This window comes from Vipera ursinii, assembly GCF_947247035.1.
Source record: "Vipera ursinii genome assembly, chromosome: 5".
In the NCBI taxonomy this organism is placed as follows: Eukaryota; Metazoa; Chordata; class Lepidosauria; order Squamata; family Viperidae; genus Vipera; species Vipera ursinii.
The window spans coordinates 75,236,600-75,358,495 of NC_139518.1; the positions used below are offsets into that span (position 1 = coordinate 75,236,600).

Sequence of the window (121,896 nt, forward strand, 5' to 3'; positions counted from 1 at the left end):
AATGTTGACAGACCTTGTCTAAATTTCTCTTGAGCTCCCCACCATGATTTTCAAGATCTGAGATCAACAAAAATAGAATCCAGGACCGGGGAGGGGGGATCTTATAGAAATTGTATGACACCGTTCCTTTAAAAAAAACAACACACCTCCTCCAAAGTTTTTTGTATTAACCCAACATTTTAGTAGAACAATACAGTAGATCAAATTACTTAACATTCTTGACTTCCGGTTTGTCACGCAGCCGCTATGGACAGCTGGGAGACTTGCTCTCTCTCCCCTGTCCAGTTTTGCATCGCTGGGGGGGGGGGCCTGAAAAGAGCCAAAAGCCACCCTGGAAATCTGATTTGAGTCTGAGTTTCCTTTAGTAGCAGTGCTGATTGGCTGTGCTTTGATAAAACAGTTGTTTGATTTTTGGTTGTTTGAAAATAGCAGGATAGTAAGAGTATTGACGCTTTTAAACTTGGGCATTAGAGAAGACCCTTGAGCAGGGGTGTCAAAATCGCAACATCACGTGACATGTCACGACGTATTGCAACTTTTTCCCCATTGCCAGCAATGGGGTGGGTGCAGTTTAGGAATGACACATCCAGTCCACAGGCCGGCAGTTTGACATCGCTGTCCTTGAGCATCCCATGGACAGCCAAGAAAACAAACCAACTGATCATCAAAGAAATCAACTCAAAGTTCTCACATAATGTACATATGACCAGGTTCAAATTATACTACTTCAGACTCATTATACAAAGACCTAATTCTCTGAAGAAAGTCCTAATGCTAAGAAGAGTGGAAGGAAAGAGAAGAAGAGAGAAAAATCTACTTATGTGGTTGCTTAGAATTGATGCTGACTTGATGACACATAACCAAACAGGTTGGGGGAGAATTTTAGCCACTCAGAGTTCTACTGGAGTGAAATATAAGAAAAAATATAAGGAAAAAATAAGAAAAAAGTATAGTAAAATAATAATCGAGGGAAAATTCTGGTGGATACAGAAATGGGGCAGAAAAAGGGCTACTGCCTACCAGCAATCCATAAAACATTGTTTTCCCACTCTGCATCATAATGTAATAAATAATTTAAATGCAATTAAGCCAATACTTAACAATTATTTTGGCAACTTGCTAAAAAAGGGAATTTCAATTGTTACTGTAGGGGGACTTTATAACAGAAAGTTGATATAAAAATGAAATCAATAGAATACAACAAGGGAAACAGAATGAAATAATACTTTAAACAGCCATGATCATCAAAACTTTGTACAGATACATAAGGTTGCAAATCATATTCCTATTTCCATCTCTTCAGATTTCAACTAGTCATATGGGCCAGGATAGCATCATTTGCACTAATTCACATAGAAATAAAATATTACATACATGCCATAACCACTCATAACAAGGTGGATTTCCTTGTTAGCACATATTAACAAGATTCCTTACAATCACAATTTTGCAACATTCACACTTTGCATTTTTGTTACTGTGTGTCCTTGAAAGACCTTCTCTTACTGATCACCCCCAAATTTTTCTCTTTTGATTTGATGCTTTGTTTTATTCAATTTTTATGTTAGGGATTTTATTTTATCACTGCTTAGTAGCAGTCTAGCTGTGCAGGGCATTTTCAGAGCCTAAACATGAAATTGCAGCAAAAATAATTCTATTTTCTTGAATCCATGCAACATCTACTATTGTAAAAAAATAAATTTAATTCAGACTTGCTGCTTATCTAGCACCAAATAAATCCTGCCAAATGTCCAACAGTATAAGCAAATGTATTTTAAAGGGGCTACATTTGAACTTGATTATAATTAAATAGACAGCTCCAAGTGATTAGGGCTTGTAGCAACTAATGTCTTGGCATTCAAAGCAATGTACAATATGTTTTGCAATATCAGCTTTTCAACTGGGCTAGCTTAACCACAATGCAAAATAAACTCTTAACTGAAGGCACAAATCAAATTCCTATTTTTGGATATGATACAATTATAGGAGAGTGACCCAGTGGGGGAGAAGTACTCAGCCTGATCCACAAGCAACAGTTGCTTTTAAAAAATGCCACTGCTCAGAAGATCAGGTCTGGTTGTTCATGGTACAACATGGAAGATGCAGAACAATAACTCCCTAACCTTTATATGTTAGTGAGTGAAACTGTGAGGAAATCGTTCATAATGCAAATAACTTTATGAAACTCCTATATTATACCTCATAAGTAAGGGATATTGCAACTGGATACCACATTTGATATATCAGTGATGTCAGGTTGCAATGTTCAACTGTCCTTGTTTAATTGTTACCAATGAATTATTGGTCAAAGCTAAGTTTCTCCAGGTGTAAAATTATGTAATATTTATTCATTTCTCCATCAATTATTCTATGTTCCCTCAATCACAGAGAGATTCTAGGTGGCTTACGTTACAGAGTTAAAGCATCAAGTAAACAACAAAACAAAACGAAAATATTGAAAGAATATGAGGCACACAACAGGCAGGCAGCATATTCCCCATCCAATTACTATCAGGATGCAGACCATGCCTTCCTATCTTATCACTGCCCTACCTCAGCGCCTGACAAAAGAGTCAGATTTTGTACAATTGGATTTGTGTAAAGGCCCTCCTTGCCATAGCTGCCATTCCTCATTAGACAAGAGAATAGTGGAGAACCTCCAAATTATGTGATTGTCATACATAGAAGAAGTGTCACCCCATCAGGAATGAACAACAGTAAATCACTGTCCAGCAGGTCAAACCAAAGCCACTTGCTGGGTTGAGCTTAAATTGATTCCTCCCATCCAGATCATTTGAATTTTAGGCATCATGACATAACTTCCATAAAACATTGTTCAGCCAAGAGTCAAGATATAAAGCTGGGTGTCATCTCCATACTGGTGATACTTGACCCTCTGGTAGCAGATGATCCTGTCCAGTAACCCCATGTAACAACAACAACTTTTATTGATTAGCCCTTGGGCCATATCAAAGTACAAAGTTCCAGCAACAAACCGTCACCAAAACTAGATAAAAGCAATCCGAAATGGAATTTGATAAAATACAATTTAAAATGGAATTAAAATACAATTTAAGTTAAAATAGTAATAAAATGCAAATTTAAGATATAGATAAAATATGGAAACATTATATTTCAGAGTCACCCTTACAATCTACCCCAATCAGTCCCACATATGCAGATCTTAACTGGATCATTTTGTTCAAATACTGTGCTACATTGGATGTTATTTTCAAGTTCTGGCCGGACATAAGGTAAGTTATTTTGATATGGGGATCCCAATGGGTCATTCGTTTGGTATATAGACCAAGATACCTGTCTCTCACCCTCTTATACAAACAACAGTCAAATAGGATGTGAGACAGGTCCTCTACCTCTGCCGCTCCGCAAATGCAGAGACGCTCATTGTACGGTATAGCATGAAATCTCCCATATCTGACCATTGTGTCAAGCTGTTCAAATCTTGCTCTCGTAAATATCTCCCTAAGATGTTTTGGGAGTTGTGACTTCAAATAACTGTCCACTTGAAAAGTACATTTGTATTTACTCAGCCATTTCAAGTTACCCACCTTACTAAGGATAGCTATATCAGTTTGTGCTTCTATATCCTTAATTCTTTGGGCAACTCTTTTTTTAGATTGTTCTCCTGTTACACAAGAAACAGGAAGGCCACAGCTTCTTACAAAATGTGTTAGTTTGGTGATCCAGGAGATTTGTGATTGTAGTTTTATTTGCTCTAGTAGGCATAATTTGGGGAGTCTATCAGTCTCCATTTCATTAACTTTGCACCAGTAGTTATAAGCTCTAATTTTAGATAATGCCCGAATTGTATGAATTCCCAATTCAGCTCTAACTGCTGCAGCAGATGTTCTTGGATCTACAGTAACCCCATGTAGATGTTGTGAAAGGGAGAGTGCTGAGTCCTGTGGCACCCCACGAAGTATGGATCTTGAGTGGATCTCTTACCATTTACCTACACTGACTGGAACCAGTCCCCAAAGGAGGAATTGAAACATGGCAAAACAGTGCTTCCCCCTCCCAGTCCCTGAAATGGTCCAGAGGATAGCCTGTGCTCTAAGAGATCAAGCAGGATCAGGAGAATCTCGCCACTATATCTTAGTCTCACCAAATTTCATCAACAAGTGCAAATCAATGCCATCTCGAGTGTTATAGCTAGACCGATGGCCTAACTGAGAAAGACTCACATAATTTCCTTCCTCCAGAGGCCTTTGGAGCTGTCATGCCAACATCTTCTCCACAATCTTTCCCAAAAGGGAAGATTGAAAACTGGTTGAAAATGATCTAACATTGCAATGACTGCTTGAGGTGGTGATACACCACCGTCTCCTTCAAGGCAGGCAGGATGACCCCCTCGTGTAAAGATGAATTAAACACCGCTTGAACCCAATGGCTGGTCTCAGGATTACTCAATCCACCAGGAAGGCCATGCATCATACAGCATCGCAGTCTGGTTTGGAAGCATCACTGCTTCAGATAGGAAGGCTGTGCAGAGAGTGGTGAGGATGGCTGAAAAGATCATTGGCAGTTTCCTCCCTTCCATCCAGGACATAGCACAGAAGCGTTGCTTGAGCAGGGTCCATAAGCTTATCTAGGACACTACACATCCTCTTCACAACCTGTTTTCCTTGTTACCTTCTGGGAGGAGGCTCCGTGGTATCCGAAGCAGAACATCCAGATTCAGTCACAGTTTGTTCCATACAGTATTAGCCTTGTGAACTCTAAAGTTTCCTCCTTCTGTTATGTATTCAAGATGGACAGTGATTGATATTTATTTGTTACTTATATGTAAGGGTGTAGGTCTATACATGTGTTGTATATAGTATGTTTTAAATGTGTTTTATGCATGTGTACACTTTGAGAGTACGAGTGCCGCGTAACAGAGTGAGCGCCTGTTACTCGTCCCAGCTTCTGCAAACCTAGCAGTTTGAAAGCACGTAAAAATGCAAGTAGAAAAATAGGGACGACTACGGTGGGAAGGTAACAGCGTTCCGTGTGCCTTTGGCGTCTAGTCATGCTGGCCACATGACCACAGAGACGTCCTCAGACAAACGCTGGCTCTTTGGCTTTGAAACGGAGATGAGCACCGGCCCCTAGAGTTGGAAGCGACTAGCATGCACGTGCGGGGGAACCTTTACCTTTACCTTTACACTTTGAGAGGAAGCAACTAAAATTTATTTTTAATGTGTGCCATTGTGTCCACAGTAAAAAATGACAATAAAGGTTATCTGTCTGTCTGTCATCTGTCTTTCTGTCTGTCTGTCTGTCTGTCTGTCTGTCTGTCTGTCTGTCTGTCTGTCTGTCTGTCTATCTATCTATCTATCTATCTATCTATCTATCTATCTATCTACCTATCTATCTAATACACAGCTGGTCAGGAGTCTTGTCCACTTCATGCAGATTCTCAGGCTCAAATTCCTCCCAGGTAGAGGTGGCAAGATCCACCCTCAGTCAATTTGCAAGGATTTAATCCCACCAGCAAATCTGAGCAACTTTATCCTTCAGGTTCCTAGTATATTCCTCCCTGTGCAAAAGAAGCATTGAGTTATTCTTTCTTTGTCACAGCCCTCAAGAGAAACCAATAATATTTCAAGTACAGAAAGGAGTATCAATGCAAAAAAAAAAGTCTAATTGTCTGTTTAACTGAATGCTATCAAATGCTAAAACAGGATCTAACAGAGAAGTGGAAAGGGAGCAATGTATTCATTGTATAGAGAATTGTTATCCTCTTGTCATGTGCTGAGAAATAACAATGATTATTGAGTAATATAATCTGCTCTAAAACAATTTGGCGATCACTTGAAAATAACATTCACATTTATAAAATTTAAAAAATGCATAAATAATAAAATGTACAGACAGAACGTGACTTTCAACTATTCATTTAGTGATGGATTCAGCAGCCTCAGAAAAAAATTATTTATGACACATCCTCAAAGTTATGACCATTGAACCATCCCATGGTCCCATGGTCACAATTTGGGCATTTGGCAACCAGCTCGTGTTTATGACAATGAAACAACAACAATACAAATAAAATTATTATTATTATTATTATTATTATTATTATTATTATTATTATTATTATTATTATTATTATTATTATTATTACAGTCATGTGCCAAGCAAAGTCAATTTGGAAAGTTGGATTCACTTAACCATGTGATTTGCTTAAGAGCTGCAGTGCTTCACTTAATGACCATGGCAAAAATGGTTGTAAAATCAGGTCCGGTCATGTGATAACTTGCTTAACAATTGCATCACTTAGGAACTGAAATTCCAGTGCCAATTGTGGGCATACGTCCAGCGCTACCTGAACTGGGGATTGAAAATGAAAATATTTTGCATTCTATCCTGACAAGGGAAGCTAATCTGATAATCTGGCAGTGAGGGACTATCAACAAAAGCCTCCCTAAAATGTTATTTTCATTTATTTATTTCACTTGCTAGATTTATATCCTGCCTTTCCTCCAGAAATTTTGAGTTTTTCTCCCAACAACCCTATTAAAGTGAGAGTTACAGAATTTTACAGAATAAGAGAGTTGGAAGGGAAGGGACCTTGTAGGTCATCTAATCCAAAGATGCGTTTTTCAAGAGGCAACTGGACTTTCTTGTTTTTCTTTGAAGACGTTTCGCTTCTCATCCAAGAAGCTGCTTCAGCTCTGATTGGGTGGTGGGGAATGGAAGGATTTATATTCTTCCAGACAGATCTGAAGAAACTTCTTGGATGAGAGGCAAAAACAAGAAAGTCCAATTGCCTCTTGAAAAAAGCACCTTTAGGACAACCATGACCTGGATGACTGAGAAACTCCATAGACATCAAGCAGGAGATCCTATACCATTTCTAACAAGTGGCTATCTAGTCTCTTCTTGAAAGCCTCCAGTGATGAAGCAGCCACAACTTCTGAAGGCAAGCCATTCCATAGATTAATTGTTCTGACTGTCAGGAAATTTCGCCTTATTTCTAGGTTGAATCTGTCCTTGATCAGCTTCCATTCATTATTCCTTGTCTGGCCTTCAGGTGCTTTGGAAAATAGGTTGTCCCCCTCCTCTCTGTGACAGCCCCTCAAATATTGGAACACTGCCATCATTCCACCTCTAGTGCTTTTCACTAGACTAGCCATGCCCTGTTCTTATAACTGTTCTTCATATGTTTTAGCCTCCAGACCCCTAATCATCTTTGTTGCTCTTCTCTGCACTCTTTCTAGAGTCTCACCATCTTTTTTATAGTGTGGTGACCAAAACTAGCTGCAGTATTCTAGGTGTGGTCTTACTAAGGCTTTATAGAGAGGTGCTTGTACCTCACATGATCTTGATTCAATCCCTCTGTTAATGCAATTTAGGATTGCATTGGCTTTTTTGCTGCTGCCACATACTGCTGGCTCATATTTAATTAATTGTCCACTAGGACTTCAAGATCACTCTCAAGTTCCTGCTATTAAGCCAGGTTTCACCCAATCTGCATGTGTACTTTTGTTTTTTCTTGCCTAAGTGTAAGACTTGACTTTTCTCTACATTGAATTTCATTTTGCTTGATAGGGCCCAGTGTTCAAGTCTGTCAAGATCCATCTGGGTCTTCAGTCTATGATCTAGGGCAGGGGTCTTCAAACTTGGCCCTTTTATGACTTGTGGACTTCAACTCCCAGAATTCCTCAGCCAAGCATGCTGGCTGAGGAATTCTAGGAGTTGAAGTCCACAAGTCATAAGGGCCAAGTTTGAAGACCCCTGATCTAGGGTATTGGCTATTCCTGCCAGCTTAGTAGCATCTGCAAATTTAATAAGTTCCCCTTCTATTCTCTCATCTAAGTCATTTATTGAAGAGTGATTTCAATATCTTGAGAGTGACTTCCCCAAAAGCATCAAGTGAGAGACCATGACTGAACGTGGATTTGAATCAGGATCTTCATGCCTACTCTTTATCTTAACCACTCCACTACTCTTGTTTATGAACAAGCAATACTTTTAATGGCAGATGAAATTCTCAGTCATGGTCCTACTTTTGTATAGTACCAATATCGTAAGGTTGTGTTTATTTGAAAAAAAAACCCAATCATTATCAAACAGCAAGACATAAACTGCTTTTCTTCATGCAAAGTATGAAAAAAAGCTTGAAAAAAGACAACCTCAAAGGCAGGGTTTAGTTAAAGAGTTAAGCTCTCTATCCTAAAGTGCCATCATCATAAAAGCCACTGGGTATATATAAGAAGATAATCTGGTCCTTAAGTAACATCAACTTCCCTGGGAGCTACATCCAACCCTTTGATTGTCCCTGCCCAGCCCATGGGGGTGGGGGAGGGGTGGCAGCAGGGGGTTGGAGTGGCAGCAGGGGGGGCAGCAGCTCCCCACAACAGTTCCAGTTTCTCATGTGGTCCCTTGGGAAAATTAATTGCCCACCTCTGTTCTAGGTGCTCTATTTCTTCCTTGGGATTATCCAGAAACATATATTACAAAGATAGCTGTGGATAGAAAGTGAAAAACTGTTAAATCCTCGACTGAAATTAGCTAGACAGAATTTCTCTCACTTTCTTTCCAAATTTCTGTTTCCCTCATATAAAATTAGCTCGTTTTAATATTGGAGATAATAACAGACAGCTTAATGTTTTACAGGATTTTTTTTGTTAATGGCCTCACAATATGTTGGCATTGTACTCCCCATAAATTTCCAGTAAGCACAGCCACTTTCTATTTTATGTTACTTTTGGTTTGCATGAAGTTATTGCTACACATATTAAAAAAGCATTCAAATCTAGTTGTAAAATGGGAATGGCATGGCCTCATGAAAATGCAGTGGATGCAAATTCTGTTACTGGCAGCTGCCATCTTATCCTTGCTTGTGCTTCGCTACCATGCAGTGACAGTCTGCCATGAACTCTGGGGAGTGTAGATGGGAGGGGTGATGCTTGGGGAAAAATGAAAGTAACTTCTATATCTCCCCAAGATGCTGCTTCATGGTCACCCGGCTGGGAGAAGAAGGCAGCTGCATATCAACCTAGGCTTGAAATGACCGTTCTGAAAACATCTTGCTTGAACCTGATTGTTCATGGGGGCATCCTCAATGGGAGGGGTTAAGAGAGGTAAAAGTTGATCTTAGGGATTTTGGAGTATGATTCTCAGTTCTGGCTATGCTTGACTGCAATACACTTGACTTCTAATAAAATTATTCCTTTCCCAACAAATGGAGCCAAGGATTGTTTTTACTTAGAGGTTTAAATAGTGACAGATCTGACAGTTTCTTTGGGGTTGCAAAACACCTGGATCGAAACATGCATTGTGCACTCAATTCAGACATTACCTGATGAGTGATAGAGGGAGAAAATAATGCTCTCTTCCCCCTTCCAACTAACAAAACCCAGTTTAGATGTCAACCGTCAAGATGTTGGCACCATTTTTGTATCCACTTTAGATAACGTCAGAGCTCCAAATGCATTACATGAATATCTTTACCATCATTATTTAGGAGAGTATTTAAAAGTGAGAAAAGGACTGGGAAATTATAATGTTCAGCCAAGGTGTGTGGGCAAGAATAATTACAGAGTATTTGTAAATGTTAATGTGTCCTCCAGCTTTAAGAAAATGGGGGTGGGGAGCAGGAACAATGGCTGAATTTCTCTACTCCTACTAAAGGTTCCACGGGCAAAACGAAATGGCACCAAATGGACTACAATGAAATTGCATCCATACAAGCCAAGCTAACATCAGAGCTTCTAAGTTGCTGGGAAGAACATTCTGCCCTCAATTTTTCCTCACTGGGTTTGCCGTAGCATAGGAGCAAGCCACTGAGGCCACAAACAGATGTCAAATTCTGGCACGCAAGCTTTGGAACACAACATCTGCTTGACTCCTTCCCAGTTGTGTGGTTTGGCTCTCCAGCTGGCCATTGAGGTGAGTACATCATGAGGTCTTCAACTGATCATCCAGATGCCAGGTTCTTGTGACTCTAAAAAATGGCTAAGCCCTCCCTTTCCTCTTTATAATTATGCATTTTCCAGAAGACAACATTTGTATCTTCTTTGGGATTAATGTGATTGGCCAGCGGGATGAAAATTGTATGTTTCTTCCAACTGTGAACAAACTGAATGGTTAAAGGAAGAGTCCAATACCAGATGGTCAAGCAGCCAAGTGTCTTGAACAAAACCTGTCCCTTGAACAAAGTCCTACTCTCCTCATCAGACTTAAGCCAAAAACTGACAACAGCGGACAGTTCATAAAGTCTAAAGCATAGCAAGAAAGCTAGAATATATCCCCAGACAATAAGTCTGAGGAAAACAAGAGGATACATGTTTAGTTTGCACACACAAAGGCTTATTGAGTATTAGAAGGTGACAAGAAGAGGCGAAAATAAACAGTGACAGCTGACTTAAGTCAAATCAACAGTCTATCTGGCCCAGGACTGCTTGCATAGATTGGCAGAAGTTTTATAGATTAGTATTTTCTTTCTAGTTATACCTTCGATAGACTGGAGATTAAGTGTGTTGAATGTTTGTTTGCAAACCAGGTGCTCTTTCTTGGAGTCCCCCCTGGGTCATGTTCAGTAAGGACACACATCCAGTGGTGGGATTCAGCCAGTTCACACCACTTCGGCAGAACCGCTAGCTAATTTTTTGTTGCCCTGGCCCAGAAGCAACATCCACACAGAGAACCAGTTGTTCACATGTTTGAATCCCACCACTGCACACATCCATTCATATTGACGTCTAGTTCACTTTCAATTACAGGTAGCCCTTGATATATGACCATAACTGAGCCAAGAATCTGACAGTTGTTAAGTGAGCTTTACCCTGTTATATGGCTTTCCTTGCCACAGTTGTTAAGTGAATCACTGCAGTTGTTGAGTTAGTAACACGGTTGTTAAGGGCATCCGGCTTTCCCATTGTCAGAATGGACCTGCTTGTCAGAAGGTCACAAAAAAGGATCCCATGGTCCTGCGACACTGCAACTGTCATAAATATGACTCAGCTGCCAAGCGTCTGCATTTTGATCATGTGATCATGGGGCTGTTGGAACAATTGTGTCATAAGTCACTTTTTTCAGTGCTGTTGTAACTTTGAACAGTCCCTAAATCAGGGGTCTTCAAACTTGGCCCGCTGGCTGAAGAATTCTGGAAGTTGAGGTCCACAAGTCATAAAAGGGCCAAATTTGAGGACAACCTGGCCTAAATGAACTCTTGGAAGTCAAAGACTACCTGTTATACAGAAAACTCTTGCATGTTGTGGCAGGCGTTATCATTTCAGATCCCACAAAGAAAATAAAATCTGAATTGTCTCCAGCAAGATTCTTTTATACAGGTTTTTTCAGATCTTTTTCCTAAGTTAGAAAAAGCCACACATGGGTCACACAAACTGTACCTGTAGCCAGGTTCCCCACCGTCAACTGTTCCACCCATCCCTTTGGTGCAGCTTCAGCCAACAGCTACTGAGGACTCTCCCTACAAGGGTCTAGGACAGGGGTGAGGAACCTTGGCTCTTTTATGACTTGTGGACTTCAACTCCCAGAATTCCTGAGCCAGCCATGCCATGCTGGCTCAGGAATTCTGGGAGTTGAAGTCCACAAGTCATAAAAGAGCCAAGGTTCCACACCCCTGGTCTAGGACAACTCACCATGGCCAATTCACTATGGCCAACTCACCACGCCCAATGTGCCGCGGGACAACTCCCATAGGACAAGAGTTACACTAATATTGAAGAAACGGTAGAATAGAATCACTAAAGAAAGGATGCAAAAGGAGGGACAAAATGAAATGGGAATGACAAAAAAAATAAATTGTTTTTTAAATTATTTTAAATAATGAAATTGAATCACTAAATTGTCCCCCGTCGGCTTGGCCTGTGACAGAGTTGGCCTTCATGAGTTGTCCCATTCCACCCTACAACACAAGTTGTCTCAAAGAGGCCCAAGACATAAATTGCTGTTAGAAGCTGACTACCAAGTGAGGGAAGTCAGCTGCACTGAGGGAAAAAAATAAAAGGTCAAAGAGATAATCAAGTAGAAATTTGTGTTTAAAAAGAATGGTCCCTCAGGAAGTCCCAGAAAAAGAGAAAGAATATTGGAGAGGTGAGTAGGCTGAGGAAGTAGCACAGCCTAGCATCTGCAAGCGATTAAGAGAAGCTGATTTGCTCCCTCAGTGGATGCCCAGTTTTGTCTGTAGCTCTCTGACTGTGCTATGGATTTGAGAGTACAAGACGAAGCCAGAGCATAGTTTTGTAAGAGCCTGTGGAAGAGCAAACCCCCCCCCCTAAAATCCCACCACTGCCAAAACTGACATTTTAATTGTAGCTGAAAAACCTTCCCATGATCTGTGGTTTCAAGAAATAAAGAATTTGCGGTCTTTCTCCTCCAGATTTTGAATTTTCAAGCAGGTTACTCATCAGAAGATTGATAATAGCTAATCTTCTGTTCTTGACAGGCACTTTCTAAACCAATTTAGGTTAAGGCAATGTTTCTTAAACTTTTTGCTTTTGGAGATCCTTCCCATTTTAAAAAATAAGGCGGGATTCCAAAAGAGCCTTTGTTTCAAATGGTTCTATTTATCAATATTTACCATATTAAACATTAGTATTAAATTAATTTTAATATTAACATTAATATTAAAAACTACTTATAGAATAGGAATTGAATCCTGTAAAAGTAACAGCATTAAATCTATTGGATATAAATAGAAATAAAGCATTTTTCATGGAAAACGCTATGTTTTAACAAGGTTAAAAAATGAAATGAGAGGAATGCTATTCCTTTTAAATTTTTGCAAATATCCTAACATCTGCCAAATAATTCAAGGATCTCTGAGAGGGTCTTGGGGACTCCTAGAGATCATCAGACCACATTTAAGAAACACTGGGATAAGACAAAGAGGGTCACACAAATTAACAAGTTAAATCTACATACAGAACCTTCAGCCTCCAAAGAATGAGCTTTTTGATTCCAAGGTTTGGGAACTCAGGCTAAAAAAGGCAATCGGGGCCAAAGAGAGAAACAGGAATGTCCAGAGAGCTGTTTAAAGACGATCAGTGACGTCTCTAAGTGCATCCAGCTCCCTCATCTATGAATCTGGGAGAAATTCTTTCACATCATCTTTTAAGGCAAAGTCATGAAGCCAGTTATCCTTTGACATTTTAAAATTTAACGATGGAACTTTCCAATCAAAAGAACACATCCATTTTAAGAAAAAGTTTACGAAGGGGTGTGTGTATGTGTATGTGGGTTAACGATGTGCAAAAATGCTGTGCGTCAATCTGTACACAAAACTGGAAGATGTAGACAATGTGCAGAAAATACCCTATGAATTTGCCTATACAGTTTTTTTTTAAAAAAACCCAGTTCATATACTGTATATCCATCAGGCTTTTCTCTTTTGGAGTGAGAAATCCTATGGGAGTGAGAGTAAAAAATAGTAGGCAAGAAAAATCAGAGGCATTGTCGTTGTTAGTTGCGAAGTCGTGTCCGACCCATCGCAACCCTATGGACAACGTTCCTCTAGCCAAGGGGTCAGCAACCCGAAACAGCAAAAGAGCCACTCGGAACCGGTTCCGTCATACACACAAAAAAGTGGGAGCTGCAAAATGTGCGTGCGCATGTGGGCACGCATGCACATGCGCAGAATAAGAAAAACCATACACAGCCCCTATGCCTGCACCTCATCCTGAGCCGCATGCACCTGTTGCTGCCCAGTGCCGCCAGCTTATGGGGGGGAGGGACGGACTCGCAGGCTGAGGAAGGAAACGGCCTTTCAGAGGATCCTGCCCGGCCCCCCTCGGAGGCAACAGGCCCTTCCCCGGCCGAAGGAAGCCTCGTGAACGTCTCCCTCGAGCCGTGAGGCACCTTTGCGAGTGTCTCCTGCAGCGCGGCTGTGCAAAGAGGACGGTGGCAGTTTGGAGAGTGCGCGCGCACCTCTCCAAACCTCCACCGTTCCGTTTGGAGATCTGCCGCGTTTGTCAAACACGAAGACAGCAGCTGTGCAAACGGGGCAGTGGTAGTTTGGAGTTAATTAAAAGAGTTAATTAAAAGAACGAAGACGCGCGCTCACGTCTAGTCAGAAGAAAATAAAATGCAATAGTACGATCAATGATTTTTTTTAAAAAAAAATAGTTATTTTCCTCTGTAAAATTTAAGTAGTGGGACCTGAAGCCACCAAAACTTTCTCGCTTCTGATCGCTTCCTGCCTTCTTTCATTTCCAAGCAGGGCTTCTTGCTCCCGCTTCGCCCGTTTTCCTTCTGAAAGGAACTATCTCGGCAGACCTTTTAGCAGAGAACCGAACGGCTGCCCTCCTTCGATCTCTGCGCAGCCCATCCTGTCCTGTGAAGAGTGCATTAATCAAGCCTGGGTTAGAGCCTTGGGAGGCTACTTAAGTTACGCCTTCCAGTTCTGCATTAGCTGCCTTGAACTGTGAGAGAAAAAGCGAGGAAGAGGCGCGATCGGTGTAATCGTGCACCGTTTTTTGTTCCCACAACTCGCTAAAAGGTGAAGTGCAAATACATTTGCACAAAAAGCAAAATGTAGTTAATATTAACTTTGGTTAGTTTTGTAGTTTGCGCGAATGTAACCATGGCGAGAGAATAAGGTATTCTTTTTTCAATAAAGGAGAATATTTGTAGCTCAGGGTTGAAATGAAGGGATCCTTGGTGCTCTCTGAGCTTGCAGACAATTCATTACTCATTAGGCAACATCATTCGTACAGCTGCCGTGCTCGTCCATGTTTGACGAGCGCAGCAGACCTCCAAACAGGACAGCGGCGGTTTGGACAGTGCACGCGCACCTCTCCAAACTGCCACCGCCCGTTTGGAAACCTGCCGCACTTGTCAAACATGGACGAGCGCAGCAGCTGTACGAACAGGATGGTGGAGGTTTGGAGAGGTGCATGAGCACCTCTCCAAACCTCCACCGTGACGTTCGGAGGTCTGCCGCGCTCGTCAAACATGAATGAACGTGGCAGACCTCCGAACAGGACGGCGGTGGTTTGGAGAGGTGCGTGCGCACTCTCCAAATTGCCGCCGCCCATTTGGAGACCTGCCGCGCTCGTCAAACATGGATGAATGCGGCAGCTGTGCAAACGGGGCGGTGGTAGTTTGGAGAGTGCGTGAGCACCTCTCCAAACCACCGCCGCCCGTTTGGAGACCTGCCGCGCTCATCAAACATGGACGAACGCGGCAGCTGTGCAAATGGGACGGCGGCGGTTTGGAGAGTGCACGCGCACCTCTCCAAACTGCCGCCATCCCGTTCAGAGGTCTGCCGCGCTCCTCAAACATGAACGAATGCGGCAGACCTCCGAACGGGACGGCGGTGGTTTGGAAAGGTGCGCGCGCACTTTCCAAACCGCCGCAGCCCGTTTGGAGACCTGTCGCGCTCGTCAAACATGGACGAACACGGCAGCTGTGCAAACGGGGCGGTGGTAGTTTGGAGAGTGCGTGTGCACCTCTCCAAACCGCCGGTGCCCATTTGGAGACCTGCCGCGCTCGTCAAACATGGACAAGTGCGGCAGCTCTCCAAACCTCCGCCGCAGGCAGCAGTTCTGCAAACATGGACGAAGGCAGCATCTCTGCAAACGGGGCAGTGGAGGTTTGGAGAGCTGCGCACGCAGCTCCCCAAACCTCCGCCAGCGGAGGAGGACTGGGAGCCGCAGGAGACGGATCAAAGAGTCGCATGCGGCTCCGGAGCCGCGGGTTGCCGACCCATGCTCTAGGCCTTCCTGTCCTCTACCATCTTCTGGAGTCCATTTAAGCTCACGCCTACTGCTACAGTGACTCCATCCAGCCACCTCATCCTCTGTCGTCCCCTTCTTCTATTGCCCTCAATCTTTCCCAGCATTAGGCTCTTCTCCAGTGAGTCCTTTCTTCTCATTAGGTGGCCAAAGTATTTGAGTTTTAGCTTCAGGATCTGGCCTTCTAAAGAGCAGTCAGGGTTGATCTCCTCTAGGACTGAACGGTTTGATTGCCTTGCAGTCCAAGGGACTCGCAGGAGTCTTCTCCAGCACCAGAGTTCAAAGGCCTCAATTGTTTGGCGCTCAGCCTTTTTTATGGTCCAGCTTTCACTGCCATACATTGCAACTGGGGAGACCATAGCTTTGACTATACGCACTTTTGTTGACAGGGTGATGTCTCTGCTTTTTCGTGTGCTATCTAGATTTGCCATGGCTTTCCTCCCCAGGAGCAAGCATCTTTTAATTTCTTGGCTACAGTCCCCATCTGCAGTGATCTTGGAGCCCAGGAAAATAAAATCTGTCACTACCTCCATTTCTTCCCCATCTATTTGCCAGGAATTGAGTGGGCCGGATGCCATGATCTTGGTTTTCTTAACGTTTAGTTTCAACCCAAGTTTTGCACTCTCCTTCTTCACTCACAACAAGAGGCTCTTTAGTTCCTCTTCACTTTCTGCCATTAGTGTAGTATCATCTGTATATCTTAGGTTGTTGATATTTCTTCCGGCAATCTGAATTCCAACTTTCGATTCATCTAGCCCTGCCTTTCTCATGATGTGCTCTGCATATAAGTTAAAAGGTATTAGCTGAGGAAAAAGAAAAAAAAGATATAATCTAATTTACACCAATACCATTCATTATAACTTTCTTGCCTTGGAAAGATTTTAAAGCAAATTTCTGAAAATAATATAGACAAGGAACAAATAAAGTATTAGAAAACATGGACAAATGAAAAATGCCAAATGAGAAGATTCATTCACCCAAATCTTGCAATGTGTCTGCTGTCGCAGACAAACTGCCCATAGGGAAAGAAAGTTATCTCAAAAGAGGAGGGGAGAACAAACTATGCTTTTCTCAAAATCTTCACAGGATCCAAACCATTTAAAGCAGGGGTCCCCAATCCCTGGTCCTTGGACCAGCACCTCATGCGAGAAACCGGACTGCGCGAAGAAGCGAAGTCCCATCCATGGGATGCAGGCAGCACACGAAACCACTCCCCCTCCAGTCCATGGAAAAACATCTCTCCACAGAACCAGTCCCTGGTGCCCAAAAGGTTGGAGGCCGCTGATTTAAAGCACCCTTAGAGAACATGCAGAATGGTCTTGATGCACAAGAGGAACAGCTGCTACTAAAACAATGGTCAGATAAGTAGTAGTAGTAGTAGTAGTAGTAGTAGTAGTAGTAGTAGTAGATGACTTTATTGTCATTTCAACAATATACAGTACAGTACACAGTGAAACGAAACAACGTTTCCCCAGGACCAAGGTGCTACATCAGACGACACAAATCAAAAGAAGAACAGAACACAAACTACACATAATTCTAAACTAAAAACTTAAAAAACTACAAATACAAGTATTTATAGTTCCAGTTTCTTTGTGTTGAAAATCCTAATGGCTTGTAGGAAGAAACTGTTACACAATCTGAATGTCTGAGCCCGAATGCTCCTGTACCTCTTTCCAGATGGCAAAAGAGTAAAAAGTGTGTATGAGGGGGGGGTGTAATCAGCCACAATGTTTCTGGCTCTATGGATGCAACGTGTGATGTAAATATCCATGACAGAGGGAAGAGCAACCCCGATGATCTTTTCTACCATCCTCACTATTCGCTGTAGGGTTTTGCGATCCGAAACGGTGCAGTTTCCACACCAGGCAGTAATGCAACTGCTCAGGGTGCTCTCGATGGTCCCTCTGTAGAAGATTGTGTGGATGTGTGGTGGAAGCTGTGCCTTCCTCAGTTTCATCAGGAAGTAAAGACACTGGTGGGCCTTCCTTGTTATGGAACAGGTGTTGAGGGACCAAGTGAGATTCTCCGCCAAGTGAACACCAAGAAATTTGGTGTTCTTTACGATCTCCACAAAGGAGCCATCGATGTTCAGTGGAGAGCGGTCGTATTTTGTCCTCCTGAAGTCAACAGCCATCTCTTTTGTTTTGTCTACCTTCAGAGACAGGTTGTTGGCTTTCCACCAGTCTTTTAGCTTCTCCACCTCCTCTCTATATGCTGACTCATCATTCCTTCTGATGAGACCCACCACGGTCGTGTCATCAGCGAACTTAATGATGTGGTTCGAACTGTGCATTGCTACACAGTCGTGTGTCAGCAGGGTGAACAACAGGGGACTGAGCACACAGCCCTGAGGGGCCCCAGTGTTCAGTATGATGATGTCAGAAATGTTATTTGCGATCTGGACTGACTGAGGTCTTCCAGACAAAAAGTCCAGGATCCAGTTACAGAGGGAGGTGTTCAGGCCCAACAGGGCCAGCTTCCCCATCAGGTGTTGGGGGATAATAGTGTTGAATGCTGAACTAAAGTCTATGAACAGCATACGTACGTATCAGTCCTTGTTTCCTAGATAAGTGAGAGCTAGATAGAGTGTAGTAGAGATGGTGTCATCGGTGGAACGATTTGAGCAGTATGCAAACTGTAGTGGATCCAATGTTACGGGCAGCAGGGTCTTTATATGCCTCATGACGAGCCTCTCGAAGCACTTCATGATGATGGGAGTAAGTGCAATGCGACGGTAGTCATTGGGGCAGGACACAGATGGTTTCTGCAAAGTCGCGTGGTCGCACAGAGAGACGGACACTTGAGCTGGGTAGTATTTCTTTTATTCGGATCAGGAATGAATCTGGGACAAAGGGGTTTACCTGGTGTTTCTTATACCTGCCCAGGTGAATGATGGCCAATAGAATTGAACCTGGGCTTCCCGCCAGTGCATGTGGCCAATAGGTTTAAACCCTGGCTTCCCGCCAGAGCTGACCATGCCGGGGCTGTCAAACTTGCTCCGTCCGGCTTTTCCCGCCTCAGCGGTTATCGCCTGGAGCTGACCAGCCCCCTGCTGCGCTGGCATTTCCTGTGTATGCTAGCAGCATACACTACACCACTTCCCCCATAGTGAGGATTTTCCTCTGTCATACCATCTCCAACTATATACACATATTTACAAAACACGGTTACAATGGATACACTTGTTGATCTGTTGCCCCCTTATGAACGTACATAGTCAGCGAGGTAGCTTGGCGCTTTGTGTGGCCTACTTGACCTTCTTGGTACATGATCTTCCGGAGGTATGGTGGCGTGGCTATTCATTCCTTCCTGAAGTTCCTGTTGAGGAAGGTTGCTGTGTGTCTGTGTGTGTGATTTGCTGATTCATGGTGACTGCCTGGTTTCTCTATCAGACTCCTGCCTGTACAGGGGTTGCCATTGCTCCCCCCCAACCATCCTCCTTGGTGAATGTGTTTGTATTGGCTTTTGTGTTGGATCTTCCTCCTCACCCCCCAGTGTGTCCTCTGCCACCCTTTCAGGAGTCCTTTTCCTCAGTTGATCCAGATGCCTTTTCCACAGGAGTCCCCCCTCCACCCTTACTCTGTAGGAAAGGGGCCCTGTTTGCTCTATAATTTCCCCTGGCACACATGGATAACCCGTACTGTAGTTCCTGGCCCAAATGAGGTCACCTGAGGTAAAATGTGTCTTGATGTTGGGGTTCCCCGTGTCTGCGGCTACTCTGTCTGGATGAAGCCTGTCTAAAGTTGTAATGAGGCGTCTCCCCCATCTGAGTTCCGCTGGGCTTTTGCCTGTGGCAGTGCAAGGTGTTGCGTGTTGGTGAAGGAGGAATGTGGCTAGTCTTTGCTTCCAATCTCCCTGTACTATTTATTTATTTATTTATTTGTTTGTTTGTTTTTATAAACTGCCCTTCTCCCGAGGGACTCGGGGCGGTGTACAGAGTAAGGTAGGCAAACATAATGAACAGTACTGAGAAACAATAAACAAAACAAAACAAACTGGGACCCCAATTAGAGCTATCAGGCCAGGCCGGACTGCTGGAATAGGTAAGTCTTAAAGTTGCGCCGGAAGGTGCGGAGGTCGGGAGCCATCCGGAATTCAGTTGGTAAGCAGTTCCAGAGGGCTGGCGCACCCACTGAGAATGCCCTCCCCCTGGGGGCCACCAGCCGACATTCCTTGAGCGGTGGCACCCTGAGGAGGCCCTCTCTGTGGGAGCGCACAGGGCGGTGGGATGTTGACATTGGCAGAAGGTGCTCCCGTAGGTAGTCCGGACCCATGCCATGTAGGGCTTTGTATGTCATTGTTAGCACCTTGAACTTCACCCGGAAGGCAACTGGAAGCCAGTGCAGCGCACGGAGAGGTGTGATATGGGAGTATCGGGAGGCTCCCAAAAGTTTCCGTGCCACTGCACTTTGCACCAGTTGAAGCTTCCGAGTGGATCTCAAGGGCAGCCCCATGTAGAGAGCGTTACAGTAGTCTAGGCGAGAGGTCACAAGGGCATGGGTGACTGTACGTAAGGCATCAAGGTCCAGATAAGGCCGTAGTTGGCGCACCAGTCGAACCCGGGAGAAGGCCCCCTTGGTCACAGCTCCTATGTGATCTTCCAGGGAGAGCTGCGAGTCTAGGAGGACACCCAGGTTGCGGGCCCTATCAACAGGGGGTAGTAACTCATCCCCGATGTTAAGGGATGGGATGCTCTGAGTAACCTGGCTTGCCGGTACGTACAGCCATTCAGTCTTGTCCGGGTTCAGTTGAAGCCTGTTCCTCCCCATCCATTCCCGGACCGCTTTCAGGCAGCAGGACTATGCGCTTGAGTGCATCTTTTGTTGTTCTCACGAATCGTTCTGCCAATCCGTTACTGGCAGGGTGGAAGGGGGCCGAGGTGACGTGTCTAATCCCCAAGGTCCTCAGGAACACCTGGAAATCCGAGGAAGTAAATTGCGTTCCATTATCTGACACGATTACATCAGGCAACCCATGTGTAGCGAATATCCCCCTCAATGCTTGGATGGTCCCTGCTGATGTCATGCTGCTTACAGGTACCACCTCAAGCCATTTTGAATGACTATCCACAACTACCAGAAATGTGTGACCTTGGAATGGGCCAGCGTAGTCTATGTGCACCCTGGACCAGGGTGAGTGTGTTTCCTCCCACTTATGGACTGGTGCATGTGGTTGTTCTGGCCGTGTCCTCTGGCATGTGTAACACCCCGCTACCTGTGCTTCTATCTCCTTGTCCAACCCTGGCCACCACAGGTAACTCCTTGCTAGAGCCTTCATTCTTACTATCCCTGGGTGTCCTTCATGTAGTGATTGGAGAACTCTTTCCCTGAGCCTTGTGGGAATTATGACTCTGTTTCCCCACAAAAGGCACCCTTTGTGTGTGGACAGTTCAAACCTTCTTGAGAAGTAAGCAGTGAACTCTTGCCCTGGTGATTTGTCTTGCCACCCACTACTCACCCACGAATGAACCCTGCTCAGAACCTTGTCTTTTGGTGTCTCTGTGGCTATGTCCTTCGCGTTGAGGGGGCATTCTGGCAGTTCTTGGATTGCCAGGATTTGGGCAGCCGGTGCTGGGTCTGGCTCCCTGTCCATTAGGGGCAGTCTGCTGAGACCATCAGCATGCCCCATCTCCTTCCCTGGTCTGTGTATCAATTTACAAGAATATGCAGAGAGAAATATTGACCATCTTAGCATTCTAGGTGACAAAATCTGTGGTGTTTGTTTCTCAGTTGTGAATAGTCCTAATAAAGGTTTATGGTCTGTGAAGATTATGAAATCTCTGCCATACAGGTAATCATGAAATTTCTTTACTCCAGCAACCACTGCCAGTGCCTCCTTGTCTATCTGGGCGTAGTTCCGCTCTGCAGCTGACAGGGTTCTGGAGTAGTAGGCGATGGGAGCTTGAGTTCCATCCTCCTTGAGATGGCTGAGCACTGCTCCAATCCCATAAGGGGATGCATCGCACGCAAGACAGATTGGCTGATCCTCCCTGAAATGGGTGACAGTGGCATCGCTTGCTAACATGTTTTTTAGTGTTTGGAATGCTTTTGCATGTTTGTCAGTCCATTCCCAAGGTGCTTGCTTGTCAAGTAGCCTATGTAGGGGTTCTGCAATTGAGGCTTTGTGAGGCAGGAATGTGTGGTAGAAATTGAGGAGCCCCAAGAACGCCTGCAATTCAGGCTTGTTTTTGGGAGCAGGGGCTTCTTTGATTGCCCTCACCTTTGATGCAGATGGGTGGATGCCTTGAGCATCTATCCTGAACCCCAGGAATTCTGTCTCTGGGACCCCAATCCTGCACTTCTCCCTTTTGAGTTTGAGACCTGCCCCCCTGAACCTCTCAAGGACCATCCTTAAACGGGTCGCCAGCACGTCCGGGGAGCTGGCTGCGATCAGGATGTCATCAAAATAAGGGCAAACCCCTGGTATTCCCTTAAGCGTCCTTTCCATCACCTCCTGAAATATCCCCGGCGCTACGCTAACCCCAAACTGCAACCGGTCTACCCGGAATGCTCCCTTGTGAGTGATGATCGTTTGTGCTCTAGCAGCCCCTGGGTCTACCGGCAATTGCTGATAAGCTTGGGCGAGGTCCAATTTAGCGAACACCGACCCGCCTTGTAGGGACGCTAAGATGCTGCTGACTGCAGGGACCGGATAGGAATGGGCACTTAAAGCTCGGTTTATCGTCCCTTTATAATCAGCGCAGATACGAATTTCCCCATTTGCTTTAATTGGCGTTACGATGGGAGTTTCCCAATCTGCTCCATCCACTGGTGTTAACACCCCCTGGTCTACCAGCTTATCCAATTCCCGCTCTATCTTTTGCTTTAACGCGAATGGAACACGCCTCGCCTTCATCCTTATGGGTTGTACCTGGGGATCTAGTCTAAATGAGATTGGGGGACCCGTGTACTTTCCCAACTGCCCATCGAACACGTCCGCGAATTCCTCGCAGACTGCTTCTAGGGACAAATGGCTCCATGTTTGATTAATCCCTGTGATTTTGATGCCCAAGGCGTTAAACCACCCTAACCCCACAAGGCTAGTCCGCTGGCCCTCGACGACCAACACACTTAATTTACCCTTGAATCCCTTGTACTGCACCCACAACAACGCCTCCCCCCGGATTTTGATCGGTGAATTTTGAAAGTCAGAGAGGGTCAGTCTGGATGTTCTCAAGGGAACCCGTTGGCCGCTCTGCTTGCAAATGTCTAAAAACGTTCTGGCGGAGATGATGGATACGGCTGACCCTGAGTCCAGCTCCATCAAGCAGGGGACCCCTTGCAGCTTCACCCTCAGTTTTATTTTTTGGGCTAGCGCCGCAGGAGCCCCTGTTTTGAAAACGCCCGGCCGTCCCGACGTGTGACTCACAGTCAGACACAACGACCGCTTCCCAGTACCTGTGGCATACTGGAACTCAGCTTCCACCTCGTGTAGGCTGTCCCGCTGCTTGCCTCTGCAGACCGCCGCGATGTGCCCTGTTTTTCCGCACGACCGACACTTCGCTGACTTGAAACGGCAGGTAGACCGGGGATGCTGTCCTCCGCAGCTTGCACAGCGGGTAGACCGGGAGCCGCTCGCGCCACAGCCAGAGCACTGGGTAGACCGGGGCTGTCCGTAACCGCTGTTCTGGGTAGACCGGGAGTTGCAGCCGCAATGCTGGGTAGACCGAGGGCGATTCGCGCTGTGACCGTGAGGCTGGGTAGACCGGGGTCCGCTCGCTCCGCATTTGCACTCCTGGTCTCTCTCGCCTGCCGTGGTTGGTCTCGGTTCTTTTCTGTTGTCTCGGTCGGGGTTGAAGGATCGCTGAGGTCGGTTGATGGCATCCACCTCCAGCTCTGCCCCGTCTGCGTCGGTGCCTCTTCTCACCTGGTGGATGGATCCGCCTTCCCTCGTCTCGGGCTCCTCGGCTGCATCCCAGGCTAGGAGTTCGTCTTGGACATCCCTCAGGGTCAGTTTCTGCTTAGCAAAAAGTTTCTGGCGCAGCTTCCTGTCCCTCACCCCGCAAACGAGCCGATCCCGCAGCCTAATTTCTAGATTTTCGAAATTGCAGAGGCGAGCTGCCAGCCTCAGAGCTGCCATATACTGTTTGGCAGACTCACCTGGTCGCTGATCCCGTTTTTCAAAACGATACCACCAGGCGATCTCGGACGTCTCGGGCTTGAAATGTTCAGACAGCTTCGCCAGCAATTCGTTGTAGCCGACGGAGTGGATGTCATCGGGTGCGCAGAGGCCGACCGCCAGCTGGTAGGTTTCTGTGCCGCAGCTGCAGAGCAGTACCGCCGCTCTCTGCCGGTCCTCCTTCACCCCGTTCGCCCTCAGGTAGCATTCTATCTGTCCCACGAAGGCTTCCCACTCCTCAGGGCGGCCGCTATTGAAAAGGGGATACTGACCCAGTTGTGTCATCTTGTCGTCTCGGTTGTTCTGCGTCTGGATCCGGGGCTGCCGATTGGATTCTGTCCGTGGCTAGCGTTGTCCAATGCAGGATCCCACCTTCGTCGCCAGTGCAAAGTCGCGTGGTCGCACAGAGAGACGGACACTTGAGCTGGGTAGTATTTCTTTTATTCGGATCAGGAATGAATCTGGGACAAAGGGGTTTACCTGGTGTTTCTTATACCTGCCCAGGTGAATGATGGCCAATAGAATTGAACCTGGGCTTCCCGCCAGTGCATGTGGCCAATAGGTTTAAACCCTGGCTTCCCGCCAGAGCTGACCATGCCAGGGCTGTCAAACTTGCTCCGTCTGGCTTTTCCCGCCTCAGCGGTTATCGCCTGGAGCTGACCAGCCCCCTGCTGCGCTGGCATTTCCTGTGTATGCTAGCAGCATACACTACAGTTTCTTCGGCACAGGAATGATGATCGTTGTCTTGAAGCACTTTGGGACAACAGTGGTGCTCAGAGGAATGTTAAAGATGTCGGTGAAAACATCTGCCGGTTGGTCTACACATCCTCTGAGCACTCTGCCAGAAATATTGTCTGGTCCCGCAGCTTTCAGTGGGTCGACTCTAGTTAGGGCTTTCCTCACATCAGCAGTGGAGAGACAAAGTATCTGGTCATTGGAAGGAGGTGTGGTCTTCCTTGCTGTCATATTATTCTGTGCTTCAAAACGGGCGTAGAAACTGTTCAACGCATCTGGAAGTAAGCCATTGCTCTCACAGGCAGATAGTAATATTCTGTAATTAGTGATGGCTTGGATGCCCTGCTACATACGCTGTGTGTCGTCGCTGTCCATGAAGTATTGGTGGATGCTCTGGGCATGTGCACACTTTGCTCCTCTGATGGCCTGGGACAATTTGGCTCTTGCTATTCTTAGGGCTGCTTTATCATCTGCCCTGAATGCAGAGTCTCGAGTTTTCAGTAGAGCACGCATCTCTCCAGTTATCCACGACTTCTGATTGGGGTGTAAGATAATTTTCCTGGAGACTGTGACATCATCAATGCACTTGCTGATATAGCTGATCACTGACGATGTATACACTTCCAAATCAATGGAGTCGCTGTTGGTTGCAGCCTCCCTAAACATGTCCCAGTCAGTGCACTCAAAGCAGTCCTGAAGAGCAGAGATGGCTCCTGCTGGCCAGGTCCTCACCTGCTTCCGTACTAGCCTTGAATGCCTGATGAGTGGTCTGTATGCTGGAATTAGCATAACAGAGATGTGGTCTGAATAACTGAGGTGGGGGCAGGGCTTCGCCCGATATGCACCCGGGATGTTTGTATAAACAACATCCAGCATGTTTTCCCCTCTGGTTGCAAAGTCCACATTTTGATGAAATTTAGGGAGCATAGTTCTGAGATTTGCATGATTGAAATCTCCAGCAACAATAAATAATCCGTCAGGGTGTGTGTTCTGAAGTTCATTGATAGTCTGGTAAAGTACACAGAGCGCTTCCTTAGCATTAGCGCTAGGTGGAATATTCACTCCGAGTATAAAAACAGTGGTAAATTCCCTGGGTAGATAAAAAGGTCTACATCTCACAACTATAAACTCCACAAGTGGTGAGCAGTAGGTGGAAATGAGGATAGAGTTCATACACCATTCTGTGTTGATGTAAACACACAGTCCACCGCCACGGGTCTTACCACACAGAACTTCATTCCTATCGGCACGAAATGCAGCTAACCCATCCAACTGAATAGTAGCATCCGGAACTCACTCATTCAACCATGTCTCCATAAAAACAAAGACACAGCAATGTCTGTACTCACGCCATGTAGCTTGCTGGAGTCTGATGTAATCTAATTTATTGTCCAGGGAACAAACTTTTGCTAGCAGGATAGATGGTAAAACAGGCCGACTAAAGTTAGCCTTTAACCTAGCATTTACTCCTGCTCGTTTTCTGCGCTTCTGCTTCCTCTCACACCGCTTCTGCTGCCCCCTCCTCCACCCGTCGGCTTCTGGTGACGCCGGGGTCTGAAGGCCTGGGCTTTGGAGCAAGCCGAGGTTATGCAGCTTCCTCTGCAAATCTTTGGTAATAATGTTGTTGGAGTTGTTTCTGAGTTTCCATAGTGTCTGGCGATGGTACACGTAAACACCAATTGCTCCAACATCCATATATGTTATGTGAGACAGCTACAACATAAAAAAGATAGCACCACTTTGGATCTGAAGTGGCCGCTGTGAGCTACTGCTGCGCCGCCAAAAAACCATTGTCTTGGTATCTTGAGCCTGGGCTAAGAAAATAGAATGAGAAAATGTCTCAGACCAGTTTGTCTATGGAGATTCTCAGTCCTTCCATTCTCTACCATTCATTCAGAACTGAAGAAGCTTCTTGGATGACAAGTGAAAGGTCTCAGCCAAGTTCTAGTTCACCTGAAGATCTAGCTCAGAATAAGGAAATGCACTCAGATTCTTTTACTATAGCTGTTACAATAAAAGTAGTTCTGATCCTTATGGCATTGGCAACATTTCCTCCAAAGCACCTGAAGGCAGGACAGGAAGGAATGGATGAATCAAGGAGAGAAGCAACCTAGCACTAAGGAGAAATTTCCTGACATTGAAAACAATTAACCAATGGAATGGCTTGCCTCCAGAAGTTGTGAGTGCTCCATCACTAGAGGTTTTTAAGAAGATATTTGTCAGAAATGGTATAGGGTTTCCTGCTTGAGCAGGAGATTGGAGTAGAAGAACAAGGTCCCTTCCTACTCTGTTACTCTGTAATTCTGGTTTCTAAGTCTGGTCAACCATGTTGGACTGACAACACCAGACTATTATTAGTATCAAATTTATTTGCTGCCCATCTAATGGTTCAAGGTGATTCTGAATGGCTAAAGAGAAGCATGTGGAATCCTGGCATGTGGTGGGTCCTGGTTACAACTCAGTGGTAATATGATGACCAGTCCAGGAAAAGGAGTGAAGAGTAAATTTGTGGCCTTAATGATAGACATGCTCCCCACTATTAGCATAAAAGTAACCTTTTTTATTGCCAGCAGTAATTCTACCTCCTTTGTTGTAGCTCATGTGGTCTATTTATATAGTGGAAATTATCTGGAAATTATGAGCAGGACATGAATTATAATCATTAAGTAGGAGAGATGCATATGGCCTTCACAATCCAATCTCAAAGACCTTGCATACGCATTCACATAACAGCTTAGTGTTATAACATGCAGCTTAATGTTAACCTTGATTAGTTTTATGACTTAGCATTCAGCTCAACTCATTTGGTTAGATTAAGGTTCAGTGTAGTATGCAAAATCACAACATCAGTTAATTGAGTAACCAGGTCCAGCATACTCTGCAAAAATAGCCAATTTGTAAAGATTCTGTGATGGTACACTGCATTTCCAACTATTTATGCATCCCTAAGATCCTAGAGATTAATTCACTAGCATAAAGAACACTAAACTGGCTCTGTTCTCTTTGCATCCCCAGGTACAGCATGAATATTGATTTATTGCTTGCTAATAGAAAGGAATGGTAGCCATTCAACTTTTATCATAGCAATTAGGGATGAATTTAAACAAAACATCGAGTGACATGATACCCTTTGGGAATTATCTGCTCAAACTTATTCTCATCCATGCAATTAGAACTAACAGCAACTAATTACCAGCTCAAACACATTTAATACAATTCTGGTCCAATCATTTCACACCTAGATTTATTTGATGCCTCCTTAATGGCAGTAGCTGGACAATTTAATACTCTCCATATTTTACTGATTTCTAGTTTTACTGCTAACTAGCTGTTGATAAGCAGCATCTAAAAGGCCAAAAATTGCTCAACTTTATAGTGTCCTGTACCTGCCACCAGCTTTATTTTCAGCACTTATAACCACAATTACATTTTTATGTTCAGTATCTGTGCTACAAGGCCCCAGAAGTATTCATCTGATGTTCACCAGCAAAACTTTATTCAAAAGACCATGCTTCTAGCTTCTACAGTACTTCTTACAATGTGTCATGACATATCGTGATTTTTTTGCCATTGCCGGTAATCGGGTGGGTGCAGTTTCGCTATGATGCATCCGACCCGCAGGCCAGCAGTTTGACAACCCTGTTCTACAGGGTGGGGAAACCTCTGATTTCATCTTGCCTTCACATCATTCCAGGCTATTGGATCTAGCCAGCTTAAGCTCATTAGGCATTCATTCAATGATCAACTTGATTATAAGTCCCACAGCTTTAATCATTCAGGCCTTCTTACATCCTATTAGGGCTTTTGAAAAGACTTTGCAAGCAGCCTGGAATTTTTAGTAGCTGATTGTAAAATACATCTGACAGATCTTAACTAGTGCACATTGGTTGAATTACGTGACTTTTGCACCAATAGGAATTTGAATTACTTGATTTTAGCTGCCAATTTATTTTCACTCGGTTCAGTAATGCCTTAGACCGTGAAGGCAAAATGGAGAGAGCAAAATTATTTAAGAACTATCAATTTTCCTATGAATCTGCCAGATTTAGCTCATCCTCTGAAATATTATCATCAAATATTGGGTGGATGGTTAAAGAGGCAGGAACTTGCCTACAGTTGTAGACAGTAGATAAAATGGTTCTTTGTTGGTGCTTTCAGAAGACAACTGAAATTCATTTTGTTCAACAAACATAATGCAACAAGATAGACTGTCCTTGTTTCTAAGGAGGCTGTTTTCTATTGCATTATGTTACTTGCAGCTTGTTCTCGTCATCACGAATACTGAACCTGGAAAAAAAGTCATTGAAATTAAATAATAGCCCAACCTTATGCATCGGTGATATGATTTCACTCCCTCCTATCTCTACATGCCTCAGACATATTTTAGTCCATTCTGTGACATCAGAGAAGTTGAGCCAATGACAGTGTGGGAAGTAAACCCAACCCCCCACAGAGAAAGAAATATTTTGGGGGACATTAAAAGGCAGAATATTATATTTCCCCAAAGGAACTTAAAGGCAGAAACCCCTCCCAAGTCTCTCTGCCCCAAACAGAAACCAGGTCTGCAGAAATGCAGATGTGATAATCTTGTCAAAAAGACTGGAATCAGGAAGCTAGGATTAGAAAGAAAGATCCCTAGAATCAACAATCCCTCACAATAAAAAATCCAACAGTCATCAGCCACAGACACAGGGAAGCAGGATATGACCTTTGGGACATAATAGCATTAATCCACCACCATCAGAAAACCAAAAAGGCACACTCAGTCTCACGTCAAAGTTCATGCCACAGGAACAACTCCAAATAAAAGCTCAAGAAGGTATAAAAACCCACTCCCTACTACATGTGGTCATTTTTTTCCATAGCCATCTTTCTGTCTGTCTCTCCTCTTCAATAAACTACAAACTTCTTTCTAAAGCAGTCTCCATGTTGATTATTCCCAACTTGGACTGGACCCTGATGAAGATTTTTCTTTCAACAACAGCAAGGCAGGCTATGAAGCCTCTCTGCTTCTCTAGTCAAGAATGAGAATTTGGTCACCCAAGAACCCCTGCCCAGACAGCCAGAGGAGCCTCAACTTTGCAAGGCTAGACCCATCAGCTACTAATTAATGGCAGCTGTGCCACACTGGTCTCTTACTTGTGCTGCCCCTGTTGCTGAATCCTTTATCCCAGGGGTGTCAAACTCAATTTCACTGAGGGCCGCATCAGCATTGCAGTTGCCCTCAGGGGGCTGGGTGGGTATGGCCAGGGTGGGCATGGCCTACTGGGTGGGCGTGGCTTGAGTGCGTATGGTCTACTGGGTGAGCATGGCCAGCTCTACATCGTTCGCATCAAGGGTGCCTATGGGGGCCTGGGCAGGAGTGGGACAGATCTGAGGGTCTCTGGCAGAAGGAGGGTCTCTGGGCCAGGGCCACGGCAGTGGGGGCCGTTCCCTCACTGTTTCCAGGATGGCTTCACAGGCCACATGAAACCACTTTGTGTGCCGGATCCGGCCCCCGGGCCTTGTGTTTGACATGTCTGCTTCATCCCTTTGCCAAAAGCCAGCTCCCAGGCCCATAATAGTTGCTTTTCCCTGTCCAAGGAAGAACCAACACCAAGAGCTAGGCTTATACACAGACCCTCTATGAACAAGGATACATATGCAGTGCCTGGGGGCTATTCTCCTAGTTGGGAGTTGAGTGAACTCTTAGGCCTGCAAAGAAAACTACTGTTAATGAGTTGCAGGAAAAATCCAGGCTCCAGGCCAGGGTCAGGAAAAATCATTTTTAATGGGCAAAGCAGATGTTGCTCAAACTCATTGCAAAAGTTAGGAAGGCTCCAGGCCAGGAACAGTTGGAAGCGATGAGGCTTTCTTCTTCTCCTAAGAAGAGAGATGGATGTCTATGTTATGAATGTTTTGGGGTGAGTACAATAAGATTAGCTTGCTCTGCCAGCAAAGGCTGGGTTGCAAACAGCTCTGGTGCTACTATTGCTCTGCCAGCTAGCAGGGCTTGAACAGGAAAGAACTCCTTCACAGGAGCATTTTTCAAACTTCGCAACTTTAAGATGTATGAACTTCAACTCCCAGAATTCCTCAATCAACAAGGCTGACAGGAGAATTTTGGGAGTTGAAGTCTGTGTGTTTTAAAGTTGTATATGTGTGTGTGTGTGTGTATGTGTATGTGTGTGTGTGTGTATATATGTGTGTGTGTGTGTGTGTGTGTGTGTGTATGTATATGTATATGTGTATGTGTATGTATATGTATATGTATATATATATGTATATGTATATGTATATGTATATGTATATGTATATGTATATGTATATGTATATGTATATGTTAGCTGTGATTCTAGGATCTCCTTTGGGGTCATCCCTGTTATCTATATATTTAGTATTACTGCATTGAAATCTGGATATTTAGTAACACTTTACACTTGTTTATACATTGTGCAATGGGCCCATGCCAAGCCTCTGAAATAACTGCTTGCAAGGGACTTATAAAATTAGTCTGAAAGTCACATATGACCCTAAGAATACAAACTGTTCTGCATTCACAGTTGTGAGGGTCTTGTTGCCAGAATACATGTGATCTGCAATTTCTCTCATAGCCTTTTGGAGAGCAAAAGGACACTCCTTACAGGAAGTGGCTTCTTAAAAGGGCATATTCTCTAAGGACAAATAGTACCTATGACAATAATTTCACCTGCAGAGAGGATTGTAATTGCAGTGTTTTTCCAATTTGACAACTTTAAGGTGCTTGGACTTTGACTCTCAGAATTCCCCAATCAGCTGGCTAGGCATTTCTGGAAATTGACGTATACTCATCTCTGTCTGTCTGTCTGTCTGTCTGTCTGTCTGTCTGTCTGTCTGTCTATCTATCTATCTATCTATTTAATCTTTACCTACCACAATGAGCCAATTTACTCATTTCTGCTGCTCCCACAAAGAAAAATAGATGTCCTCACTTTCAGTTTAGTGACAGGAGACTTTGACTGGTAATGGAGAACTGGTGGTTCTCCAGAAATGGCTGTGTTGAAAGTCTAGCATCCCTCACCATTGGCTGAATGGCAGCTGTAGTGTGATATATTCCAGGATTCCCACGAACTCTTATAATACACAAGATATTGATATCTTGATATCAGGACTCCCTCATAATGTGAATGTATCATATAAAGAATTACCTTTTCTACCTGTTCTAATTACCTTCCATAATATTTATCCTTGTTCATTAGCTATCTTCATTTCAAAAAAAAGCCATTCAAGTGGGGAAAAAATGAAATGCTCCCCCAAGATATTATATTAAGGCTCTCTGGGACAGATTTTGAAAACTTGGTGGTGGACTCAGCAAATTTGAATGCCAACATGGTGAGATACTGTGTCGATCTTAGTGGAAGGAATTAGAAGCATTATTCCTAATCAACAGTAGCTTTCTTCTGGCTAAGATTTGCATATTATTCAATGTTAGGAAGAAATTGATGATGGTAAGGGCTGGAAAGCTCCTCCTTACTGGATGTCTACAGGGTAGACATTTGTGGGAAATAATTTAATCTGGATACCTGCACTGAGCAACGATAGCTGCAGTGGCCCTTTCCAACTTCACAATCTGGATCAACTTCAAAAATGCATCCTGATATATCCCTTGGAATACATAACAATAAAAGGAAAGTAACCTTCTGGCACCAAGCCAGCTTCAAAGGACAAGTTTTGATCTAAATAAGAAATACTGATTTACAGTCTACAAACAAAACAAAGAAAGAAGATGCATACATCCCTCTCTTTCACACAGTCATACACACACACACACACACACACACACACACATGATGGTTTATTTATTTACAAGTATTGCTTTTATCAAGTTTTGGTGACGGTTTGTTGCTGGAACTTTGTACTTTGATATGGCCCAAGGGCTAATCAATAAAGTTGTTGTTGTTATTTACAAGTAACCATACCTTCAAAGAGAGAGTCAGTTTGGACTCATGGTTAAGGCACAGGGCTATAACCCAGGAGACAGTGAATTCTAGTCCTAGGCTTGGGCACAAAGCCAATCCAGTGACCTTGGGCCAGTCCATCTCCTTCAATCCTAGGAAGCAGGTAATAAGGGCAAACCACTTCTGAAAAAAAAATCCTTACTAAGAAAATTGCAGGGTCTAAGTCTAGGCAGTCAATAGGAGTTAAAATCTGACTCAAAGACACAAACAAACAACCTTTAAAGAGAAAAATCCAGCTGCTTCTTCATTTGATGCCCCTTTAGAAGCATCCTTGGCCAGGTCTAAGGCAGAAATGGTGACTAGGTGGCCTTTCAAATGATTTGTTGTTAGTTGCGAAGTCGTGTCCGACCCATCGCGACCCTATGGACAATGTTCCTCCAGGCCTTCCTGTTCTCTACCATCTTCTGGAGTCCATTTAAGCTCACGCCTACTGCTTCAGTGACTCCATCCAGCCACCTCATTCTCTGTCGTCTCCTTCTTCTATTGCCCTCAATCTTTCCCAGCATTAGGCTCTTCTCCAGTGAGTCCTTCAAATGATACTAAGGTATAAATCCCAGCATCCTCCACTGTTACCTATAGCAGGGGTCCCCAACCCCTGGTCCATGGACTGACACCGGTCCACAGCATGCGACCAAGTGTGCTGCACAAACAAGCAAAGCTCCATCCTCGGGATGCAGGCAGTATTCAAAACCACACACCCCTCTGGTCCGCGGAAAAACCTTTCTCCTGATGTCCAAAAGGTTGGGGATGGCCACTTACAGCTGAAATAAAAGGCATAGGCTAAAATTTACACATCTGTCTATTTAATACTACAGAGTTGTGGGTTCTAGGACAGTCAGGAAGATAAATCTGGAGAGAGAGGAAAAACACATAGACTAATGGTAGAAAAGAAGATATAAATCACTTAAATGAAAATAAGTAAGAATTGTGATTTGTTTTTCCCCATGCAGCAGTCTTCAGCTAGATATGAGTGCTCAGCCCTCCATCTGCAACATGGAAATAAACTTTCATCTTACTGAGGACTGCTTGGAAAACATAAAGTGTTAAGTAACTAATTATGCAATCCTAACAAATTGTGTTCCTACAGTCCACAACGCCTCACCCCAGCATAAGTCATTACTCAGGGGAAAATTTAAAATGCAATCATAACATTACTCTCTAGCTCATTAAAACAATGAAATAGAGGACGGTGTGTTACCAGGGTGGGACGAAAGTGGAGAAAATTGTTGTTTTAAGGCATTTTACATAACGGCTGCATCACCACTGTCCTTTGAAGAGATGGAGGAAAAATTACATTTCAAAGCTATTTTGCCATTAAGAACTGCTAGTGAACGGGGTGAATAGGATAACTGAAAATATTTTCTTACTACTGGAACCTTAGAAATAAATATTTATTTGAAAGGTTTGCTCCTTGTACTTTACATTAAAAAGAAGCCACAGGGAGGCTCATCAGCCCTACAATTCTTCCCCCCCCCCCAAGACTTGCATATTAAAACACAGTAAAGAAAAAGGGAGGAGAAGGAAGAGGAAAAGAAACAACTCAAGCTCTGGCTTTTGTTGCTAGAGTTATAGTTCTTACCATAGCCATCTGCAAGGAAATAGGAAGGCTGTTGAGTCAGATGGGAGGTGGGGAGAACCCACTTTGGAAATCCACCTTGCCTAAATGTCTGCTTTTCTGGATTCCTTGGTGTGACAGATTACTGCTATGAGCTGCTAAATTTCCCGTAATTTGCTATCAAAGGTGAACTAACATGTGGGGCTGTTTTGCACAGTGAAGCAAGGATGGGCTGTTTCAAGACTGCAGTTTAAGAAAGGGTGCCTCATGCCCTTGCACAGGGGTAGGCAACCTTGGCTCTTTTAGGACTTGCGGACTTCAATACCCAGAATTCCTGAACCAGCCATGCTGAGTCAGGAATTCTGGGAGTTGAAATCCACAAGTCCTAAAAGAGCCAAGGTTGCCTACCCCTGCCCTTGCACAAGCAACAGGAGTGCATGGATGTAATACAGGGGTCTTCAAACTCGGCCCTTTTATGACACATGGACTTCAACTCCCAGAATTCCTCAGCCAGTGTGTCTGGCTGAGGAATTCTGGGAGTTGAAGTCCATGTGTCATAAAAGGGCCGAGTTTGAAGACCCCTGATGTAATAGATCAGGAGGCCTAGCTCACAAGCAACCAAAGGCCTGAGGAGAACCCTTTGCTCATAAAAAAACAGGAATTTGGCCACTACAGCATATCTCCACTGCCAAATTTAAGACCTCTTACACAACCATTGGCTATGTCATTGAATGACACATTTACCATTCAGAATAACAGAATTGGAAGAGACCTTGGAGATCTTCTAGTCCAACCCCCTGCTCAAGTAGGAGACAACCCTATATTATTCCAGAAGTGACTATCCAGTCTCTTCTTTAAAGCCTCCAGTGAAGAAAACCTACAACTTCTGAAGGCAAGCTGTTCCACTGGTTAATTGTCCTCACTTTTAGGAAATTTCTCCTTAGTTCTAGGTTACTTCTCTCTTTGATAATTTTCATCCATTGTTTCTTGTCTTGCCTTCTGGTGCTTTGGAAAATAGCTTGACTCCCTCTTCTTTGTGGCAGCCCCTTAGATATTGGAACACTGCTATCATGTCACTCCTAGTCCTTCTTTTCACTAGACTGACATACCCAATTCCTGCAACAATTCTTCATATGTTTTAGCTTCCAGCCCCCTAATCATCTTTGTTGCTGTTTTCTGCACTCTTTCCATAGCCTCAACCCAATTTGGGGGAGGGGAGCTCACATAACACACTGAAGCATAAACTAATCACATAGGATTCTTCCTCATAGCCATGTTAACGTGCTATCCACCAGTCCTTTAGCCAGAAAAAGCTCTATTGGGATCAAATTTATTAACTACTTGTAGCCAATGTATAGAAAGATTTGGAGAGCTGATGCTTTCCCCGGCATGAACTAAAGCATAAACCTGTGTTGAAGGAAAAGTCTTCATCATGGTTCAGTCCAAGCTGGGAATAAACAACATGGCGAAAGAAGGTTGCAGTTTATTGAAGAGGAGAGCCAGACAGGAAGATAGCTCTGGAAGGAAAAAGAGTGAGCACATGTAGGGAGTGGGTTTTTATAGCTTCTTGACCCTTTTATTTGGAGTTGTTCCTGTGGCATGAACTTTGACCTGACTCTGAGTGTGCCTTTCTGGTATTCTGATGGTGATGGGTTAATCCTATTATGTCCCAAGGATCATATCCTGTTTCCCTGTAGCTGTGGCTGATGACTCTTAGATTTTTGGTGTTGATTCTAAGGATCTTTCTTCCTAATCCCAGTTTCCTGATTCCACTCTTTCTGACAAGATTATCACATCTGCAGTTCTGCAGACTTGGTTTCTGCTTGGGTCAGAGAGACTTGGAGGCAGGGGTGGTTTCTTGTTTTTAAAATCCTTTAGGGAAATATATTCTGCCCTTTTAATATTTCCTTCTCTGAGGGGCTGACTTCCCACACATGCACCTAGTCAGGTGCCATACAAATATGAGTCACAGGGTTGTCAGGAAGATAAATCTGGAAGGGAAAATCACACAACAGTGTTTTCAACCTCAGCAGTTTTAAGATGCATGGACATACTAGCTGAAGAATTCTGGGAGTTGAAGTCCACACATCTTAAATTTCCCAAGTTTGAAAAACACTGCTCTATATCATCCCAAAAAACTAAGGTAACCAACATGGCTGGAACAGTAAATATTTCTGGGAAACATAATTGGACATATTTCACAAGTGTATCTACAAAACTTTATTATTTGCTTGTTTTGGGAAATCTTAATCCACCTAATTTAGTTTTCTTTTGAATTTCTGATTTTCATTTCTGTCTTGATGCATTTAAATTGGCATTAATCCATTGTTAATGTGAAATCTATTTTTTTTTATTTTTGGTCTACCCAGGAACCCTTACTGTGTGTTTGCCAGGGATCAATAGGTGATTCAAATAATAGTCCTTTAAAAGATTGTGTGTGTGTGTGTGTGTGTGTGTGAGAGAGAGAGAGAGAGAGAGAGAGAGAGAGAGAGAGAGAAAGAGAGAGAGAGAGAGAGAGAGAGAGAGAGAGAGAGAGAGAGAGAGAGAGAGAGAGAGAGAGAGAGAGAGAGAGAGAGAGAGAGAGAGAGAGAATTAACAATGCCTCATCCCTTCAACCAGAAGAAATTTCTGAATACAATTCTCAAGACATTGTTCTGCAGAAACAAAATTGAACATCTGGATGTTCATCTAAGATTATAACAAGATGCAGTTTATTTTTTCCCCTCCTTTCCCGGTTTTATTTTTCTATTTAGTATTTTACCCTACCAGGAATCATGGCAGAATTTAAACAGACCATAGATTCATCTGTATTGAAAAGATGTGGAGTGGATTTTTCCTTCTTTTTCATGTTTCCCTCAATTTATTTAAGCAGAAGAACAGAAAAAGAAAAAAAAAGTGGCTGAGTTTTTTCAAGGGGGTGGTGGTGAACTTTGTATAATTTTGGAGTACCTCTTCCAGCCTTTTAACAATGTAAAATTAAAGCAAAATGCAAAACCTTAGCCCAAACCCATTTACATTCCAATTACTGAATTAATAGCCAAAATTCCAGGTGGATAAATGTCAGGCCATCAGTTTTCTCCATTATGGGTTTATTGCATTTGTAAATTGACCAAGCCTTTGATCTACTGTGTGCTATTTGGTTTTGAGGCATTTGTTTTGTTTATTCATTCGTTTTTCATCTTCCCTGGTCAAAAAGGCATTTTCCCACATATCCAACTCTGCCTCAAAGAAAAATTTACTTGCTGGCATTCATTTCAGGCAATGTTTGCTTGTGCCTCCACCCCCAACCCCACTGATCCAGCATTAAACCTAATTTACAGTTTGTAACTCTAATAGCTTCTCTGAAATAGCCACATACTTTGCTTAGCCTCCTTCTCAAATTACTGCTCTCAGCTTAAAGAAGCCAAACAAAATCTAAACATTTATGGAAAGTTTGCCATACTTGAATTCCTTTGCTAGACAAGGAAGTTCACACAGCACTGAAGAAATGGAGAAATCTCTTCCAAGCAAAAAGAAATAAACACTGGGTACTGAATCACAGGACACAAGTCTGCTCCATAAATAGGGAAGACTCCCCCCCAGCACCCTTTCAGCATTAAATTATCCATCTCTTAATTTGGGAAGAGGTACAAATAAGAGGAAAGGGAATTTTTGTCAAGATGTCTTATCAACAGTTGCCATCCCCCTTCCACATGATCTTTGAATTATATGAGCAAAAGAATATTCGAATACAGCTAATAACAAGACTATTTCTGAAAAACTTTAATCATAATCATAATAGTAAAGTTGGAAGGGACCTTGGAGGTCATCTAGTCCAACCCCCTGCTCAGGCAGGAAAACCTATACCATTTCAGGCAAATAGCTGTCCAGTCTCTTCTTAAAAACTTCCAGTGTTGGAGCATTCACGGGTTCTGGAGGCAGGTTGTTCCACTGGTTAATTGTTTCAACAGTCAGGAAGTTTCTCCTTAGTTCTAGGTTGCTTCTCTCCTTCATTAGTTTCCATCTGTTGCTTCTTGTCCTGCCTTTGGGCGCTTTAGAGAATAGCCTGACTTCCTCTTCTTTGTGGAAGCCCCTGAGATATTGGAAAAAGTCTATCATGTCACCCCTAGTCCTAGACCTCTAATCATCTTTGTTGCTCTTCTCTGTACTCTTTCCAGAGTCTCAACATCTTTTTTACATTGTGATGGCCAAAACTGGAGGCAGTATTCCAAGTGTGGCCTTACCAAGGTATTGTAAAGTGATATTAATACTTCACGTGATCTTGATTCTATCCCTCTATTAATGCAGCCTAGCACTGTGTTGGCTTTTTTGGCAGCTGCAGCACACTGCTGGCTGATATTTAAGTGATTGTCCACTAGGACTCCGAGATCCCTCTCACAGTTACTACTATTGAGCAAGGTACCACCTATACTATACCTGTACATTTGGTTTTTCTTGCCTAAATGTACAACCTTACTTTTTTCACCATTGAATTTCATTTTGTTAGATAGCACCAAGTGTTCAAGTCTGTCCAGATCCTCCTGTATCTTAAGCCTGTCTTCTGGAGTATTGGCTATTCCTGCCAGCTTGGTGTCATCTGCAAATTTGATGAGTTCCCCATCTATCCCCTCATCCAAATCGTTGATGAAGATGTTGAAGAGCACTTGGCCCAGAACAGAGCCCTGGGGCACCCCACTACAAACTTCCCTCCATGTAGATGCGGTTCCATTGAGGACCACACGCTGAGTACAGCCTGTCAGCCAGCTACGAATCCATCTGGTGGTGATGCTATCTAACCCACATTTTTCTATCTTATCAAGTAGTAGTTTGTGATCTACTTTTTCATATGCCTTACTGAAGTCCAAGTAAATTATATCCACAGCATTCCTCTGATCCACTAATTTTGTCACTTGGTCAAAGAACGCCATAAGATTTGTCTGGCATGATCTGTTTTTGAAACAAACACTGTCAGAAAGCATCGTCAGGTAGTTGGTGAGATGCTAAAATGAGCTGAATCAGTTCAACCCTGCCAATGTGTTGCTGACTTCCTAAAATATCATGCCTCCAGGAAAAATGGGGCTTAGTTTAAAACAAACCACTCATCTTTCAAAGTAATCTTTGTTGCTTCTGCTGCTGGAGGAAGGCATCGATCCACTGCTTGCTACATGTTCTTTTGGGTTACTTTTTTGATACCTCTCCTGACCTCTCTAACATTCAGGAACTGGACATCATAGCTTGCAGAAACTGGACTTAGCTCTATGTAACTGCTCACTTTGCCACTTTGGGGATTATACATATGAGAAGCAGCTGATAGCTATTTTAAAGAAATAAGTCCTCAACAATTATCTTCTGAAGGGTAATTTACTGTTACTGTATGTATCTGTGGAAAAGCTCATTCATGGAGCCAACTGTTGGGATGTATCCAGTTGTTGGGATGCATTTTGACACCTATAATTCTCAGCTTAGCTGCATGTTATATATGACAGTCCATACTGAAAATGTTATTTCAATCAGAATAGAGCTGGAAGGAACCTTGGAGGTCTTCTAGTCCAAACCCCTACTCAAGCAGGAGAACCTGTCCCATTCCAGAGAAGTGGTTTTTCAATTTCTTCTTAAGTCTCTTCTTAAAAACCTCCAGTGATGAAGCACCCACAATTTCTGAAGGCAAGCTGATTAGTTCCACTGGTTAATTGTTCTCCCTGTTAGGAAGTTATATATTATAATCTGTTAGTATAGTTTTAAGGTGTTTGTTTTGTGAATCCATTTACTTAGGATCACATAAATTTAGGGAGTCAAGAGGAGAAGTCATCCTATTCATAAGAAGAGTTTCTCCAACAAATCAGAGAAGCTCAGAGAGAACAGTCTTTGGAGGAAAGGGGGTTTAATTTAGGAGCTGAGACATTCATATGCTTTGGGCCTGCCGTACAATTGCCCAATTTGGAACAGAAATTCACAAACTGCCATCATAACATTGTAGAATTTGTTGCTTATTAATATATGAAATCAATCAACATACCAGGAGTTACGAATACTTTACATGTGGGACAAATTGTAGAACAGTAAAAGGCTTAATTAACAGTGGAGTGTTGCTTCTGGGCTCTTTGACTATATATGAATCCACATTTTCTTGAGCTTATGACTCTGTATTTCATGTAACTTCCTTTTCTTTATTCCCCTGTGTCTATTGCTAACTTGCAAATTTTAGATATTGCAGTCTGAGGATGGAGGAATCCTTCTATAGTACAGGGTTTTATTTTGCTGTAATTTTCTTAAGTAGTTTTTATTTTGCTGTAGTTTTCTTAATGAAGGGAAAGCAGCTCTGTTCCTAACATTGCTCAGGAAAACGTTTGAGGCCAGCCAAGAAAAGAGGACAGATTAAATGATTAAATGATTGGTGAGCAGGCTGTATGGAGCAAGTGTTTAGTGCGTGAGCTTAGAGACCCACTCAACTATGTCCTATGGGCCGACAAGTGCTACCATGAATTCCAATTCCTGATTAAAAAACTAATAGACTTGTACAACATTTTCTAGATAAACCACTACCTTAACTTCCATTTCTTATAGCATCTTCATTAAAATTAAACAAAGTGGAAGGAATCATGACTGAATAAAGAAACATATTAACATCTGAAGTTGTCAAATAATTTCTTTCTCTCTAGATGATTAATAAACCAAATGGTAAAACATGTATCAATGCAGGTCTACATATGTCTACTCCAATATAAGGCCATTTGAGTTCATTTTCCAGGTAAGGGTATTTCAGTCTGACTGGAACAGAAAATTCCTGTGAACATTCCAGTCTTTAAAAGTTCAGTCAGTCCAAATGAATCAAACTGAACAATATTCATCTAAATTTCACAATGCTTTGCTCCCTCCATTTATTGATATACCAGTCACAGCTTGTAACTGTATTTCATTGACATTCATTCATTCATTCATTCATTCATTCATTCATTCATTCAATCATTCATTTAAATTTGTATGCCATCCAACTCTCAGCAATTCTGGGTGATTAAATCCACATTTTTAAGGTAAATGGAAATTTGTATGATGCAAACCCATCTTTCTAGAATAGGGTGCCATCCAACTGCATTAGAGTTGCTGGCTAACAATTCTGAAGTTGGAAGCACAACACAGTCCGAAGATGCTTGGTTGGAGACATCTCACAGAAGGAGAACGGTGATTGTCCTCTGCAATCCACACAGCAAGCCATTTGTAAGGGCAACTTTAGGAATCCTTCACCGATGCAAGATGAGGAACAATCAGGTGTGGCGAGTAAGGAAGATGGAGATATGCAAAAACTATTGCGTTGGTAAAAGAGGTTGAAACATTTTTCAAATCCAGAGTGAGGTAACATTCAGAAGCAGCTCTGGCAGATTGATTTGATTATGTGCCATCAAGTCATTGTCAACTCTTTTATGACCACATACATTTTCTCCATGATAATCTGCTCCTAGCTTTGTCTTTCAGGTCTTCCAACAATGCACTTGTCACCATTGTAACTGAATGCACCCATCTGGGGTATGCAAGTGGCAGGGGAGGCATGGCAAGGCACAAGGAGATTGCAAGTGGGTGGTGACGTGCAAGCGTAGAGGGATTGGAGGAGAGCAAGGGAAATGCCCCGCCAACTTGTGACCTTCCCTGCTGGCTTCTCTGTTGACTTTCTGGGGAAGCTGGTGGGAAAGGTGTCAAGTGGCAATCACACGATTGTGGAGTGCTGCAACTACTGATAAGGGAGAACCAGCTGTACCCAGATTAGAATCTCATGACTGCATTGGTGCTGGGATGGCTGAACTCTGAAGACCAGTTATAAGCACTATTGGTTCAATGATGTTGGAACTTAGAACTGTGGCTGAAGGAATGGTTGTTTTGTTACAGGGCTACCAGTAACAAAATCTTGAAAGCCTGATGAAGTTCATCTCTATCTTATTTTATACTAAATAAAAATCAAGGTACGGTTGAGTTTCTTTCTCATACTTTTTTGGACTGTGAAATCTCTTCTCACTCCTTACTAGGCTTGCTCACACCTTCCTCAAAGTCAGATCTACATTCCTTTATGCCAACATTCAGTTGTTGGGTTAACTCATTGTTTTTATTGATAGTTTTAAACTCATTAGTGACTGCCATTTTTCAGATTTATAGTAAGTTTATTGCTGTATGTCTTTACATACCACTGTTTAAATGTCACATTTAACACCTGTGTGGTGTGAACCTGAAGAATACACAGTACTATGCAATCCTTACTGAAGGGTTAAACAAAGATTAATGATTAAAGTCACTTAGCTGAAGACCAAAAGCTTTAACACTCAGCTAGAGGAAGATTCCTTTTATGTTTTGTACTAAGCACAGTGATTAACATCATTCTTTCTGCAATTTGAACAAAGCACAAAGAATCCCACATTGTAATATAGCTAATTTAAAGTAGGATTGCTCAGATTTGCAGTAATGTTCTTAAAAACACCTGGCTATAAGGTGAAATCTGGCCTGGGAAAAGTCTTTTTTACTTGTCCCTATTCTCTGATTTTACACTTCTGAATCACCAGGTGATGGTGATATCTCTTTAAAAATAAGCACATAATATTAGTCTCCACTTAAAATCAGAGTTATCTGTACTGAAAAGAGTTGCACATATGGAATGGTTCAAACTACCAGTCAAGTGAAGGTTTGACATAAAAGTATGATGCAAATGTACAACAAAAAATTAGAGCAAATAATTAAAAACTTGATATGAAGCTTAAGTACAAATATAATCTGTAATTTTCACTTCACTGTAAGAATAATCAAAGTCAGAGCTAAAAGGTACTAGTTAGCAAAGATATGTAAAGCAGGTGGCACATTTAAGTTATAAACCACCAGATTTGAGAATGGATTTTTCTAAATCTATGTTGATGTATCAAATCTTTTGAAGAAAACTATGGTGGAATTCTATGCTACAGTGCTTAATAATTGGCATCTGTAATGCGGAACCATATTTCCTGAAAGTCTAATTGAACCTTTTCCTTGGATTAGTTTCTTTCATTGATAGAAATATGCCAAAAGTATATGAAAATCTGAAACAAAAAACTGCCTAATGTTTACTGTAGCTCCTGAATGTGATTAATTAAATATCCAAATTAAAGGGTTATATTCAAAATGTAAATTAGTTTATGTAATGTGATGACATGAAGGATAGTGGTTCCCAAATAAATAAAAGACTTTTCAACTCTTTAAACATTGTTCTGAGATACCTACTGGCTTTTATGCATGTTTTTCAATTTATAAAATGGTTTGAAGTTAAAAGGACAAGTGGCAATAAACATTGCCTGTTGTTGTTTTTTTAATTTGCCAAAATGTGATTACTACAAAGTTGGATGCACGTATCTTCTCTGTCAAATAAATATGAATTGAAGCACTTCTTTTGTTCCTTTATTTGAACTTTTTTTTTCATTAGCAGGGGCCCCAATGGGGGACAAACCTACCTAAATATTGTAAGACTGCAAATTACACTAGAGGGTTAATTCTGACAGTATAATGAAAAGTCTAAGTACTTAAGATGGGATTTTTCTACAAAAACAACTTCCAAGAAATTTTATCTCATAGTGTGAAATTAATGGAATTCAAAATTTATCAAAAGATAAACTGGGCAAGCATAGTGCTTTCTTTTTCTTTCTCCTTTTTATTTTATTGTTGGAGATGTGTAATATAAAAGAGTTGGAATGGCCTATATGAAGGAAATGTTTTAGATATTTAAAGGTGATTAAGAAAATTATAAATGGATTTAAAAATGTTTTGATTAAGAGTTAAAAGAATAGAGGATTAGGATTATTAAAGGAAATATTTTAAGATTAAATACATTTTCAATTATGGTAAAAAAAGAACAATTTTTTTTGGAAATAAATATGTGTTAGCTTATACGAAATAGGGATTTTAAGTAGTATACTATCATTTTATTTATTTTATTTTTATTCTCATTCTTCTTCTTTTTAGTCTTATTTATTCCTTAAGAAAGGTAAAAGTATTGGGTTGGTTTACATGAGAAAAAAATAGATTTAAATATTTAAATGTAATGAACTCTGAGAAAATCTTAACCAGTAAAAATGTTTAGAACATTGTGGGAAAAACAAATGCAAACAAGAACTGTAAACAGGATATATGGTGAGACAACCAGAATGACTAGATAGAAAAGGAATACTACATTGCTGTGATTATTATTTGTAGAAATATTAGAAAATGTTTATACTTATCATTTATTAAAACAATAAGAATTGTATTAACTTAAGGTTAACACTATGGGGAAAAGGGGAAATCATGTAAAGTTACCATGTGGATTATAGATTATAGAATTTAATTGTTAATGTTTGTTAAAAGTAAACCCAGACAACACACTGTCTACAGAATATTAAGGTGATTATGTTAAAAAATTAATAAAACATACTTTCAAAATTTGTCGAAAGATAAATTGGGTAAGCATATATGTCAGTAACATCTGTAGTTTATATATTCCAGTACTGAACTCATGTCTTCATGGCGCCCGACCTGCGCTCCTTCCGGCGCGATCTAAAGACTTATCTCTTCGAACAAGCTGGCCTGGCCTGATGGGATGGGGTTGGGTTTTATTATTTTTAATGTGTTTTAACCTATTGTCAGAGTTGTGGGCATTTTGTTTAATCTCTTTTAACTTTTGTATTTTGTCTTTTAACATGTACTGCCCTGTTCACCGCCCTGAGTCCTTCGGGAGATGGGTGGTATACAAATAAAATTAATAATAATAAAATAATAATAAATAATGTTTAGTGATGGCAATTATTCATTTTTATGTGGTTAAAATGCCAGGTAACTAACAAAATGTAAAAATGAAAACAGATTGTAGAGGGAAAAGCAAGAGGGGAGAGAAATCAAACCTGTTGATAGAATATGTAAAACCTGGCAAGAGATCATACATGCGTATGTACACACTGGGGAATAAACAAGGCAAACATGGTGTAAGAAACAGCAAAATAAAGATGTAAGGAAAAGGAAACATTGCTAAACCTTGTTCACACCAACACCACTCACTCCAGCTATTTCTATCCTTGGAAACCATTCTTGCTTCCACATCTGTACTACTTCATTCACCATCTTATCTTTTAAGGCCCTACCTCTCTCTGAGGATCCATTGGTCAAATCTCCCATAATGGCATCTTCAAAAGACTCTTTTCCTGCTATTCTTAACAACCAGTAAGGCAAATGGGAGACACAATCCGGTTAACTGTGTATTACAATGTGTTGTGCCCCCCACTGCACTTGGTTCAGAATGGGTCAGCCATCGCTGTAACTTTAATCTGCTCCATCAAATGTACCAGATGTATAATAAATGGGGCTTTATTTCTGTTGTCTAAAGAAATAGCTGGATTATTTCTTCCAATTTACATATTCTTCTCTGGTGCCTCTACGTAATGAATCTACCTCTTGAGTTTACCTGATGCTACTTTTGTGCCTTTTCAATATCAAGTAAAGATACTTTTGTTTACCCAAGCTTTTTGAACAATTCAACTAGGCATGGCATATAACCATGTGTCCTGTTGTGTTTTATTTGTTTTTACACTTGCTGCATGTAATAAGGAGAGATGCTTTTCCACTTATAAACAAAGCTGGTCATAAAGCCAAGATGGAGCAGTAATTATAGCAATCCTCAAGGGAAATGTACACTGATGCTTATGACCATCACTTTATTTATTTATTTATTTATTTATTTATTTATTTATTTATTTATTTATTTATTTATTTATTTATTTAGTATACCGCCCTTCTCCCGAAGGACTCAGGGCGGTGAACAGGGCAATACATAATAAAAAAAGATACAAAAATTAAAAAGTAATTAAACAGCAATGCCCATAATAAATTAATACAGATTAAAAAGTTAAGATCAATTTATAAAACCCAACCCCATCCCATCAGGCCAGGCCAGCTTGTTCAAAAAGGTAGGTTTTAAGATCGCGCCGGAAGGAGCGGAGATCAGGCGCCATCCGGAGCTTGACCAGAAGATGGTTCCATAAATCCGGCGTGCCCACAGAGAACACCCTCCCCCTGGGGGCCACCAGTTGGCATTCTTTGACTGGTGGCACCCTGAGGAGGCCCTCTCTGTGGGAGCGTACTGGGCGGAGGGAAGTTGACGCCGGCCGCAGGTGCTCCCCAAGGTGGCTGGAACCTAAGAACGCCAAATCGACAGAATTTTCTCTTAAATTTGATCCCTCACTATTCCCATGAGGGGCCACTGCTTGGCACCCATTCAGGATTCCTGCATTAAACTTGTTGCACTGTAACTATCATGGCTACCAGTAGCATCTGATCACCATTAGAAAATAGCTCAGCAATTGTTCTCTTGAGGACAAATCTTCATTCAGGTTATATACTAAGATAGTATGACAGCTACCTTGTTAAACTGAAACAGTCTATTATCTATCTATCTATCTATCTATCTATCTATCTATCTATCTATCTATCTATGTTTTAACATTAATAATTAATGTTAAGGTGTTAATTATTAGCATATTAATATCAGTAATAAAGAAAATTGAGACAGATGATAACAGCAGCAGAATAACTCTATTTACAGAATCCAGTTCAAAATTTGTGATTTCTCAAATACAGTTCAGTAACTAGCTTTGACAGCATCCAATTCAACTTTGGTAAATAACTGCATTTATTCAAGAGAGAGGAAATGATTATTTTAGATTTAAGACAAAGATTTGCATTTTTTAAAATAATATAATCATAATAGAAGAAGGGGACGACAGAGAATGAGGTGGCTGGATGGAGTCACTGAAGCAGTAGGCGTGAGCTTAAATGGACTCCAGAAGATGGTAGAGGACAGGAAAGCCTGGAGGAACATTGTCCATAGGGTCGCGATGGGTCGGACACAACTTCGCAACTAACAACAACAACAACAATCATAATAGTAAAGTTGGAAGGTACCATGGAGGTCATCTAGTCCAACCCCCTGCTCAGGCAGGAAACCCTATACCATTTCAGACAAATGGCTGTCCAGTCTTCTCTTAAAAACCTCCAGTGTTGGAGCATTCACCGCCTCTGGAGGCAGGTTGTTCCACTGGTTAATTGTTCTGTCAAGAAGTTTCTCCTTAGTTCTAGGTTGCTTCTCTCCTTGATTAGTTTCCATCCGTCGCTTCTTGTCCTGCTTCTTCTTTATATATATATATAAACAAAAATAAGGAAGCTCTAAGCATTCTGAATTATCTGATCACAATAAAGTGGGGATGTGGAAGATCCTTCCCATTTGTGCATATGCCCATTCACTTGACTGGCAAGAATAAACCATTAAGAGTTTCAATAAGGAAATGTGGACTTGACAGTGGTTACAGATAGAGCCTGATGTGGACAGTGGTAAGATTTCAATCAAATTCATCTCTTTTCAAAATCACTTTGACTTCCTGTAATTTTTTTTTTTTTTAGTTTCATTCAAACATTTTATGTTTGAAGGTTTGCGACTGCAAGCAATCCTTGGTTTGGTTTTAATAAACAGGCAGGAATTTTTTAAAAAAGACACCAATATGAAGATTCTTGATAAAAGGTTACTGTACCATATTGCCATTTTCTAAAATTATCAATCCACTCATCTTCATCATGCGATTTTCTTTTTTGAAGTAAGCAATATTATACAAAGTGGGGAAAAAAGGAATAAAGAAAGCCAAAGAAATTACGGTAGGTGAGACATGGAGGAAATATAGGTTAACTGTATGCCCATTAATTATACTTCAATGTAATGATTCCTGCAAACCATTCTTGTTTCTCCTATAACAATCTACTTCTTCCATTGCTTGTTGTTTCTTAAAACCTCTCATACACTTTTGAGGTTCTCAGTAGATCCATCCAAAAGCATTTTTCTTCAGTCTCAACTTATTCAGTCTTCACATATTTGTATTACAATCTGATTCTAATTCAGTCTTTTTTATATGACTGAACCATCTCAGTGATAATTGTTTTGTCCTGGTCACTCACCTGTATATATAGCATCTACAATCATCTACAACCCGATTTACCACACCCACTTATTTCTATTATTTCTATTCTATAGAGGGCATGCCTCTATTGACATGGTCAGATCTCATTTCCATAGAAGTGCACAGAATTGCTCCTTTCAACCATTATTCCTCATTTAAAAAAGAAAAAAAAAGTATAGTACTATCTTTCTGCTGGCATTTGCATGTGTTAAAATTCCTGCATCTATTTTCTCAGCTCTAGTAAGCATTTAAGAGAACCAGTTGGGTCTAATGCAGAAGATACTGCATTAGACCCAAGAGCGAGAGTGGGTAGTTTTAAAAAAAAGACTTTCTGGCTAGAAAGTCTGCTGGGTGTCTTTGGACCAATCACTGTCTTGCAGCTCTAGGAAGAAGTCAACGGCAAATGTCTATGGCGATTCTCAAGTCATCCAGGTCCATGGTTGTCCCAAAGGTGCTTTTTTTCAACTGGGCTTTGTTTTCCCTTGGAGACGTTTCGCTTCTCACCCAAGAAGCTTCTAATAGCCAGTCAGAATTGAAGAAGCTTCTTGGATGAGAAGGGAAACGTCTTCAAGGGAAAACAAAGTCCAGTTGCCTTTTGAAAAAAACACACCTTTGGGACAAGAAAATGGCAAGGCATTTCTGAAACTGCCAGCAAGGAAATTGCACGAACCTGTCCATATAGTTGCCAGGAATCAAGTCTGACTAGAAAGCAGGAAAAAAGCATTAGACCAAATTCATTTACGTACTCTAATTCTGTTTTGTCGTTTTTGTATAACTTGCAACTTTTTCATTCCATTTTCCTTGACAAAACATGACCTTCGTCGAGGAGCTGATTTTCAGGTACACGGGCCTAGTTGCATCCATCCATCCTATCTCAGTCCTTTAGGTTTTCAGACCACGAAACTGCAAGGTCTGCATGCAAAAGTGTAAGCACGTTCACATGCCCAAAAAACACTGCTCGCATCACCACAATCACTCCTTAACAATTTATCCCGAAATACATAAAATTTTTATTTTACCCTTGGTGTTGGAAGTAAACTGTTCAATAAATATTTCACTTAATCTTCTGCTTGCTTTGCTTTCATCGTGTAAGTACTATTTTCAGCAAGACATCTTCTACATCCTCAAAATATTTCGTAATTCAAGCCTATCGAATTTACCTTTTTTTAAAAAAAAAAATCAACCGACGTACAATGGGATTTCTTTCTCAGGATTCATACCCTTTTCACTGTAAAAGCAACTATTGTGACTAGCATGCTAAAACACATGCGGGTGGCTAGGACCTAGGTGTAGTTACTAGCAGAAACCCACAGTGCAGATGGTACACAGTACTTGACTTACAACAGGTTTAGTGACCGTTCAGTTACAAAATGGCACTGAAAAAAGTGATTATGCCCGATGATGATGCCCATTGCGGCATCCCCAAGGTCACATGCTCAAAATTCAGATGCTTGGCAACTGACTCATATTTATGACACTCAAGTGTCCTGGAGTCACTAATTGTGCAACCCTCTTATAAGCAAGGTCAATGGGGAAGCCAGATTCACTTAGTAACTGTGTTACTCACTTATCAACTCGTGATTCACCTAACAAATGTGGCAAGAAAAATCATAAAACGGGGGAAAACTCAATTAATAAATTCTTCACTTAACATAAATTTTGGGCTCAACTGTGGTCCTACGTTGAGGACTGCCTCTACCTCTCTGTTGAAATTTGTGAAATTTAATGAGTGCTTGCACTTCCAAAATGGGGAGGAAAAACAGTGATGTGACTTTTAATCTTTGAAAACAAGTACAGCATAAAAGAGCATTTTGTGCAGAATTCGGTGTATCACTCAAGAATAGTACTACAAATTCAGATCATCTCAACATTCAAAACTGTATGCATTTAACAGATGAAATATAAGAGACTTGAACAATTGTTATAGTTTTAAACAAAATTCTTTTACTGGCTTCTAGAAAATGTTAAATGTTATTTATGTTAAACCTTGTAAAAAACTTTGGGCTGTTTCCAGAGATATTAACACTGAAAATGCTTCTACTTGTATTTGATTCTTGTATGGAACAAAATTATTCATGAAAATTGCTTATTTCTATTAGTGATAAAAGATTTGAATGCTGCAGGATTAAACCCATCCAGATCTAATATATTCAATCTTACCACGAAAACAAAAAGATGGAGACATTTGATCAACATTCAAACTGTAATTATTTAAGTGCTTTAGTTTGGAAAGGAAATAAAACAGCCACTTTACAACGCAATCAGAGTAATGGGTTATTTAGTATCCGTCTTCTTTAGCTTTTCTTGACCTCAGGCAGATTTTTTCCAAAATTTGTGATCATGGTTACTTTGGATTGAAGAAAAGACCAATCTTTTTAAAAACATGTTTTCACATGCAACCTTTTAATGTAGGGATATGCAGGCAACATCCTCCAAAGGTTTTGGACTTCGGATCCCATCAGCTCCAGCTAGCTCAAAGGCAAGAAGCTGAGAGCACTGTAGGTGGAAATATACATAATGGGGCACTGTACAGAATCACTTGTCCGTCTTAATGCAAAGGTTGTAACATAATGCTATGCCCACACTAACGCACTCAAAATCAAGGTGTAGATCCCAAACATGAAAAGTTATAGTCACATTCATACTTTCATAATGGAAAACTTTTAAAACATTGCAAGAAAGAGTTACCTTTAAAATTCAATGAAAAAATAGCAAAAGCCCACCAATCTGCTTTTTAAAGAAACTTGAAATTTGGTGTTTTTAAATGTGCTTATTATGACTCATATAACTTTAGAGAAACATAAGCATTTTATTCAATATACTTCCATATATTTATTTTATTTTTTATTTATATATTTAAACAATTTATATGGCCGCCCATCTCACAAAAGTGACTTAATACACCCAACACAGTGACAAGAATGAAACTTTAATCAGTTTTAAGTGGAGATTTAACACTAAGATAAAGGGCTGTTAACACAATAACAAACGGACATCTGATTCATATGAGACATTAACCTGTACATGTCATTTTCTTGTCGTGTGCATAGCATTACACACAGAGCCACTGTTGCACAGCACAATAGTATCTGAAGAGGCTGAATCAGAATAAGGCTGCTTAAATAGATTTTTTTTAAAGTGTTTGTGTGTGTGTGTGTGTGCGTGTGTGTGTTCTATATGAAAACAGACTGAGAATTTTGAACTGGCAGAGTAAAGAGGCAGCTCTACTCAAGCACTGCAATTAAAGCCTCTGTTTTAGTGCGCAGTTCCACCCCTTCCATCTGCATGCATGACACATCTGAACAGTATTTTTAAAAAGGTAAACGAGGCACTTTGTGGCAACCACAGGCATCGTTAACATATTGCACGTTGCTAGAATTTAAACATGGAACTGTACACTGGCACCCTAAAACTTACTCCTTCCTTTCTCCCTCCCTTAAAGCTGAAAGAAATTGGTGCTGCATATAAACGACCCTTCAGTTTGCAACCATGCCACAGCAAAAACCCTCGGTGCTAATTTACACAACTGCCCTTTAACTATTGTGACAAACTATTGGAAGTTAGAATACAGATGAGGAGGGATGGCACAGGGCCTAACAGTAAGCTCCTGTCAAAGTAATGCCTTCAAGTAATTTTAGACATGTAAGCTACTGTACATCCGAAAATTTAAGCACACAGTCCAGAAACTTAAGAAATTACCAGAGGAGAATGCATTTTCACGCCAATGATGATTACTGTTATAAATAAAGTTTGAATTAGGACTCAAACCTTTCAGTCAGAGGAATTCTTGCCATGTTCTATGGGATGGTAGCTGAAATTAACTATAGGAGAGTATGCATAATATATATGTGTTATACATACATACGTATATATGTATATATAAATAATGACATTTTCCTTTCCAATGACTATACCATAAAAACATATGCAAGGCTTCTCAGAACTACTGACACATTCAAAATCCAAAACCCTTACTCAGACCTTCACACTCCAAAGGAAAAACAACAGTGCAAAAAGCCATTCAACAATTTCCAATCTGGAGCTCCCTGCCAAATAGCAGAACTGTACAAGACATTGAACACTGTCAACATCCACATATTCTTAAAGCACTACTTTTTTAGGTAGCTAATGTTGCTGGCAAAAGTGTTGTATGAAAGCCAAGTTCAACGCAGTTCACTGGACAAAAGCCAGAGGTAATTCTGAAGTTGCCTCTTGCCAATCAAATCTCCATCTTCTGTATTGCAGAACTGGATCAACTTAGGAAGCCTGAACATTAGCGTTTTAAAAAGTTTACATAATGGATGAAAGCTATGGTTCTGTGCAGCTACATGCAAGCTCTACTAAAATCAGTATAAAATTATAGGCACAGGACTACACACAGGATTAGAAAAGATAACAAAATTCACCAATGAATGTTGAAGGAGCAAGTTTGCTCCTTTGTCCAGTATTCAGCCTGAGTTTTGCCTTGACTAGTTGCCACTACAATCTTGTTATTAATGCTAGTGGACTGGCACAATGGATTTCAAATTTCTTTACTCGAGTGGGATAATAATGAATATGTTAACCAATAAACAAGCAGGTTTTTACACAAAAAATCAAAATGGCAATTCCATGTTTTGAAAGACAAATGGGGTGGGGTGGGGGTGGGTTGTTGGTTTTTTAGACATAATATTGCTCTGACATTTATCATCCAAAAGCTTGGGAATGGCAATTATAACACACAAAACAGTTTTGTACGCCCATCTCTGCTAGATAACCATCACATCGGTATGACTATTATTGTTGCCCTCTGCGGGCAATTAGACTGCAACATGCAAACATATGCACTCAAATTATCCCAAGGGTGAGGGTACACAGGCAAGCATCACCCCTAACATTCCCTGCCTACAACAGGAAGTTTTGCAGGTGTTGTGTTCACCTGGAGACACCTGCAACTGAAGGACTCCAGCCTTATCAACCTTTCCAATACATTGAACAGTAAACTACATTCTTTGCAGCACTTACAACTCCCTACATATCTTAGTGACTACAGGTGTGTGTGAAATTCTGCAGGGCAGCTAAATGTGCAGGGATGTGGGGTGGAGCCTGTACGCACACCCCTTCATCCCTTTTAACTGTCATGTGTACAAGCCGAAGATCTGGTTTGTTTCACGCAAAACCGTATTTTTTTTTAATCCCTTCATTCATAGACCTTTTACGATGCCATTGAAGGTTCATTCCTGTTCCCCTCCAGCTGCCTTTTCTAGCACCATTATGCTTAAAAAAATAATAATAAAATGCACAAACAAGCAGTGACAGCGGCAATTCCTCAAATGTCCAGGATTTATTACTGTAGCATGCGAAAGAGGTGCATGTAAGCTAGAAATGGTACACAGTCCAGGGTCCAGCACAGAACATTCCTTTCTCAGCTTCTCCTTCCACACTCCTATCCATGGTACATGCATTTGAACGTAGTAAAACCCAGTGACTTCTCTGAGCCAACTGCAGACTTATCTGTTGCCACAAAAGTGCAAAGAAAGGGGCAGGATGTGAACCTGTGTATTAGAAAGAGCTTTACAGGAACTTCAGTTGGTGACAGAACACAAAAGGAAGATTCCTACGTATACACAACAGATCTGTCTCCACTTTTATAAAACTGGAATCAAATGGGAAAGTGCCATTTCTGTGTATTCCTAATTGAAATTTCAACGTCCTCTTGACACCAAAAGGTATATACATAACATAGCTACGTAACCTTTTTTTTTCCTTTCTTTTTTTCAATGGGAGAAGTGTCAAGCCAAAGGCTTAATAGGGCAAAATGAGATTGGTCAGGTAAAGAACTGTTCCTACAACAGGTAATTCTGACACAGTGTCCTATTGCCATTTTAAAAGGTCCATAATTCAGTTTATTCAAGTTTTCTTCGTTGTGGTATTTTTTCCCAAATTAAAAAAAAAATCAGACTTTAGTAATCTGCGTATGCTGATCTTCATCAAAAGGTTCGTTCTCTGGATCAGAGTCAGTGGTGTCAGAATACCTATAGTGATCAGGTTCATTATCACTAACATCCGGCGTTACTGAAGTTGAGCTGCTAGCTTCTGGGTTTGATGGCTCTTCTACTGTTTTTGTGAAAAATAGCTTCACCTAGGAAAAAAAAGAGAATAGAAATTACTATAATATGTGCCTAAAAGAGCTACTGTCTGGCCCATTAAAAAAGCAAATGAAATATTTGATACAATGCAAATATATATTTCATTAAGTACAAACTAAAATGTTCTCTCTTCGCAAAAAGCAATGGAAACCTACAAAGCAGCATCAATTATGACAAAGACTGAATTGATTTAAACATTCCCATTAATTCTGAGGTGCACATTTATTTTTTGTGCATGTTGTGACTCAAGAGGTTTGGCCAGAATGGACCTGCATTTGGCTAATAGAAACTCCAAATATCTTCCTTGTTCTGGGCTTCAGTTGAGTCAAATCTGGAGACATCTTACAAAATGTGTGCAGAAATACTGATGCACTTTCCCCCCTCTTGATTCTGACAAGTATTTCAATCAATGGGCCTAAAGGCTCACTGGGATTTTTACAGCAAATAAGGGAACAAAATAACATTCCTTCATGACCTAAATGTGTGCTTATGAATTCCACATTAAAGTTAAGAAAGCTCATTTTCTTTCCAAAACATTACTGAACAAAATTCAACTAAGATTGTGTTATGCCAAAACAAGCAGGATGGATTTTCCAGCATAGATAATATATATTTGTATGTTAAGTGTAGGTGACCATTCTCAACTATTTGGCTCAAGCTAAGTATGAAGGATGTTTTTTCAGTCCACATGGAAAAAGGCAGTGGCAACTAAAATCTCATCCTTGGGCTTCTCTCCGGATCTACTCGGCATGGGATATGATTAGGCAGAAGCAGCCACAAAACTCCGTGTACCAAACATAAAGCACCAACTGGATCTAGCTAGGTCCCCAGTCTTTATTGCTGCTGAATCCAAAAGCTACTTTGCCTTCCTTATGACCTACTTAATTAACCTCAAAGTGCCTAATTGCCGGATGGCACAATGTCATGACCTCCCCTCAACTGTCCTTGAAGGTTGATAGAGGAAAATCCCCTATCCAGAGACACAATGCACCCGTGACTGTGGCCACACAGAAACATAAATGCACAGGGTTGACAGAATAATTCTATACCCCTCTGCTCTTCTCAGATACTAACACTGCTACAACATAAACTTGTGCCATAAACTTAATGACCATCCACTTTGTCATTCCAGAATGCTCTGTATTGTGATAAGATTTAGTCTGCCACACAGTAATCTTTATGCTCCTGTACACTCATCTAATAATCTCATCTCTCCTTTTAGTTCTCTTTCAGACTGTTTAATGTGCAACTTTTAGATTTTTAGCTTTTCCTTATTTTTCTAGCCTTTGATGTGCTTTCTATGCTTTTTAATTGATAATCTCTTTATGCTACTCTTTGACCATAATAAAAGATTTGATATACTAATATTTAAAAATCCAGTATTTTAGTGTTAAAAAGTAAACTCTTTTATTTACATAAAGACATTTTTTATTATTAAAAACGTAGATACTGCGGAATATCCAACGCTCCCACTGGTAACTAATCTGCAGCACCTCATTTTTAGAGTAAATCTGAATTCAAGAAATTAACTATAACATCTAGGCTCAATTGGATTTTTATTTCTTTGCTTACTCATTTTTATACCACTTTGCCTGATGAAGACTTTTATAACATGAAAAACGTGCATACCTCTGTGTAGCATTCTGGCAGGTCCTAATTAAGCAACCATCCAACTTAAAATATTAACCACGTGAATTCATTACTATTTTCCCCCAAATATTTGACTGGAAGGTTATGCATAGCTTGCTTCCTTTTATTTGAGTTATCACCTGTAAAGTCAACGGGTGGCTCTATTCTGAAGCCTTCCCGAGTTTACAGAATTATTTCCCCCTCCACCCTTCTACCACTGCCTGTAACTAGATGCACGGCTACCCACCAGTTCCGAAAACCCAATCTGAAAGAACAGTGAAAAACCAAGTAGGGAAGAAAGACTGTTCAAATTCACAGATGGCCATTTAAAAAGTGCAGCTACAGGTAAGGAACTACCATATTTTTTGGACTATAAGACACACCGGACCATAAGACACACCCAGTTTTTAGAGCAGGAAAACAAGAAAAAAAAATTCTTTCTCCTTCTCTCTCTCTCTCTCTCTCTCTCCCATTGTCCCTTCCTTCCTTCCTTCCCTCCCTCTTTGTCCTTCCCTCTCTGCATTAGAGCAGTACCCGCGGAGGTGGCCCTGCAGCCCGGCTTTCTCTTGCAGAAAGCAAGCTGAAACGGAGTGAGGGAGATTGCCAGAAATGCGAATCAGCCGATCTCGCGCTCCTGCAAACTCCCTCGCTCGGTTTCAGCTTCCCTTGCTACAAGAGAAAGCAAGCTGAAACGGCGTGAGGGAGATTGCCAGAAATGCGAATCGGCCGATTTCGCGCTCCTGCAAACTCCCTCGCTCGGTTTCAGCTTCCCTTGCTACAAGAGAAAGCAAGCTGAAACGGAGTGAGGGAGATTGCCAGAAATGCGAATCGGCCGATCTCGCGCTCCTGCAAACTCCCTCGCTCGGTTTCAGCTTCCCTTGCTACAAGAGAAAGCAAGCTGAAACGGAGTGAGGGAGATTGCCAGAAATGCGAATCGGCCGATTTCGCGCTCCTGCAAACTCCCTCGCTCGGTTTCAGCTTCCCTTGCTACAAGAGAAAGCAAGCTGAAACGGAGTGAGGGAGATTGCCAGAAATGCGAATCGGCCGATCTCGCGCTCCTGCAAACTCCCTCGCTCGGTTTCAGCTTCCCTTGCTACAAGAGAAAGCAGGCTGAAACGAGGCAGATTGCAGCAGCACGAGATCAGCCGATTCGCATTCCTGGCAATCTCCCTCACTCCGTTTCAGCCTGCTTTCTCTTGTAGCAAGGGAAGCTGAAACCGAGCGAGGGAGAGTGCAGGAGCGTGAGATCGGCGTTTCTCAGCACGTGCAGATTCGTGCTCCACTTACAGAGGTTGGGGCTGGCCATACGGATCACCTTCGGACCATAAGACGCACCCTCGTTTCCCCCGCACTTTTGGGAAAAAAAGTGTGTCTTATGGTCCAAAAAATACAGTAGTTTACTTCCCACTATGACCTGTGATTCACGTACACGAGTAAGTAGCAAGCGGTTTGAAAGGAGAAGAGTGGTGATAGACAGCAACAAAAGAAAGAATGGTCCTTCCGAAGTTCAGCCCAGATGGCCAAGTAGCAGAATTACGCTAGGTGGAAATCGCCCAGAAGATTGGTGACTCTTGTGGAACAAAGATGAATCAGAAAGGAACCCTGTAGCTTGGAGCCAAGCTTAACTGTTGGCACTGATCCTTTTTAAAAAGAGACAGCACAATGAACCTACTTGGTCATTAAGTATGCTGCTGCTTGCAGGTAGGTAATACTGGAGCCCAGGATGAAGATGGATATCCTAAACATTGCCAGTCAGACCTAACATCCCCTACCAGTGTTGCCCGTGTGTTCAACTCAAGACACTGAACTTGAAAGTCACTGGCAGAGTTGTTTCCAAATAAAACACATTTTTTTTAACATAGTGTAGCATTGAGTTTGTGACCTTAACCAGGAAATCCTCTCAGATAGACACGCTTTACAAGATTTGGTATGCCTTTCAAATGTTTGAGGGGTTTTTTAATGCATCTTTCTATTTGCAGCTTGATCCAGAGAGTTCGGAACATTTTTGGGAAAGATCTACGTGGAAGGAATTGTCTGAAATTATCCACCACTGGATAATTCTTTAATGCAGGGCAGAATAGCTCTAAAATTTGCCAACCTTAAAGCCTGATAATAGACCACAATTCATGAATGGGAAGAACAATTGTGACAAGCCTGTTTTGGCAGTGTCTACTGCACAAACTTCACCAAGACACAAAAGCAGAGCTTATGCCCATCCAAGAAGGAAATCTGTTCCCACAACATTAGAACTTGGGAAACAGCAGGCATAGTGTGCTGATGCACAACTCAAGACGCCTCCTGAGAAAAACTAGGAAAGGATAAATAATACTGATAGGAAGCAGAAAGAATGTCAGCTCAATAGCAAGTGTACTTATTAATACAGTAGTTTAACAGAAGGGGTTCAGCTGACATTAAGCCTAGCTGAATGTTATGGGGGGAGATGGAATACTCACAAAATAATTCTGTAAGCTCTAAAAAGTTCTGAATAGGCCTCTGTGAAGGCATATAAGCCGTAGGCGTGAATCAGAGACGACAACGTATAACATAAATTGCACACAGTTTATGTTACATTACTGGACTGCTTTGAAAATACTTACTCTAAAGTTTGGAGAAAAATATCGATTTGCTTTGTCCTTATTTGCCTTGTCCAAATCATTTTTTGTTAGTGTAAGGATTAAATATTCCTTGTCATTATCTGAACGCTCTGTACTCAAAATGCCATCAAGTTCCTGATCTCCAAGAAGACTTCCATTTTCTACTTTGTCAGAGTTTTCTTCCAGTCCTGGTATGAAGAATGTATTGACCCAGAAATGAAACATTTTGTCCTAAAGGTAAAAAAGGAGATGTTTTAACATAACACAGCACAATAACCACCTATTTACAGTCTTAGGATTAACAGTGCAAACATAAGACATCAGAAAAACATATCTGCAAAGTTTTGCAATGAGGACAGTTCTGCTTCCCATTCTATTTCCATGCTAGCAAATAGTTACTCTCTGCTTCTAACCCACCCAGCTTCTATTGGGCTTGAATATTTTGATTTTGTTCCTTCAGCAACTGAGTCATTATCAAATTAAAAGGTATTTCTTCTTGATGATTTGAAAGTTTAAAATCAAGTTAGGGATGGATGGAAGGTGCCTTCTAATTGGCACGAAACTGAAGTACTTATGCACAACATTTCCTGAGAAGAGAGAAATTGCTCTGTAATTGGCATTTTAGAACCAGCATGGTGCAAATAGGATCGTAATATCCCCTCAATGCATCCCTGGATTAAAAGGTGAATTATAATTATAATGAATACATTCGCAAACTTTATATCCTGGTTCTGATAAGTTGTGGTTAATTGTGTTCATGAGTGACAAGAAACATACTAACCAAGAGACACAGCAAGCTAAGCAAAGTTAAGCAAGACTGTACTGTCCAAATTTGATTTAAAATGGACCTGGACAATGAACTGTTCTTTCACAAATACAACAAGAGGAATAATATTTGATTCATGCTAAATCTAATTATACAGTCAAGAATATACTGGGGGTGCCTTGATGATCACACAATGAGATTAAATCAATCCTGTTTCCTGTCTAATTTCCTTGAATTTTCCTGATACCAAGTTATGCCATAAGTAACTATGGAGTAATGGTGGTTAATACTGATAGGGCAGAGGAATATACATATATTGGAATTGTTTGTTCTCTCTGAGCTTGGTTGTTTACTTGCAGATGTTTCACTGTCTAACTGGGTCATATAGATGGTCCTGGTCTTGAACAGCTCATTTAGTGACCATTTGAAGTGACGACGACACTGAAAAGAGTGACTCATCAATGTTTTTTACACTTAGGACTTTTGCAGCCTCTTCATGATCACATGATCAAAATTCAGACACTTGGCAAACGACTCATGACAGTTGCAGCATCCCGGGACCACGTCATCACCTTTTGCCCCTTCTGACAAGCAAAGTCAATGGGGAAGCCAGATTAACTTAACAACCATGTTAAGAACTTAATAACTGTGGCAAGAAAGGTTGTAAAATGGGGCAAAACTCACTTAACAAATGTCTCACTTAGCAACAGAAAGTTGAGGATTATTTGTTTTCTCCCGCTCATCTCAAAACATGAGCTAGGAGGTGTGATGCTGGCCTGTTACAAAAATCAGGCACTGAGTGGATATTTATAATCTTTGAAATTTACAAACTTCATAAGACTCCAGAAACAATTCCAATAGGTAAGAACTGCAGTAACACTTAAAAAAACAAAACAAAAATAAACCTAATATAAAGGTTGTCTCTGTATCCCTTCTTCATTCCTGCTGGAATCAAAGATTAATTACAACTTACACTGAGTGCAGTAAAGCTATTTAAAATATCTATGTTAGTATATAAAACCACACAAGAATTTCACAATTGTAATGATAAAGGTAGGCATAATATTTTTTTTAGTTCTGTATTTTGATAGCCCTAAATAGATGTACTAGAAGTTATCAAAAGCTGTGACTGTTCAATAAAGCTGAATTAGCACTTCTACTGAGAGGTAGAGTCAGCAAGAATGCAGTTTCCACTAGTTTCATCCCTAATTCACCATAATGGGCATAAATATTTTACCTAATGTGGCCTTTCCATTAAAGGTTTATAGGTGTTCTTTTTAAGAAACTACGATCTAAAAGTAGGCAAAACAGCCTATCTTTCACTGAGCTTTTTTTCAAAGTTGCTCCATTATAGTAATTTCAATAAAATGATGCAGAAGATCTGAATTAAATCCTCAATGTGCTTTTCACTTGTTTTTTCCCCTCTTCTTACAAATCACAGAAATGCCTTAATACCTCTAAAAACTTATTCAGTTTGGGTAAATTATGCTAAGCAAATTTTTTAAAAATGCAGCCAATTTGGTATGGTAAACTAAATGATGACTTCAAAATGGGCACAGGTAGTCCTCGACTTACAGCCCATTCGTTTAGTGATTCTTCAAAAGTTATAACGGTACTGAAAAATAGACTTAGGATCATTTTTCAGTTATGACCTTTGCAGCATCTCCATGATGACATGATCAAAACTGATGTTTTGCAACTGACTCACATTTATGACAGGTTTACTGTCCCGGGGTCACGTGATCCCCTTTTGCAACCTTCTGACAAGCAAAGTCAATGGGGAAGCCAGCTTCACTTAACAGCCATGTTACTAACTTAACAACAGCAATGATTCACTTAACAACTGGGGCAAGAAAGGTCATAAAATGGGGCAAAATTTGCTTAATAACCACCTCGCTTAGCAACAGAAATTTTGGTTTCAATTGTGCTTGTAGGTCGAGGACTACCTCTTTGACCTTTGTAGTACTTTTCTATTTAGCAAACACAAAAGGGCATTCCAGAGTGGTACACATCATCCATCATCCTACTGAAATGCATTTCAAGAACAGTTACATACAGGAAAAGAACAATACTGAGCTATTACAATTTCTCTAAAATTGATTGAAAATTTAATATTTAAAAACTAAGGTAGCTGCGCTGTTCACCCATCAAGATAGCAGTCTTTTATTATGATCTAGTTTTGAATATACAGATATTAAATTTTCTACAACCCTCTCAATCAGGCCTGGCCTTAGATCCAAAACTCCTACAAGTCCAGGTTGACATTTGCCAAGACAAATGCATTTGTCTAATAAATTGACATTTACTAGTAAAGCAAACTTTACTAGATTTTTCCCCTCCGAAGATGATACACTCATCACTGAGAAATGTTAATTCTGCTATGCTCATATGTGCAGCAGTGAAGAATGAGAATATTTAATTGTTCAAGTTTGTACAGAAATAGGAAATTATCTCCAACCTTTTATGTATGCATATTTCATATTTTATGGTTTAATAACTAGGTTTTAAAACCGATGGGAGCAATTAAATGCAAAAAATGAAGCATGCTCTAGCTGGGGAATTCTGGGAGCTGAAGTCCACATATCTTACAGTCGCCAAAGTTGAGAAACACTGATGTAGAAGGGATTAATAAGAAATGCTAATGTTTATGGAGGAAGGAATGTGCATATGCTATTATGTTATATATTATTCAATTTTATAAAGTTTGATACTTATGTTTTTGCTATTTACTATTTTTCAACTCTACATTTCCCCAAATAATGTACAGCATTACATTATACTAGCTAGCTAATATATTTACAATTTCCCACTACTTCTTATCCCTATCAATTCATATATTTGCTTGATTCGAAATGCCTTTTCTCTAATTGCTATTTTTCAAGTCAATGAAGTTATTTATATTTTAAGATGCATATTATTACATGAAAGAGGTATTGTGCAAAATACCTATTCATCATTAGTAATAATAAATCCATATGAAGGTCAACGCCAGCTAATGAACTGGCAGCTGGGACTTCACATTGTTGTGAACAAATAATAAAGAAAAAAACCAAATGAAGAATAGACAAGAGACATGACAAGCCTAAGTATTAGATAGCCAGTACATTAAAAAAAAAAGTAGGCCAAGCAAATAGCAAGACTTGGAAATGGCTAAGAGCAGGAAAGTTGAAAAAAGAGGAGTCAATTCTGATTTCACAAGAATAAATGCATACCAAGCCAGAATTAGGAAGACAGCTATAGCCAGTAAATGCCACCTCTGCAAGAGAGCTAAATCAGGGGTCTTCAAACTTGGTCCTTTTATGTTTGTTTGTTTTATGTTTTATTTGATTTCTATACCGCCCTTCTCCCTAGGGACTCAGGGTGGTTCACAGGGCATATATAAATAACGATACAAAAGTTAAAAGGAAATTAAACCAGTGCCCAATTAAAATACAACAATAATAGAGTACTAAAAAACCAATTAAAAACCCATATTCCCCCATCAGGCCAGACCAGCTAATTCAAATAAGTGGGTCTTCAGCCCGCGGCGGAAAGATCGGAGGTCTGATGCCATCCGGAGCTCAACCGGCAGTTGGTTCCATAATGCCGGAGCACCCACAGAGAAGGCCCTCCCCCTGGGGGCCACCAGTCGACATTCCCTGACCGGAGGCATCCTGAGGAGGCCCTCTCTGTGGGCATGCACAGGGCGGAGGGGAGTTGACGCCGGCAGCAGGTGGTCCTCGAGGTAACCCGGACCCATGCCATGTAAGGACTTAAAGATCATGACCAAGACCTTGAACCTCACCCAGAAGACAACTGGTAGCCAATGCAGCTCACGGAGCAAAGGTGTAACATGGGAAACTCCCAAGACAACTCTCGCGGCCGCATTCTGTACCAGTTGGAGCCTCCGAGTGGTCTTCAAGGGAAGCCCCATGTAGAGAGCATTACAGTAGTCTAGGCGAGAGGTCACGAGCGCATGAGTGACCGTACACAGGGCATCCCAGTCCAGATAGGGCCGCAACTGGCTCACCAGGCGAACCTGGGCGAAAGGCCCCCTAGTCATGGCCACTATATGATCTTCCAAGGTAAGTCGTGAATCTAGGAGGACTCCCAAGTTGCGAGCCCTATCCACGGGGGGTAAGAGCTCACCCCCCATAGAAAGCGATGGAACATTTTGAATGTCCCGGGATGCCACTCAGTCTTGTCAGGGTTGAGTTGAAGTCTGTTCCTCCCCATCCAGACCCGAACCGCCTCCAGGCAACGGGACATCACAGCGAGGGCATCACTGGGGTGGTTTGGGGTCGAAATGAAAAGTTGGGTATCATCAGCGTATTGATGATACCCAACTCCAAAACCACGAATGATCTCACCCAGCGGTTTCATGTAGATGTTGAACAGGAGAGGCGAGAGAACCGACCCCTGAGGAACTCCACAAACGAGAGACCTAGGGGCCGATCTCTGCCCCCCTGCCAACACCGACTGCGAGCGTCCCAGGAGATAGGAGGAGAACCACTGAAGAACTGTGCCTCCCACTCCCAATCCCCTGAGACGCCGCAGCAAGATACCATGGTCGATGGTATCGAAAGCCGCCGAGAGGTCTAATAGGACTAGGACAGAGGAATATCCCCTATCCCGAGCCCTCCAGAGATCATTCACCAGAGCGACCAATGCCGTCTCCGTGCTGTACCCGGGCCTGAAACCCGATTGGTACGGGTCCAAATAATCCGCTTCATCCAGGACCAGAGGGAGCTGATGCGCCACCACACTCTCAACAACCTTCGCAAGAAAGCGAAGGTTGGAGACTGGACGAAAGTTGTTCAATACAGCTGGGTCCAAGGCAGGCTTCTTGAGGAGAGGTCTCACCACCGCCTTGTGGACTTCAACTCCCAGAATTCCTCAGTCAGGCATGCTGGCTGAGGAATTCTGGAAGTTGAAGTCCACAGGTCATAAAAGGGCCAAGTTTGAAGATCCCTGGGCTAAAGAAAGGGCGGTCCACCTAGTTAGCTGCTACAAGAAGATGCCACAGCCGGATTATAAACCAAGGCTCCCCCAACCCCTAGCCCACTACCGGGACACAGCCTGTTTGAAACCAGGCCGTGGGAGAAATGGGCAAGCAGAAACGTGTGAAGCTCCACTTGTGCAAGTGGTGGGCAAGCATGAGCACAACGCTCCACTCATATGAGTGGAGAGTGCTTGTACTCATGTGGGAAGCTTCACTTGCGTGAGTGTAGGGTGCTTATGCTCACATGCGAAGCTCCATTCACGCAAACTGAACTTTGCATGCAATCGCCCTCTGCACACACAAGTGGAACTTTACGCACAAGTGCCTGCCGCTTGCATGAGTGAAGGGCATGCGTGTGCACCACTCGCACAAGTGGAGCTGTATGTGCACGCACCTGCCACTCATATCCCCCCCTAACACCCCAGATTGTCGATAAGAAGGACAAAAAAAAATCTGGATAGTGGATGTGGCAGTACTCAGAAAAAGCAGAATTGAAGAGAAATAACTGAAGAAAATCACAAAACACTGAAGCCTGAAAATAGAAGTAAATAGAAAATAGAATTACTGTATCAAAAAAAGCAATGATAGTACCAATAATAATAGATGCCTTGGACGCAAACCCAAAACATCTGGAGTGCCACTTGAACATCACTGGCACTGACAAAATCACCACCAGTGACTTACAAAAGACAACCTTGCTTTGAACCCCTTGTATCCCGAGACGATATCTTTAACAGCATCAAACAACAGCATCTATCTATCCCAGGTCCTTGGGAAGGACTCGATAAGTGGATAAAAAATGCCAAATCCAATATTAAACCGCTGAGTGTGCGATGAACCATAATTATTTATTATATATCATAATTTATTATTTATGGATGCTACACCAAAATACCTTGACAGATAAAATCTGCATATTGACAAAATTTCTACTGTCAATTATAAAAAGCATTGCTTTGGTCCACACATATACGATGTCAATACATTATGACATCCTAGGTTCTTGAGAGGAACTCAATATGAATGAAGGCCAACACAACTAAAGAACTGGCAGCAGCTAGTCCACGGGTCGGCAACCCGCGGCTCCGGAGCCGTCTCTTTGAGCCGTCTCCTGCGGCTCCCAGTCGCCTGGTGCGCGCGCACCTCTCCGAACGGGTGGAGGTGCGCGCGCAGCTCTCCAAACCTTCAAGGCGGCGCTTGGTCCAAAGAAGCGGGAACTGGAGGGGCCACGATTTCCCCTCCAGAGGAAGAAGGCGCTGGATGCGGCCGGCTCCGCGGGGAAGGGGGAGCGGCGGCGGGGGCGACGGAAAAGCTGCAGAAACGGTAGGAGAGATGCTGACTGGCGGCGGCCTCGGAGGAGGCGGAGGGGGAGGAGGGAAGGGTGACCCGGCGGGGGGGGGGGGTGAGCCAGAAGGAAAAGGGAAACTCATCCCGCAGAGCGGTTGCGAAAAGAGGGAGGAGATAAGCCAGCCCGGTACCTGGATCCGCTTCCTGTGTCTCCTCCGCTCTGCCATGATGTCCCCGTTTTGGTCTCCTTGTGAAGTGGGGCTGAGCCGGAAAAGGGGGATGGGGAGACCGAGGGAGGGAGGAAGGAAGAGAGAGAGACGGAGCCAGCGGGCTCACGAGGGGCAGCAACCTTGCGAGAGGCTGCGCGCAAGCCATTAGGACGCGCACGAGCCCTTGGGGAGGCAGGGCGGGAGCGCAGTCCGGCCGCTGGGCTTCCTTTCCCTCTTGTCCGCATCGCTGCAAGGAATTGCGTTGTTTGGGGAATTTGTTGAATTGGAGCCATGGGCTAGTCGTGGTTAAGGCACTTGTAGGCGAAGCAAATCACAAAAGCCCCCAAATCCTTCTAAATGCAGCCCACGGGCGAGCTTCCCAAGTTGTTTTAATTTAGTTTGCACGTGGCAATAGAAATAAGCTTTTTTCCTCCTCAGCGGATCGGTGCGGTGAAGAGGCTGGGCTTCCTTCGGGGGGCCTTTCATTCCTGTACAAGGGGAAGGGGAACACTCTGAGCTTTTGTGTGTGTGTGTGTGTGTGTGTGTGTGTGTGTGTGTGGCCCATCTGCAAAGCTGCCGAGGAAGGAGAAGCGGGATACTGGTTGGGTGGGGGAGCGGCAAAAGCGGGGGGGGGGGGGAGAGAGAGAAACGGCTCCGCCTTTGGTTCCCCCTCCTAAAGCACAGGGGCGCTAGAGAAAGTTTGGAGTTGGGTAAGGAAGCGCAAAATTCAGGAAGGAAAGCGGGGCGGCGGGCGAACGGGAGACCTGCCGACGTTTGGGGAGGTTTGGGGAGGTGCACGCCGGGGAAAAGGCTGGGAGAGGAGGGGGTCCGGGCTGGGGGGGAGGGATGGGGTGGGGGAGAAGGAGGCTTCCCGGGCTGGGGGGGAAGCAGAAGCGAGGGATCAGGACTCCTCCCGCTTGGCTGCTGCCGCCGCCGCCACCACTCCTACGGCCGCCACCACCTGCTCTCTCGGCTGGTTGCTTTCTGCTTCTCTCACCTGCCCTGCCCCCCCCTGCCTGCCCTCCTTCCTGCCTTCCTTCCCTCCGCCTCGCCTTCCCCGCTCCCGCGTTTTCCCTCTCCCCGCCTCGGATTCGGGGTGATTCCCCGGGAGAGGGCGATGGGATTCCAGCAAGCTTTCAAGCCTTCTCGGCGGTCTCCGGCACGGCTCAGGAAGCGTTTCTGTGCCGCCCGGCCGGAGCCTTTGCCTCCTTCCCTCCCCCAAGCGAGGCGTCCTTTTTCAAGTTGCAAAACCAAGCGGGGTGAAGCGGGCTGTCGGGAAAGACATTGCCGCCTCCTCCTCCTCCAGCGGCGACACCTCCGGTCGGGCCCTGGTGGCGGAGGAGGCAGTGGCAGAGGCGGCCGCAGCACCGGCAGCCTTCCTAGCAGCGGCAGAGACAGAGGCGGCGGCGGAGGAGGAGGAGGCGGCTGCAGAGGCAGCTTCCTGGCGGTCTTCTTCCTCTTGGCTTCCTGCCTCTCCGCCCGCGGTGCAAGCTCGGATGTTACGGGGCTGGCCGGCCCGGACTGGGTCGGGCGAGTCGATCACCTCCTCCTCCTCCTTCTCCCGCTCCCTCTCCTCTCCAGGATGACCCTCCTGAATGTCTTTCCCGACAGCCCGCTTCACCCCGCTTGGTTTTGCAACTTGAAAAAGGACGCCTCGCTTGGGGGAGGGAAGGAGGCAAAGGCTCCGGCCGGGCGGCACAGAAACGCTTCCTGAGCCGTGCCGGAGACCGCCGAGAAGGCTTGAAAGCTTGCTGGAATCCCATCGCCCTCTCCCGGGGAATCACCCCGAATCCGAGGCGGGGAGAGGGAAAACGCGGGAGCGGGGAAGGCGAGGCGGAGGGAAGGAAGGCAGGAAGGAGGGCAGGCGGGGGGGGGGGCAGGGCAGGTGAGAGAAGCAGAAAGCAACCAGCCGAGAGAGCAGGTGGCGGCGGCCGTAGGAGTGGTGGCGGCGGCGGCAGCAGCCAAGCGGGAGGAGTCCTGATCCCTCGCTTCTGCCTCCCCCCCAGCCCGGACCCCCTCCTCTCCCAGCCTTTTCCCCGGCGTGCACCTCCCCAAACCTCCCCAAACGTCGGCAGGTCTCCCGTTCGCCCGCCGCCCCGCTTTCCTTCCTGAATTTTGCGCTTCCTTACCCAACTCCAAACTCCGCCGGCAGAGGCTCGATCTGCCGTTCTGCAAGCCTCCGCCGCCGGTTAATACCCTGTATTCAGCTCTGGGAAGTGGGAGGGAGGGGGAGTTTGGGGGGAGGGGGAGCTCCACGGTGCAAAAATAAAGCCCTACCGCTCTTCGCGTTGCTTGCCCGACTGGCTGTCACGGGACCAGCCCTGCCCCCATCCACCTCCAGTATGGATGGCTCTGCCAAAAGAAAAGCAGCCGAAGCAAGTCTCCCATTGAGAGAATGGGGCGGCGGCGGCTTGCAAAACGGCGGATCCAGCCTCTGCCGGCGGCAGAGGCTCGATCCGCCATTCTGCAAGCTGCAAGCGTGTCTGCCGGCAGAGGCTGGATCCGCCTTTTGCAAGCCTCCGCCGCCCCATTCTCTCAATGGGAGGCTTGCTTCGGCTGCTTTTCTTTTGGCAGAGCTATCCATACTGGAGGTGGATGGGGGCAGGTCTGGTGCACGTTTTGTCTTGTTTTGCGCATGCGCGTGCGTGCACGCGCGTGCACATTTTGCGGCTCCCACTTTTTTGTGTTTGTGACGGAACCGGTTCTGAGTGGCTCTTTGCCTTTTTCCGGTTGCCGACCCCTGAGCTAGTCTGTGTTGTTATGTATATAATAATTTATAAAATTTATATACCACGTGATTCCCAGTGACACAGGGTAGTTTACAGTTATTAAAATATTTAAAACAAAGCTAGACCTTTATATCTTAAAAATTTCTCCTAAAAATTTTAATTGATACATGTCCATCACAGGGCATAAACCTAATGTGTTAATTTCTTATATTTTAACAGTGTATATTTTTTGTAGTAAAGTCTAAAAGGTAGCAGATTCTATTTCAAGTTTTCCCCCCCCATTTTCTATATACAAAGGTCCACCTGTTTATATGGATCCATTCATGCTAATCGGACTATAACAAAGCTGCATCACCCAATATACATCTGGAACGTCTCAGAAATTGTGTTTTCAAGTAACAACAACAAAAAAAGTGGGGCTCTCAGCAAAACAGCCCAATTATAATTCAATGACAGAGTTTGACTGGCAAATTAGAGAGGCCAAATAAATTCAAAGGAAAGCAATCAAACAGAAGATGCTAGCTAGAGAAAGAAGAGACAGAATAGTTATCTCTATATGCATCTCTATATTTCCTGGTTCAAAATGAAAAGATACTTTAAAATGTTCCCTGAGATGAAAGGGGAGCTATGTATAATATTAATGGAGTCATTTCTACTGGAACAGTCAACAAAAAGCAGTCACTGTTTTACTAGTTACTCTAGCAAAAGCATCCTACACGTGTAGAGACACTTTTAGAAGTCCTAAAGCAGCAATTACGTTTTCTTTTCTCAATCCTTTCCAGAAGGAATCCTACGTAATGCCTACCATCTTGTTTCCCTCTTTATACAAGAAAATGGTCAGATAAAGACTCATATGGAAAGTCTGATCAGATGCCAGGAAGACTTACTTCACATACTATTTATCCTTAATTGGGATCCAGGTTTCTTGCACAAGCAGAAGGCAATTCTGCCAATCGTCCTGCTGAAATCTCCTGCCTACCGCAGGGTCTTTTGACCCGTCAGGAATAGTTTTGAGGAGCATATGGTCCCCAAGGGAAGAAATCTCTTTGAAATCCCCAAAACTCTTTTTCTAGATTAAACTATCTGTAGACACTGTCGTGCAACCTGATCACTAAAGTCAACCACTTTTCATAAGGTCTGCCAGTTCCCCCCCTTGCCAGAATCAATCTGAAAAAGAAAAAAACAGCTTATTCAAGTGGAGGACTTCGCTTCAAATAAGTCCCATTCTACTGACCTCTTTATGTATAAATGTGACTTATGAAAAACCAATTTATATACTGCTGTTAGATAAACCTTGATGACTGAAAATTTGCAGAACCACTGCAATAGTTGGACATTTATACAGAAGCAAATCGCTATGAGTATTTTCTCTCAAATTCATCAAATTATAAAATGGCAATCCTTTCAGATTTTGTAAATAAGCTAAAATGTTGCCGCAGTTGTTTATTCTAAAAGAAGGTTGGAAAACTTCATATGCTGCACATTAAAGTTGTAACATGGAAATTTCATGAAATATAAAACAGAAAGAGTCCTTCTTTAGTGGCTTTCCAAAACATTTCAAACAACAGAAAGTGGATAAATATTACACATATGCTTCTGTTTTTTCACCTAAACTCAGCAGCACTGATAGTAAAAGCATGAACCTCTCAGATTTGTTGAAATTCAAGGGAAATGCCTGAAATAAATGAAGAGAGGGTGAATAAATTTAGCACTTAGAATTAAAAATCAAGCATGATATCAAGTTAAAAAAAACAAACCTTTTTCAACATCTTGTTTTGCTTGTGGAAGAATTCCACCTTGATATCACCACATACTGGCAACGGCTGAGGGAATTCAAAGTACATGTATTTGTCTTCACGTCTTGTAGGTCCTGAAGAGGAGGTGAATATCTTTACCTTAAGCTGGTACACTACAAAGTGAGGATCTGTGCAATAAAACAATTTTTACACAATGAGGTTAAAGAACCATCTTAAGTTCTAAAAGAATTGTAACAGTAAGCAAAAAAAGAAAAAATAAAATTAAAAAAGACTTTAGGACAAGAATATCTAGTATTGCTTACATTATGCTATAGTTATATCAACCATACATTAACAACCTGGAAAAATTCCAAACTGTTCCTGGTGCTTCTACGTCAGCTTAGCACAGAATGAAAGTTGAACTGACATGAGATTTACCTTCTATAGAAAGGATATTATACAGGTAGTCTTAACGAACATAATGGAGCCTGCCCATTAGGATTGGAAGTTAGGACCAATGTTAAATGAACTACCTCATGTAACAACCAAATATCCCTGCTCTCCAAGTACAGGTCATTAAATGGAGCATTTGGGGTGGGGGAGTGTACATGCAAGCCAGCAAAAGACAATGAGAAAGGAAAATGTTAGGAGCATTCATTCCGTTGCCCTTCCTCTTGCCAAAATGTCCCTTGAGAGAAAAGCAACACTCAATGACAGATTTAATATAATTTTACAACTGCAGATAAGCCACTGTTTTATCATATTTTATATTTGACTTATAGTTATCACCTGTAGTAAATTGACTGCAGTGCCTAGTTATTTATACCATCTTATAATGTCAAAGACCTATGATCAGGACATATAATTGTGAGAAATATCATCTTAATGACCTCAGTTGATAGAAAGTATAGGAGGTTTTCACCTATGATGTGACTGGCAATTTAAGACATAAAACTAAATCGCATCTAAGTTCATTTGAAAGCAAGTTTAGTTTTTAACTAAATGAAATTTAATCAGAAAAAAAGTACAGGTAGTCCTCGGTTTATGACCACCATTTAGCCCAAAATTTCTGTTACTAAGTAAGACATTTGTTAAGTGAGGCTTGCCCCATTTTACATTTTTTGCCACAGTTGTTAAATGAATCACTGTGGTTAGTAACAGTTGTTAAGTGAATCTGGCTTCCCCATTGGCTTTGCTTGTGAGAAGATCACAAAAGGTGATCACATGACCCCAGGACACGGCAACCGTCATAAATGTAAGTCAGTTACCAAACATCTGGTTTCGATCACATGACCACAGGAATACTGCAACTGTCGTTAAATGTGAAAAACGTTCATACGTCACTTTTTTTAGTGCCGTTCCAAATTTGAACAGTCACTAAACACACTATCGTAAGTCAAGGACTACCTGTACATAGCAATTTAAGTATTGATTTTAGGTTTGAAAAAGTTTTATTATATTATCTATTCCAGTAGATAAAGTAAAATCAAGGACAAGCTATATAATTAAGTGAAATCTTTAGAGCATTTTAAAAAAGCCTGTGACTTAAAAGATGGATGTGGCCTTTATATAAATATTACATGTTATGCCATGCCATGTCTTGTGTTATTATACTATAAGGTAAAGGTAAAGGTTCCCCCACACATGCGTGCTAGTCGTTTCCGACACTAGGGGCCGGTGCTCATCTCCGTTTCAAGCCAAAGAGCCAGCGTTTGTCTGAGGACATCTCTGTGGTCATGTGGCTGGCATGACTAGACGCCAAAGGTGCACGGAATGCTGTTACCTTCCCACCGTAGTGGTCCCTATTTTTCTACTTGCATTTTTACGTGCTTTCGAACTGCTAGGTTGGCAGAAGCTGGGACGAGTAACAGGCACTCACTCTGCTACACAGCACTTGGGATTCAACCCGCCAAACTGCCGACCATCTGATCGACAAGCTCAGCATCCTAACCCACTGAGCCACCGCGTACCTTATTATACTATACTATATTTAAATAAATAATGATTGTAGACATAGTATTCTTGCCATTCTAAAATGAGTTATGTCCAACCAGGAAAAGTGCAACAAATTTCTATCACTAGTGCTGCAGTGAACAACCCACAATAGGCTTGAATAAATTCCCAATAATTTTTTAGACAAGCTTATGCTGCATTAGGATGTTGGGATCACGTTCACAATACACCCTGAATCAAATGTGCAGGATATTCCGCAGGGCAAACCAAAATGTGAGGACAAAAGTTAGAGAAGAATCAAACTGAACTCTGGAATCTCACCTATCTCTGGAAAATGTTGAAAAATCAAAGTAAGGAGATATTATCTATATTGTCATGGTCACTCAAAATAAATTAGGTGAAAGGGAAAGAGGGTAAAGGAAAAAGCTGGCCAGAAAAAAAAGTGAGGGATAAAAGTCTAAGAAATACATATCCCAAGAATGCAGAAGGTTATTTTATCAAACTAGTGACTTTTTAATATTCTACTGGAGAAGACAGAATTATTTAATAGTACTTTATATTTATTTCAATTTTTAGTAAGTACTATACAAACATTGCATATAATTCCACATAGTATGACTGCTTAAAATGTTACTTACTGCAAGTGCCGCCACTGAACATTGGAATTGTTTCAAACATCATTTTATGAAACAGCAGTGCTACTGGTCTGTAATCCAGATGATTCTTTAACAGGTAGCTATAATAATATACATAGCGCCTCTGACTGGGAATAGTTACTCCCTTAATAAAAAGAAAAAACATTGATCATACATGTCGTCACAATTTGTTAGCTGAACTGACTTTCATATAGTAAATTCTAAAAAGGAATTAGAATGGTTACATGCAGCCAAATCTATCAACAGAAAAGAATGTTTGTAGCTCAGGGATGAACTGTGGGGTCCTTGGTGCTGTCTGTGCTTGGTTGTTGTTGGTTTTTTTTGGTAAACATTTCATTACCAAACTAGACAACATCATCAGTGACAGGAGGAGGTGAGGTGTGCTCTCTGTTTAACCCTAACCCGCACAAATCTATCAATCTCATATTATAGTCTTAGAGGTTTAATGTAACTCTTCTACAATGCATTAAAAAAGGCCAAGTCTATTTTTCAATGAGGATCTACACCACCTATATTCAGCATACACTTTCTATACACCAAATTGCAAATAAAGTGTAATCAATCCAAGAGGGCAGTCAATTCACAGTGGTTGGACACTTTTATAGGACATTCAGAGGAGTAAATTATATTCAAATATTGTTGTTGCTTCTGTCCATGTTTACACTGTACATAGCTAAGAAAATAGCACAGAATTGTTTGGAAAAAAATAGCTGTGCAAATGGAATGTGATTTGTAATCTGATCTACAAAATCTATTACTGTGATTCTTATGCTAAGCTTGTAGCATATTATAAAAACAACATTCATCATTTTTTGTAGAGCAACAAATTACTACAATATTCCCATCACCATCATCATATGACTTTACATACTAGTTTTATGTTTGTTTGTGGCCACAACATTGCTAAGTGCAGTTAGTATATTAAAAATTGTATATGCATGAGAAGATATGTGGTTCCTCCTCAGTAAATTTTCTGTGAATCTAGTCCTCTCATTACCTTTCATTGTTTAAAGCAAAAGAATGAGACGAAGTACGAATAACTACACCCACATCATCGCTGAAGAATGAGCGACATATTCTTCCTGAAGACAGAGCCTACCCAGTTTATGAATTTTAATCTATTTTGTAAGCTATATTGTTTCTCATTCTTCTCTCCCTTTCTTTGTCCTGATAATACCCATATTAGACCACTTTTTTTCTTCCCAATAAAATGATCCCTTTCTTTTAAATCATTTATCATCCTATTTACATTCTACCTGTTTTGCTTTTTGAAGAAAGAATGTTTTGTCTGTGCACTGTAGTCTTTCTGTGTCCCTGATATAGTGGTTTGTATTGAGATAGAGATATATAGGAGAAAAACCAATGTTAAAAATGAGGTGCTTTATTTTATAGCTAATTAAGTTTAATCAGTAGTTATTAATTCAGTTTTAGGTTCTTTTTGGGATATGGCTTTTGGCAGATACTCATAAAAACACTTTTGCACTATCACACTATGCGTGTGATGCATTATCAACATCAATTGTGGGGAGGGGACAATCTCCAGAATCAGTTTCTGATGAAGCTGACAACCATTGATAAAGTGGAGAATATGGGAATTGCATAGGATCATTTTCCCGCCCCCCATGTCTAGAGTACTTTGGAATGTGGTTATCTTAAATCCAGGGTCACGTTCTTTTTAAGTGAATATGTAGAAACTCCACTAGAAAAGGGGGGGGGAACCAAAGGGAAAAACCAAACAACTAGCCACTTACTTCTAGAATTCTAATCTGCAATAGGTTGTTGTGAAAAACATTATAGATTAAAGACAGATTTTTGATCTAAGTAATTCTACTTTTGTCTCTTGAATACAAATGCTAATAAAAGAAAATTGATCTAAAGAACAATCATGTTCAAAATAGCCTCAATAGAAGATAGATGATAGATTTTACAACATTCCATAATCTCTTAATTTAGTTATCCTAATTAAATTGGAGTATAGTGTAAGAATCAATCACATATATTGGTGTGAGTGAATATTTAAAAAGGCAAATAATCCTGACTTCTTCTTATCTACTGGTAAACGCAGGGATGGCAAAGTGGCAGGCAAAAAATGTTTTTACTAGAAACTTTTTGCTGTAATATTATTAAATTTACAGAGCATTCATAAGGCATGCAGACCCCCTTCACTTGTGTCAATTTTGTTATGCTGTAGCCTGATTCTACAGCTGAAATTCATTTTTCCTCATTAATCTACACTCAGTACCTCATAATGACAAAGTGAAAGCAGAAGCTTAGAAATGCCTGTAAATTTATTAAAAAGAAAAAGCTGAAATATCACATTTGCATAAGTATTCAGACCCTTCACTCAGTACTTTGTTGAAGTACCTTTGGCAGCAATTACAGCCTCAAATCTTTTGGGGTATAACGCGACAAGCTTTGCACACCTGGATTGGGGGATTTTCTCCCATTCTTCCTTGCAAATCCTCTCAAGCTCAGTCAGATTGGGTGGTGACCATCAGTGGACAAACATTTTCAGGTCCAGAGATATTCAATAGGGTTCAAGTCAGGGCTCTGGCAGGGCCACTCTAGGACATTCACAGAGCTGTCCCTAAGCGACTCCTGTTGTCAGAATCCATTTATATCACATTCATAAATGTATGTTTAAAACATTATCCCACCCCCATGGATTCTGCCATCTCCTGAGGAAGGAGGAGCGCATGTGGATTCAGCCTGCCTTAGGTTATTTCAAAGACCAAGGGAAACCTTTTGAACTGGGAGAACAAAGGGGAGGGTTAGGGAAGAAGGCATCTGGCCTGTATCTCCATTTGAATCTGTAAAGGAAGAAGGCAATAACCGTAAAGATTCGAAGTTCCCTTTTTCCCACGAAAGGGATGACACGAAGTAAAATGATGGGGGGCTGACCAAATGGGTTTGAGGGAAGGGGGGTTGAACCGGGAACTTGTTGTGATTCAGGGTCAGCCTGTGGGTTTGGCAGTTGGGTCGGATGACTCAGAGGAGGAGGAGGGGGGTGTTGAAGACCTTGCTGAGGGGGTTGAAGATCTTGCTGATGAGAGTCCTCAGCCAGGCCCCTCCCACTTGGTCACCACGGAGACCCAGCTGTGTGAGCCTGACAGCGTGGATGAAGATGACCCACAGCTGGCCCTGTTCAAGGACGCCCGATGCAGGAGGCAGTCAATTAGGAGTAAACAGAGGAAGGCAATGGGGCTTCTCGGAAGGAGGCAGAGAGAAGCCACGCCCTGAATTCTATATAAGGGGAATATGTGGGGAGGGCTGGTTTGCTGAAGGCAACCGCTCGGATAGTTCGTGTTTCTTAAAGCTCCTGTTTCTTGGTTCGTGTCTTTTTTGTTTTTGTAGTAATAAATTTGGCAGGCGTAATTCCAGCCTCTTGCCGTTTGTAAAGGGGTTGCCTTTTCTGCAGGGCCGGTAGCAGGCTGGTACAGAACAGAACTCTTTATAAAGTTTCAATCTGTAAAACAATACCAAGTCCTGTCTTGTATTTCCACAACCAAGCATGTCCTAGTAAAAATTCCTTTTGGACTAGAACTGACTCCAAGAGTTTTTGTTTTCCTAAGACGTGGATTGGGGTGGGTCCTGACACCTGTGTTGTCTTGGCTCTGTGCTTAGGATCGCTGTCATGTTGAAAGTGAACCTTCCACGCAGTCTTGAGCTCCTGAGAGCTATGGAACAGGTTTTTATTGAGGATACCCCTGTATTTTGCTCCATTCAGCTTTTCCTTAACCCTGACCAGTCTCTCAGTCCCTGCTGCTGAAAAACACCATGCTTCACTGTTGGGGTGATATTGGGCAGGTAATGAGCGGTGCCTGGTTTCCTCCAGACATAATGTTAGAACTGAGGCCAAACAGTTCATCCTGATTTCATCAGACCAGAGAATCTTCTTCTTCACAATCTGAGAGTCCTTCGGGTAGGTGCTTTCTTGCAAACTCCAAGCGAGCTTTTCATGTGTTTTGCACTGAGGAGAGGCTGTCCTCTAGCCACTCTGCCATAAAAGCCCAGATCAGTAGAGGGCTGCAGTGAATTTTGTCCCATCTCCATACAGGATCTCTGAAGCTCACTCAGAGTGACCATTGGGTTCTCCCTCAATTGCTCAGTTTGACCCAGAAGAGTCCTGGTTGTGCCAAACCTCTTCCATTTGAGAGTTATAGAGGCTACTGTGCTCTTAGGGAACTTCAGTGTAGCAGAAATTTTATTGTAGCCTTCCCCAGATATGTGCCTTGCAATAATCCTGTCTCTGAGCTCTCCAGGCAGTTCCTTTGACCTCATGGCTTTTGCACTGCCACAGTATGGATCGTCGGCTGTGAGGCCTTCTATAGAGAGATGTGTGCCTTTCCAAATCATGTCTAGTCAATTTAATTTACCACAGGTCAACTCCAATCAAGGTGTACAAACATATCAGCAATGATCAAGAAAAATGGGAGGCACCTGAGCTAAATTTCAAGTGTTGTTGCAAAGGGTCTGAATACTTAGACCAATGAGATATTTTTCAACTGTTGAATCAGACTGCAGCATAACAAAATTGACACAAGTAAAGGGGGGTCTGAATACTTTCTGAATGCACTGTATATGTTGTCCATTTCACTCAGCAAACTGACTACAGGTAGTCCTTGACTTACAACCATTTTAGTGTCTGTTCCAAGTTACAACTGAAAAAACTGATTTATGACCGTTTCATTTATGCAGCGTCTTCATGGTCATATGATCAAAATTCAGCCACTTGGCAACTGGCATGTATTTATGATGTTTGCAGTGTCCCAGGGTCATGTGATTCCCTTTTGTGACCTTCTGACAAACAAAGTCAATAGGGAAAACAGATTCCCTTATAATTGTGTTAATAGCAACTGCAATGATTCACTTGAACAACATGGCAAGAAAGATTATAAAATGGGGCAAAACCCACTTCATAACTGTCTTGCTTAGCAACAGAAATTTTGAACTCAACCGTGGTTGTAAGTCAATGACTACCTTTAATAGTTATTTCAGCACTCTTCATAGATCTGCTGCTTTCTGGTGTGTAACAACAGTTTTGAAATGTCTAGAAATTGCGAAATAGTCAATATTCATTCTCTGCAATATAAACTACAGTTATGATATTCTGAAAACAGGTTATGTTCAGTATTATCTGAATTTACACATGGTAAACAGAACAAGTTTTGTTTTATGAAGGAAACAATGCTCCTTCATTAGTATGAAGTGTTCTAAAATATATCCAGATTTTTCAAGAAAAGTATATTAATAAGTAAGCTTTTTCAAAGTCATTTCTGCAAAACCATACCAAGACAGCACAAATCAAAGGAATTTAATTTCAGATTGTAAAATAACATATTCCATGCAAAGTATTTTCTATCAGATTACCAATCTGCAAGAAATTTGTTTGCCTTTCCAAAATATTTTTACATGCAGCTCAGATTTTTCACCATCTATGTATAATTGCAATTTTGTATTAAAAATGATAATTTAGAATCAGAAATCAACTTCAATTGCATTGACTTAAGATAGCAAGTTCCATCCAAGCCTAATATGCACGTTTTTCTGAAAGCCAAATGAAGACAAGACTTTACATGGAGGATTCAGGAATTGTATTCAATGGCTCATCAAGAACATATGGCTAATGAACAAAGAATGAGGACACAAGATATCCCCTTGAACTGACCAATGACACCAGATTAGCACTGGCTAACCTCTTGGATCTCTACCAGCCTCTATATATTCTCTCAATCTTTCTTTTCATCCCAGTTGAACATGAATGTTATGTCTGGCTTGTCCTTCAACTTGGCTATCACCATTCTCTAAGTGCTGTCTTTCTCTAGTTTAGCTCTTGTTCAAACATCAAGTATTGCTTTTCAAAAAAAGACACTGCATCTAACTTTTTGCCCCAACTGGATTACCAATCATTAATATTTCCTGAGAACCAAGCATGCATGCAGGAATTGCTTAAGACAAGTGGGAATAAAAAGAGACATGGTAGGGTTGTGCAAATAAAAACAGGCAAGAAATTTACTGGAAACAGGCATTTGTGGGGGATTTGACCTCGCAGAGTATGAAATGTCTATCTAGTGCTAGTCAAGTGTTCCCTTGTTTGCTAACTTTGAAAGCAATAGAAAGAAATCTGCTTATTTTTCCATTTTAAGGGGAGCAGATAAAACAAGCATTCATTTCATGCTACTTAAGTATAATTATGATTTGCCTATATAGAAACAATGGGAGGAAACAATCTCTAGGTCCACAAAAAAAATCTAACAGCCAGCTAAAATAAAGACTGACATAAATGGAACAACTTAAATCAATCAAAAGTATGAAGAGACTTTGTATAAAATGGGTGGATCCTGAGAGGTAACAAAAAGAAACAAATGGACAAAAATGGTTTATATTACTAAGGCTTAATGGCTAATTGTGTTTTGAGACATACAAGACTACTCGTCAGATGGTTGGAATGAAAAAAACAAACGGTATATCTAATGATAGTGTTTCAATACTATTTTAATTCAGAAACATCACATTCAATTTTTATTTTAGATGAGATATAATATTCAGTTTTGTCTATTGCAAACATATTATTATAGGTCATCTTGGACTATCTGGCAACCCTCATAGGTTTAATTTTTCCTAAAAAATTATCAAAACATTCTCTTTAAAAAAAATAAATTGCTCACTGACCCAAATTCTCAATGCATAATCATCACTTTTCAAGAAAAGGCCTCTACTCAAATTTATTCAAGTTTAATTGGAAATGCAGTGAACCTAACTGGAAGTACTAACTGTTATTTATAAATATGTATCACAGATGAAGATAAATTCTTATGCAATGATCAGTCACTGAAGGGAGGGCTTCTGTGAAGAATAGCTTGCTAGAGCTGAGGTCCCCAACCTTTTGGGTACCAGGGACCAATTCCCTGGAGAGAGGTTTTTCTGTGGACCGGAGGGTGTGCGGTTTTGTGTGCTGCCTGCACCTTGCGGATGAGGCTTTGCTTGTTTGTGCGGACCGGTTACTGGCATGCCACAGCCCAGTACTGGTCCACAGACTGGGGGTTGGGGACCCCTGTGCTAGAGAATTATACTCTGGGTCTTCACCTTGGCATCTATCCACCACTAGTATCCAAAATGATGCCTCCCTTGACATATATTGACCCTTTTAATCAATTCTGCCTTCTGGTAAAATAGCCATTTACTAGAAGATTCGTCTCCACAATCATTCTCCAAAATGTTTGTGGCAATCATCTTGGAGAATGCCTATAAGATCTTTTCAAAATTCTAAATCCACACACTGAAAAGGCTAGGAATCCTCGATTACCACCTTCAAATTCTGAAATATATTGCTTTGAGTAAAGCAGTATTCTTCGCATAATATGAGAAGACAGCATTAAATAACTCTTTGATTTATTCACTTCTTGATGCATGCCAGTTCTTAAAGCAAAATACAGCCACTGTGATTGTACTGAATCATTCTTAGTACCAAATGGCCATTTTAAGTGTTCTGAATTCAGAACAAAACATCCAGTGTTTGCCCCAAGATCAGGACACAGTGATATATTTGCTGTATGTCATTTCAAGAGTTCTAGTGCTCATCTATGCAGTCTTCTAAGCCATGTAAATTTAGAAAATGCACTAAAACGTGCCGGCTATGCTTCCACTCTCTGTAACTAGCTGAAGGTAGAAGAGGGATGTATTTAATAATCAATTAAACATGGCCCAACAGCTAGGTTTAATGCTTTTTTAAAAAAAATGCTATGGGGAGCTTTAATTCCAGTTAATGCACAATAATATTGTCCCTCTGTGTTGTGTGTCTACAGAGCTTTCTTTGTCAAGGCACATCGCCAAATATAAAAATATGTTACTAGTATTATTATTTTTTTATTTGAACAAATTTCTGGTGCTAAATACAAACCTCACATCCCTGTTTGTCAAGATTAGTAATTAAGGTTACTTTTAAAAAAAGGAATTGCTTGTGTCCATTAGGAAAACTTGATTATTATTTTTTGTTGTACGGTTAGCTGTTCATGGGTTGGTTTGAAGAAAATAATTTGCTATTGATTCTTTACTGGGCTAGGTTCTGTGGTTACTGTCTGAGCAAGCAGTATCGCAAGGGCTGTTGGTGGGGGGGAGCGGGAGGAAGGAGTGAGCACTATTGGTACATACACTACCTTGAGCTCCTAAAGAAACAAGTTCCTATCGTGTCCCACATCGAAATAGTAAAAACAAATATTGGTTCTTTGGAATTCAGCAAAATATCCTGACATGACTTTTTTTTCCAATATGGAGCTTGGGAGAGTTTTTATGTTTATGTTCAGTATTAGAACATTTAAATTCAGGGCAGGTGCCATTTTTTTATTATTACTAGAGAGAAGGAACAACCAAGGACCATATTTCAATAATCTCGTGGCATAGCCATGACCAGAATTTCTGAGAGATGTTTCTCAAACGCTAGGCTTTACTGGAGGTGGTGCTATTTTTCAGGTGTGTCAAGTCTACACAAAAGCTTATACGTGAATTTTTACTTGTTTTCTGCTAAAGTAAGGTGGAAAATGAGACTATTTTATGATGCAATTGAAGGCAGAAAAGATATGAGCCTCATGCAGCTGCCTGTTTATGATTAAGCTAATGTATTTGATAAAAAGAAAACCCAGAACTACAGTCCTGTAGTAAAAGTTCTGGGCAGTTACGCAAAAATGCTGTAAGTTAAGAATGCTTTCAAAAATATATATTTTAATTATTATTTTTTATCAATTTACAAAATGCAAAGTTAGCAAATAGAAGAAAAATCTAAATCAAATAAATATTTGGTGTGACTACCCTTCGGCTTCAAACCAACATCAATTCTTACACTTGTGCACTTGCACAGTCAGGGATTTTGTAGGATTAGAGGCAGGTGTATGATTAACCAACTATACCAAGTAGGTGCCAATGATAATCAATTTCATATGTAGGTTGAAACTCTGATACTAAGGTGAGGTTGTGGAAGAAAGTTCCATATTACAGGTCACATACCATGGCAAAACTGAGCACAGGAACAAGACACAAGGTGTTGCATCAGCAAGGTCTCTGCCAGGCAAGGATTTCAAAGCAGACTGAGATTTCAAGAAGTGCTGTGCAAGCTTTTTTTGAAGAAGCACAAAGAAACTGGCAATGTTAAGGACTGTAGACGCAGTGGTCAGCCAAGGAAACTTAATGCAGCAGATGAAAGATATGTCATGCTTATTTCCCTTCGACATTGGAACATGTCCAGCAGTGTCATCAGCACAGAACTGGCAAAAACCAGTGGGACTCAGGTACAACCATCTACTGTTTGGAGAAGTCTGGCCAGAAATGGGTCTTCATTGAAGAATTGCGGCAAAAAGCCATAACTCCGACATGGAAACAAGGCTAAATGACTCAACTACTACATGAAAACATAGGAATTGGGGTATAGAAAAAATGCCAGCAATTGCTCTGGACTGATGAGTCAAAATTTGAAATATTTGGCTGTAACTGGAGGCAGTATGTTTGTTGAATGGCTGGACAGCAGTACAATAATGAGTGTCTGCAGGCAACAGTGAAGCAAGGTGGAGGTTCCTTGCAAGGTTGGGACTGCATTTCTGCAAATGCAGAATGGAGAGTTGGTCAGGATCAATGGTGTCTTCAATGCTGAGAAATACAGGCAGTTAGTTATCCATCATGCCACATCATCAGGGAGGTGGGTGATTGGCCCCCAATTTATTCTGCAGCAGGACAATGACCCCAAACATACAGCCAATGTCATTAAGAACTATCTTTAGCGTAAAAGAATAGGAAGTCCTGGAAGTTGGCCCCCACAGTGCCCTAATTTCAACATCACTGATTCTGTCTGGGATGACATGAAGAGACAGAAGGATCTGAGAGTCTACATGCACAGAACATCTGTGGTGAGTTCTCCAAGATTGTTTAGAACAACCTACTTGTCGATTTCCTTCAAAAACTGTGTGAAAGAGTACTTAAAATTGATGCTGTTTTGAAGTCAAAGGGTGGTCATACCAAATATTGATTTGATGTGGATTTCTCTTCTGTTTTATTTACTTTCCATTTTGTTAATTGATAAAAATAAATTATTAACACTTCTATTTCTGAAAGCACTCTTAATTTACAGTATTTTTGTACAACTGCCTAAAATTTTTGCATAGTAATATATGTCTGTTTTAGAGTTGGGTTACTGCTTTTTTATCTTCCTAGACGCTCAATAAACATAGAAACTGCTTGTAGAACAAAGTACACCTACTTCTGCACCTCTTTTTACCTTTGTACCCCGGAAAATGTTACCATAGAAATATATTAATCCGTTACGTGAGGTGAAACTTTACTGAAATTGCACAACAAGCAATTGTATTTTAATTGAATAAAGCAAGATATAATTTGATTCTTGGAACCAATCAAATTGGAAAACAGCAAGGAGCAATGAGTTATTTTGGATATAGAAAAAGTGAATGCAACATGGAGAGACATATGGTAGTTTTCCAGTTTCCAAGTCTGTACAATCCAGCTAATAATATAGAAGCAATAGAACAGTGGGAAATTGAAGAAAATAATGTGGTTACATCAACACAGAAAGCTACAATAGCAAGAGAAAATTTGTGGACTGTTTAAAATTATCCAAATATGTAACCTACAAAGCAAACAGAGCTTCCTCTAAGTCTAGTTAACAGATTCTTATTAAGCAAACACACCCTAAATAAGATACTGTGTTATGTCTTTACTGAATATATTAAGACATTTATTGTCTTTGCTAGGAGCAGGGTGAAAAGCCATAGGAAAACCAGTTCTCTTACAGGCTTAAACTAAGCTAGATGTTCCAATCAATGACAATGGAGGATGAGTTGCAGACGCCTCACCTATATTAACACATGTTGGTTCAATCCATAGTCAAAGAGATAGTATACAAACGGACAAATGGACATTGTTACTATTCCTAGGGGTGGTCATCCAACAAAATTTATTCTAAGAGTAAAGTATAAAATATTCTGAAGGTCACAAAGAACCCCAGGATAATGACAATGGATTTGTCATTTCTGCATCATTTCATGTCAAGTGGTGATAAGTCTACCATAACGACATTGTTGAGTAAAAGTGATATGCGTTGGAAGCTAACTTGGAAAACTACTGCATTCCAGGAAATATAATGCTCAAGTTGACCACAGACCACTTAGATAGTCAGGCTATATAAGAACATTTTGTAGATACATGAAAGAGGAAATTTTGGGCATTTATATGAAAAGCTGCTTGGGAAAAAAATGAAACATTTTATCCAACATGAAGCAAGGCAGTGGAAGTATCATGGTTTGAAGCTGCTTTACAGCATTAGATCCCAAGCAGCTTTCTATCATTCTGGATGGTACCAGAAAATTCTATAAAAGACTGTCAGGTGTCTATCCATGAGCTGAACCTTAAAATGATCCTCACCACTGAATTTAAACTATAACAGAAAGAGGACTGAAGCAGAAGAAATCTTACATTTGCAATAACTAAGCCAACGCAATGACCTTAAATGGATTCAAGTTGTTGTGGTTTGAACTGAACTGAGCTTTACATGCAGCCTAAAAATATCAATGATATGAAGTAGTGCTGTATGGAGGATAGGCCAAGCCAGTATGTGGGAGTGACCCTCAAGTGAGGAAAACTTTCAGTTGAAGTCACTGTTGCTTAGAGATACCACTAGTTTCTAAGCCAACAAAGGCACTGAATGTTGGCCTAATATGTTCAATGAAGACAAGATAAAGTACATTGTTTTGTGTGATGCCTATTAAGGAGAAATACTTTATCAATTCTATGTTAGTAGAACTTTGATCACATTTGAATTGTACTATTGTAGGATTACTGATAGTTCTAAAAGGTTTACAAATGTTCTCTCACCACTGTTACAACTTTTTACAATTTCTATAAGATACTCTTTCCCATATACTTTTGAAAGGAAAATTAATGAGAATCCTGAGAAATCACAAATATGAAGAATTCTTATGCAGATTAGCAATTAATGCATATATAGTAACTGAATGAAGTGAAGACTATTAAAAGCACCAATACTTTAGTATAGGTTGTATGATGTCTGGATGATTTGCATTACATTTTTATTTACAATGTAATTCAGACATAAATTCCAGCTGTAATATTCTGGGCTGCTTTATTAAAATAGTACAAATGGCTGCTATGCTGCAAACTTTATGGGCAAACAGAAGAATATTGTTCAGAAGAAAAGAAAGGTCAATATAAGGCTCTATGCAAAACCACGTTAATGCATTTCTTAAAGGATAAGTTTCATATGCCATTGAGAGATGCCCAGTGAAGTGTCTCCTTATCAAGAAATCTTAGCAGAAATAATTTGTCACTTGGAAATTCAAGATTGACAGTGAGAAATTATACATCACTCCTTATTATCCAAGGAAGACAGAGAAATAAACTGAAATATGTTGACAGTGACATCTCCCTACTAAACATAATGGGATGACATGACAATAAGCATCTTTCTCAAGAATCAAAAACACAAAGTAGATGCTCTTTTCTTGAAAGGACAGGTGTCTTCATTGCCAGCAAACAAAACCTCTAATAAAATGTTTGTTTAGATGTATGCTTTTCTCTCTGCCATTATAAATTACTAAAAAACTCTTGGGACAAACTTTCCCTCCTCATATTATAACCACTAATTCTCAGACCAATAAAAGACAAAATCTTCACAGTAATCCAAAAGAATGGGTATTAGCAGCACAGAATAGGACATCATGTATGGGGGTTAAATAAAAAGCAATGCTTTTCAAGTTGCTAACAAATAGCAATACTAATGTGCTAAGAAGCGCTGATGTGGTCTTTAGCATGTTCGTTCATTTCACAGGAAATTGCTATAAAAAATATTGTGCTGCTGTTGTTCATGATTTCATGAACCCTAGTTGGGACCCTAGTGAGTACCCATCAGTAAACTTTAAGCAATGCACCATGACAGAATTATTTTTACTGCCAAAGGAATCCCTCCAATTGTAATTCACTGCCAAATCAGGTTGTTTATAGAAATAACTGTTTTGATGAGTGCTGTGCACCACTGGCCAAAAAAAAAGATAAAAAGATAGCGAACTGAAAAAAGTTGTTGCGGGTGAACAAGAACGAAGTGGATAACCCATGATAGCCTTCGATGAGTTTCACATGAGAAAGGGTTGATGACTTAATTAAGATCAATCAGCGGATGACTCAATCGGAAATTGCTGCCAAGTTTTGGCATTTCACAGGAATATGTGGGTCACGGTGATGTTCTTAAATTCTATCAGGTTTGTACAAGATGGGTGATAGCAGAAATCAAAGTTTGAAAAGCAGAAATTTGCCAGCAACTGATGTCATGCTAGAAGAATGAGGGTGAGAAATTTCTTCATAGAATTATGACAGGTAAAAAAGCATGTATATGATTCAGAGACAAAGCATGAGTCTGTGAAATAACATTACAAAGCTTCACTTGTAAAAAAAATAATAAAAAAAAGAAACTGAGAATCAAGACTTCAGCAGGAAAACTCATCACGGTGCGCTTTCGAGATGCAGATGGTATTATTCACTTGGATTTCTTTGAACTGGGCACTACTATCAACTCAGAGCTCATTAGAATATTCAAAATTTTGTAACGACTAGACCACTTTTATGAGCTACCCTAGAGACCTGCGAAGCTGGATCTTACTGCCTTTCTTCAATTGTCATACAGTCCAAGCTCAGGGCCTTGTGACTTTCACCTTTTGTCAAACTTGAAGAAATCTGTTTGATTCAAGTTAAGAATTGAAAAGGAATGCTGAGACTGGATGGATGAAGAGATAATGTACTGGTTCTTTTCTGACAGCTTTAAGAATGGGTCCAAAAGTGGTAGCAGTTATGGTATAATAGATAGAGGTAACAAAAGATTTCATTTTTCCTATTTCATTTATTAAAATATCCCTATTTAAACTGAATTTAAGGAAGGACCAGTATTTTCATTCAACTCTTGTATATCTAAATCTTTCATTGAGAAAATCTCTGGATATGGATATAAGGGACACATATATTTATTTGAATCTAACTGATAACTCAGGTGAGAAATTTTTTTTAAGCCATGAAATAAAATTTTAACAAAGCTGCACACTTGGATGGCTTCCAAGTGAGTGTTTCAGAAAAATGCCCATAGCATCTACGGAAAATGAGAAAATCACTATACTGACAAGAACACTCACAATCAGCGGTCTTCAAACTTGGCCCTTTTATGACTTGTGGACTTCAACTCCCAGAATTCCTCAGCCAGGCAATTCTGGGAGGAATTCTGGGAGTTGAAGTCCACAAGTCATAAAAAGGCCAGGTTTGAAGACCCCTGCTCACAATCATGTTACATTTTATTTTTATATTTATGTTCCTTGATCAGTATATTTAATTTTCCCTACATAAACTCAACACAGACTATCACCTCATGATACTAAAAATAACAAATACATGTATCTGTGATTACTTCAAAATACTTCAAACTAAATTACATGCACCGCTCTAAAATTTCATTGGTAAAGTCCAGCTTTGAGTGCTTTTTGTAAATACAGCAGTCTCACCTTGGTGATGAGTTTCTATAGCAAAGGGGCTTATCCCTGAAAAGCCCGTTTCTTAGCTCCCTCTCCTTGACTTCTCAACCTGACCTCATGGCCTGCATGGAATGAATTAGATCAGGAGACCCCAACCTTGGCAACTTTAAGACCTGTGGACTTCAGCTCCCAGAATTCCCCAGCCAGCATGGCTGGCTGGGGAATTCTGGGAGCTGAAATCCACAGGTCTTAAAGTTGCCAAGGTTGGGGACCCCTGAATTTGATAGTTCCAGTGGTACAAAGATCTCAGTCACAGGGGCTTTATACATGAAAATCAGCACCTTGAAGTGGCCAAGAAGTATATGGTAATAAAGGATGCTACTTTGTACCAGTGTTAGCTAGTCCATAAGCAACGGAAGTGCATTCTGGACCACAGCAAGTTTCAAACTGCTTTCAAGGGCGGCTCCACTCTAAACCAAGTTGCAGTTCTCCATCTACAAGGTGACAAGGATAAAAATTACCATTAGCAGAGTCTTCAGACCTAGAAACTGCATCATGGTCAGCAGCTGAAGCTCAATAAAAAATCTTGCTGCCTATAGTGTCAACTTGCTGCATCAATAGGAGCTGTGAGTTCAGAAGGACTCCCAAGTTGTTACCTTTTTTTTTCTTTCTTTCAGAAGTAATGACATTCCATTCAGAGCTAAAAATAATGGAGTTCTGAAACGTAAGCGCTTTTGAATGCTTCTGAATAAACAGTACTTCATTCTGCTGAGATTAATATCAGTCTATATTTCATCAAGCCCTTCCCAGCCATCAGGTCAAGTCTTCTACCACACTGCCAGGGAAATACGGGATAGATATAAACAATATTGGTAATTACCCTAAACTAAACTAACAGAGAACTTTCCTAAATGCTTCATATATATTTGAGCACTAAGGCATTCCCACATTGATTGGCCCAGGGTCTCCATCAACCCTGACTGGAACAGGAAGGGAGAATATTCACTTAATACCCAGATTATTTACAAACTGGAATTACATCCACAGATGTCCATTAAAATTGAGAGATCATCAGGAAAGACCATTCTTCTGATGCCAGTCTGAAAGCTGCTACAATCCACACCCATTCTTATTATGTATCTACACTCCCTCTTCCAGACTTACGGTAGCCAAAATAACACTGGTATCGCTTCTTTTCCGTAATGTAATCACTTTCTCTTTCTTCAACTATACCAATTCCTGAATCCACAGTGGAAACAACTGAAGAACAAAACTGTTGCACTCATTGTCATAACTACTTTACACAATTTAACAATCCTTTTCCCACTATTCTTGCTAAATCCAGCATCATCGAGACCTCTTCCCCAATGCTTTATCTAATGTTCCAAAACTTCAGCTTTCTATTCTTGTTATCTTCACAACACGTCATATCCTTTTCTTTCATCCCCGCAAACTCTGCTTTTCCAAGTCTCTACGGTTAGCTCTTTCCAGTTTGTCTCAATATCTTCTCCAATTTCCAACCACTTTCAGGATCATTCCTTGCGAATCCGCCAACCTCCACAATCTCCAATATGACTATTTCTGCTCAATACTCAATTTCACGCTTACTCCTATACCCAATGTCATCCAGCTACTCCACTAAACCATAGGCAAATCAGAGACTGCCATAAAATATTCAAGTAACAAAAACAGCAAATCACCACCAAAACAGGAAAGGACATTGTTTTGTTTTTGTTTTTAAAAAAAATTCAGACCACCATGATGGCAAAAAATAGAAAAAAAAAGTACATTTTGTTCTGTCAAGCAGATCCGGGATCAACAGCATGGAATTTATACTAATTATGCTATACAAACAGGCATCCATCAGACATTTTTATTTGCCAGTGAATGAAATGGCATTTTTATTTGCATGGTGGGTGGGTGATTTCTTGTCAGAAATTGACTGGTGAAGAGATAGAAGCAGTCTCTACTGCAATCATCCTAGGCAGAGAGAAAATTTCTCTATTGTCAAATTTCAGCAAAATATATTCTCCCATCTCCCACAGCAGGGCAAGTGCTCTTATCTCCACTGATATGCACTGAAGAAAACCTCTACAATTGTACATTTTATTTTAAAAATGAATAGCTGCATTCATTTTTCAAACAACCAAAGCACAGACTGGTAGCCATTAAGTTGCAAGACCTAACAGTATAGATAACCATGGCCCCTATAAATGATAATAATAGCTGAAGAATATTCAGCACAAACTACCGTATATCTACATAGTTGTGTTCATCTTGTGTTTAGTTATTTTAGAACTCTCTGTCAGGTTTTTTTTTAATTGTTTTACATTCTGAATGCAACTTTTAAGCCTTTATGATTTGCCCTCTATACATGTAAGCATCATTTCTTCAAAAGAGAAAGGGTAACTACTCTGGAATAATTCTGAAGTAGTTTCAGAACTATCATGTGGTGCAACAAAGTGCAAATGTATTGCAGATGAGAACCTACATGTTACTCTCTGCCTTTGAGAGCTATATTTATTTATTTATTATATTTTTATACCGCCCTTCTCCCGAAGGACTCAGGGCGGTGTACAGGGCAATAAATACAGAAACAGAATACAAAAGTTAAAAGCGATTAAATAAATGCCCAAGGTTAAAACAATAATTAAAACGTATTAAAACCCCCAACCCTAGCCCATCAGACCAGGTCAGATTGCTTGAATAGATATATTTTTAGATCGCGCCGGAAGGAGCGAAGGTCGGGGGCAGTCCGGAGCTCAACCGGCAAGCGGTTCCATAGGTCTGGCGCGCCCACAGAGAACGCTCTCCCCCTGGGGGCCACCAATCGACATTCTTTGATCGGAGGCACCCTGAGGAGGCCCTCTCTGTGGGAGCGCACTGGACGGAGGGAAGTTGACGCCGGCCGCAGGTGTTGCCGTAGGTAATCCGGACCCATGCCATGTAGGGCTTTGTAAGTCATTACTAACACCTTGAATCTCACCCGGAGGGCAACCGGCAGCCAATGCAGCTCGCAGAGCAAAGGTGTAACATGGGAGTATCGGGAAACCCCCAGCACAACACGCGCGGCTGCATTCTGCACCAGTTGGAGCCTCCGAGTGGACTTCAAGGGCAGCCCCATGCAGACAGCATTACAGTAGTCTAGACGAGAAGTCATGAGCGCATGAGTGACTGTACGCAAGGCATCCCGGTCTAGATAGGGTCTCAACTGGCGCACCAGGGTATGGCTGGTATTATCATAGGAGACAATCAAAATATTTGAATGGGGAAAGACTAGGAGATTAAGGGCAAAACTATGCTTGTGTTATTAGGCCTAGATTCTTCTCATAGTCACTCATGTCTTTTATCACCTAAGGTTTGGACTACTGCAATATACAGTATAGAGCTGCCCTTGAATACAAGTGGGACCGGATTTTCCATCACAAAGCAATGCAGTCGTAAAACCAGACATCAAATGACTACATTGCTTAACATTAAAAATCCTGACAGTCCTGGTTGCTATTGCAAATCAAGAATTGCAAGTTGTTAAGCAAGTACACAACCCAACCCAAGCCATTCTGGCTTGGTCCCTCTCAGCCCCTAGCCTCAATAAGGTTAAGGGACTGCCTCTAACTCTCTCCACCCTATCTCCATCTCTGCCATCTTGGTTGCTCTGCACCTTATTTTGAGGGGCAGAAGGCAGCCCCCAAACATACAGTGGGCTGTCCCACTCACCCTCCACCACCCTATACTCCAAGATCCCTGCCATGCCAATGGTAGAGCAGAGTGTTCAGATCTGAAACTAGAACAAGATCTCTCTCTCTCTCTCTCTCTCTCTCTCTCTCTCTCTCTCTCTCTCTCTGTCTCTCTCTGTGTGTGTGTGTGTGTGTATACGCGCGTATGCGCGCAATATTTCTAAACCACCCATCTCCCTCAAAGAGGGGCTCTGGGCAGTGCATAATACAACTGATAAATAAAAATGTATAAAAATTAACATCAAAATTAAAAATTAAATTAAGGTTAAAAATGTTAAATTATAGAACAATGACAATTAAATATCAAAAGGAGAAAAAACCCCGCGGATGGCTATTTAACATTGGAGTATTACAGACAGGAGGACTCTCACTAGCCAACCCCACAATTGCATGGTCCTCTGTGCCCCCCCCCATTCAAGGACACAGAGCCAAGTTTTTGACCTCTTTTTGGAAGGCCAAGAGCAGAATGTTCCACAAAGTGGGGGCAGCCACAGAGAAGGCTCTCCTCCTAGACCTAATACAGACAGTCCTCGACTTACAACAGTTCATTTAGTGATCATTCGAAGTTACAACACCATTGAAAAAGTGACTTATGACCATTTTCACACTTATGATCATTGCAGCATCCCCATGGTCATGTGAGTTACATTTAGACGCTTGACAACTGACTTCCGTTTACAAAAGTTGCAATGTCCTGGAGTCACATGATCCCTTTTTGCCACTTTTGACAAGCAGAGTCAATGGGGAAAGCAGATTCACTTAACAACTGTGTTACCACTTTAAGAACTGCAATCATTCACTTAACAAATATGATGAGAAAATTCTTAAAATGGGGCAAAACTCACTTAACAAATTTCTCGCTTAACAACATACATTTTGGGCTCAACTGTGGTCTTAAGTTGAGGACTACCGGTATACCACATTACACCACTTAACTGAGAAATATTACGGTCACCCCAAAAGCGCCTTTTATGTAACATTATATACAGTTGAGGGTAGCCTTTGATTCCATTTCATGAGAATGACTCTGGAAGAAATTACCCACTAAAAAAATAGATTGCCTTCTTCTTAGACTAATAATGCTATTTATCAGTCTAGAAACAACGCCCCAAAATCCAATTCAGTCTTCCTCGTACTGTCCTGAGATTTAAACATTTCACATGTTGCATATAGGACATTATATACTTGGGTGGAAATTGCATTACCTATTTAGAGCAACAACTGGTTGCTATATAAGGCCCCTGAACAAAAGCTAAACTTGCTTCTGTTCAGATGAGTGGAATCAGTTCCACAAGTTAGTAAAATGTTCATAATACATCAACTGATAATCAAGTTTAACACTTCCAATTGTTTATAGCTCCTATTGCAATTGTAACCAAGAGTCCATTTCCTTCTCCTAGGTGACTATTCTTCAGAAACCTCTATGTTTGCAAAATTCTGATCAAGAGTTATAGCTAGTAGAAGCTATAAATCCCTCCTTTATGTTATTAATTATTAGTGTTAATTGCTTTAGGATTTTCACGCTATTTTAATACTTCATTTTTATGGCTATTATTATTATTATTATTATTATTATTATTATTATTATTATTATTAATTTTATTTGTATACCGCCCTTCTTCTGAAGGACTCAGGGCGGTATTATACTTCATTACTAGTCTTTTTCTTGTGTTTGGTCTTAGACAGTAAATAAATTTTGATTGGTCAAAAAACTAAAAAGTTTTTGAAAACTAAATATTTTCTGGTTACTTCAAAAGGTCTTCAATTCACACTCACAAACTATTGAAATTATAGTACTATCACCACCTCACTTTTACATATTAGAGAATAAAAGTCTTACATTGTGTAAGGTGTGAGAAAATAAATTCCACAAATTTCATTTTATTAAAGGCTAGGTTTTCCTAAATATGTTTTATGTATTTTATGTTTTATATACTGTATATGTAAGGCTTTTATACACTGCATACTTTCAATTATTATTGCTTAGACACGTAACATTTGTGAAAAAAAATCTGATTTTGTGAATATCCTAGTCTTTTATAGTATGAGAAAAAAATGTTTGGAATATGGAATCACTTTGTTAGAAATATCGCTTTTTTCCGTGAGTTCAAATGTGATACAATTTAGTCCAAGTAGGAAACATCCCACAAAATGAACTATGTTATTTACTATCTTAGTAACCTGAGCATCTTAAGCAGAATGTGCAAACCATTTAGGCTGAGAGCAATATTTGATCTTCAAACACCATGCTAGCAAAGGGCGGTAGCATCAATTCAAATAAATTTACATTAAACAGTTAAAATGATTACATATCCAATGCCCTCACTCACATTAAAATTACAATTTGGTGCTAACTTTGTGAAAGTTACATTATTGCAAACTAATTGCAAAGCTGTATATAGAAATAAAATGTACTTCCTGAATTTACGGATCAAATAATTTTTGATTCAATACAAAATATATTTAACTTAGATTAAGCTATAGTATCTCTGACTCAAGAACTATTTGATATATATATTTAATTATCTGATATTTTATAATGTACATTTTATATTTAAGAGTTAAATATCATTAATAAGAATAAACATTATTCTTTTCACCAGGACATTGATCTATGAGCATATTTTTCTTACAATAATTTTTTAATAGACATAGGAAGGATTGTTAAATAGCTACAACTTAATAAATCACCAGACTGGACAACTTTTGTCAGCTGAAAATATACTTCTTTCTGAAGGTGTATGTAAAATCTAACTCTGCTATGCTTCCTTTCATCCACCCCATTTATAAAATAGGAAAATGCAATTTGCAACATTGTCTAAGAGTACTACCTATGTCAACTGTACATATTTTGAAAGAGCAGAGATTAGAAATGATGGTTACTTAATTTTAAAATTAAAACTTTCCGTTTCAAAACTTAAAATTGAATTTTTCACCTTTTAATCTATTAAAATCCTTTTGCTTTAGTAAAAATTGTTCAATTAAACTAAGCAACAGATTTTCTTGAAGGAACACACTTTCTAAAGTATTTGGAAAGCAGATGCTTGTCCTCATTATTATGAACTAATGTATGTTCTTTAATATTTGCATGGTTTGCCTAAAACTGGTAGCCTTTTTCAAATTTTTCTTTTAACTTATATGCAGGGTTAAATAGATCAATTAACTGAAATACATACAATGAATCAACTAAGCAACTGATGCTTTATTAACATATAAGCAGGAAGCAGACACATTAATACTGCTTCCTTCCCGAATGAAACATAGCTGTGCTTTTAACAGCTGCATCAGTAAGATAGTCCTATGTGAGACTTTCATTATGTGTATTTCCTCTTTTAATAAATATATTTCTGACATGGATCAAAGGGAAATATGTAATTTTCTTAACAAGGTAAGGGTCCCTCAGACTGACCTTGCCTTCTAATGACTATGCTGATATAATAATCTTTTCTTGGCAATAAAACAAGGATGTTTCTTTCATTCTTCTTTTTCTTCAAATTTCCCAGCCTAGTTTGTGGCCTTGGGATTTTCTGGCAGTTTCCCATCCAAGTCTTAACAGATCTGATTTTTGAACTTTTTTTAGATCAGCTAAATTCAGCTAAGTGCCTCTAGTTGCTGTATATCTAGTAAAAAAATGATACTCATATGAAACTGGACAGTGAAAACAGGAAAGAAATCTATTTCTCAATTATTATCATAATTATAGAGATGTGTAAAAAGAATATTCACTAAATGACTGAATGCTAACCAGATCTCAAATCCAAAAAAGTGGATCAAAGTACACTACAGAGAATATCTGAAATCTTAAATGAATTTTACTTTTGCATTGCAAAGAAATACAAATACATTTTTCCTAAAGGCAGATGTTTCTGATCATGTAAGTGAAAGGAAATTAAGTAACAATGCAATATTTTTAATTGTACATTCACCATCCATAATACGGTAAGGACAAAAACAAACAAACCATGAAATCTAAGAATCAAGACTCAGAAAAGAAAAGAAGATAAATATGGAAAAAGCTATTTTCTTACCTTTTTATCTCTGGTCCTTACTTCCCCATAAAAATCTAGGGCTTCTTGTGCTTTCTGAAACCTTCCTCGATGTAACAAATAAGCACAAATCATTACACCAGTTCGTCCCTTTCCAGCTTTACAGTGGATTGCTGCAACATGATTGCCATCTTCACTAAGCCATCGATCAAGATCTTCACAAAAAGGTTTGATGAGCTCTAGCTGTGGTGGGTTGTGGTCTTCAAAAGGGTACTGTGCAACTATAAAACAAAAAATGGTATCATTCTATTGAATGCTAATATTACTTGCTAAAAACATCTGTTGCACAATTCCTTGAATAAAAAAATCTGGGCATTTCTAAGTCTATTAGAGATTGCCATGTACAGATTATTTTAATAACACGAGCTTCACAACTCAAAATCTTCATTGGTCTCCATTTCCCCAAGAAACTCCAATGAAAAAAATCTAGATACTAAAAACTGTTCACAATTCAGTCTAAATCTATCTGACCATTTAGGGGTTGTTGTTGTTGTTTTTAAAAAAAGCCAAAAAAAAAGATATACACCCATGGCTTTGGTTTTATATATGCACAGAAACAGAAGTAAAATATGATTGGGTATCATATGACACATATTTAAGCTTATTAACTCCCTCTGTCAACTTTTGTATTTAGCACCAGCAAGACAAATGGAAGAGTTTAATTTTACTCTCTGTCTCAATCAACTATATGTGAAATTAATCAGTGGCCAAGATTCAAATGCAACTGAATTTAACAGAAAATGGAAGCAAATTCTCTTCTACCTCTCAGACAGGGAATGAGTGGGGAAGAATGAACTAGATAGCATTAAGGTATAGTTTATGAATCACATCTAATCAAGTTCGTGGGTGGTAAAATAAATGTAATGAAACTGAGGTAAGACAATTACCTTATTTCCTTAGTACAAAATTTTGTTGCAAGGTGTGAAATCAGTGAGATATATTCAGACAAACCAAAAGCTACCAAGTTGGCTAGCAACAAAAAATATTTCACCACCAAATGTAAAAAAACCAGCCTGCTGAGTAGCTTCAGCCTACAATATCACTGAGTATCAAAAGTTCCTTAAATCACTGAAAGTGCCAGAAGAAGACTGCTGAACTTTCTACAAAGCTATATCTAGCATTCTTGCACATTGGCAATTCTTACAGGATAGATTCTTCTCACCCTGGCAATTTATCTGCATTGCAGTGTTAACAGCCCCTTAATTCTTTCTTGATAATGGTTGGGAAGGAGTTATATAGTTACATTTCTCAGTGACTGAGGCAATCTAGGAAAAAAATCCTTTTGATGAGATCATTATTGATAAGCTGTGGTAAAATAGAGACTCTTAAACAGAGGTTGTATATCCAGATCATGAAAAAATGAAGTCCTCATTCAGGCAAATGATTGAACATGTGAAGGGCTCAATCTGGGTCTTGAAAAGGCTGCACACACAGGTCTCATACTTGCTCTAACCTTCATCCCTTCAGCTGTAAGTTTTTGAGAAGGGTAGCTGCTCTTAAATTCTGTAGAATTAACCATTAAGCACAACATGTAAAACAATATTCTTTATAGTTCTGATATATGAACTCTTTCTTTCTTTAAACAGTGATTTCCAGTTTAAAAGTAGACATATTTTACATGTTTTTACAAGCTATTTGCTGCTGCCCCTCAGCAATAACCCTTTACTGTTAAATATAAGCCCATTCCCAATAAGGCACAGAATTAAGGGCCCTTATCTTTTAAGGTCTTTAAAATTTTTAGAAATGTTATGACCACTTTCAGAAAATAGCTATCTCAATGTGTGTGGACAAAGCAGAGCAATCATTTATAAAATAACTATCCCCTCATCATCATTTTATACCTTGCTCTCTCTGTAACATCAGTCTGTCATGAATTTTACTGAGTCAGTGGGCACAAATTGTAGGAGAAAGGCCTCTAAAATGTTTATTTTCAATATGCCACAGGGACTAAATGTCTGGAGATGTTCTGCTTTGAATTGCAAGTGTCACAAAACCTTCTGCAGGCTATAAATATAGTGTTCCCCCTTTTTAAAAAAATTAAAATAATCCCAAAATAATAAAATCCTATAGCTATACAGTCCAGCAAGTAGCATATTGATATTTTTTAATCGTAAGATGGAAAACCTACTATGTCAAATAGAAGTGCACGGTCACACAGCTACAAAAGCTGATGCATTAACAAATAAATTCCTTGCTTAGTGTATGCTGGGATACACAATTTATAATCTGTGCATTAACTCCTGAATGCCCACTACGTGACCTTACAATATTCCCAGACTACATATTGAAGTTATTTACTTATCTGTTTTAAACTATGAGTGATGAAATCTGAGCCAGAGAGTTGAGGGGGGGGGGGTTGTTGGTAGGGGTTTCTCTTTCAAAAACAAACTTCTTAAGAGATCTAAGATACCTGCCTTCTTTCCAATGAGTTGAATTTTGCTATTGTTTCAAAGAAATTGTTTCAATTCCTCTCTTACCAAAAAGCTGATAGGGTACACTCTGGAGATATCATCACTTCCTTAGCTGAACTTCTTGTTGCCCTCAGAGATCAAATTAAAATAAAGTGCAAATTCTGGCTATAAAGAAAATATTAGTCCTAATTTACTAACTAAAACTTACAAAGAGCCACAAATATATATCCCATATAACATTAACCTCTAAACAAGTTCAAAATATGGACAAATACATAAATACACATCTACTCAAGAGACAGCTGAGCTAAGCAGCAGCTGGATAACTATCAGGCTGTGTAATTACATTTTAAGAATAAGCAATTTCTGAGGAGTTGGGGAACATAACTCAGCATCCCAAACTTCTAAAGGACTGTTGAAAGGGAAGGGCTAATTTTTAGTCTTTCTAAATTGTATGCTTTGGGAGTATTTAAGAGTTGGGGATAGGAATACAAGGGACTAAGAATGAAATTCATGAGATTGAACTCTTGCATGATGTTCTAGGAGATATTTGGTGTGCTTGGAATTCATTAGGTCATGAAATGTTTGTGAAGAGGTTCCCCCCCCAAATAATAAAGGGGATGAAAATAAAAGGAAAACTGACATTACTAATATTAACACATTAACACTTCAGATCTGGAATGGAATTATTGTTCAAGGCTCTGCTTGCTCTCTTGTTTCTTAACTTATGAAAAATACGAAACAAACATACCTCTGCAGTTAAATTTGGCGGTGTCATAATGTCTTTCAGCACATCTGAAAGAAAGTTAAAATTGCATGAAGCATTATTTTATCATTTCGTAGGGGGACAAACTTATATATATAGTCCAAATTTCTTTCTACAATGTAATAAAACAATCATAAAGAGAAGAGTAAAAAAGCACTAGTGTTTGGATGTTTTTCGTGCCTTATAGATACAAGTTTCAGCAAACCATTCAAAATTACAACAGGACTGAAAAAACAGATTTATGATCAGCCCTCAAACTTGCAGCCATTGCAGCGTCCCTACAGTCAAGTGACAGGCGCTTAGCAACTGATGCACATTTACAAGGATCATAGCATCCCAGTCACATGATCACTATTTACAACCTTCACAGTCAGTTTCTTACAAGCAGTCATTGGGGAAGCCGACAGGAAGTCTTAAGTTGTGGTCACCTGATGACTGTAAGGGATTTGTTTAACCACACAATTAAATGCAGCTGGAACTGACACCATTAAGTAAGATGTAGCCGCTTGAAGTTTCACTTAATGACTACTTAGCGATGGATGTTAGTCCCAAATACAGTCAGTAAAAGAGGATTACCTGTACATTTGAAAACATAACAGCTATATACAGAATTCTTTCTCTTATTTGTGGCATTAATGTGATAATCACCATACACCAAAATCCTAATAAATTTCTACACAAAGTAATAAAATTATAGTCCACATAAATCTGAAAATAAAAGAAAAATGGTGATTATAAGAAAGATGAATAACTCAAATGAAATGTGAGTTCATATCACTGTTCAGTTATAAAGATCCTAGGCAAATTTGGGACTCTGGTAAGTATATATTCTTTCCCTAATAACTCTCTTCTACAAACAAATAAAAGCCAACTCCTGCTTAAATAACACTCAGCTAAGTAGGGAAGCAGGTAATATAATGGCCTTATTATTATTAAACATCAAACCTAGATTTTAATATGAATATATTGAATCTTGTTTTAAAAAATTACATTAAGAAAATCAATATTAAAAATATTTTATACCTGTTTTTCCTAATAAAGATCATTAGGAATTAAACTCCAAACTCTCAATTACTTTACAGAATAAAGCATCATAACTTATGAGTTATTAATGCTTTAATTCTCTTTTTTACTCATTATGAAGTCATTCACTTGCTAAAACTAAAACAAGTTAGGTAACATATCATTGCTTCTTTTCCCGATCTGCTCAACTCTACTTTTTTGATTTAAAAAAGGATTACAAAATAGGTTTCCTATAAAAACAACAACCAGGCTGCAGAAGTGAAAAGCCAGTACAAGTGATCAGGCAGTGCCCGAAATCACACCCCTGGTCCATGGAAAAAGTGCCTTTCTCTGAACTGGTCCCTGGCATCCAAAAGGTTGGGGGCTGCTGCTTTGATGCATTTTAGTACATTTAAGGCCAGTATATATAGAAGCTACATACAAAAAGCATACTTACAGATTGTATATCTTGTAATGGTTTTTATGTTTTGAATCCAGAAACCTTAAGAGAAAAGTCACAGGTTAAACTCATTTTGATGCTTTTTTAAAAAAATGAATAAAATATGAGCATCACTAAGTTTGACAGCAATTTTGATCAAATAATATTTTATGGATATAACCTATCAACTGCTGCTTTTCATTCCTATGTTTTTTCCCTTAGTTATAAATCTAAGGAAATGTTAAATTTATATATATATATATATATATATATATATATATATATATATATATATATATATATATATATATGTGGATCCTTGGTTTTTCGGGTTTTTCCCCGCGTAGAATTAAAGGTGTAGGCGCAACGTTTCGACGGAATCCCATCCGTCATCATCAGGCTTCTGCTTCCTTCTTCTGGGAGAAGCATGTGGCTGTTTGTTCCTCTTTTTTAAACTGCCAGAGGGGGTGTGTTCTGTGGAGGTGTGCTCTGATTGGGTAGGGGACCAAGTGTGTTCTGATTGGGTGGGAGTGTGTTTTGAATGGTGGGTGTGTTCTGATTGGGTGGGGGTGTGTTCTGAGTGGATGGGCTGGTCTCAGCTGCCAGCTCCAGACCTGAGCTGGTGAGTTGTGCTGCTTTTGTTCGGCTTCGTGTTTGTGGTGGTGCCATGTTTTTATAGTGGGTGTCAGTTTGTTTATTGTGTGGTTTGGAGGGGTTTAAAGTGGCTGATGTTGCAGCTGTTGCAGGCACCCGCGAAAACCTCAGAAAACATATATATATATATATATATATATATATATATATATATATATATATATATATATATATATATATATATATATATATATATATATACATATATACATATATATATATACACACATACATACATACACACACACACACAAAACTCTAAAAAGTATTCCTGTTACTGAATTAAAGGAAGTTCAATTTCTAGCACCATCTACACTGAAATTCAATTTTAACTTTCATACAATCTGTCCGAAATGAAAATAAATTCAACACAACAGAAAACAAAGCAGAGCCAGCTTCAGATTTGTCTGATTTTAGTAGGAAAACCCTCAATTTCAAATAATAAGGTTTTTAAGCAAAGATGTGGTTCTATGTATTTTAATTACATTAATTACAATTAAATACAGAATGTGGAATATTAATTTCCCCCCACTATTTTAAGAAACCCCAATATTCAACAATTACAATTAAATTCTGACTCATGTGCTATGTGGTTACTGGAATTTTAACAATTTAAAGTTTCTTCAAATGCTGGAGCATTGCATAATTTATGCAGTGGCATATAGCACTGCATCATTTATCAAAAACCACTCATAAAATTTATTCTACATATTTAGAAAAATGTGATTATTTCTTGCATAATCATAATCTACCTTCATGAATCAATATTTCTCAAACTGAAAACAGCTTAACAGAACCAGTTCTTAATACATCAAACTTGAATGACATTTAATAGAAGCTAAATAACTGAGAGTTTAAATGGGGGAGGGGGTCTACAGGGAGTGCAGAATTATTAGGCAAATGAGTATTTTGACCACATCATCCTCTTTATGCATGTTGTCTTACTCCAAGCTGTATAGGCTCGAAAGCCTACTACCAATTAAGCATATTAGGTGATGTGCATCTCTGTAATGAGAAGGGGTGTGGTCTAATGACATCAACACCCTGTATCAGGTGTGCATAATTATTAGGCAACTTCCTTTCCTTTGGCAAAATGGGTCAAAAGAAGGACTTGACAGGCTCAGAAAAGTCAAAAATAGTGAGATATCTTGCAGAGGGATGCAGCACTCTTAAAATTGCAAAGCTTCTGAAGCGTGATCATCGAACAATCAAGTGTTTCATTCAAAATAGTCAACAGGGTCGCAAGAAGCGTGTGGAGAAACCAAGGCGCAAAATAACTGCCCATGAACTGAGAAAAGTCAAGCGTGCAGCTGCCAAGATGCCACTTGCCACCAGTTTGGCCATATTTCAGAGCTGCAACATCACTGGAGTGCCCAAAAGCACAAGGTGTGCAATACTCAGAGACATGGCCAAGGTAAGAAAGGCTGAAAGACGACCACCACTGAACAAGACACACAAGCTGAAACGTCAAGACTGGGCCAAGAAATATCTCAAGACTGATTTTTCTAAGGTTTTATGGACTGATGAAATGAGAGTGAGTCTTGATGGGCCAGATGGATGGGCCTGTGGCTGGATTGGTAAAGGGCAGAGAGCTCCAGTCCGACTCAGACGCCAGCAAGGTGGAGGTGGAGTACTGGTTTGGGCTGGTATCATCAAAGATGAGCTTGTGGGGCCTTTTCGGGTTGAGGATGGAGTCAAGCTCAACTCCCAGTCCTACTGCCAGTTTCTGGAAGACACCTTCTTCAAGCAGTGGTACAGGAAGAAGTCTGCATCCTTCAAGAAAAACATGATTTTCATGCAGGACAATGCTCCATCACACGCGTCCAAGTACTCCACAGCGTGGCTGGCAAGAAAGGGTATAAAAGCAGGAAATCTAATGACATGTCCTCCTTGTTCACCTGATCTGAACCCCATTGAGAACCTGTGGTCCATCATCAAATGTGAGATTTACAAGGAGGGAAAACAGTACACCTCTCTGAACAGTGTCTGGGAGGCTGTGGTTGCTGCTGCACGCAATGTTGATGGTGAACAGATCAAAACACTGACAGAATCCATGGATGGCAGGCTTTTGAGTGTCCTTGCAAAGAAAGGTGGCTATATTGGTCACTGATTTGTTTTTGTTATGTTTTTGAATGTCAGAAATGTATATTTGTGAATGTTGAGATGTTATATTGGTTTCACTGGTAAAAATAAATAATTGAAATGGGTATATATTTGTTTTTTGTTAAGTTGCCTAATAATTATGCACAGTAATAGTCACCTGCACACACAGATATCCCCCTAAAATAGCTATAACTAAAAACAAACTAAAAACTACTTCCAAAAATATTCAGCTTTGATATTAATGAGTTTTTTGGGTTCATTGAGAACATGGTTGTTGTTCAATAATAAAATTAATCCTCAAAAATACAACTTGCCTAATAATTCTGCACTCCCTGTACGTTTCTTTAGGAGATGTCAGTTATCTAAATAACCAACAGTTTCAAAACTGAAAAGTCCAGGGGGAAAAATCTGTAAGCTATGAAAAGGACAGGATAAAGAAGCACCAGATTTAAGCTGTAGTTAGGATAAGAAAAAACTATATGCTAATGACGGTAAAGAAAATCAACTGTTTATATTGGCTTCATGTTGGTATGCAATAAAGATTCCTATCTAGTTTTGTTGAGTCTGGGAAGCTTTTGCTGAATTCTATCTTGGACCCCTGACAAAATCTGTATGCTATGGTAAATCATCAATTCAGGATTTCAAATTTATTTATGATTCTTGTTTTCTTAGAAGTAATTCAATCAACATTGTTAGTATTAAGGTAGCTATTTTAATTGTGGCGTCCATGATATTTAACTACTTGGATGAATTGATTAAGTATGCATGAGTACATTACTACTGCACACTTGAGACAGAATCAATTGCTTAGTGTTACTGCAAAATTGGACAGATACTTGTTAACACATGCCAGTTCATAAATTATCATAATTATTTCACCCATAAATCCCAGGGAAATTTTTTATACAAATGTATTCTTACAGCAGTGTACTGAAATACCCAAATCCTTTGTCTTATTATCAAGTTTCAATTTTAGAGTCATAAATGGTTTTAATACATAAATAATGCAGTTTTTATATAGAATTGCATAATTATTTTACTAATTTTATCTTGAGATAAGGAATCAGAATACCATTCCTCAAATTCTAGATTTCCTTGTCCAAAACACTATGCTATGCTATTAGTACATGATATATGACAGCGGCTCCCAACCTTTTCTACACCCCTCACACCTAGAATTCTTCTGATATTCTTGAACCCCTTACAAAAGTTCAAAATAATGGCAATGAATTATGCATACACACTATAATTTTGATATAATACTTTTCCAGTAATTTTCTCAATAATTTGCTATCATAACAAGTTAACCATGATTTTTTTTAAAGCATGTTTTTAACAAATATATTGTAGCAATAGCAAGCTGAATTGTAGAAGATTTTAGATTTGTATTTAATTAATATATTTATTTTAATTTTGATTCTAAGATGGCGGCGCCTGGATCGGGTGCAGCTGTATTGGCTCTCAAGGGTGAAAATTTTTTGGAGGGATATAGGCCACATGATTGGGAAGGTTTTAATGTGTTTGAGCAACGTGGTGGGAACTAAGGTAGCATACGACTGACAATCTGCTGGTATGGCAGGTTTTTGGCTGTTTTGGAACTGTTGGTGAGACTGTTAAGTCGCTTGCACTGTTTGAAATTGTTCTGCTGGCAGCAAGATCTGACTGCTGGCCCAGTGATGGATTCTATTCCAAATCAGGCCTGTTTCCAAAGGAGGCGGAGGAGGAGAGGTCCCGGGGCTTATAGAGCAAAGGAACTGGATGAGGCTGTCAGCAGGCCCAGAGGAAGAGAGAGGTTTTTGGAGGAAGCTCCAGGGGCAAAAAGGAGCGAGGCCACTTTAAGGAAAAGGTGGAAGAGACAGGATCAGAAAAAGGAAAGGAGGTGAGGTTGTTGTGCAGGAATGCAAGCTAATATGAGGGCTAATCCACAAGGAGCTCCGTTTCCATCTGTCCTGATGTTTCCATCTGTCCTGTTTGCCATCGTTTGCTCCCTAGAGACTAAAATGGACGTTCTGAAACTTGAGCTGGCCGCGAACAAGGAGTGTATACTGGAGGTGGTGGCCCTTTGAGAGCTGTATGCAACAAAATTTCATTCTGATGTATGCCGATTGGTGTACATTCAAAGTGACAAGTTTTTATTATTATTGTCAAACAGATTACTTTTAAAGTCTAACTTAGTTAAAAATTGCATCAGCGTATTCACCTTAGGTATATACATATTAAACTAATCAGTATATATAACCTGAGAAGTAATAATATATATTGAATCTTATTTTAAGTATCCATTATTTGCTGAAATGTAGTTCATGTAACTGAAATATGTCCAGATTTGGTCTATCCACTAAATATATTTGCACAGAACAATTATTTATTTTATTTATTTTATTTTATTACATTTATATACCGCCCTTTCCTGGAGGACTCAGGGCGGTTTACAGGGTAATTAAAAACCAAAAATACAAAAGTTAAAAAACCAAGTTTAAAAAAGATTAAATTTATCCCTGTATAAGTAAAACCCCAATAACCCCAAATTATAACTGATTCTTGTTCTTTTGCCACCCTTTTACTACCCTCTTCATAGACCAACAAGCTTGACTGTCAAGTTTCTGGGTGTGAAATGAATCAACAGAAAGCTGGTAAGACAAAACCACAAATGTAACCACTGTTTAATAGCTCTAAAATAAGAGTACTTATTTCAAAATTCTTTTGTTTGCTCTATTGCAATTAATCAGATGAATCAGGTCTTTGGAAGAAAGGTACCCTATTCTTTACTTTTGCTTTTTAAAGAATTGTTTTATACCAAAATTCTTGCATCCTTAACATTTCCTACCAGAAATAGTATTAATTCTATACATGAAGGAGCAGATTGAGTTTTCTCGTACAAAAATATGTTTTATCATTATTATGAAACTATTAACATTGAGTGGAATTAGTCACAGTGAAACTTTTATTCTCAAATCTAAATCAATTATAAACTGTTAGACCTTCAAAAATCAGATACCAAGATTTCAAGACTTCCTGTTTCAAAATAAGCATCTAATGTATGATGTATGTATATCATATACAGTATAAGGAATGTTGTTATCCATCTAATATGAATGCCATTTGTCTTGTAATTACAATATTTTTATTTTTTCCTTTGGAATTTTTTTTCTTTTTTAAATCTATGTTCTATTTATTAAATACCAATTGATGATTATGTGCCTTTAAGTCACTGTCAACTCTTAGTGGATACACAGAACATTTTTCCAGAATGTAATAAAGAAAGCAAAAATTTCTGATCTGAACAGAAAGATAAATCACTTTATCACAACATCTTCTTGAAGATAGTTAAAATAAGACGAATGGAATGGCACTGCGGTATTAGTTTTCCTAGAAAAGTAAGCAGTTTGAACACTAGATAGGCTAACCATGATAAGAGATTGATCTGTGTAATATTTAAAAAGCCATCTGAATTGCCAATGTAGAGGCTATTTTTCCTTGAGACCATGTTTATTCTCCAGGTTAGAATTGGAAATATCTGATGCAAGATTAGTGAAATTCAAAAATCCTTGTTGGTAGACACATATACCACAAAAACAGCTTTGTCATATCCCAGCTGAGTGCATATTTAGGCATGATCCATAGTTTGAGGAGAACGTACTGCCTATAGCAAGGGTAGGCAACCTCGGCTCTTTTATGACTCGTGGACTTCAACTCCCAGAATTCCTGAAGTCCACGAGTCATAAAAGAACCGAGGTTGCCTACCCCTGGCCTATAGGTAAAGGCATCTGGAAAAGCTACAAAACAATTGTGCTGTGCTTTCTAGAGGACATGACAGCCTTAATATTATGTGGGGGGGGGTTTCATTTCACAAAGCAGCTCTCTGAAAGCTTTACATAACCCTAAATTAAATACGTGGTTCAAGGATCCCCTCCTCCAAATTATAACTGTGACATAAAGAACTGTATCTATATAAATCTACTCAGGCCTATAAATCATATGCAGTAAAGAAGATGCTAGGTCTGAGGGAACAAAAGATTCTTTTTATTTTTTGGCAGATTAACTCATAGCTCTACTTATTTATTGCCATTATCAATGGCATTTTATTTTTATGTTTTTTAAAAACAATCCTAGCTATTTTTACCACCCTGCACCATACATATGTACTCCAACTGATGAAGTGGAATGATAAAAGCTTGCATGATAATGAAATTAAGTAACCCTTCTGGGTATTATAAAATACTTTTAAACATCAAATTGTTTTGTACAAGTTTCAGTTCTCACACTGAAATGAGTTTTCTAAGCTCCATTTAAAAATAATTTATATTTAATACTTTAAAAAAACCGAACAAAGGAAGCATCAACAATAAAGGAAAAAAAGGGGGGGAGGACAATTGATTTCCTATATCTGTGGCCAGGCATTGGAGGAATAGGTTCATAGATAGTGGAAAATCAAAATGGGACTGAGATTTGTTACACTTAACAAATTCATAAAAGAGAGTAATATTTGAAGCAACCAAATTCATTCACTACTTTTCTGACTTGCGGTTATTATGCTTTTGTGTTTCGGTTGACAGGGCAGGAATAAGCTAACTTTTTGATAGCTGAAAGGGCATTCTCATCAGGATTAAGGACTTCAATGGATGTGGTAGTGATATTAAGAGGGGACAACGTTGCGGGGGGGTGTATATTTTTCTTTCTTTCTTTCTTTCTTTCTTTTTCTTTTTCTTTCTTTCTTTTTTCTAATATATAAATGGACATCTCTTCCATTTCCTTCAGAAAGTTTGGAAATTATCCTGAATTGTGCTAAATGAAGTCCTCTTCATCCTGAATTTAATCTAAAATAATACAGATATAGGCTTTTTAGAAAATACAGCAATTTCCAAACTTTCTGAAGGAAATGGAAGAGACCTTCATGCTGTGGATAGACAATGGCTAAAAGGATGAGATTAAATTCAAAGCTTAATGCTTTCTTAGCTCCACTGAATGTTTTCATAGAACAGAATCCAAATTTTCAAAATACTTTTATTCTCTAATCAGTTCTTATATACTGACAGTATTAGATTCATTCATTCACTCTCCAAAATGGTAAACATATTGACAAACCACAAAATATTAAGTTTGTCATTGACATACACATTGAGAATACATTCTTACCTCACAACGTCGTCAATATTGTTTCTGTACACTCCTTCAAGTCGTTCTGCCGGAAAACCCATTGCAATGATATTTGGATAAATATCTGAATATTCATGTTAAAGGAAATATTTACAAATTTTACAAAATTGCAGAATAATTGTAGTAAATACTTCAAATATTTAATTACATAAATTGAATTTTTAAAAATTGCTCAGCTACACCCTAATCCTAAACCAAGCATTTTTAATCACGAAGCAGTGCTTCCCTAAAACTGGTTTATCATTTAATTAACTGTCCAACTTAAAAGCAACAGCACCTAAAGGGACTACTACAGTCAGCCCTCAATAAACAACCACAATTGAGTCCAGGATTTTAGTCATACCTTGTTGCAGTCATTAAGTGGTCACCATGACTTATTTTACAACTATCTGTAAAATATTTTCACCACAATCATGAAACAAACCATATAGTTGTGAAGCAAACCACATGATGACTAAGCAAATTCATTCCCACTAATGGGCAGTTTTTGCCCGAAACCACAGGATACTACAACTTGTCATAAATGCAAGCCAGCTGCCAAGCACCTGAAATGCGATCATATAACCACAGGGGTAGGGTGTGTGTGTGAGACAGTCGTAACTTTGAGGACACATCATACATAACTTTTAGGGACCCGTTGTACCTTCAAACAGTTGTTCAGTGATTAAGTAAGTAGTACATTGAACAAAAACTGTCTTCCCACATAACTATTCTTTGAGCAATATGATACAGAATTTAAAAAAAATCATTTCCAAAGAATCTAATAAAACCATTGCCTTCAGGATGTATATTAGTGCTTGCTTAAAATATATGTAATTAAGGTCAAACAATATTATTGCATCATGACTGCATCATGAATACACAAGTATAACCTATCTCTAAACTTAGGAACCAGGTAAGAGGTTCACAACCATGTACGTCACTAGAGATAACAATAACTATGCCCAACTAACAATTGAATAGCCAGCAACCCCCACAAGTCACAAAGCACAGCTTAGTAGTACTGGAAGACTAATAACAAAACAGCCCGTCAGAATCTAACTAGTTGTAAGTAGAGGTATGTCTGTATTACAATATACTACATCTGACAGCTAGAACCCACCATAACAAGAAGATGCAGTAATTATTGTAAAGGTAGGATAACAGACAGGAGGTAGAAATATGAAAAAGCATAAGGATTTCAAGGAACAAGTATTCTCCCTATCATCATTTTCTTCATTTAGCAAAACACCACTGACTCCCAGTGAAATAAAAGAAACACAACATGGACAGAAAAATAATTCTTTTCTCTTGATAGGATTTTTTCTCACTAAACGCTATTGCTATTTTCTTTCAAGTGGAAAGTAAATAACCCAAAGAAACAAACAGTACTACAAATCTGGATTTCTGGCTAGCAACACAAAAGGTCTAGTAATAGATGAAAAAACAAAAACAATCAAATATCCGAAATCCAGCTAGGTAAACTTGCATCGATTAACTAAGAACATTAAAAGATATAAACTGATTTTTAAACAATTGAAAGAGTGAGAAAGCATCATACATTATGTTAGCCAATGGCTAAGGCAAAGATAAAAAAGGTGAAGTATTTTTAAATCAAAGCAGATTTAATAAGTTCACTAAAGATTCAGATTTAGCACTCATGTGACAACTCAAGCAAAATTGAAGATCCTAAAATTTTCAAACACAGAATGTTTGAATGGGAAAAAGAGAAAAGGAAATAAGCAAAACAAAAAGCTAAAATATTTTTGAACTGTTTACTATTAGCATTTATTGGATTATTTATTGGATTTGTTATGGCTAACTCGCAAAAAAACCCTGAAAACCAATATTACTTGATCTAAAACAACATAGTCCTCAAAAATGCTTTTTCACAAGACAACTAGACTTTCTTATATTTCTCTGAAGACGTTTCACTTCTTATCCAAGAAGCTTTTTTAGCTCATCTAAGAGCTGGAGCCTTCTTGGATGAGAAGTGAAATCTCTTCAAAAAAAAACCCCAAGAAAGTCCAATTCCCTCATGAAAAGCATCTTTTGGACAACTGTGACCTGGATGACTGAGAATCTTCATACAGTCCTCAATTTTCTACCATATTGGGACCAGAATGTTTGTTGCTAAGTGTTAAGTGAAACATGCCTGAATTTATGACCTTTTCGCCATGGTCATTAAGCAAATCATGTGGTCATTAACCAAATCTGTCTTCCCCTACTGATTTTGCTTATTGGAACCCCCTGGGAAAGTTGAAATGGTGATCTTGCGACCCCCAGACTCTGCAACCATTGTAAATACATGTTGGTTGCCAAATGCCTGAAGGTTGACCACATGACCGTGAGGATATTGCAACAGTTGTAAGCAGAAGAGCTGGTTATGTCATCTTTTCAGTACTATTGTAACTTCAAATGGTAGTTAAATGAATGGTTGTAAGTCAAGGACTACCAATCTATAGTTTCTAAAACATTGTCGCAACCTGTTTTGCCTTTTCAGTATTATGACTCAGTAAGGAAGATGTCCTATTTTTATGTAGAGTAGTTTTGCAAAATATTCTAACAAAAGTCTTCAGGATGATACCATAAGACTTAACTGCAAGTTTTTTTTAAAGAAAATGTATCAATATTAATCAAAAAGGGATACTTAGCAATGCATTAAAAATCCTTAAAAATTGTTAGCTATGACTTGGCTATAGAATTTGACAATACAATAAACAAATGCAAAAATGATCCAAAATGAAGAATATTCAAATTGTGTTTAAATGGAAAGTCAGGTGTACTAGAACTTTTCTCAGAAGAAAAAAAGTATCTATAAGGCTGTGTGTATGCGATTTGTCTGTATGTATAGATTCACAAGGACGTTTACATTTAAATACATACTTCCAACAGAGAGAAGGAAATGTAACCAGCTGCATTTCTATGGAAAATATAGAAATGTCAATTAAATAAAAGTTAAATTAGGTAAATAACATGTTGTCACAAAGGACCAATGCCCGAAACTACACTAAGCGGAGCACAATTCAAAATATTCGGTACTGTCTGAAAGGTTTAAAACCATTTCGTACCTTTGAATTCAATATTTATAAAAATCTATTTTTTCTTACTAAATATAAGAATTTAGATTAAAAAAAAACAGTCACAACATAGAAGCAGCTCAGTGACATGAGAACAAAGGGACGTCTAGTTCAGCATCTTGTTTCTAACATGGCCAAACAGATGCTTCCAGAAACCTTCATGCCCCGCTTGCAGGCTAACAGCCTTTTTCCTGCTTTCCAGCTGTTAGCAATCATAGAAGTTCCATTTAGTAATCATAGTTATTCAGTGCTGACAAATCTCTTCTTCTTAAATTTGTCTTATCTAAGTCAGAGGACACTCATGGAAAAGGAAGTTTGAAATTTTATCACAACGAAATATTTTATGAGCCAAATATATTCAGCATCTTCAGAATGATAGCAATTAGAAACAATACTTTCAACAAAGAGAAACAATATTAGGGGGGGAAAAGCTCGCTACATTAGGAAGACTGAAAATATATGGATGTAACAAAAATACCAGTTATACATCCCCAGGTCAACATTTTGGATTAGCTTAACAGTATTTTCAGTATAAGATGAAGCAGGGAAATTCGACGAATATTCCTGATTTAGAAAACAGGAATATTTTGGAGCTACTATTTCAGCAAAACCCTTTGCATGTTTAATTCCATTAAAGTTGGCAGGAAATTGAAACCTGATTACATTATTCTATTGAGTTTTTTTAGATGTAAGAACGTAAGCCAGGTTCCACTGTTTGCTTATTTATTTATTGAATTTCTATAGCTAGCAATCTCAATCAAAGACTCTGGGTGGCTTAGAATTCAAATAAATAGTGTTGCTGTTTTATTACGGTCATTTCTGAAGGCATCCAGAGTTGCATTGTCCAAGTTGAGCAGCTATATAAATATTTTAAATAAATATATTACCAGACAATTCATTAAGATTTAAAACACAGTGGGCAGACCTAGATGCCCATTTACAAATAAAATGGAAGAAATTCTGGAAAATATGCCTATGCGAATTCTCAATCATCCAGGTCATAGTTGTTTCCAAGATGCTATTTCAAAAAGGCAACAGGACTGTTTTTTTCCTTGAGGAAGACGACGTTTCACTTCTCATCCAAGAAGCTTCATCAGTTGTCTTCCATCCCGCCACCATCACAACTGATGAAACACCTTCTTGCTCAAGGAAAAAAAAGTCTAGTTGCCTTTTTGAAAAAGCACCTTTTGAGACATTCTAGAAAATATGTAATGATTTCCTTCTATTCTAAGGTAGGAAATAAAAAAAACATGCATTTTACTAGGCTTGACAGTTGTTTTTTTTTTTAAAAAAAAACACCTCTACTCCTCAGAAAAGGGAAGAGCAAAATAAACATTTCAACTATACATATGCAATAAATCTTCCAATTGAGTAGTCACTCAATTGCACTCCTCAGCATACATATAAATGTACACATGCAAGCAAAATGCATCTCATCATCAAAAGTTGTCCATCCCTGATATAATTTCTATACTGTTACAAGTTTGGTCAACTTGGTCTAGTGGTTAAGGCACCAGGCTAGAAAGCCAGAGACTGCGAGTTCAAGTCCCATCTTAGCTATGAAAGTGAACTGGTTGACTTTGGGTCAGTCACTCCATCTCAGCCCAACCCACCTCACAGGGTTGCTGCTGTGGGGAAAATAGGAGGAGGAAGAGGATGTGTGTATTGGATTACGTTCACAGCCTTCAGTTTTTTTTTCTAAAAATAATAAAGGTGGGATACAATCAAAGAAATAGAAGTTCAATTACATGCATAAGACTCTCATTTTAATTTCAAAACTGTAATCATGTGCCAAGAATAGCAACTAGCCTAAAGTAACCCAACAAGTTCTGTGGTTGAGCGGAAACTGGAATCTGCATCTCTACCGCACCAGTCTGAATCCATAGCTTTGAAAACCAAGAGCACTCTGGAGATAATGTGCTCTGGCTTGATCCAAAGACAGTTTTTGGAAAAACACAGAAACATGATCTAGCATGAAAATAACATATATTCTCTTTTTTCAACAAAATATAATGAAATATACATATAAGTCAGAGTTTGTGAGCAGATGAGGCATGATTTGCTGCATTAAAAAAATTGCATTGGGTTTTCAGGCAATATTGTTTAATAGCTTTAGAAAGGAAGGAAGGAAGGAAGGAAGGAAGGAAGGAAGAAAGAAAGAAAGAAAGAAAGAAAGAAAGAAAGAAAGAAAGAAAGAAAGAAAGAAAGAAAGAAAGAAAGTTCTGTTGTTGGACAGTATACACTGAAATTTGCAGCAATAGTAGCTTCTGTGCTAAAGGTCATCAATTCTAAATTTCAAATGGATTGAAATATTTTTGAGCAAACGGATGGCCTGTTTATAAGGAATACAACCCTTAAGATTCCTGCAGTCTCCCCTAATTAAAATTCTGTAATCAAAACTGTTTGATTTCTAAAACACTTCGATATAACAGCACACCTTTCATTCCCTGAAATCCAGGACTCTCACTGCTCATCACAAAAGAGTTTTACAAAAATGGAGAAAAAGAAATTCTGCTACAGTTGGTTTTCACATTCTGCAGAAGCCAATTAGAAAGTACTCAAGGCCCAGAGTTATTCACAGCTAAATTCAGGCATATCTCCAGAATAGTGAACATCTCACTGGAATTATTCCATTCTGCTAATTCCACTGACTGAGTCAAATCAGATGTACATTTCTAGAAATTAGCTTTCAACTTTTTATTCCAAGATTAATAGAAATAAATTTAAGTTCTTAACAAACCAATATAAGGTTGCAAAGGTGCTGACCCATCAATGTGCAGCATTTTCTGCATCAAATGAAAATAGGGAAATAAAAGGGCTTTTATACACTAATGTAGTGTATTTTCCCCACAAATCCAGGAATGTAAAAAGGGGTGGGTGGGGAGGGAAAGTGTTTTTATAGAAAAATATATGACCTGAGATTGCATCCTGAATAGTACGTTGGGGTAATATTTGTTTTGATATTGTTTATTATAGCTTTATTATTAATGTGTTTGATTGACTATCAAGCCATTGGCATGAGCAGCAAATTAACCAATAAATAAATCAAATATTGCAATGGCATATTGTATACAAAGCTATAGTATTCCTTTGTAGGAACTGTGCTAATGAAGATCAAACTTTCAAAGAAACTTTTCATGACCAGTATTGCTGACCATAAAATCAACAGCAATGCTGATTTTATAAAAGTATTAAGAAGCTTCCAGCTGGAAAATTATATAGTTAAAATGGCACTGTGTCTCTTACTAAAAGGGGAAGCAAATTTGGTAGCAGCACAAGAGAGAGCAAATAAGAATAACCTCTCATTAGCATCTTTGCTGAAGGAACATGTAAAGTAGAAGGTCCCTTTTGAAGCTAAAGCAATCATTTAGTACAGGGCTTTTCAACCTTTTCACCGATTGTACCACTTTTAGGATATGGCAATATTCGAGTACCACCTAGCAAGGTGTCAAAAACTTGATGACCAAAAAAAATCCCCACCAAAAAACTGTTCTAAGTTGTAATTGCACTGAAATGACATGACCATTTCACACTTATGACCATTGCAGCATGCCCAAGGTCATGTGATTAATATTTGGATGCTTGGCAACTGATTCATATTTATGATGGTCACAGTGTCCCAGGGTCATGTGATCCCCTTTTGCAACCTTTTGACAAACAAAGTCAATGGCAGGACTGCTGGTGGCCAAATGCTAAGGTGGGACTTCCTTCCCTCCCTCTCTCCTTCCCTGCCTCCCTCTTTCTCATTCCCATCTCCTTCTGAAGGAAGAATTTGGAAAAAAAACACCCATATTTTCCCTCTTCCATATGTTCATCAAACAAAGCCTCCAGAGACAGAAAAGACAAGCCGATGAGGGAACTAGCTTAAAAAGGTGCATTCACCTTTAAGAATTAGCTACTGCCTAGAAAGGAAAGTTACTGCAGCCAGCATTTCAGGAAGAAAAAAAATGTAGTAAGTACTGGCCGGCTAAGACTCCCTCCGCAAATGGCTCCATTCATAAGTAAAGCAATGCTACAGGCAAAATCCATTCAGGAGAAAAATACTTCCAAAATCCCTTGCAGCAAAACTTACAGCTAACAATAGCAGAGCAATAGAATCTAACATGAGACATCAGCCATCCGCCAAATAGAAATTGCCAAACACTCCTTAAGAACACAAACGTCAAAGTCACAAAAGCACATAAGAATCCTTCCACTCTCCATCTCCCTCCCTCCAAGCCTCACCTCCAGCCGATGCTACCTTTCTTCATTGCTGCCTTTCTTCATTCCTCATGGAGGGCAACCCCTCCCCCACTGCGTTTCTTGCCTATTTGCTGCTGCTAGCACAGATGGCTCCCACAGAAGTTGTAGATCGGCTCATGGCCGGCCTGCTTGATCTCCTCTCCTCCGCCCCTCTTCTTTCTTTCTCTTCGGTGCATCTACAGCTGACTCCACCTCCTTCCAAGGCTGCTTTTTTTCTCTTCCTCTCCAGCCCAAACTGCCTCCTTTTATAGCCTCTCCTATAGGTGAGCCAGAAGTGAGCCTTTGCCCCGCCCCAGCCACTCTGCAGCTCCGGAGGACTCTCTCACAGTAAGTCCTGCACTGCGCTGGCTCATTCCCTCCCCCACTACACTTGGCTGGGCAGGGCCGCGTACCACCTGCCACATGTTAATATACCACAGGTGGTACACGTACCACCGGTTGAAAAAACCTTATTTAGTATTCCATAGTCAGCAGGAGCAAAATCCAAGAATACTTGTATCGTATTTATTGAATATGTTATATGTTAAATTAGGTTATAATTTATGCCCTTCTATATATTTGTTTTATACAATACAGATAGCTATGAGTTTGGCTTGAGACTACAGATGTGGAAATCTGCTTGTGTAATATAATTTTCCTTTCTTTCTATTGTACCACCAAAATGTGCTGAAGAGAACACAGTTCAGCCAAATCTGTCCCCTTACATGGACAGATATAAATGTACCCCTGCAAACAGTAAAGTTTCATTAGTTGAGTGAATTGGGATTTAGCAGAGATTTCTTGCCAAAAGAAGGGGTAGTAGTAGTGATTTCCCTATCCAGCAGCTGGTGGGGCAACCATGTAGACAAAGCTCAGAAAAAGCACTGCCATATCTCTAATGGAACTCTCTTGACCACAATTCTGAAATCAATGCATCACTGAACAATGTTTATCTTACTGCAACCAATCCATGACCAATTGTTCAAAGGTAGATGGAATAAGTGGCTAAAACCTTGAATGTCTACTCTAGAACAACTTCCAAATCATTTTTGAAATGATGTCAATTCAAGTAACAAGATATTTTATAGTATACTTTTAGCATACTATATTTGCTATTTACAATTTATTTTATTTCAGATACTATGGAGAAAGTTAAAATATTTAGACACCAAAGAAGCTTCTACAGAACAGAAGCATATTTACTGATAAAATACACACACACACACACACACACAATTGAACAGGCATTGTAATATTTCATTTTCACTGAAAAGTCTATTTCTATCTTGGAATGTTTCTGAACTAAACACCCAGAATTAACAACCAAGATAACAATGGATAGAAATGATATGAGCTGCTACATATATATATATATACACCAAGCAGCAGATACCAAGCACTCCTCCATTCATGGATCAAATTTCAACATACAATTATCAAAAATTGTTGCTATTTTCTTGCCATGCTGAGGGCTGAAAACACATGAACTATAAAAATACTCAAACACAATTCCTCCCTAGCGTGTGTTATATGGTTCCAGTCATCGAAGCCTCGAACAGTGCACAACCCAGAACGATGGCGTTGCCCACCAGAATTACACAATATGCTTACTTTTTTTTTTGAAAATATCTTGCACTGTAGAATATAAAACAATGACAAATTATGTTCATGTTGTTGCCAAGAATACTATGTGGATGTGTCCTTGAAGTCCCTAGGAGCTGAACTTTTTATTCTAAACAAAATTAACCTTCCTTATCTGTATACGTAAGTTTATATTTTTATCTATACACCATAATGGAGCAAACTCAATTACACTTATAAAAATAAATATATAAGCAATCAGGATACACACTCACCCACACTTCTGCAAATACAAGCATTTATATTTCCAGCTTACTTGTCTCTGCTCAAGATCTTAAGGAGCACCCCCCCACCCCACCCCCGGCATCGAGGTATACAATACACAGCAATATAGACTTTAGGGAACACTTTCTTAGGTATAAATGGGTCATCCCATTCTTCACAGCCAACAACTAACACAGCTTTATATACACATTCATAAATATCTGAGGGAAGAGGCCAATTTCATCCTGTCTTTTATACTGCAATTAATTTATACCTTACTCTATTTATTAAAACACAACATCTGGCTACTTGCTTATACTGCAACTTTTACTGTTCCAATTGGACAAAGCTATAATTTAACTGTGGATTATGTACATAAGCAAGTGTGTTAATTTTTAACTTCATGTTTAGTTTCCCCAACTTTATTGTGCATGTTCCAATTGCAATTATTAAATACAAAGCCATTTTTTTTTACTTTAATAGGATACTGTTTTACAGCATTAAGGAAACTAAGAATCCAATTTAATTAATTAATGTTAATCTATCACCAGAATGCATGCTAAATTTCATGATATCCAACTCAAAAGTATGAATTAACAAAATATTACTGCTAAAATATAAATGTATACATAAATTCCTTGAAAGTTACATGTTAAGAACATTTATATCTTATATAAAGATGTGCACTTTCACTTTTATTCACACATAGCCTAATGAAGTTTTTAATTAAAACTTTAAGCATATTCAACATGACTAATCAACAAGGTTTGTAGGAGCTGCAGTAAAAAATGAACTGAAAAATGAAAAATACTTCTCACTTCTCAGAACTAATGCTCATTGTGTTAGACAACTTTTTCAGTTTAACCTATCACTGCAATCACAAACACACTATAAATATTATTACACAGAAGTACTATTCTAACAATAAAACATCAATTTTCCTAGCAATAATATATGGGTCATTTACAAATGTATTACTTTAAAATCTTAATCTCTCTTTTTTATATGGACATTTACATATCCATGTACATAATACACAAACCACTGCTATGACAACTTAAATCTACAAAAATTTCTCAGCCATACAGGGCAATTTCATTATACTAGAAACAAATAAAGATCTAAATTAGATAGGACTAAATTCCACTAAAATAGAGAAGGTTTTCAGTTCAATTCTAAAGCATATTTACTTTCAGATGAGTTTTTCCAAATTTTACAGGACTCACTCTCTAATTACTAACTTACATGATACTGCAGTTAACATGGAATATGGCTTGATTTTAACTTTATCTTAATATTATCATTTTTTCATCTAAATAATAAGAAATACGAAACCATTTTCAAGAGAAACTCATTCCTAATTCCAGAAGGAAAATACTGGATGGTCTAAGCTAAGGCCAAAAGAGTAAAAAAAAATATATCAAGTATTTTGCACATGACCTCAAATCCATAATTCTATTGTTGAACGATTATGTGGAAGACTTTTTGCTAGTCTAAAATGATTCACAGTATTCTAATGCAGAAAATAAGAGTTCAATTGGAAATACAATACATTTATGTATCAATTGTTATTAGCAAGTTATTTTTATCACATTTACAGAAAGAATTCTTCCCTTTTTCCAGTGGAAATCTTTGCATGCTTATTTGAACAAACCTTAATGACAGCACTATGGATGCAGTATGTTCTAACTTCAGTCCCTAATATCTTCAGCTAGGCCAGTGAAAACCTCTACCTAAATCTCAGGAGTGATGCTGCCAACTAATGTTAATTGACATCTATCAACTGGCTGAGCCAGATCAATCAATGAAATGACTCAATGTAAGGCAGCTTTCTAAATTCCAAATACAGCAACTTCAAACAAATGAATTTATTTCTCAACAGAGCTGAATAGAATTATACTGTCATATATTACACTGTAAATACATGGGAACAGTCAATCTGCATTTATTTTAAACAGTATGAAGTTCTGTTTTCTTAAATAAATGCATGTTTTGTGTGTGTGTGTGTGTGTGTGTGTGTGTGTGTGTGTAAAAAAATTGTAGTACCTAACTTACAAAGAGAAGCAAACGATAAAGGGTTAAACAAATTGGAATAAAATTTTGGGCCTACATTCTGAACGCACAATAACTGCTAACATCTCACTGAGGTAGATTCCTGTAATTCTACAATTGCAACCAAATAATGGATGGCAACATAAATACAGTGTTCTAGCTGAAGTTGTGTTAATGAAATGCTGCTAAATCAAAAAGGAGCCTTACCTCCCAATTAAGATAGTATTTCCAAAATTTTCTATGCTATTATACAAGATACCACCAACCAGTACTCCTACTAAAGCTATTTCTGCAGAAAGACAAACTTGTCTTTCAGAATCAACTCTAAGCTTTAAAAAAGAACCATCTCTAAGGTTTTACATTTATACTCATAATTCAAATTACTGGATGCAGTATGCAAATGACCGTCCTAATTCTAGTAGCTGTAGTTTCTACTACTACTAAAAATACAAATAATCATCATCTCTTTATAATTAAAACAATACTGTGTGTTGACACCAAGAACCAATATCCATAGTACATTGGCCACACCTCCTGTACAGAAGCAATAAAAGTGGAAAGTAATTTCTTCTATAATCATCAAAATTGTACATTAGGAAATTCAAAGACTGAATATAACTATATATATATATTTAGAAGCACTTTCTTAAGCAAAAAACATCTTGGCAGATAGGTTAGTTAAAACAGCAATTTTTCAAAATCTTATCTGGAGAACATTAGGTACTTAAATTTGTGGGTACTATGTAGTTATGTCAAAATCAAGCACACAATCGTATAAAAATGTGAATACTAGCTTTAATATTTACAACAATCTTTTGTTGCATATTTACCACATTTATTATCCAGTATTGACCCTGCTTTTTAAATAAATATAATCACACTGGCTCAAGGTTGACTCAGCCTTCCATTCTTCCGAGGTTGGTAAATGAGGACCCAGATTGTTGGGGGCAATATGCCGACTCTGTAAACAGCTTAAGAGAGGGCTATAAAACACTATGAAGCGATATATAAGTCCAAGTGCTAATGCTATTGCTACACCAAAACACCACTAAACAGATTTTTCACTCACAGCCAACTTTCCCAACCCACTAAACTAACTCTGATGCAATATAGACAGAAGACTTTCTACATTAACTTTTTCCAGAAGACAAATGCAATGGAACTACTCAGCTCTTTGTCGCTGCTAACTGAAAAACTTTTAATACGACTAACTGCCACAATCCATATAACTATTCCAGATCGCAAGACCTACTGCAAGGAGCATATACCGAGTTAATCACCTTCAAGTTTCTGATGCAACAGCTGTAATAATGGGCACGACTCATTTCCATTTCATCTCTACCTTATAATGCAGGGCCTAGGCCCAGGTCTGCCAGATTCTTGCTTCTGCACATGAGAAGAAAGGGAGGGAGAAGCCAGAAATCACAGCCGTTTTTCTAAAGAAAAAATAAAAAATATGGCACCTAACGGGGAAAGGGGCGGGAAACGCAAGCAACAGTGACACTAGGCTTCCTGGGGGAATGGGGGTGCAGGAGTGAGAAAGGGGGACCCTCTTAACAGGAACCGTCCCCGGCCTCCACAAGCTGTGGGATACAAGTCAGATCTAAATCGAAGCCATCCTCCTGGTATCGCCTTTTGTTCCTGCTGACGATTTCTTTGATGATGGCGGTCATGTCTGGGAGCCGGGAGCCGCTCAGGAACAGCGCGGAGAGGCACGGCGGCGGCTGCAGGGCGCAGATGGCTCGAAGCCTCGGCGGGGGAGGCTGCTCCCCGAACAGTCCCCGCCGCCGGTAAGACCGACGGCTGCTGACCAAGCGGCTGCCGGGCAAGGACGGCGCGGGGAGGCCGGCACAGTGGACAGGGCCTGCCCCCGATCGATCCAGCGGCGACTCCCGGGAAGGCCCTGCGGCAGCGCCCGAGACGGAAGGCTGGAGCGAGGAAGGTCCTCCTGCAGGCTCCGCCACTGGCGCCTCTCCCCGCGGCGAGCAAGATCCCGAGAGCGGCGGCGGCGGCGGCGGCGAGGAAGAAACGCGGCCCCGACTCCCTATCGCGCTCCTGCGGCTTTGGGACGAGAAAGAGGAAGCGCCGCCGCCGCCGCCGCCTTCGGGCAGTTCCTTTCCCCCCTCAGTCAGGCAGCGGCGCTCCAGCTGCAGCGGCGCAAGCAGTTCCGCGACGGGCAGCCCCCCTCCCCCGGCCCGCTCCGCACCCCGCGCCAAGTGGGGGTGCGGGCGGGCGGGCCCCCTCGAATTCAAGGGAAGGCGGCCGGCTCGGGGCTGGGACTCTATGGCTCGAGGCGACGGGCCGGCGGGCTCCCCCTCGGAGAGAGCGCCGGGAAGGCGGCTGGGCCTCAAGCGGTGGCGGTGGTAGCGGCGCGGCGGCCGCGCAAAACCAAGGCCGCCGCCGCCGCCTCCGCCGAAGAAGAAGAACTCAGGTCCTGAGGACGGCGCGAGGCTGGCGGCAGCCGCGGGTCATGTTGTGCTCCGTCCGCCGGGGGTTCGAGTTTCCGCGACCCGCTGGGGGCCGCCTCGCCGGTCGGCCGGCTCTTTGCCAGAGCCCGCTTCACCCGCGCTCGCCGCTCAAGCGCTCGCTCTCCGTTGGGGCTGCGGCTCCGAGCCCTCCCCCGCCCGAGGAGCTTCAAACTACCATCATGGCTGCAGCTTCCGAAGCGAGAAGGGAAGCGGGAGGAGAGGGAGGGAGGGAGGAGGAGAGGGAGCCCAGCACCGAAAGGAGGGGAGAAAGACAGACAGACAGCCCAGGCGGAGGGAGGAGGGGGGGTATGCAACCACTCCACCCTTCCTAGCTCCTTCCGCCGACGGCGACGACGACGACGACGAAAAAAGTAGTCCCGCACCGCCACATCACCGCCTCTTCGCCCACCGCGCCGACCGATTCGCTGCTTCTCGGACAGCTCCCTCTCTCTTCGGCCCCTCCTTCTTCTCCAAATCCTCCACGGAAAGCGCCCGACTCGTTCTCCGGGGAAAGGCCTGGCCGGAATTGGAATCAAAGAGGAGCGGAGGTGGGGGGGGGAGGGAGGGGGGAAGGAGAGGGAAAGGGAGGGGACGAGCGTACGCACGTTCTTCGTGGCGGAGGGATACGGCAAGCAATCGCCTCAGCGCTATGACGGGCTAATTCCCTGTGGGGTCACGTGACGCGCGCTGG

The 121,896-nt window shown here is 40.3% G+C and overlaps 1 protein-coding gene across 5 annotated transcripts; it reads right to left on the reverse strand.

Moving 5' to 3' along the window:
- Positions 1–50,436: 50,436 nt before the first annotated feature.
- Positions 50,437–121,176, reverse strand: PTEN (phosphatase and tensin homolog). Of its 5 annotated transcripts, none has more exons than XM_083365020.1 (9): positions 120,332–121,176; positions 107,540–107,624; positions 99,665–99,709; positions 98,191–98,234; positions 95,011–95,249; positions 72,703–72,844; positions 70,133–70,299; positions 58,407–58,634; positions 50,437–54,173 (listed from the first exon to the last, which is right to left on the reverse strand). In XM_083365020.1, the coding sequence occupies exons 1-9, from the start codon at positions 120,408–120,410 to the stop codon at positions 53,988–53,990; spliced, it is 1,215 nt and encodes a 404-aa protein (XP_083221146.1). In that variant the 5' UTR covers positions 120,411–121,176; the 3' UTR covers positions 50,437–53,987. The 5 variants fall into 5 exon arrangements, with proteins under 5 accessions (XP_083221146.1, XP_083221147.1, XP_083221149.1 ...); XM_083365021.1 differs by lacking the exon at positions 120,332–121,176 and adding an exon at positions 120,018–120,035; XM_083365023.1 differs by lacking the exons at positions 95,011–95,249; positions 98,191–98,234; positions 99,665–99,709; positions 107,540–107,624; positions 120,332–121,176 and adding exons at positions 87,635–87,739; positions 94,392–94,444.
- Between the last annotated feature and the right edge of the window lie 720 nt (positions 121,177–121,896).

What these genes read in the sequence shown, in the direction of transcription:
- PTEN (XM_083365020.1), bottom strand. Translation starts at nt 120,410, where the DNA reads ATGACCGCCATCATCAAAGAAATCGTCAGCAGGAACAAAAGGCGATAC. An exon ending in CATTACAAGATATACAATCT is followed by an intron (nt 98,235 to 99,664) that starts GTAAGTATGCTT and finishes ACTTTCTTTCAG; the next exon opens with ATGTGCTGAAAGACATTATG. An exon ending in ATTTTTCTCCAAACTTTAGA is followed by an intron (nt 54,174 to 58,406) that starts GTAAGTATTTTC and finishes TTTTTTTCCTAG; the next exon opens with GTGAAGCTATTTTTCACAAA.